The 120035-nt window shown below is 44.9% G+C and overlaps 3 protein-coding genes across 12 annotated transcripts in view; 1 reads left to right on the top strand and 2 right to left on the bottom strand.

The window, feature by feature from the left end:
* Nucleotides 1-8232: 8232 nt before the first annotated feature.
* On the top strand, nucleotides 8233-30089 carry STK25 (serine/threonine kinase 25). Of its 2 annotated transcripts, none has more exons than XM_027703827.1 (12): nucleotides 8233-8305; nucleotides 9142-9268; nucleotides 15442-15672; nucleotides 16844-16900; nucleotides 17937-18045; nucleotides 19295-19452; nucleotides 19716-19901; nucleotides 20050-20195; nucleotides 21053-21167; nucleotides 21488-21559; nucleotides 25030-25166; nucleotides 27937-30089. In XM_027703827.1, exons 2-12 carry the CDS (start codon nucleotides 9218-9220, stop codon nucleotides 27974-27976), a joined length of 1302 nt encoding a protein of 433 aa, XP_027559628.1. In that variant the 5' UTR covers nucleotides 8233-8305; nucleotides 9142-9217; the 3' UTR covers nucleotides 27977-30089. The 2 variants fall into 2 exon arrangements, with proteins under 2 accessions (XP_027559628.1, XP_027559629.1); XM_027703828.1 differs by having other exon boundaries at nucleotides 8256-8301.
* A 1957-nt stretch (nucleotides 30090-32046) lies between these two features.
* FARP2 (FERM, ARH/RhoGEF and pleckstrin domain protein 2) lies at nucleotides 32047-107535 on the bottom strand. Of its 6 annotated transcripts, none has more exons than XM_027703759.1 (27): nucleotides 107151-107535; nucleotides 98375-98598; nucleotides 84331-84435; nucleotides 82900-82942; nucleotides 79159-79237; nucleotides 78403-78500; nucleotides 76244-76358; nucleotides 68906-69053; nucleotides 67994-68083; nucleotides 66740-66903; nucleotides 66527-66595; nucleotides 65091-65148; nucleotides 64180-64420; nucleotides 53203-53381; nucleotides 48157-48246; nucleotides 46746-46879; nucleotides 45840-45921; nucleotides 44777-45014; nucleotides 43816-43946; nucleotides 42969-43037; nucleotides 42490-42579; nucleotides 41755-41837; nucleotides 39491-39609; nucleotides 38545-38708; nucleotides 35805-35912; nucleotides 34866-35017; nucleotides 32047-33725 (listed from the first exon to the last, which is right to left on the bottom strand). In XM_027703759.1, exons 2-27 carry the CDS (start codon nucleotides 98576-98578, stop codon nucleotides 33635-33637), a joined length of 3144 nt encoding a protein of 1047 aa, XP_027559560.1. In that variant the 5' UTR covers nucleotides 98579-98598; nucleotides 107151-107535; the 3' UTR covers nucleotides 32047-33634. The 6 variants fall into 6 exon arrangements, with proteins under 6 accessions (XP_027559560.1, XP_027559561.1, XP_027559559.1 ...); XM_027703760.1 differs by having other exon boundaries at nucleotides 107331-107535; XM_027703758.1 differs by lacking the exon at nucleotides 107151-107535 and adding an exon at nucleotides 103476-103515.
* Nucleotides 107536-114189: 6654 nt separating this feature from the next.
* The window catches only part of SEPT2 (septin 2), a 19089-nt gene continuing 13243 nt past the window's right edge, over nucleotides 114190-120035 (bottom strand). For all 4 annotated transcript variants that reach the window (XM_027703765.1, XM_027703766.1, XM_027703767.1 and 1 more), the window contains exons 11-13: nucleotides 119243-119300; nucleotides 117256-117368; nucleotides 114190-116851 (exon numbers count right to left, since the gene is read on the bottom strand). In XM_027703765.1, coding sequence (XP_027559566.1) covers nucleotides 117264-117368; nucleotides 119243-119300 — 163 coding nt within the window. In that variant the 3' untranslated portion in view covers nucleotides 114190-116851; nucleotides 117256-117263. The remainder of the gene's footprint in view (nucleotides 116852-117255; nucleotides 117369-119242; nucleotides 119301-120035) is intronic.

Genomic DNA, 120035 nt, shown 5'->3' with positions numbered 1-120035 from the left:
AAATTTCACCTGGGCAAGGTGCACACGAACTGGCAATGAGTGCAGTGTCCCACAGGTGATTTAGAGGAGAAACCAGCAGTACCCCAGCCAGGTTAAATCTGAAGTCTGTCAGCAGCAAGGAGGAGGTTAATAAGCAAAACTAGAATTAGGGGAAGTGTTATCAAAGAATGAAGCAGAAATGCATAAAACTACAGTTCTGGGGAAAAGAGGTGTCTCATTCCAGTGAGCAGTTGTCAGCTGAAGTGTGGAGTCACTTCAGTAGTTTCAAGTGAAGAATTAGTGGTTTAAGGGAGGGAGTCAGTGCTGTTCAGTATCATTGCGTGTGGCAAAGACAGTGAGAAATAACACACAGTCAGCTCCCATATTTAAGAACTGCTGCATTGGAGAGGAGCAAGCAATGAGGGAAACACTCCCAGGTAGCTTTCCATTGCCACCAAGACACTGTGAGCAGCTAAGCACATCTCCTCCTCTGTGAGGAAGACAGGCAGCCACTGAGCTGTCTCATATGCTTCCTGCCAAACATCTGCTGGTTAAGCACAGCAGTGCCCCTCTAGTAGAAGCCTCAAAGTAAGGTAGATGTACAGCGTGAGTCATTTAATCAATGTTCTTGATATAAAAGAAGCAGATGCTGCTAATTGTGAGTTATCAGAGCAAAATCAGCTTCACGCAGACCTGCACAGGGTCTGTGTCTCTCACCAACTCCCAAAGCATATTTTCACTTGAGGTCTGATTTCTCATTTCCTGGAAATTACAGACCAGTTTCTCTGGATAGAAGCCAAAGCAGCATAAAATTTCTTGCTGGCACTAACATATACACAGCATTTTGTTAGGAGAAATATAATCTTTGTGACTTCAGTTCTAGAAGCAGCCATGAGCTCATCAGTCTCACACTGCAGTGGCCTGGAGCGGTTTACATAAATTATGACTGAACCTTGCAGAAACTCATGAGGATAGAACTTTTAATGGTGCTTTGGCCCACACAGCAGAGGCCAAAGAAGTGCTCATCAAGTTGATGAACAAGTGGTAATCAAGCTGATGATCAAGATGCTGGCTCTAAGTCCCTCAACACAAAGAGGCCTAAAAGAGCAGGTAACTTTGCACCTTCTTGCTTTACAAGAGGACAGAAAAAAAGCTTTTCAGAATCCTAATTCACTCAACTATTCATTCAACCAGGTAGCTCTACATGTTCCTGTTTAGAAATGTTTCTGGACAAATCTAGTTGAAGATGTCCCTGCTTTTGCAGGGGGTTTGGACTAGATGACCTTTAAAAGACCCCTTCCAACTGAAACTATTCTATGAAATAAAAAAGGAATCTTTCATTTACATGAATTGCTAGTTTTCCTTTCCACAAGGTGTCTTGGGAGTTCATGGGTGCATGGCAGTCCTTTCCTCTGAAGTACATGCATCTGAATAATTGGTTTTATTTAGTATTATATTTTAGTTTAATGCTGTCAGCAAGGGGAATATCAGCTGTCAAGCCCTCTAACTTCCCCTCCCCTCTGAAACCACTAGGGTTTTGTCCATAAGACCTTCCATGCTGAACTCAAGACGCAGGGATCAGCACTACAATGGCTTTACTCCACTGTGGTTCTCCATACACAAGTGAAACCATGAGTTTCCTTTCCAAGGAGTCTCCAAATGGCTTGCACATATTGAAAGTAAAAGTTCAGAAAGTGCCATGGAATTTTCACAGAGAAAAGCTGGAACACAGAGGGGTCAGAAGCACCTCAGATGACTCACTTAGGTGATCATTTTGAACTGCAGAGACCTTTCTAAAAACAAGTGTGACTACACTGCGGTTTTACCAGAATTACAGCTGAGTTCTTCTGTTCCTAATTTGGACATGGGTGAGAAAGTAGATGTTTGGCCAATCTGCACATACAATAGGCAGGAAGTCAAAGCAAGCTTATTTTCTCCAGCAGTTCTGGATACTACTATCTTTCTCCTTATTTTCCCGGGTGGATAACTCAGAGGGGATTCAACCACATTTAGCAGCTCCAGTTTAAAAGCAGATAGGCAACTGAAGCACAGTGTCATGCTATCAGTTTCAGCAAAGCATTTTTTTCCTCTGTTTCAAGGAGCATTTACACTAATTGTCACAGGTATTCTGTGGTTCCAGAAAGGAGTTGTCCCTGAAATACTCAGTGAGTGCCAGGTCCATCCCCCAGATAAAATGTCTGCCAGCACCTATCCTTTATGGCAAGGTCTACCCACTCACCTGCATATAGCTTCCACAAGAGAGTAGCAGGAAAGCAACAATCTCTTCAGGAATTACATTAGCCACATCCATTCCTGCCTCAGCACAGCACAGCACAGAGGCCTGCAAGAACCTAGGACTCAGTTTCATCCTCTTGAACTGTCTTCTACCATTACCAGAAACCTGGCTTGGAAGAACAAGCATTCCATGCTCTTGGCTTGGAAGAACGTTAATTTAGTTTAGGGATTAGTCACTGTGGGAAGCAAAGGGGTGCTGAGCCAACAGGAGCATCAGTTGCCCACTGAGCTTTACAGCTGCAAGCGTCACACTCTTGCTTATTCCACTTTGCCAGCAGGATTGGGAGATAAAGCCTCTTTTCTTTGCTCAACACTCAAGACAGCCTTAAGAGCCACAATATCAATAGAAAGCAAGCCCTGTGCAGCCAATATTGCAAGATTTGTAGTCATACAGTCTGATAGCAGGAAGGAGACTGCTGTAGCTTTAACAGTCTGCTGCAGTCCCCATACAAGCAGGGATCTCCTAAAGAGCCATCATCAAAGCAAATGGATTTCCACAGTACCACCTCAGCCTGATCTATCAGGGAGGAGTAATTTAGATTCAAAGTGATCTCTGCTCCTCCTTTCCTTTGCTAAATTCAGGTAAGGTACTGCTGCACTTCAAAACCTTCACCAAAAAGAAAGGTGAGTGGGGAGAACATCCCCATTTAAAACTGTCAACGTAGCCTGCAAGTTCAGGCAGAGACTGTTTAGGCATGACCTTGAGTAGCACCTGGTACGCAGAAGCTCAGGGGCCAAGTCCAGACGCAAACTATAAACCACAGCAAAGAGTAAAACCACTGGTGAGTCCAACTCTTCCTTCTCTCTGTTACAACTGCGTTCTTTCCTAGGGCTGGAAAGCTCCACTTTGCACTGGGCAAAGCCATATACCTTGGGAACATGACAAATTCAAAAGGATCCTCTTGTCAGAAAGATAACTTGCCTTTTGTTCTTACAGTGTTACTGCTTAACTGCATAATGCAGCCATAGTGCTCTTCCACATCACTGCTCTCCAGAAAAACAAGACAGAAAACCACTCCAGTCTCTCAGTATCCGAATGGAGCCAGAAATAGCTCCTCTCCAAACAAGCACCACAGCACCAAGAGAGTTGTTGCACATTTTACAGGAGGGTCTGACCCCATCTATCCTGCTAAGTAACTCTACCTTCAGGAAGAGCACTTAACACCAAGCTCTCAGGCTAACCGCTCTGCTTCACAGCTCTGTTTAGGCTAGGAAAGTACTACCACTTGTCAGGGCTCTCCAGGCTCAAGGTGCCTAAGCTGCTGCTGCAAATAATCATAGAACCATAGAATAGTTTGGGTGGGAAGGGACCTTAAATGTCATCCTGTTCCAACCCCTCGCCATGTCGCACAGTGACTCCAAAGTTAAGGTGCCAGACCTAACGTCACCCAGCCACCATGTACCCACTCACTTGGCAGCTGTACCCATCTGTGTGCACAGTCGTCATCACTCCTCTCTCCACTGGTTTTCCTTCACCTGAATTCCTAACGTGGCACCCAGGGTAGACAGAAGAAACTGGACCAGGCTTGGCCTTGCTCATGCAGCAGGAAACCTCAGAGTCCCAGGGCACATCCAGGCACCAGCCACCATCCGCCCCGCATCCCGCCAGCTGCTCGCTCCTTTGGGAGCGAGATGCCTGCTTGGAGGCTGAGCGAACAGCTTTGCGTGCCTGGCTTTGAGCACCGCTTCATGCACCAGCACGAAGGGCTGCATGATCCACGCAGGAAAGGGATGAGCAGCAACCGAGCAGCGGGGGGTTGGCAGCACTGGCGCTGCTGGGCGCTGCAAGGAGCCGGGGCTGCAAGGCGCTGTTGCCACCTGCTGGCACCAACACAGAGCAAACCACGTTGGCTTCCAAAAAGTCTTACCTGTCCCAGAGCCATCAGTGCTCCCTGACAGCACGGTGAGCGTGGTGAGGGTGCTGGAAGGGCTCTCCAGACCCACTGCACGGATGGGAGGGGGGAGAACAGAGTGGAAAGCCCTGAGCTGCTGCAGGCTGAGCAGCCTCAGGACTCAGAAAAAGCGTCAGGCTCGTGTCCTTGTCTCGAACACGGTCCAGCTGCCCCATACCCCAAGGAACTGGGTGATATCTCCCAGCAGGCCATACCACACTGCTCCGCCCAGCTCTCCCAGAGATGCCTGCACGGCCTCTCTGACAGCAGTGTCATGACGAGTTTCTCAAGAGGGAAAGAACAACATAAATCCGGGTGTTTTGAATAATTCATACAGAAAAATCTATCAGTGTTTGAACCAACCAGGAGCAGATGCTTTCTTGGAAGATTTCACAATCCAGAGCAGAGTATGTAGAGCAGTAGCTCTTGAGGTCCTTTCCTCATGGTTTGTTTTGGCCCTAAATAGTTAGCACAAGCCTGCAGCAAGACTAGACACTGTCTACTTACCAGTGTTCTTTGTTTTTATCAGTACATGGGGCTCCAGGCTGACCTTCCTTAAGAGGAGCATGTCCAAAGGAGGGCAATGGAGCTGGGGAAGGATCTGGAGCACAAGTCTGATAAGGAGTAGCTGCAGAAGCTGGGAGTGACCTTCTCACTTGCTACAACTCCCTGACAGGAGGTAGGAGCCAGGGGGAGGTTGTCTCTTCTCCCAAGTAGCCAGGGAGAGAATGAGAAGAAACAGCCTCAAGTTGTGCCAGACAAGGTTTAGATGGGATATCACAAAAAATTTCTTCCTGAAAAGGGTGGTCAGGCACTGGCACAGGCTGTCCAGGGCAGTGGTGGGATACCTGGAGGGATTTAAAAGCCATGTGGATCTGGCATTTGGGGAAATGGGTTGGGCTTGGCAGCGCTGGGGAATGGTTGGACTCAATGATCTTAAGGGTTTTTCCAACCTGTAGGATTCTATGAGTCCACATCTTACCACACATTTTCACACCCACTCCCACTCCTTTCTGTCTGACCCAAGCCGTGTACAGGTGGGGAAATGGTGTTTATGCCACACTGTCAGCAGAAAACATCACTTTTCAGGAATAATTACCTTTTTATAGAGAGAATGTTTGGCAATTTTGACACACTCACCCTTGACAAAGGCTCCCATTCTGTGGACAGGAACAGAGCAGGCTCCATGGTTAGGCAAAACTTCCTTGGGAATGGGGACTGCAGCACAGCTTACTGCTAAACAGCTTTCAGAGCTGAGGTGGGGTTTGGGGGCTGGGTGTTAAGCAGAAGACTTGTTTAAATACTATATTTTTTTATGTCGCCAGCTTTTAACCTAGTTTTTGTTTATTCTAGAGTTTTATCCCTCTGCTTCAACAGAAAGAACTAGAAAAGGGCGAAGAAAAAAATTAACAAGCTTATCCTCTTGAAAGCCATGCAATAGAGAAGAAATAACTTTTAAAAAGTGAGAAGAAGCCCCAACAACATACCCCAACAACAGAAGAAACCCCACACAACAGATGCTTTTGGTTTTTAGCCTGATTTCCTTACAGCATCCAGGGCAGCCACGCAGCACACACAGACAGCAAACACACAAGGTTATTGGGGTACATATTTGACTTGTCCCTACTCACGGCTTTTGACCAATTTTAAACAGCTTGGGGAGTAGGAACCCACAAAGCATGAAGTTCCTAAAATTTTGTGAAGCAAAAGGTAAGAACAGGAAAGAGCTTACTAATACTGCTATGAAGGCAAATGCTAACCAGCAGCATCAGAACTAGCATAGAAGAAAGGCACGGCAGTAAGGCCAGCTCAGCTCCGAGAGCCACCTGCTCCATCAGCAACAGGAGAATCCCTGTCATGCCTACCTGCTCCAGGAACAAGGTCATCTTCCATACTAGCCCAACAGGCTCAGGAGGAGCTTACAGCCAGAGCCAGGAGACAACACAATCCTGTCCAAGGCTCCCTTTCCAGCAGCCCTGCTTCCCAGGGCCAGGCGAAAGCTGTAACCCTAAACACCCAGTGGCAGATGTTTCGTAGGCTTGGGCACTCCAGCATGTAATTAACTCTCTGCTGCTTTCCTCTACCTGCAATATTTCCTCTTTTGCACTTGCTTAGCTGGCTTTATCCAAACGTAGATCTCCTGGAGGCAGGGACTGGGTTTCTTTCACTGGAGGTGGAGCTCTTCGTGCAAAGCAAAAGTTTTATGTATATATAAATATATATATACATATAAACCCCACATATATACAATTTGTAGTACAATTGTTCTGTAGTCACAATTAAAAAAAAAATGAAAAGAGAGAACTACTCTGCTAGGAATACAGCACTGACTGAAAAAGAGGAGAGTAAGGCTTTGGCCTCAGTTGATGTATTCTGGGAATCAAATGGAGGTGGTAGTGGACACAAACATGCCATGGACAGCCACGGGGACATCAGGGACACCCGCTTCCTCTGTATTTTTCTGAGTACATAAATAATCCTCCCTCACAAGTAACCCTTATGAAAGACTTATCCCAAATTAAACTGACAAAACAAGTCAATTGCTGCTTGTGGGTGTATGTTCAGACTTGGCACATTAATTAATATATGCTTCTTTTTGTGAGACTTCTGCCCTTTCGCCTCATGCCAAGAATGAAACTACATGGCTAAATTAATGAGTGTCCATGACAGGAGGTGGACAGCTGAGCCATCAGTGTGAAATGATTCCTAAGTAACATACAGAGGGACTCAGGGAACAGTTCACACCCCTTGGCCCTTCCCGCAGCAGAACCAGAGCAGAACTCCATTCTCCTTCCTTTTCCCACTTCACAAAAACCTTTGGTTCCTCTGCCTGTTCGTAGACCTTTTAAGATAAGGTATCATGCTGGAATAGGGATGTTTATGTGACAAGATGATCATATTTTGTGTGGCTAGAAGGCTGGTCCTTTAGGTATAAACTCAAAGCTCCAGCAATGCAAGGATCCAACAGGTAAGACCTCTGTGAAAACCTTCCAGTGAGGTACAGTTGATTTAAATACAAAGATATGATCTCATTACAGGGGTATTTGATACCAGTCCTCTAGCTAATTGATGTTTTCACTCAAGTACCTCAAAATGCTGGATGGTTTGATCAGGGGCAGGGAAACAGAGGGATGGGAGGTGGATGAGGGAGGGCATCAGAGGGATGTGGGAGGAAATCAGAGGGATGTGACGGAGCTGCTGGCTGCTGCCCAGACCCATCTGTCCATGCAGCGGCAGGTTCCAAGGCTGTTCCTCTTGCTACAGTGACCTGTGCTACAGAGCAGCACCAGCTCACCGTCAGAAGCAGCAGGTTGTGACAAAGGCGCTGCGTGCCAGCGCCTGGGAAAAGCTGCGCCTGGTTTTGTCCGCTGCAGGGAAGAAATGCAGGGCCAGTGTTAAAGCTGCCTGGCAACAGAGGCTGGGAAAATTGGTCGGGTTTTTTTTTTTTTTCCCCTTTGAAAACGTGAATCAGTCACTGACATTAAAGCACGTGGAGGAAAACCCAACCCCGCAGAGGCAGCGCAGGGAAAGGGGCCATGAGGGAGCTCCCTTCCCCTCGCCTCTCCTCTGCTGCTCCCGCACGGCCCGGTGCGCTCGGCCGGCTCCCCCTGGTGCCTGGCACCCCCGCAGGGGGCAGGAGAAGAGGTGAGGGCGGGGGGGCCCACCCGCTATCTCCCGGCGGGCTCCTGGGCACAGCCCCGTGAGGGCCGGCGAGGCGGGGCCGAGAGGACAAAGGCGGCTCCTCCCGTCGGCGAGCAAGGGGGTCCTGGGTCCGCCCCGCCGCGGGGGCCGCTGGGCCGGGCAGCGCCCGCCGCGGCCCCTCAGGACTCCCCGCCCCAGCCGCCCCCGCGCCGCGGCCCCGCCCCGCCGCCCTCCCGCTGCGCGCGCTGTATGCCGGGTATTGTAGTCCAAAGAGGCGTTTCCCACGGCCGGGTGGCGCTGCGCGAAGACCACATCTCCCGGCATGCAGCGCGCTCCGCTTCCCCCCCCGCTGCCGCCGCGGCGCCGTGTCGTTGCGCCCGGCCCGGCGCTCCCGCCCCCCCGCCGCGCTCGCTGTCCCGGGGCAGCCGGGGCGGCGGCGGCTCCGCGCGCCAGGCCCGGCCATGGCGCTCCCCGCGGCGGCGCAGCGCTGCCCTTAGGTGCGGCGGCGCTCGGGGCCGGGCGTGCCCGCGGGGGCCGGGCGGGGCGGGGATGCGCCACAGAGGGACTCTGAGGGGGCCGGGCGGAGCGGGGGGCGCGCTGAGGAGCCCGTGGGGGCGCGGAGCATCCGGGGAGGTGGGGGATCGCTGGGGTGTGGGGTGGGGCGAGGTGTCCCTGAGGGGAGTCGGGGTGGGGGGGCAGCCGTGGGGCCGCGTCGTGACGGGGGACAGTGAGGGGAGCGGGAGGTGCTGGGGCGGGCGAGGGGGGCTCAGCCGCTGCCAGGGTGGAGGGGAGGGTCGCTGAGGAGTTCTGCTGGGGACAGAACTGGGCGGCACCGGTGGGGGAGCAGCCAGGGATGGTGCAGGGTTGGGGTTCCCTGAGCAGGAAGAGGTGCGCTGGGGAGCTGAGCTTTGCCAGCGAGTGTACGGGGGAGAGTGGGAGCAGAGGGGTACCCTTAGCTGGGGAGCAGCAGCAGGAAAGGGGTTGTGTTGGGGAAGGTGCTGGGGTGATGCTGGGAGTGGTGGTGAGGGGATGGAGCTATGGGGCTAACTATCATACTGGGGAGCATGCCGAGGTGATGGGTGGGGAAAATGGTGCCTGAGACTTGGTCAGTGTATATCATTAAAGTGAGGCTCCTTGACACATCTGGAAGGCATTTCTGTAAAGAATTGAGAAATGGGGTTTGTTGGAAGGGGCTGGCATACTTAGAATGGGCTGGCAGGTTCAAGGAGAGCTGCAAATCCAGGAGAGAAGAAAGATGCAGGTAACTCTTCAGGGAAATGAGGCAGGCTCTGAGAACCTCACATGAGAGCTGTGGTGTTCTTGCTTGTCGCAGTTAACCAGTGGATGAGAAATTATCGCTTTCCCGTTGTGCTGCAACATCCCAACCCTCCGTGATTTTGCAGAAGCGAATGTCTGACCATCCTGTAGGCATGGCTCACCTGAGAGAGTTTGCCAGCCAGGTAAGTGGTGATTAAAAATTTATTTTAAACTCATTTCAAGGGCAAACATAACAGTGTTTGCTCTCGATATAAGGGTTTCAAACAAATCACCAGAAAATCACTTATTGCCACTCTTTATCTCTCTTGCACACATCTCAGCTTACTCCTGTTAGCTGATTGACTTGTGTCTCGGTGCTGGTGTTGACTGATAGTGTTGTGTTGCCAGACATATAGAAAAGTAGTTCTTCACACACTATAAGGCCTTCCTCTGAGGTTAAATTTGCTTTTTGTAGGGAGACAGGAGTCACTGGGAGACAGTCTGAGTATTTTTGGGAGGGGAAGTCTAGAAATGGGAGCAGAAAAACTGTGTGTGCTGGCTCTGCCAGATGTACCTTCCTAAAGTGTTCATGGCATTAGTCTCAGAAAAACAGTGCTTGTAACCTCACTGCATAAGAGGCAGTGATATTTGATACTGAGCAGTAACTCTTCCGAGAGATCTCAGCCTCCGTGGATGCAGTTAAATGCTGCTGTTGTGATGGCATTTTCATAAGAGGAATGTGGAAGGATGATGTCATGACTTGGGACTAAAAGCTAAACCACATTAATAGTATTGGCTTGCATCTTCTTCCCTCTGAATTGGGTTGTGGGGTGTGTTTGATTATTGGCAGATGTCAGGACCAAATGTAGGTCCTCTTAAGCCATGTTTTGTGAGAATTTTGGGCATTTTTCTGTTCTCCTTCTAGGTGTAGAATTACTGAAAGCTTTAGTGGTTTGAGATGATGCCTTCTGTGAACCTTTTCTGATTTAAAATTGATTTTCAATGCATCTTAGTTTGCATACTGTTTTTCAAATCCACTGTTTCCCCAAAGTGTGTATGAAATTAAATGCAAATATAGTGCCTGAATGAGTCACTGTACAGGGAGAGAAGGAGAAGGATACTGTCTGGTTAGAACTGAGAAATGAGTTCTGTAGCTATAGAGGAGGTTGCCCTGAGGTTTTCTTTGTACAGAACATTCACAGTTCCAGTGGTCTCAGCTCTGAATTTATTATGGAAATGTGAGGCATTCTTAGATTTTGTCATCCCATGCCTCTCTGGTCTTGGAATAGGAAACCAGTCTGTGTTGTCCATTCCTCTGGTCTTTTCAGGAATCCTTGGTGCAGCCTTGAAATCTGTGTAACCGAGGCTTGCTGGGAGGGCAGTAGGAACTGACCCGAAGTTCTGTTCACTAGGATTTAGGGAACAGTGGGAATACTGTGAAAATCAAGAGACTTAAGACTTGGATTGGGATGTCAAAGGCTTGAGTTGTCTGATTCCCAGTTCTGGTGCTGATGGGCAGTGTTACCTTAGGCTGATCCCCGGGTTGTTCTGTGGCTGTGCCTCCATTTCGCAGGCTCAGGAGGCTGTTTCTCTCTTTCCTTGGCTCCCCTTTGCTGTGTGCATACAGCACTATAGGTCTTTGGTCTTTGTCTGGAGCTCTATGTGCCAGGTGATATATTTACATTACCCTGTTTAAAGCTCTGATCTGAGCTCTGTTTCTAGTTTTGTTGTTCCTTATGTGACATTGAAGAAGCCATTCAGGTTTTTTGGCTAAGTAATGCTTTACTCCCTGAAGCAAAAGCATACTGCCTGTGAAGCGAGTTGGGAGTCTCAAATTAGTGTGTATCAAAGTGTTGAACACAAACTTCCCTCTTGTCTGTAGTCCAGAAATTCAAAACTGCCTCAGGTTTTGACAGTTGCAAAGAGCTGGGCACAGATTTCACATAGAAGGGAAACTTTCCGATGGTTCCAGATACAAGGCTGATTTCCTCAAAGAGAACACAATGCCTGCTGCAGACACCTGTGTGGGTGACCCAGAGGTGAGTGTGCAGCATGCAGTGTGGGTAAATGCTGGGTGGGAAGTTGGGGAGCAGAGGAGGCAATGGGAGAAGAAGATGGGAGGTTTATTAATACCAACTTCCTCCTTCCACTGTGTTTTGGCAGAGGAAAATTGTGTTTGTTTGTTTGGCTGTTTGGAAAGTGCTCTAGTCAGAAATAACACTAAATGCCTCTGGTTCCATATAAACCCTTAGAGGTTGCCAAGCTCCCCATCAGCTTCAGCTCATAAAGTGTTGTGGCCTTGGCAATCTTCTGTTACAGACCTCTCCCCTATAGAACAGTGATTCCAATTCCAACCTGCCACAGACCAAGGAAGTCTCATTTCCAAAAGTGTTCAAACACCCCTCAGTATTTTATGCAGCAGATGCAGGTATGATTCTTGCTCTCGAATATTTTGAGAATGAGATCCAGCTGGACATAGCCCAGAGAGAAGATCTTCAGCTGGTTCAAGTGGTGTTTGCTTCTGTTCCCAATACACAGCTTATCTTTCCAGGCAGCAGCTTTGAAATGAGGGCAGATACTTACTGTAGGCTCTCTCTAGTCTCCTCTCAAAGACTGTGGATATCATGTCTCTGCAGCTGGAGGTGGCAAAGTTGCCAAAACCCATTCTTTCCCCATGAAGCAGCTGGTGTTACTGCCAGGCTTGTCTCATAACACACTGCAGTTCCTAATTTCTGATGGCTGCAGTGAGTTGCTCTGTTTTAAAACATGGCATCATCAGTCAGGATGGCAAACACCCCCACACCTGTCAGGACCTTCTTTCCTGTGCTGTGAGATAGGATCCCAGAGGGCAGAAGTGGAGCACATTACCAGGAGATTGTCGTCATCCCTCTCATACTTTTTCCCTTCCTGCACTTACAACAGAGATAGTGCATTGTGTGCTCCCCCCTCCAAAGTCTGCCCAGGCCTGCCTGAACCATCTCTGGTGCCTGACTGCTCTCAGTGGGGAGGAACAGCATGAGGCTTTTTGCTCCAGAACTGCTGTGTAATAAACATTCAGTCGAGCGAAAAGCTACAATGCAGTGACCATCCCTTAACGGTTTTACATGTAGTAGTAGAACAAAAAGCAGCAGCTGCTGGCCTGGAGCTCTGTTTCGCAGCCCTGGTGGGTTCTGTGAATGTGGAAGAAAATGGAAAGAGCCTTAGCTGGTGAGCAGTTGCAAAGGTGACAGGTGCTAATAAGCCTCTTTGTGTTATCTATGCTCATTTAAGCAAGTGTAAAGCATTTCATCTGGATTCTGGTACTTCCTACTAATGAAGTTTTCCAAGTGTGTTCGTAGCAGTGCAGTTCCAGAACACGGATTTACAGCCAGGGTGAATCTCTGACAAGACAACTGGCACTGAGATAATTTGCTTTTAGGAGAGGGACGGATGGTGCTTGTTACACCCCTCACTGCGGTGCTCTGCTGGTGCAGATGTGTTGGGGTAGGGGAGAGTCAGGCTCATGGAGTGCATTCTTCTCCTCCCCTGCCCCCCCCAGCTCAAGCGCCCAGGTGTGACTGTGCTTCTCTCCTGACAGAGCAGTGCAGTTCCATAGCTCTCCATTCCTGGCAGAACTGCATTTGTGCTGTTGTCTGGTGAGTGCTAAGACTTTTATGCCTATGGATCTGAGCATTTGTTTGTCAGCAGCGAGTTACTGTGTGGCAGCTCAAAACAGATTTTTTTTTTTTAATGGACAAGGGCTTTTGAGCAGATGTCCTGCAGGCTAGCATAATTCTGTCTATCTTAGTTTGTCATGGGAATTCAGGATTGCTGAAAATGCCAGCTGGCAGTGTCTTCTGTGGTTTCCACAATGATAGTTCACAAGGTGTTCCCCTGGGTAGACACTGACCTTCTTACATCAGGGATGGGCCTGTTTCCTCCTCCCTGTTTACAAAAAGTGAAGAAATTTGTCAGCAGACTCTGATCCTGCAGCAGCATCCGGAGACTGTAACTGTGGCTGGAATGACTCTGTACCTCTTGGCCCTATACTGGCTCCCTGGGTTCTGGCTGTTGCTGGGTCTGACTTGTGTGATTCTGGCCACTGTGTCAAGGGATATATGTCCTCAGGTCCTCCATAGAGTCGGATTCTTACCCTGTCACCTGAAAGGTCCAAAGCAGTTCCAGGTCAGTTTTGAAGTGGCAGGTACTGGGAAGGTAAATCCAGTACCTACAAAGGAAGTTTCCTGTTCCACCCTAATGTGGTGGGCTTGTCTCATCTGCCCATCAGGTTTGTATTGTTTTCCCTAGTCCCTTGGGCAGAATTTCTGTGTGCTTGTCAGGAAGCTTTTGTCTCCTTCACCACTCCTACCTGAACTGCTTTGTTCCACAGAAAACAGGATAAACCAACATCCAAGTCTGTAAGCTTGTTTACCAAGCTGTCCATGATTACAGAGCCCACCACATAAAGTGGTGGTTATCCCAAAAGCTGCCTGCCATAGCCGGTGCTCTTATGTTTGGTGTCCTGTTCTTGAGGAATCAGTCCTGATTCTCCGATGTGCCATGCCAAGCTAAGGAGGGCAGCAGTCACTTCCACCTTGCTGTTTCTTACTTCATGGAAAAGTTATTTACATGGGAGGGGAGGAAGGTTTTCTTGCAGCGTTGCTTCCCTGCAGGATGTGGGTAGTGTTTCCTTTAGGAGCTGAGCAGGTGCTTCTAGGAGATGATCCTCTTTCCCTCCCTTCTCCCTGATGTGTGGGAGTGGCTGATGTGGTGAGTGGCATTTTTAGGGTGCAGTAGGTGACTGTGCAAAGTAACATCTGGGGCACATTGTTGACCCTTCCTCCAAATAGATCAAGAGGTGGAAACTGCTGCTGATCTGTAGTGAGCCTGGACTAGCCAGACTGTTTTCCCTGCCTGCAGTCATCATTCTCATATTGTCTCCTGGCATTTCTCAAGCTCAAATCCTCTTCCTTTACCCTGCTTCCCTCTCTCCAGTCCCTGTTACGTGTCTCCAGTTCTTTTCATGTCTGCACATCCCCTCCCATCTGTTTCCAGTGCATTTGTTCAAAGTACAGCTTGTTTAGGTGTTGCTATGGATGCAAAAGGATATTTGGTTACCCTTCTGTATCTTGGACTGGAGTCTGTGTAGAAATCCTGTTAAATGAGCGACTGTAAAGCTCACTTGGGTCTGGCTTACAGCAATGCACTGGGCAGAGAAGGCAAACAACCTATAATGATGGGCTGGCTTAATCATTAAGCAGCACCTTGGGCTGCTCAGTGATGGCCTGCTGCTGGAACCTGGTACGAGATGGAAAAATGCAGGTTCCCTGTTCTCTGATAAAGTCTGCCAGCTCAAGGCCCTTGCGAGGGAGTGGTCTATTTTCCAGATTATTTTTTTTTACTATTTAAAAAAAAGACAGAAAAACTAATGACAAAAAGCATTTCAGTAGCATGAAGCAGAGCAGGACCTCCTGCTGTGCAGCTGGACTGAATGAAATAGCATTAGAAGGTGGTTGTGGTTTGTCTGCTTTTTCATCCATACTCATCTTAATAAAGAGTTAACTGTGCAGCTGCTGTTAGAGTCAGTATTTCTCTGTTAGTAGCTTCCCAGTTGATGTGCTTATCTAATGAAGGAAATGCTATTTGCCTTTGCATCTGGGCGTGCCAGCCATGGGAGAGGCTGTTCCAGAAAAGCAGGTCAGGCAGATGGAGTGTCCATTCTGCTCTCCTGCCTCCTCCTTGCTGCTGACCTTCCAAAAGATGTGAGGTTTCCTCAGCAAGCATCTGAGGAGAGCTGGGCTGGGCGCTGCCTGGAAATCAGGCTGCAGCAGAGAAGACAGCTAATGTGAACTGGGATTGATACTACTGGAGTACTTCACCCTGCAGACAAGTAGGGAAGGGTGCAAATCTCTCAAGTCATTTCAGTCTTTGAGTGCAGGACGGCTGACTAGGGAAACATTCTTATGGTCTCTTGCTTGTTGTTTTCATTGCCAAAAGAAGGCTGGTTCTGGTACACCTTGCTGGTCTCTATTGAAGTGTGAGCAGGTGCTTGCTCATGGAGCTGCTTTGGCACCAATTTGTGCCTCCAGCTGAGCCGTCCTGCCCCAGAGGGGTTGACACTTTACATAAAGAGACTTGCTGACATTCTCTTGCTGGACTTCCCTCCTCTTTCTCTCCCCCTCCTGCAGGGGCAGAAAGCCTGTGGAAGAGGTTTCTTCAGTTCTGATCTTGGATATATTCTGTGTCAAGTTTCTCAGACTTTTTTGGATATGTGAGTTTTGGATGAATTGATGAACACAGTAGGGGCAGAGAGGTGGAGATGAGCTGTATGGGTATGTGTGGTGCTCTGCAGCCCTGGGATCTAATGGAATTATCCCATCCCTGCTTTCTGGTTTAGCACTCCAGAGTGGACCCTGAGGAGTTGTTCACCAAGCTGGAGCGGATCGGCAAAGGATCGTTCGGTGAAGTGTATAAAGGGATCGACAACCGCACCAAGGAGGTGGTTGCTATCAAGATCATTGATCTGGAGGAGGCTGAGGATGAGATTGAGGACATTCAGCAGGAGATTACAGTGCTCAGCCAGTGTGATAGTCCCTACATCACCCGGTACTATGGCTCATACTTGAAGGTAGGACAAACCATGGAGGTTCCTTGCCAGCAGTTTGGGAATGGTGTGGGCTCCTCTGTGGGTACTGCAGCGGATGGTGGCACACAGCACTGGAAGGTGCCCAATGTGTGAGTGGCAGTGTGGCAATGGGAACAGCAGTGGCTCTGCTCACTGCATTGGTGTGCTCTTAATAGCAGACTGGACTTTAAAATACTTGTTAAGCACAGGGAAATGAGGTTCTGTGTGTTACAAGAGCAGGGCACTTCACTGGAGAGAAAATTGTTCATTGAAGACTGACCTCTCTCTCGTCTGACCATTCCTGAAAGGAAGTTTGTGGAATGCTTTTCCAGAATAGCACAGTCTAAGGTAGTACCACTGAGGGATTTATGCCTCTGGAAAGAAGAGAAGGTTGAAACTGTACTTTGTGATCTTGTGATCACCATTTCATCAGAAATGGTGAAAAGAATAGGAATATGGAGGAGTGCTGATATGCTTCCATTGAGAACAGGCTTAGGAATCCCTAATGAAAGCTACTAGTAGTGATGATCAGAGGTGGCCTCTGCATACTGTCTGCTGGAGGTGAAAGTAACACTGGGACTGCAGCAAACAGTTCCTGAGTTCTTTGGATCCTCAATATTCCTTACATATTTTTTGAAGGCCAGAATACATTTTCTCAGCCTTCTGCTGTAGTTTTGTGGGCCTGCTGTTTTTTCCTACCAGGACCTTGTGAACCTCAGTATGGAAATCTCTTCTCTGAGGAGTAAGAGTGTCTTGGCAATTGTACCCTTCAAGATGGCAGCCCTGTTAATGAGATCAAAGGTTGCAAAGCTCCCCTGCCATTGCCAAGAAGGAGTTATGCTGGATGTGCTGTTGGAGAGATGCTAAGTGGCTCCAACCTGAGAATAAGCTTAATTCTGTGGGCTGGGCAGTCTGGTGCCTGTAGGGGCACTTGCTTAGATAAAAGCAGACTGAGAGTTAAAAATGTGCTGGAGCCAGATCCACCTATATAATACTGTGTCAGCAGAAAAGAGGGAGCTGGGAGCTCCTTCCTTGACCCTCTGAGAGCTGTGGTGTGCAACATCTCTTGGATTGTGTACAGGACTACTCCTGTGTCTTGCTGCCTCCCAGGTGTTTCACTTTTCTACCTGCTTTTATTACTGTCTTTGCTCTTGACTTGTGCTCTTGCTTGCAGGGCACTAAGCTGTGGATAATCATGGAGTACCTGGGAGGAGGTTCAGCCCTGGATTTGGTAAGTACATGGCAAGCTCTGCACTGTGAAAACATTGTCTGGAGCCTTGGTTTCTGAAATGCCCATAAGCCAGACACTTACTTGCCACATACCATCTTTTTGGCAGTCCTGTGCCTGAGGGATGTGCAGTGCAGGACAGACATGCTGGTTATGCTTATCCCAGGACAGAGGAAATGTTTGCACAGAGCTCAGCTGCCCAAGCACTGTCCTCCAGCAATGCTGTGCTGCTGTATGATGGGAAGAGCCAGTGAACTAAAAAGTGACAGCAGCCAGTTGGTTTTGAGCAGTGTGAACCTGTACTTCACCAGTATTGTTCAGTGCTCGCATGGCTCAGCAGGGATGTGGTTTGTGATCAAGTTACCCCGAATGTTAAGAGAATACAAATGTAGAATATGCCCGTAGGCAAAGTTCTGCTGTGCTATATTCTGTCACAGGATTTTTCTCTTTAATGCCCACTTTTCCAGAGCAGTAACCTGTCATGTAGGGGAAAAATGCTGAGCCTGCAGCGACTCGGAGGAAGGTGTAGTTCAGGGCTGTCATCAGCAGAAGTCATCTGAGTGTCAGAACCTTGATTATTGCACTGGGAAGGCAGGACTTGGTTAGAGGAGAACTGATGGAAAGCAGAAGAGCTTTGATACAATACTCCAAAGCCTGAGGGTTGATGTTGTCTCCGGGCTGTTGCAGAGGCTGAAATTCAGTTCTTATGTGCTAGCAGAGAGACCTGAGCAAGAGAAACTGTTAAGATGTTCTGTTCACTAATGTATTTCCAGGCCAAAGCAAGAGTTGAGCATCCTGCTGTTTGTTTGGGAAGCCTTTAATAGACTGATAGACTAGCAGAAAATCCCCCAAAGTTTTTCCATTTAATGCTGCCAGGTGCAAAGTCCAGCATTCTGCTTGCAGAATGTGCACCAGGCATGCAAGTACTTCTGGCTGAGTATGACCTTCTGGACCAAGGTTTCCAAGTAATAAACTGAGAGCCTGAAAAATCCCAGGCATCAGTCACCCTCTTTTAAGTCATCTTTCTGCCCTTTATCAGCTGAAGCCAGGACCGCTGGAGGAGACTTATATAGCTACTATCCTGAGAGAAATCCTAAAGGGTTTGGATTATTTACACTCAGAGAGGAAGATCCACAGGGACATCAAAGGTAAGACTGGAGAGTTCAGCTCCCTTTCTTGTCAGGGACATTAGTAACACAGAATTCAGAAGTATTATATAGCGATAATCTGTGAGATTTCAAAGACTGTTTCTCAGTGCTCCTTTTCCTGTTAGGTTTCTGTTTTCTGAATCTGATGCTTCTCACTGTATCACAACTCATGCTTTTCATCCCTTTAGGTGTTTAGAGTGAAGGGATCTGTAAGTCTCCTCTGGCACTTGGAGTTTGGACAGGCAGGGAGCTAAAGCAAAGGAGTCGATGAAAGGCATGCTCAGATATTAGCTGATTCATGTCTGGACATCTGCTTTGCTGCTGGACCCCAAGGGTGTGCGTGCTGGTCATCATGGTTATAGCTCACAGTGAAGGTGAGCTGTCCTCATGCAGGGTTCACAGCCCTAGAAAATGAGGACAGCTTGCATCAGCTTATCCTGTTACTGGTTTTTATAGTCATTGGCCGCGTGCAGTGTAGAGAGAGCTGGCACCTGCCTCCTGAAGAGCAGTGTCACAGCGAGCCCAGAGCATCAAAAGACAGTGGGAGGATGGAGGGACAGTGCTGTGGAGCTGTGGCCAGTGCTGGATGCTCACTCCTCTGACCCACTGCGGGAGGGGAGGTGAGCAGGCAGAGCACAGTAACCTCATGCAGGGAGATAAGGAGAAAAGATTCCGTTGTATATGTGAGAGACTGCACATTTCTAGGGCTGTAAGATGTGCAGGGCTGTTGGCTGTCAGCAGTGGGAAAATGCTGAAAGTTTGTAGGTAGGGTCTCTCTCATGATGAAAAGTCCTACAGAAAACCCCCATTCCCAAACCTGCACAATGTTACTGTCTTATGAGTGAGTGGGAAGAAGCACAAGACTGGGTCTTGAGCTCTTCAGAAGGATCTGCAATTTCACCTGTGCTGAATGCTACTCCAAAAAAAAAATCAAGACCATTAGGGGCCATGTTGCCCTCCCTTCTTTGTGTGACCAGGTGTCACATGTAGTTGATTGTGTGGCCCTTCACATCTACTCCTTGCTCCTGCCATAGAAATATTCCTGTTATGATCCAACCAAGTGCATGAACTTGTTCATGTTACCCAGTGGAGTTCAGAGCACGAGAACGGGTGTGAGGCTGAAAATCCAAGCTGAGGGTTATCACTGGGGGTGAAGGAGGATGGCATAGGAGGGCCCTTCTCAGTGTTCAGTTCTGTGTGGGCTGGAGATTCAGAAGGCAGCAGACTTAATGCTTATTTGTGTGAACAGCTGCCAACGTGCTGCTTTCCGAACAAGGAGATGTGAAACTGGCTGACTTTGGGGTGGCTGGACAGTTGACGGACACCCAAATCAAGAGAAACACCTTTGTGGGGACTCCATTCTGGATGGCACCAGAGGTCATCAAACAGTCTGCTTATGACTTCAAGGTGAGTTTGGGAGCAGGAGGGTTGCTACTTGGGCCTACTGTACATGATGGGGTGCTAGGACTGGAACAGGGATTGGAAGTTCTGCTTACTACAGGAATTATTCTTTCCTGTTATGGTTCGGGGTCTCCTGGAGAAGTTTGTGTATTAGACATGAAATGCTCCATCTGATTTTATATAATTAGCCTTTTGGCTGTCCTAAAACTGTGTGCTTTCATGTTGTAAAATTGCTCCTCGTTCTTCTGCTTTCGTTCTTCTGCTTTCAGGCAGACATCTGGTCCCTTGGAATTACAGCCATTGAACTAGCAAAGGGAGAGCCTCCAAATTCTGACTTGCATCCTATGAGGGTTCTCTTCTTGATCCCCAAAAACAATCCTCCAACACTTGAGGGTCACCACAGCAAGCCCTTCAAGGAGTTTGTGGAAGCCTGTCTCAACAAGGATCCTAGATTTGTGAGTATTGCTGCCCACCTGTGGACTCAATGATCCTTGTGGGTCCCTTCCAGCTCACAATATTCTGTGGTTCCACTTGAAGTCAGTGTGCTGCATGTTTAGTGTGCAGAGATGATGGGATGTGACATGCTTTCCTTATCTGCTCCAGAGGCCAACAGCTAAAGAATTGCTAAAGCACAAGTTCATCACACGCTACACCAAGAAAACCTCATTCCTAATGGAGCTGATCGATCGATTCAAGCGCTGGAAGTCAGAGGGCCATGGAGAGGATTCCAGTTCTGGTGATTCCGATATGTACGTACATGTTCTGCACAGAGGAGTGCCTGCTGTAAACAGCTCAGGTCCTTTTCCCACCAGGGTTGGGAGATCTTACGGTAGCTCAGGGAGACCTGTCAGCATCCATTTGTGGGAACAGGTGACTGCTGCCTGAAAACCAGGCTGTTACCTCCTGTTCAGTGGGACCCGGTTCTCTGTTCTGGTGTTAGCCTGTGGAGCTTCTTTGCTGAGTGTAAGGAGTTGTACTGACAAGAAACACTTAGTCTGGGTGTAAATAGTAAAACAGGGCTCTTGTTGCCTGTATTTTATGTTCATTCCATTAAGTACCAGAGCGACAGGCTTTAGTAACTGTGGCAAGAGCTATGTTGGTGTGTTTGTGTACTCATGGGTAGAGCTTTGCTGCTGCTCTGCATGACAGTCAGGTTATGGGCCTCGGGTGGGGAAAGGGCACTTTATTGCCAGAGTGATATCACAGAGCTGCACTTTAACTGTAGTGGCAGTGACTCAAGTGACCAAGGACTCTGGGAAATTGGCTTGTAACATCTAAGCCTGGGCTCTGAAATTCTGAGCTTCTATTGTCTTGAAATTCTCCTAAGTTTAATTAGCACTAGAAGCTTCTTCAAGCTTCTAGAGCAAAAAGGTGACTGTGATGATTTGGAAACATGATGTAGTACTTAGCTCAGATCTCTCCAATGCTGTGTATGTGCTGTAGAAGTGGTTTCTCTTTAGGATTTTTTTCTGGGATAAGGAAATGCCTGGAGCTCTGCGATGATATGGCAACAGTGGGGCAGAGCTTGTGACTCCAGGACTACGTGGGCAAACCCCTGGTGTGCGGAACTGAGGGTTTGTGTTGACCTTCCCCTTTTCATTTGCAGTGACGGAGACGCAGAAGATGGAGACCAGGGTCCAATCTGGACATTCCCACCAACCATTCGCCCCAATTCCTTGAGCAAGCTGCACAAAGGAATGGCTCTTCATGGTTCCCAGAAGGTCTGTGTGCTGTCTGGTCTTTCTGAAGTGGATTGAACCAACACAAGCTTTTGGGTGTCTTGGGGAAGCCACAAGGCACTCATGTTCTATCTAAAATTTACTTCAGTCTGGCACCCAGGGCTGGTGCTCCAGAATTGTCTCTTCCACATCATCAGAGTACTGCAACCTGTGGCTTCCCTAAGACCTGGTGAGGGGACTGCCATGGAAGTGCTGTGAATTCACCAAAAGCTTAGTACTTTACACTTACACTTAGTACTTATACTTGTGTGCCCTGGGAGCTTTTGCATGTGCCTGTAACTTCTTTTCCTATTGCTTTCCAGCCTACTGAACCCATTAAGAGGCAACCACGGTCACAGTGTCTCTCCACGCTTGTTCACCCAGTTTTTGGGGAGGTGAGTAGAACCTTCTTGGTGCCTGTGCTGGTTGGAGATGAAGAGATACCTGACATGGATAAGTAAATGGGAAGGATTTGGAGAAGGGAAGCGCAGTGAAGTATCTAGTAGGGTTAGGGGATTCTGAAGCATTTGTGCCTCTGCTCAGAGGGCTGGACTGTATGTGGGGAAAATGAGTATGTCCCTGGCGTGTCCTCCCCAAAACAGTTGTGTTTGGAAGCAAAGCATTACCCTGTTGTCTTCTGGTGAGGATCACATAGAGGAGTCTGATCCTCACCTGTCTCTCCTGTGTCTTAGGTTTGCTGGTTAGGCAGCTCTGGACTCTGATGTCTGTGGCTGAAGTGCAGCTTCTGTTAGGGCTGACGGGTACTCGGGCTGGCCTGTCACTGTGCATGTCCCCTGCCCTCCTGCTGTGCTGCTGTCCACAGCAGAGTCATTGAGGGGAAGGTAGGTGGGTTAGAGCAGGAGTCAGCTTTGCTGGTTACTGGACCATTTCTTGATCTACACAGCCTGCTACTGGTAGCAAGCCAAGGCCAAGGAGTTCCCTGCCACGTATCCTCTGGAAGGCAGGCAGAGAAAAATGTGTTTGGAAAACCTACCCTGTTCCCTGCCTTATGTTCAGGGTGGGGATGTGGAGCTGAAGTAAAAGCTGCCATTAATGATAGGATGGTGTCTGTATCAGCAGAGAGGTGACTTGTCTTTCCAGCTGGGTGATGTTCTCCGGGAAGAGGAGGATAATCATAAGGGGGGGCTGGCTATGGGCTCTAGTTGCTCCTTCCAGCAGGAGTGTAGGAAAGGAGGTTCTGCTTCGGAAGAAATCACTTAGGCACTGCATGTCAGGGTTCTTCTTGGGGTGCTGGTCACAGAGACCCTTTCTTTGGTCCTGAGGACTTAATCTTTTCTGGATCCTGATGGGGTGGCCCAGCAGAGAGCTGTGCTTTTTCAGGGGTGGTTTCTGGACTTAACTCCCTTTTCTCAGGTCTAGTGCTATGTGGAAGGAGGGTTTGGTGCATGGCAGGAACCAGAGGTCGTCCCGAAAGGCAGATTACTGAGACAGCTCCGCTTTGGAAATTGGGACTTCATCTAACTGAGCTCTTCTGTACTGCACTGGGCTTGACTTCCAGAGGTCAGAACATGAGGCCAGTGGTCTGGGTCTTGTAGGCCTAGACCTGTAAGATTAAACCGAATTAAAACGATGTTGGTTCCTGATGCAGGCAGTTTGGTTGTGCAGCACAGTCACTGACACCTGGGTCTCTGTTCGGTTTGGGAGCCTCCTGGGACAGGGTGCACAGGGCTGTGAGTATGAATGCATTTTTGTGCTTCTCCATACCAACCTTGTTGCACCAGTTCCAGGTGGGAAGTGGCTTCTTGGGCATTTCATTTCTGCTGCTTTGACTCCCTTGCCCCAGTTTGCTGATCCTCCTTTCCTTTGATTAGACTTCCGTGCTGGCTCTGTGGATCCCACAGAGCAAAATCAGGTGCAGGAAGGGTTTTGGGCAGTCTCTGAAATAACCTGGCCTTTGTGTGCATTAGAGGGAGCTTGGAGGAAAACTTCTCCAAGTCAGAAATCTGCTTCACTGCTGGTTGCTTGTGGTGTTCTTTTCAGTTCTAATTTCCTACCAGTGGCAGACTTCCTCCTCCTCACTGTTGTGTGATTGCCTCTTAGACCAGCTAGGTTTGATCCCCTCTTTCCATAAAATGGCTGAAGCTGGGCTTTATGAATGGAAATCTGACTGAAATGCTGTTTGTAATCTTTTATATACCCTCCCTGCATGTGTGTTGTTGGATGCTAATATTGAAAATGGCCCATGGGGAGTTAATTAACAGATGTGGGCAACTGCAAATCTGGTAACTTTTTGGGGCAGAGAGGGAAAATGACATTTGGGCTTGGAGGACCAAGCAGTGAGTTAGAGGTAGCCTGTAAGGTGAGCACAGTGCAGTGCTCTAACATCTTGCTAGCCTCCAGAGAGCTCTTCTGCAGGGAGAGAAGACAGGCCAGCACAGACTGCTCCTGTCACAGGCTGCTGGGCAAGCTGAAGGTCAGGGGTGTGGCATCAAAGGCTGATGATAAACTGGCAACTTATCTGCAGGACAGGCCCTGTGTTTGTTCTGAGGCGGGCAGCCTTTGGTAGGTGGATATCAAATCCTTGGCTTTAACATCACAGCTATTTTTGGCTTAAGAAATCTGTATCCTTGATGTGTAACTGAGTTGCCCTCCATGCCCCTGCCATTCTGACTGAGCAGAGGTGTGTGTGGGTTCCTCCCACAGCTGTGTGTTAGGCAGCAGGTGCCCCACTGAGGAGACAGCAGCCCTTTTTGTCTGGGAACTGTTTGTTCACAGTGGGGGACTCGGAGCACAGGGACGGCTGCAGCTGGGGATTAGTGTTCACATTTGTCCTGCTTTCCAGAGCATGGAGAAAAGGTGAGCTCCAGCAACAGGAAAGGCTGATCCTAAAATTGCAGGCAAAGAACTGTGAGGCTTATGTAAAGCCCTTTAATCAGCGTGGCCTGATGGGAGCTTAATTGAACTGGACAGTGGTAGGCTGGCAGGCGTTGCTTGTTCAGCAGGAGGTTTGGTTGTTGTTCAGCTCCTTTGTGTGATGGTGAACTGGGGAAGGGGCTGTCATATCAACACTTTTGGGAAGGAGGTGGAGAACTGTTGCAGGGGGTGGGAATGTGGTATTTCCAAGGACAGACTCCTTCAGGGTCAGCACCAGTGACCTGTCAGGAGTTCCTTCTCGACAGAGGTGTTGCTGTTTGAAATTAACTATTGGACACGTGCAAGCAGAGGCCTAGTTGGAGTGCACTGAGCATGAAAGATGAGAACTGAGGCTTTTCATCAGGGCAGATGCTGCATGTGGAGGTCTTGGTGCGTGGGCTTCCTTCCCTTGCTCCCTGGGTAAAAGCTCTCTTGGAGAGGAGTATTGGAGGCCAAGGGGCTCAGGATCCCTGGCATGGCTGTTGTTTGCCTCGGCCTCCCAGTCACTAGAAGCAATTGAGACTTTTCTGGGGTTATTAAAAGTGGTGGTGACTAAGTCCTGGTGTTGGATATTTTCTGCCCTACCTGCCTTTGAGCCTGTGTGTGTGTCTGGGCACTGGGCTGTCATTAGCAGCAAAGGCGACTGTACTGCTTCAGGTACACCTGGAGTTCTTGGTGCTGTTACTACTCTATGAGTTTTCAGGGCTGTTGATCCATTTTTTATATCATTTAATTCATTTAAGAGTACATCCTGTTTAGGTAAGGACTTGATTGCCATTAGTACCTAGAAGAAAATCTGAATCCCAGACATTGGATTTCCACCTTCCTGATCTAAAGAAAGAGACCTTTTTGGTTTGTTTAAGTAGAATCTGAGTGGCCTTCTGCACCCTGGTGGAGTCATACTAAAAGGGAAAGGGCCTTAGTGCTGGACTGCTTGACCAGTGCTTTCTGCAACAAAATAAGGATCTAATGCACTGTTTCTGGGTTGCAGCTCAAAGATAAGCACAAGCAGACTGGAGGCAACGTGGGAGCCATGGAGGAGCTGGAGAACGCGTTTAGCTTGGCTGAGGAGTCCTGCCCAGGCATCTCTGACAAACTGATAGCACACATGGTGGAGCGGGTACAAAGGTGAGTGTCCTGAGTGTGAGCTGGCAGCTGTACTCCATGGGTGTGGGAAAGGTTGGTGCCAAGCAGTCAAGACAGACAAAAGTGAATACTGATGACACAAGCTCCCTTAATAGTCCTTACGTCACTTCTTTCAGCTGCTTTCATGTAATGGAAACAGTTCTTCATGCCCCAGAGGTCCTTCCTCACAGTGAACAGGTTTCTGTAGTGTAGGGGTATGTTGCAGAGCACAGAAAGATGCTACTATTCACCTTCATTTTGCACATATACCTATATACATATGATGTCCTGCTGGTCCTATTACCCAGGTAACAAGGACTATGCAAAATCTCATCAGGATCACTTCTGGAATAGTAAGTTTTTGTTAATAGGTATCTGTTTCATTGCGAGGAATGTGCTTTACAGCAGTATGTGCAGACAGTCACTGCTTGCCCAGCATCAGGTGTACAGAAAATACACAGGAAAGTGTGTTTTTCCTGAAGGCAATTACTTATTAAACCAGTGAAGGAGTGTAATTGGTAGAATTTAGTTCTTTGCTGTGTCAAACTTGCCTCCACTGCTGGCACCAAGTTCAGTCATATCCATGTGTTGCAGGCAGTAATGTCAGACCCTGATCACAGGGTTTTAATTTAACATTAATTTGGCTTTTCTCCCTTTCACAGCAGGCTATCCTAAATCTCATCCTTTTTGTTACCAGCAGAGAAACTTAACATTTGGCCCTCCCCTGGTTAGCAGGCTGGAAGTGTTTTGCCATACATGTGACCAAAGGAACCATCCCGTGCTCTGTCTGCCCCTGTAGACACAACCCAGGCTTTGCAGTTTTTACACCCTTGAACTTGGGCTTTCTAAGCATCTACTTCTGATGGGTTTAAGTTTGTGCCTTGTTGCTCAAGTACCCGTTGAATAGAACAGAATCATTAAGGTTGGAAAAGACGTCCAAGATCGAGTCCACCCTGTGATCAATCTCCACCTTGTCACCCAGCCCAGAGCACTGAGTGCCACATCCAGTCATTCCTTGGACACCTCCAGGGATGGGGACTCCACCACCTCCCTGGGCAGCCCTTTCCAATGCCTGACAACTGTTTTTATGAAGAATTTCTTCCTGATGTCCAACCTGAACATCCCACAGTGCAGCTTGAGACCATTTCCTCTTGTCCTGTCACTTGTTGCCTGGCAACAGAGCCTGACCCCCACCTTGCTACAACCTCCTGTCAAGAAGTTGTAGAGTGCAAGAAGGTCCCCGCTGAGCCTCCCCAGCTCCCTCAACCACTCTTTATCTGACTTCTGCCCCAGACCCTTCCCCAGCTCCATTGCTCTTCTCTGGACACACTCCAGCAATGTCCTTCTTGTCATGAAGGGCCCAGAACTGCACACAGGACTTGAGGTGGGGCCTCAGCAGTGCCAAGCACAGGGGGATGGTCACTGCCCTGGTCCTGCTGGCCACACTATTGCTGACACAAGCCAGGATGCCATTGGTCTTCTTGACCACCTGGGCACATGCTGGCTCATGTTCAGCTGCTGTTGACCAGCCCCCCCCATCCTCTCCCATTGGACAGCTTTCCAGCCACTCTGCCCCAAACCTATAGCACTGCAGGGGGTTGTTGTGACCCACATGCAGGACTTGGCACTTGGCCTTGTTGAATTTCACACCATTGGCCTCAGCCTGTCCTGATCCATCTGCAGAGCCTTCCTGCCCTCCAACAGGTTGACGCTCCCGCCCAACTTGGTGTCGCCTGTGAGTGTACTGAGGGTGCATGCAATCCCCTCATCCAGATCATTGATAAAGATGTTAAACAGGGCCAGCCCCAACACTGAGCCCTGGGCACCTCCACTAGTGACTGGCCCCAGCTGGATGTAACTCCATTCCCCATCACTTTCTGGACCCAGCCAATCCAGCCAGTTTTTAAACCAGCAAAGAATGCACCTGTCCAAGCCATGGGCTGCAGCTTTTCCAGGAGAATGCTGTAGGAGACAGTAGACTACATCCACAGCTTTTCCCTCATCCTCTAGGTGGGTCACCTGGTCATAGGAGATGAAGTTGGTCAGGCAGGACCCACCTTTCCTAAGCACACACTGGCTTGACCTGACCTCCTGGTTGTCCTGTACGTGCTGCTGTCAAGCAAAGACGAGCCCTAGATATTAAGGACCAAATGTGCTGGCCATACTGGAGGGCTTCTGTTTCTATGTCGTTCAAGCTTTCAAGCAAATATGCCATGGGTCTGTGTCGATCCCTCATCTAATAATCTTTTAATGCTGTGAAGAGAACACTCTCATCGTTCTGGCTGACCCACAGAGGTCATAGAAGGTGTCCCAGCGATACCTGGAAAACCTGAGTGTCTGGCTGAGCAAGAAGTGCTCACAAATGCACACGGGTGACTGCAGGGCAGACGTTTCAGCATCAGTCACTTCTGTCAGCCTAGGAATGACACTGCTGGATGGGGCAGAAGCTCAAGGTACATTTTGGGGGGGCTTGCAAAACCTCAGAGACCCTCTTGCTTTCTTACTGTAAAACACTAGTGCTGAAAATTTCTTACTAGGTTAAAACAATCTTGAAAGCCTGAAAAAAGTGCCACCTTGGCTTTTTGTTAAATTGCTGTTTTTTGCTTTCAAGACTATTTTTAACTAGCAAAAACTGCAGGGGCAATGGGAATGGGGACAGACCTACACAGACTGACCCCTTCCCCCACACAGACCCACTGGACCCTCTCCTAGGTGAGAGCTTCAAACAGCCAGAGCTGACCAGTTCCCCCCGCCCCATTCTTCTTCCTTGCAGGTTTTCACACAGTCGGAACCACCTGACCTCTGCCCGCTGACACCCACATTCCCTGCTGCTGTCGTGAGGGGGGAAGGATTTTTTCCAGCTTCATAAGAACTACATCTCTAATCCAGACCACCATCTGCCGTTGGATGTGACATTGTGTGACGGACTCCAGGACATTTCAGAGCCTTCATGTTAGCCGTGTTTTCATGATAACCCAGGGTGGGGTTTGCGATGCAAGTACAATTTAGACCTTTTGCAGAACCCGAGATGGGTGGTCTAATTGTTTTTACAATGTAATCAATGCAGTTTTTAATTGTTTCCCTATGGATGTGTCCATTTTGGCTTGGTTTGATTCACAGCTTGTTTCTGGTAAATGCCTGGCTGCTGGAAAAGAGGGAGATTCTCTTCCACTGAGATGTGTTTCACAGGCGAGTCTGATGGGTTTTAGCCTCCTGTCCTTCCTAAAGAAGTGTTTGTGAGCAGTCACGTGTGAGTGCAGGGATGTTGGGAAGCTCTCCAGGCACTAGGGCCTCTGGGAGAGCAAGAGCAGCTCTCCAGTTGTTCTGGAGGATCGCTTCAACCCCGTCACACACGAGTAACAAAACACTTTCCAGAGCAGCAGCAGCTGAGCAGATGCACTGCCACTCTTTCCCAGCCTGTTGTTTCACAGGAGGATGGGTTTGCTGACTGTACTTTTTTTTGGCTCTGGGACATCATTTTGTATTAGGCCTTGGTTCATCTACTTCAGGCAACAGCAGAACTTGCTGTCAGTCTCTGGGAACCAGAAGGCAAAGTGGGTCCTTTCGCTGTGGGAGCTGGGGGGGTTCCTGTCCTTGGCGCTTTCAGCAGCAGAAGGAACCAGACAGGCAGGCTGGGCAGGGCTGGTCTCTGAGGTGAGCAGACACGCACTGTGCAGGCCCAAACGGGGCAGAAGGGTTAAGAAAGGGGAGTGGGTGGAACACAGCAGCCAAAGGCACTGGCAGGGCTTTGGTTCACAAAGCAGAGGGACACTGCGTAGCAGTTCTCAAGGCAACAACCCGTCCTCTACAGAAAGGCATAAACTGGATGGCTTGCAGCAGTGTGGTGGGGCTGGGGGTTCCCAAAAGCTGCTCGAGGCGTCCCCTTCTCAACCTTTTCATTTCTGGCTCCTCCTTCAACCTGGGATCTAAACTCGCTCCATCCAGGGCTCTGCTCCAGTTGACAAGGTGGGATGGTGGTTGCTAGCAGAGCAATTAAAGCATCTGCTGTGTTGGTTGCTTAAGGTATTCCAGCAGGGCCATCCCCAAGGAGCTTTGCTTTCTGTGTCATACTAGTTTATAAAGCAAATCTTTAATTCAGGTAAGCTCACAGATCTTAAATCTACACTTTAAAGGTCTAGAAAAACAGACTTAGGAAAATAACCCCTGATAGCTGGTTGCCTAGAGACCTGCCCTCTAATTGTATAAAGATTCCCATGAAGTCAGCAAGACCTCAGTTATCCAGATCTTTCTGTCTGGGTCTTTGTGTGTGGATGATGTGGCTCACCCCAGAGCTGCTGAGAACAGAGGCTGGAGCTGTTCAGCTTTTTTTTTTTAAAGACAGGCCACTTGGTTAGAAGCAAGGCTTGATTTTTGGTACTTGGATTCAGACCTGCAGATTTTAAGTGCTCAGGAGGACCATATGTTCCCTCATCCTGGTGTGCAGTGTTCACTTTAGCTTATGACTATCCTTTATTCTTCCTGATGGATAAATCCAGACTCAGCAACACTATGAACCTGTCCCATAGAGCAGAGGTGCTGCTGTTGGGTTTTGCTGGATCTCTGCTGCAGAGCAGTGTTCTGCTGTGGTGTGAGCCAGCTCAGAGCCTGCAGTTAGGAAGAGCAGAACAAACCCATTTTTCCCTTAGGAGAAGTTAATGTATAGACAGGAAACTTGGAGAGGGGGAAGGTAGAGGCTGCAGGCCAGCAGAAGGGCTCCTGCTGCTTTTAAAGTTGCTGTTCATGACGGTAGCAAACCGTGTTGATAAGGTACCTGTATCGTTACTCACACTCTCTGCAGTGTAATGAGTAAACTTTTTAAAGGAAACAATCCCCACAACCTTTGTCCAGTACTCAAAAGCAACAATGGGTTTAGTTTTTAAAAACGTTGAAAGGGATCTGCCACTTTCAATAAAGTAACAAAACAAATGAGGCTGGTGTAACTTTGTGTTATTAGGGGACAAGGATTGGTTCCAGCTGCTTTTTCTGCCTCCTTCTTGGTCTTCCCCCACAGCACCCAGGAGACCCAAGTACTTTGTGTGAGAGGAGGAACTACAGCTGAAGGCATGTCTGTCCTTTCTGCTGGTGCTACAGGAAGTACACACTGCTTTGCAAAAGTGTGACTGTGTGTTGGGGAATGTGAGGTGCAGTTTTTGCTGGAGTCTGTTCATTATCTGCGTTATTTAGACTCGGACTTGACTGTAAAAGCTGACAGCAGGGTATCTCTGCCTTCCTCTGTCTCCCTTTGCAGCCGGGAGAGGGCCCAGGCAGTGGCACAGGTTGCCCAGGGATAATCTGCTGCCCAGACACAGCCCTGCTTGAGCAGGGGTTGGATCAGACACCGCTGGGAGTGTGACCTCAGGGACAGGATGAACACTTTGGAGATGCCACTTTAGGCGTTTAAACCCTTGCGTGTGACCGTCCCTTCTCTGAGCAGGAACAGAGGTAAAGGCCACAGCTCTGCAGTGCTGCCTCACCTTTTCCCCCTTGCAGCCAGGAAGACAGACTGACAAATGTGCTTCTGACTCTGCTTTTTGGGGGGAATTTTGCTAAATGGCACGTGCTCAGAGGGCTGTGCTGAGACAGGGGTGGTGCAGCTGGGCAGGTTCCGTGCAGCAGGGGAGGATGCAGAGCTGGGCAGGGGGGTGCAGCTTGTATTTTGGTGACTGATGGTCTGCCTTATATAATGAAAGTCTGGCAGTGTTCCTCCACCAGTCAGGCGCTAACCCTGCCCAGCAGAGTACTTGACTCCTGGCATGGCAGCCCTGCTCCACTGGCACCTCAGCAGTACGAGTGCCGCCGGGCACGGAACACCTTGTGCCCACACACACTGCTGATGCTTCAGCAGAGGTAAAGCTGGGGTGATGCAGCCAATGTGAAAGAGGGAGGTGATTTCTCTGGTGAAACAGAGTCACTCCTGGGACAGGGAGAGAACGGAGTAGTCACCAGAACAGCTCCAGTCTGTTGCATTAAGCATGTGGTAGAAGTTACTGAACGAAGTCAATTATTCTGGTTTCTTAAGCAATGAAGCAAGACTGGGTTATCCTAGATGAAGGGCCAGCATGAGGAGGGAAAACTGGAAGTGCTGGGGTTGTTCAGCCTGGAGAAGAGAAGGCTCCAGTGTGACAAGGGGGGAATGGCTTCACACTGACAGAGGGCAGCGGTAGATTGGATATTAGGAGGAAATTCTTGCCTGTGAGGCTGGTGAGGCCCTGGCACAGGTTGCCCAGAGAAGCTGTGGCTGCCTCATCCCTGGAAGTGCCCAAGGCCAGGTTGGATGGGCCTTGGAGCAACCTGGGCTAGTGGAAGGTGTCCCTGCTCATGGCAGGGGGCGTGGGTGGTGTGGGGGAGTGGAACTGGATGGTCTTTGAAATAGTGAGACCATGGATACTAAGCCATGCGGTCCCAAGTGCATCTCCCCTTAATGTACACCATGTTAGCAAGAAACCACTAAGTAAGGACCCGTTGTAATCTGTTCTTGCCTAATGGTCCTGTTAAAGGACACTGCTCATGCTTGTAGCAAAGACAAAAAATACTCCCGCAGAGTTCTGGAAAAGTAAAATATTTCACAGAGTTGATATGCCACTGAAATCCTTACCTCACTGAAAGCTCACCGAGGTGAGGGGCCTGCAGTTTTGCCAGGAATAGCAAAGTTTTTGGCTTTTCTAGCCTGAGCTCCTGCTCTTTAAATGCGGAGACATTTGAGCTCAGTATTCCCAACCCAAGAAGCGATTTTTGCTGCCTGCTGTCCTTCCAGAAGCACCTGTTTTCAGGGAGTCCCACCTCAGCACATGACTCTGGATGGAGCAGCACTTGAACCAAGAACCAGAACTATTGAGTAACTTGAATATGGGATGGTGGGCTCAGGAATAAGAGGCTGAGAGTGTTTTATACCAAGATGCTATTTACTTTGAACAGTCATATTCAGCCACAGTATAACATCTAATCAATCCACATGAATACACCTACAACAGGTAATTAAAAAAATAATAAATGAAGATGCTAATAAATTAAGTACATTTAACTTAGATGGGACAATGGTCTTTGTGGCAGCGGTGGCAAAGGCTGGTTCTGCAGTCACTCCTCTAGGATGCAAATGCCAAGCGAGAAAAATCCCTCTGGATTCCTCCTCCTTGCAGTCCTCATCCTGCATTTTTGACACCATAACGGAATGCACGTGCCGGCCTCTGTCCTTCCCGTTGTCACAGGGACCTCCACATTCCTGCATCCTCACAACATGCAACACTTTCCTTTTGCTTTCACTGCACCACTGCATTGTTCCTTCTGCTAGTACACAAACACTTTTCTATCTAATAATATAAAGCAGAGTCCCCAGAGCCCATCAAAGCCACATCCAACGGCATCTTGTGGCACTTGGCGTGTATCGGTCCTTCCGTGGAGGCACCCACAGGTGACAGATTTACAAAAACAGAACAAGCTGCGAACTTTTCAGATTTAATACAGAGATTTAATAGAGTTCACAGACACTAATGCTCCATCTGGAATCCAGTGACTTTTACACCTTCAGGAGAAACAGAAGATGGATCCCACCCGAAATTGAAAGGCAAGAATAGGGATTTTCAGAAGTCTTTGCATGACAAAAGCATAAGCAACGGTGACTTTCAGAGAGGCTTGTTCTCCTATAGTGCTTAAATGCCTTGAAAACATCACCCACACCTGAGTGGAGAGGGAATGCCATCCTGTGCCTTACATAAGTCCTACTACAGGACAAAGAAACGGGAGCTGTGATATGAGAATAGTGATTGAGTTCAGAGGAAAAACCATGCACCCCCTGCACCGACCCACAATACACCGACACCTTGACAGCTCAGCAGAGGTCCAGTTCTCCCGCTTCCCTGGGAAACTGCTGCCGTGGCAGCTTCTGAGGAGCAGAGCTGTTTTAGGAGAGCTGCAGTTCCTGTTTGGAATGAACTGTGTGTAAGCTAACACATCTGTGGGTCCCCATTAGTCCGAGACGGCTGTGCCAGCAGGGTGACGTTGACAGCAGCAGCACAGAGGCTGTGCAGCCAGGGACACCGAGCACCCAGGGCAGGTGATGTCTGGGAGAGGTGAGCGAGCCCTGGCACCCGCTGCTGTGAGCCACAACACCACTGGGTTTCTCCCATGTATGCTGATCATCCAGTCAAAATGTAAAATCAAGGTGGCACCGGCCTTCAGGGCAGGTAAAGGTGTTACTGTACAGGTACAACAGAACAAGAACCCTTCCGCGATGTGCGCGCCCTGGAGCACCGCTGCTGTTGGGTTCTCTGTAAGTAGGTTCAACTGGAACAGACTTGACCCTCTTCCATACCATCGGGAAGGGATGTGATCCCCGTCTGCAGCCCCCTCACTCCCACTTTCCATACCGGGGGAAACAGGCCTCCTTGAGTCTTTGCTTTATCAACTCCAGAGGCTCCTGTTCCCACCTGCCTTTTTTGTTGGTGTTGCCAGCAGAGATCCAGCTCTGCCCTGCGTCAGTCAGTGTGACTGTCCTTCTCCTCCTTGGGAAGCAGCAGGCTTGACCTGGCTGGAGAGCTGGTGGCTCTCTTGATCACCTCCATCCACCTGCCAAGAAAGGACATGAGAAATGCTCAGCCCCTCACTCCCAGATAATCTTGTCCTTTGGTTATGAGCTGTACCCCTTTCCCCAAACCTCCCAAAACAGACATTTTCTTTCTTTTACAAGTCTTTTAGGACATTAACTCTTCAAATGAACAGCTTGAGATGTGGGAAATACCCTGCAGAACATGGTTGCTTGTCCAAGTAACAACTCTACAGTGCTCTGAGCTCCAGAGAACTCCCCTGAGAGCTCCCCATGTTCTCCCCTCAGTGTTTATCAAAGACAATAAGCTGACAATAATTGCTGCTTTTCATATAATAAAATAGGAATTAGGTAACAGCCTTACTCATGTGGAAGAAAGCACAGCAACAGTGAAAAAAGCAGACAAACCCATTGTGAATGAGACATTTTTCCCCTGAAATTACTACATGAGCCCAGTAAAGAGCACAACTTACAGCTCAGGTAACTGATACCTAAGCTGCTCATAAGTGTGTGACACTCTCCCAAGGAAGGGGGACATATGTGACACCCACATTCCAAAGCAACCAATACAACCCTGCATGGCAGGACCCAGGGCAAGGGTTTTCAACAGTTAATGTAACAGCAAAGTTTTGTACGTGGTGCGTTTGACACACAATTTGGACCCTGTGTGGAAGCCCCTAAGAGCAATTAATTGTAATTATAGAGAATAATAATAATAATTAAAAAATGTAATTACAGAGAAAGCAGCCAAGTGAAAGGCAGGCCTGGACTTGTTGTTCTCAGCCTTGTTATAAATCCTGCTTCCAGAGATTGAAGAGAAAAAAAAAGGATCTTTCCAGAACCTGGAAATCTGACTCCCAAAGAGATGGTGGGGCTGAGCACCCCACAGCCCTTCCTCCCACGTGCCTCCCTGGCTCCAAGGAAGCCTCAGACTCCTGGCACAAAGCACAGCTCACGGGTCTGGGTGCACCCCCAGCTCACCCCCAGGAGGGTTCTGGCAGAGAAGGGATCTCCAAATATGATCGGTGGGAAGAGAAAGGGAATGTTACTCCTGAGAATGTGCTGGAAGGTCACTCGGACTAGGAGGAAAGAGAGGTCTTGGGATGACCAACCACTGAGTTAACAGCAGGTTATACACCAGGACAGAAGAAAGAGAAAATTACCTCTCAAAGGTGTATTTGCTCTCAGCCCGGAAGAAATACACGTGGGACTTGAACTGAAGCTTGAAGACATAATCCTTCTGAATCCCATCCGCCTCCACAGGGGAGCTGACCGTGTAGCCGAGCAGAGGGAGGCTGGCCAAGGGATAATCGTCCTGGAAGAGCCCAAGAGCCCAGCCCTCAGTGCAAGGCCCCCCTGCCACAGCGCTCAGCCCAACACGCAGGCACGACTGTGTGCACAGGTAAGGGCTGTGCACTTTAGGACATAACAGGAAGAGGAGCAGCCTGCCTCTTTTGCAAGGCCACCGACAGCTTATAATGAAACCTTCCCCCAGCTCCTTCCACTGTTTTTATAGAGTTATTTGCTTCTGTTCCCCTGCCTCTCGCTACTGCTTGGGCTCCCTCTTCCCTCTCTGCACCCTTTCTATGGAACTCCAAGCACAGATCTGACACAAAAGGTAAAATAACGCTCCCAAATGAAATGTGCCCTGAAGGAAAGAAGCCAGAATAACCCAGCTATTGGGTTAATAAATACAGTTTATTGGGTTAATAAGATGAAAAGGTTGACCTGCAGCACGGTTTGTTATCAAGCAGGTGCTGAATGCACCATGGGCAGGAAAGTCCCTGGAGCCTGTTGAACTGAGCTGAAGCCCAGCAGGGAGAGAAGTGGCCCAATACTGCCCAGAGGCTGCCAGGACCACCACCTCCTTTAGTCACTGCATGAGGAGACCCACAGAAGGTCAATACCACCAGAACTGGAAATCCTGATTAAATTCCACAAGGAGGGCCCACAGCCTTTCAGAGACTGGCTTTATTATGAACTACCTCCCCTTCCACTCGTTACTCTGCTTCAAGGAGCAGTGAGCCCCTGGAGCTGAAAGGCAAGGACCTCCAGGTGCCCCCGACACCCTAAACACCATTCCCTCACCTACCCCTGCTCACCTGGTGTGTTTTGTAGAAAAACAAACAGAAGTTGGTGAAGACAACCCACAGTTTCTGCCAGCCATTGCTGTTCTTGAACTTCCTCAGCAAATATCCAGAGAGCTGGTTCTAGCATAGAAGGAAAAGAAAACTGCTGTGAGACCACAGGTTGCCATCCTGCTGCAGGTAAAGAGCCCCAGGCTGGCTGCATCAACTGCTCGTGCACTTGCTCCCCAGTGTAAAAGGCCTCCCAGGTATGGTGACAGCCACCAGGGTCCATCCCTGCAGCCACCCTTTCTTACGTGCAGAAAACCCCCATGGAACACTCTGCGTGAGAAGGGAAATAAAGCAGGAGAGGAAACAGAGAGTGGTAGAGCTGGGGACAAGTGACATGTGGCAGCTACGCAAAGCCAAGCCAGCGTGGAAGGGGGCTGCAGGGAGGGGAACACCACTGCCTTGGCATCAGTCAGGGGGATGAGGAAACCTATGCCACGGAATGACAGCGCAGGGATTTTGTGATCTGAGAAACAGAGAGGATACACAGCAGATTTACACAGAGAACCATTTTGTGAGGCATAAACAGAAGGAAATCCTGTCTCTACACGGCAATAGTACAACTCTGCCGCTGAGGACGAGCATCCTCACGCCAGCAAGTGAGCAGTTAGGAGTCAGGACATTTTTCTGGGCATCCCATGGCTCCTCCCCACCAGTGCAGAACGTGAGAGGCATCTTTACCTGGATCATGCACAGGTAATCAGACAGGGATAGGCTCTGGTTCCGGTACCAACAAACATGGGTGATTGTGTTGGGCCGTTGGGCCTGGCCCAGCAAATAGCGAGGAGGAAGCTCTGGAGAAACAGCAAGAGAGCAGAAAACTGAGCAGAGAAAGGGGGAGAGAAATAGAAAAACAGAATGTTAGGGTGAGAGAAGTGATGCAAGAAAGGCGACTGTTAAAGGAAAAAAGCTTGTGAAAAAAATGATGGTGTTAGAACATGGAACAGATCAGAGCAAGAGGGAGTGCGAGAACTCACACGGTCAATCCCAGAACCTCTAGCAGGGTGGGCTTGTTATCCAGGCACAGAACTGTGAGATGGTGCCTTTCCCAAAGGTGTCAGCAGGGAAAGGCAGGCCTGTCCTCTCCAACAGAAATCACAACAGAAACCAGCTCAAGTGCCCAACTTCTGGACCCCAAGCCCAGGTCACATCTACAGCATTTCTCTTACCCAGCTCCAGTGGCCAAACTTTTAACTCCTTCTATTTAAACCAGTTCCTCAGGGGCAGGGCAGGGCAGGCAGGCAGGGACAGACAGCAGTGCCACAGCACGCTGCCCCATTACTTTTGTCTAGTTAGTGACCTCCTTTTTCTCTCCAACAATATTTAGGGTCCGTCCCACTTCTGGAAGCCTTCCAAGCATGCCAGCCTCCAGGAAGGTGTCCTACCTGCCAAACTGCTGCCTGAAGTGAAACCATAGAGCTGTGGCAAGCAGTGTAAGGAGTGCTGAACTGATCAGTCTTGAAATCTGCAGGATTCAGGACCCAAACGTGCCACCAGTGCCGCATTGTGCAGCACCAAATGGCAAGATCCGAGGTACCAGCAGCTCACAGAATCAGAGGATCCCAGAATGGTTTGGGTTGGAAGGGACCTTAAAACTCATCTCATTCCACCCCTCTGCCATGGGCAGGGACACCTTCCACTAAATCAAGTTGCTCAGAGCTCCACCCAGCCTGCTCTTGAACACCTCAGCAGGGACATAATAAGCAACTCTGCTCAGCATGACATGATGCTGCCATGAAAAGGCACTTGGCTGTTCAGTCCTGCCAGCAAGGGAAGGGCAGAGAAGGTGTATTCCCACTGAACTGAACTCCCTCTTCTTAATTCTGGGTGCAGTACAGCAGCTAACCAGAGCTCAGTACAGTAGAGTCAATCTCTAAAGGGAAATACCATGGATAGGTAACTCATAGAATCACAGAACCATTCGGGTTGGAAAAGACCTTCAAGATCATCAAGTCAAACCTTTGACCAAATCCCACTAAACCATATAGCGAAGTGCCACATCCACGCATTTTTTGAACACTTCCAGGGATGGTGACTCCACCACTGCTTGGGCAGCCTGTTCCCATGCTTAACCACTGTTTCAGTGAAGAAATTTTCCCTAATATCCAATCTAAACCTCCCCTGGCACAACTTGAGCCTGTTTCTTCTTGTCCTGTCCCTTATTCCCTGGGAGCAGAGCCTGACTCCCCCCGGCTCCATCCTCCTGTCAGGGGGTTGTAGAGAGTGAGAAGGTTCCCCCAGGGCCTCCTTTCCTCCAGGCTGAGCCCACCCAGCTCCCTGAACTGCTTCTCATCAGACCTGTGCTCCGGACCCTTCTCCAGCTCCGCTGCCCTTCTCTGGACACGCTCCAGCCCGTCAATGTCTTTCTCGTCATGAGGGGCCCAAAACCGAACCCAGGAGCTGAGGCACCTCACCAGTGCCCAGTCCTCCAGTAAGGAGGATGAAACCCAAAGGAACAACCCAGTCCTAGGATATCCTGGGTTTCCTTTCAGCTTTCCCTGCTTTGGTGCCATTGCCGAAGCAAAGCCCTGCCGCACGGAGAGCGGAGCGTGAGTACGGACACACAGACATGCACAGGGGGGACAAGCATGCGGTGGCATCTGATGGCCCGTGCTCTCCCTGGATACAGAAACGCTGCTGAGGAGGAATGGGAGATGGAGGCCGAGGCAGGAGGGACAGAGTGAGGCGAGCGCTGCCCCCGCGGTACCTCGACGGCCACACTGTGGTCAGTCATGGAGACGCTGGTGTTGCGGTACCAGCACACGTGCATGGTTGTGTTGGCACGGTGGTGACTCTGCCTGTCCAAGGAGCTACGAGAGGAGTGTATGTCATCTTCAGACTCCTGTTCTAGAGAGACCTCATCAGAGGATCCTGGGGGAGGAGAATTGGGCAGTGGTTTAAGAAAACTGTGCAGTACAAAGAGCAAGAGAAGCTGGGATTCCTGAGAAAGGCTGTTTTCTCGTGCCATGGTCCAGTTTCAAATATGTCAAGTTGAACTGGTTACACAGCTCCTGTGCACACACTCTGAGCAGATCAATCTGACTTTTGCTACTCAGCTCTGCCTGGGACAGCTGATTCATAGGATCACAGGATGGTTTGAGTTGGAAGGGACCTTAAATCTCATCTCTTTCCAACCCCCTGCCGTGGGCAGGGACACCTTCCACTAGAATAAAATCACAGAATGGTTTGACTCAGTGCTGTGTTAAACAAACAAAAATGACCACACTTCCTCTTGAGTCGGGAAGAACAGCACAGAGTGCTCCAAGAAGGGATACTCCATGTTTCAGCACAGCCACAGCACCACCAGACAGGCACAGGAATATTGGGCTGTAAAAGCTGACCTCCAAAGACACCACCGTTTGGACAGAAAAAAATCACTACATGGTTAAATTGAGAAAAATCTATGCAAGAGATGAATAAGGACCTTACAAAACAATTCTTCAATGGGAGGATCTCTGCTGCATTTACAGCTACCTTGAACACCAGCCTAGGAAGGCAAGCATATTTCTCTTGATTAAAACCAAAACCCCATTAACTCTCCGTTACCGTATGAACTATAAAAATACTTCATTTATGTCATCAAATTCGCAACAGGAAAGGTGAAAAGGACAGGACAACTGCTGCTTTTCAAGGAGGCAGGAAACACCACTTACTGTTGGAGCGGTTGCACACAGAGTTTTCCAGAAGCATCTCGGATTTCTCAGTAGATTTCTTGGCCATTTCAATTGCCACGTTTAGGTCTTCCATCCACTTCCCCATCTCCAGGCGGGTACTGCAAGAGAAGCAGTGGGGATGGGGATCCACCAGCCCAGAGCTGTGACTCGGTGCCCATGTGCTGAAGGGAGGCACAGGTCACCATCCAAAACAAGGGGCAGCCCCTTTCCATTAGATAAATCAAAACAAAACTAGAATTCCTCCAAAGTAGGAGCTTTCCAGAGAGGAAACTGACCTCATACAGCCTTCATCTCTATACTCAAGCCTTGAAATAAGACTAAAATAACCATTCAACACTTGGACTTTACAGCAAAGAGAACGAACAGACAGCTAGTGGGGCACAGAATATCCCCTCTGGAGCTTTTGGGCTCAGAGGAGGAATCAAACATTTTGAAGATGGAGGGGTATGAGCAATTATTTTTTCTGAAGGATAAAAGGCCTGAAAGACATCCCATCTTCTAAAGGGATCTGACATCTCACGTGAGTAACACCCAGGGTGCAGCAAGAGGAGGCTTCCTTCACCCCTCACAGGTTCCATTACAGGATGAGAGATTCACAGCTCCTCAGTGTGTCTCTGTATCCATGGATATGCAACAGCAGAAGCTTTGCCTTTAGACAAAGCCACATTTCTTTTTTTTTTTTTTGATAACCATCTCTTTTTTTCTGAAAGCTTTTTATTTAGACTGAAAATTTCACACATGGTCTAAGCCCGGCAGCAATTTTTATTTCTGACAGGCAAACTTTGAACTATTTCAAAGTTATGACAATGTAAAAATTATCTTTATTTTTGCAAATTTAAGAATCTTTCAAGCACCTTATGATTTGCAGCTGCTGAGAAATGGTTGATCTTTAAAAAAAAAGGACACTTTCAGTTGTTAGGCTGGAACTAAAAAAAACACATCTGCATACCAAAAGTATTGGTTCCTGTGCCACTACACACCTGATCTGTGAAGATTCTGTAGTGGTTATTTTTCAAGAACAGGTCATCAAGCAGTAAAAACCCTATGATCTAAGGTTGAGCTTTAGTGCTCCCACCCTGCATCCTTAACATTCCTAACTCCATCTGCCTTTTCAGCAGACCTGCAGAAGGACAAAACCCCCTAAAGCTGATCCTGAGACACCAGGTATAGGAGACACCCTAAGTACAATTCAGATAGAAAGCAACAGAAAGGCACCAAACTCACTGCCCAAGGATAAGTTGGACTGAAAAGGGATTGTTTTTATCTCCAAGTCAGCCTTTAATTTTTCCTCTCCCTTTCCAGCTTCCTCCATCAGATCCCGCAAGAACTCTCCCCTCCTTACAGGAATTTGCATGTTCTGGAGTTTAATTCTTTTGGGTCTCTAAAATATGTGTATGGTTGGATTTCATTTTGTCTCCTGCAGTGGTTTGAAGGATGATACTGGCAACTCACAAGTAAACCAACACAATGGCAATGTTATTGCTGCTGTTCATGTTTTGGGTGAGATGGAATCACAGAATGGTTTAGGTTGGAAAGGACCTTAAAGATCATCCAGTTCCACCCCCCTGCCATGGGCAGGGACACTTTCCACTAGCCCAGGTTGCTCCAAGCCCCATCCAACCTGGCTTTGAACACTTCCAGGGATGGGGCAGCCACAGCTTCTCTGGGCAACCTGTGCCAGGGCCTCACCACTCCTATGTCCAATCTAACCCTGCCCTCTGTCAGTGGGAAGTCATTCCCCCTTGTCCTGTCACTCCAGGCTCTTTGTAAAGAGTCTCTCTCCATCTTCCTTGTAGGCCCCCTTCATGTACACGAAGGCTGCAATTAGGTCACCCCAAAGCCTTCTCCAGGCTGAACAATCCCAATTCTCTCAGCCTTTCCTCATGGCAGAGCTGCTCCAGCCCTCTGATCATCTTGGTGCCTCCTCTGGACTCGCTCCAGCAGCTCCATGTCCTTCCTGTGCTGGACCCCAGAGCTGGAACTGCAGGGGGGGTCTCACCTGAGCGGGGGCAGAGGGGCAGAATCCCCTCCTCACCTGTTACCCAGGCTGTGGGAATTGGCCCAGGATAAACTACTCCTTCCCAAAACTCAACACTGAGAAAAGGAGTTGTGGAGAGTCCTGGGCTTATTTTGAAGCCCAGAGGGTGCAGGAAACACCCCCTTAGCAGTGCATCAGTCAAGCAGTAACTTCCTGGAGAAGGAATCCCTCAAAGCCACAGGCAGTTGAGGAAAACCAGGGTTACCTGGCTGCCACCACTATGGTTTTCTGTGCAGAATAGATGGTGAAGCAGTGTGGGACGGCCCATTCATTCTCACTCTCCTCCACCTGCAGAAAAAGGAAAGATTTTTCTCATCACTGCTCAGTAACCAATAAACACTAAAGCTGTCCTCCTTTGCTGGCTGGGATTGGAGTCAAACCTGCTTGCAGGAAGTGCAGAACAGCTACTTTTTGAGGAAAACCACCTACTTCGAAGTTTATTTTGGCTCTACATTAAAATCTATTGTGTGGTTCTACTGCAGGAGCACAACACCACATCCAATAGGGCAGGGAAAGCAGTCAGAGTAGATCTGACTCATTACTTACCGGAGGGTCGAGCACTATCAGCTGCAAACCAAAGACAGAAAGAACAATCCCATGAGAACAGGGGATGGGGAGGAGGAGGGCTGGTTATATGCCTCGGTGCGTGCAGGGGGGCAAAACACCAGGATAAATAAATCCCTATTTCCAGATCAGCCTCTCAGAGCAGTGTGAAAATGAACTGACAAGAGAGTGTGCTCCAGCTGTTTTGCTAATGTGGAAGGAACAGGCTCATCACCTGCAGACAAGGCTCTGCTTGACACATCTGAAGGTCCAATTGCTGTTGAGACCTACCTGGGAGCAGTTTGTGGCTTGGTTCTTGTGTCCTGAAGAAATTCCTCAACCTACCCTAGGCAAAGCCATTTCCTTAAACCCTGTGATGCAACTTGAAATCACTTACCAACATGCCATGCAGAGAGAGGTGTCCGTGGATTTTGAACTGATTTGTCCCTGTGACCCCTTTGCTTGTGTACAGTAACATATCTGAGAACTGGAAAGGCAAGAAGAGGACAATCAGTGTTCTGAAAGCAGCAGGCAGGGACAAGGATTTTTTGACATCTCCTTAAAAATCTGTTGTTTAAAGTCCATTGTAGATGCATGAAAAATGCCATTTCTCGGTCAGTTTGGCTGACTTTCCTTAAAACCACTCTTGTTTATTTACAAGAGAGGCAATTAAATTTTAAAGTTCTCTTAAAACTCTGTGCCATTAAGGAACCAAGTTGACCAGACAGTAGTGTCACAGTAATGCTCTCTAAACATCTCTCAGAGTGAGCTTTCAGTCTCAAGTGCTGATTTTTGACACAAGCACATGAAAATACACTTTCCCAACAACTTTATATTGAAGACTTTGGGTTTATGAAAGCCAGAAGCAACACCCACCAGGAAGAACATCCGCTGCTGTAAGCCCTTCTTAGTGAGCTTGTACAAGCAACCTTCCCGAATAAACTCCTGCAGCAGAAAAGAGAAAGTTACACAAAGCTTGATCTTTCCCAACTAAAGAGAATTTTATTTTCATCCCAGAGTACACAGATGTTGATTGGTGCCCAGCAATGATCCCTAACAGATTTGTCAAAGGCCAGATGACACTTTTCCTCCTTTTTTTGTGGCATGAATCAGCTCCTTGCTGCAACCAGTATTTAAATCAGTGAAGGAAGAGAAAGGAAAGAAGCAGGATTCCTGTTGGACACCAGCAGTTCACCTATCACACTTACATCCCATCGCAGTGACTGCCATAGCATCCCCAAAGCACATGCGATGCTCCTGTACTTATGCCCAATACATCTATCAAAAACAAAGAAACAAAAAACCAGGCAGGAGCTACACGAATTCCTGTAAAACAGAGACACCAGTTTAGTCCAGTGCCATGGCTCAACCATCCCTACGTTCCCACAGGCTGCACCAGCAGAGTTGGGAGTGGATTTCCTATCCAGTGCGACACAGCAGTTCCCGCTGAAACAGAGAGCACCGTACCCCAGTGTAACCAGTGTCTGTACTGGAAACACAGAACTGCAGCCAGAGTCTCAGGAGAAGCATTTTTGGTCTATTCCTCAGGACATCACCAAGCTGATGGTCCCATCATCCATGGGATTCACTATGAGACAGTTACACAAAGACCTTACACTCATCCCATAAATCAGAGGGGCAGCAATGGCAGATCCATGGTTCAAAAGCACTTCCTTGGCAATAAAAACAATAAAGGCTCTAAAAATGAAGCAGAGGCACCTACCCTGCCAGGTGCTGTGAGATTGTCTATCCCAATCAGGTCATGCTGCAGCTCTGTCAGCTTCTGGAAATTTTCCAGGCGGATAAGGCTGTTCTGCAGCTGCGATGTCATCTCTGTGACTTCCTTCAGCGCGTCTGTACGGAAAACAGCACCGAGGGGATGGGAGCAGAGCAGAGAAACCCAGGCCACCCATTTCACCTACCCCTGGAAAACTGAATCTGAAATTCATATCTGAAATTCATAGCTTTGGAACAGAATAGTTTAGTTGGAAGGGACCTACAATGATCACCCAGTCCAACTGCCAACTTCTTAAAGCATATTTTAGAGCTACCCAGCGGGTAAGTAGAGACTAACGAGCAACTTCATAGCACTTCCTATGCTTCTGGAGTTCATTGTGTATCTCAGATATTCCTCATATAAAAAAGTATTTACCATGTAGCCAAAAGTAAAGTAAAAAATTAAAGCCAACTATTTCTGCCAAAGATTACTTTGTCATGAATAGAATTTAATATGTACATTTTTGATACTACAAAACAAGCATTTTTTTGTCACATTTTTGCTTCTAAATGACAAAGTTCCTAAAAAACTGCTTTTCTCCCTGCTAAAAAGGGAGACAAGAAAACGACTAATTTTCAGCTTTGGTTGAGACCTTGGGATCCGTTAAGATTACCAAGAGAAAACCACTTCCTGGAATGCCAGACAAAAAGCGTTTACATTGAATTTGTGGACATAATTGAACATAAGTGTTCAAGGCCAGGTTGGACAGGACACACCCTGGTCTAGTGGGAGGTGCCCCCGCCCATGGCAGCAGAGTGCAATGAGATGAGCTTTAATGTCCCTTCCAACCCAAACCATTCCATGATTCTATGATTCTACAATTCTTGTCTCCCAGGGTACAGGCAAAATTTTGGATGTCCACGGAAGGGGTGTCTGCCAGCAGGCACAGAGCTGGGGGTTCACTCACTCCGGCAGTCGGCGAAGTCCCGGTGCTCCGCCGTGTAGTGCTTGCACAGTCTACCCAGAATCAGCTTGTAGTGCATCAGTCTCTGGATGGGTTTGAGCAGAAAGGTGTTGAGGGGCAGGTAGCAAACCTTCTGCAGCTCAAACTCCTTATAAACCATCTCCAGCTTCTTGAGGCGCTTGGTTGCTTTCTCCAGTTCTGTCAGGACCTCGTCATGCTTCTGCAGGTAACTGGTGAACTCCTGTGGAATCGGACAAAGAATTACTCAGACCAAAGGAAAACAGTCTTCCATTATTCAAGAAAGTGGCAGACAGCTCCCAGTCAGGATCAAAATAGGTCTGTATGGCACAGCCTGTGCCTGCTGAGAATACCAAATGCTGGTAGTCGAAATAGCAGTCCCGCACTCCCGCACTCCCATTCAAGCCACTGGTTTTAATGGAATAATTACCCCACTACTACAGCACAAGTGTAACTGTTCCAGAGAGGCACTCTGCACCAAATAAAGGTGACTTCATTTCAGAAGTTCTGTCTTTAAAAAATACATATACTTTTGAATTAAATAACCTTATGAACCGGGGTCTCAATAGGGGAGCTAAAGAAACAATTTTTCTTCCTTTTCTGCTGAATAAGCAACAGACAAACACCTTTTCTCAAGGTAAATGTAAGTGGCTAAATACAAAACAGTGATACAAAGCCTTCATGTGATTACTTTGTTTTCTTTTTAAATTGCTATCAACAAGAATTGTTTGCAAGTTACTTCAATGCTGACTGAAACAGAGCAGGGTTAGATTGGATTTAGGGAAGAATTTCTTCCCTGTGAGGGTGGTGAGGCCCTGGCACAGGTTGCCCAGAGAAGCTGCCCCATCCCTGCAAGTGTCCAAGGCCAGGGTCGGACAGAGCTTGGAGCAACCTGGGCTAGTGGAAGGTGTCCCTGCCCATGGCAAGGGGTGAGACTGGATGAGCTTTAAGGTCCGTTCCAAACTAAACCATTCTGTGATTTAAGTGATCCTTGACAAAACAAGGACTCAATAATCCCAAAATTTCATTTCTTGAATCCTGTATTTACCTTTAGGATGCGCATATTCCTGAGCATGACATCTCCAATGCGTTGGTAATCTCCTTTCACGTGAGCATTGGTTCTGCCTTCCCTGGAACACACACAAGGAGGAAGCAAGAAGGTAATGCAAATGGGAGATCAAGAAATTTCTATTTCTTCCCTCCATCTAATTCAAGACATAATCTTTAGCCACTTGAGATTCCCATTTCACTGTTCAGATTGGTACATTAAATATGGAAGCTGTATGAAATAACAAACACAAAGCTATGCTTAGAAAACTGAGAAAGGACTAGAAATGAGTTTGTGTGAAAGTCTATTCAGGAGTTTAACCTCTCAGACCTCTGAACAGATGTCATAACATGATCACACCTGAATTTATTTTTGTTCATACCCCTTTTGAATGGTAATTATATTATAATATATAATATGTCAAGTCAGGAGAAAGTAATGCAAAGTTTAAGAGACTAAAAACATGCTCTGTGAAATAAATGGCGCTGCAAGAACTGAACTCTCATCTTAATTACAAAAAATGTTTCCTAGATTTTCAGCTGGAGTTTCATTAACTGGAAGATGTGGAAAAAACCCACAGATTATCTTTTTGACCTTGTGTTCCTTCTCTTTTCTAAGGCTTGAGAGACACTACCAGGTTATATTAACTATTGGACTTGACAATCTTAAGGGTCTTTCCTTTTACAAAACCCTTGGTCTGATGCACAATTCACACGACTACAGGATATTATACACAAGGCAGAGCTTGAAAAATGGGCTTTGCACAATGCATTTAGTACTTTTTTTATAACTATAATTTAGTAAATACTTCTCCTTGATTGTATTGATGCAGAAATACCAGGTCAAAGAGCGTTTAAGTCTGGTTTTCACATGAGGATGTAGAAAAAGGTCCCCCCGTTCGCTTACCAGAGTGACAGCCTTTGTTCAATCTCTTTCAGAAAGCCTCGATGGAACTCATAGATGGGGTCTATGTTGGAGAAGAGCAGTGTCATCAGGCCCTCTGGCATGGCATTTTCCTTGATGACCGCGCTGCGGAACCACTGCCAGAAAATCAGAAATTCCCATCAATTTCTCTATTTCAGGAGTTCGTCATTAGAACAGAAATTCCTGCTCCTGCAGCGATGGGGGAGGACAAAGTATGCACAGGGAAACAGCAGGAGGGAAGGAGAAATATTTAGGGAAGACGTAATTTGTGAGAAATGAAAAGATGGGATTTTTTTCCTTGCCAAACATTAGGAAGATGAGACATTTATGGTTGGCTCTGGGCATGAGCGTGTTTCTGAATGCGATGATGGGATGGTTGGTGACAGCTGAGTGACGGTCAGTTACCCAGTGGCTGCCCCAGCTGCTGTCACACCACTGCTGTCACTTCCATGCAGACACAACTGCTCTCAAACACCTTGGAGCCCTGTGCAAGTTACTCAGCAGTTGGAGACATCTCGTTGCAGGTCACACTCTGCACTTTATCGCTTTCGGTTCCCCGCCTTCTGGCAGGGACGGGGATATTACAAAAATCCTCTGAGGTGCCAGGTGTTCCCCCATCTTTTAGGAGAAGTGCTGGGAAGCCTGTAGGAGGAATTGGAGTGAGATGGTGCTCGCTGAAGATGCAGAGAACATCTCAACTGAAGATGCATGGCATTAAGGGACTGGAGCTTTTCTTTGATGAAATTAAAACAACAGCTTATAGAAATGCAACAGTCACAGTGCTCAAACATGGGAATTCACGAACAAAAAGCTCTTTCAGAAACAAAGCTGGAAACTCACGCTGTCCTCCAAACCAGGACTCACTTGTCTAGTCTGGGTAAAAGAAAGTGGAAGAAAAAGAAACAAGAAAACAAGACAAAACTCCTCAAACTCCCATGGGTCCTTGATGCCCTTTGCAACTGCCATCTGCTCTCAGATCCAAAGGCACAAGGACAAAAGCTTCCCAAGGAAAACCGCTGAACTGATGGTCAGGTTACAAGCAGAGCTGGCAGTTATCACTGAAACTGAATGCAAAACACTTTTAGGCTCTCTCTGTTCACAGCCTTCAGAGCAAAAGTTTGTCTAAGTTATCAGGATGGCACAGGATGGAGCTGCTGGAGCTAAGGACAGAAGTCCAGAGAAGGTATCTACTCTCCCACAGGAGGAGCTGTGGAACAAGAAAGGGGACAGCTACTTGGCTAATGAATTATGCTACATAATAAATAATATAATATATTATATTATTTTATTATTATTATTATATTATTAAACTCCAAGTTTTTCCAAACTAACAATTGGGCACGAATGTGCCAAGAAAAGCTAAAAAAAATTAAAGAAAGTCAAACCCCCTTACCACTGTGATAACTTCCAGGTCCTTTAAATAGGTCCGTTCTGTGGCAAGAATCTCCTTTGCTATGAAGTACGCCTTGTCGGTGGGGTAGCGCTGGAAGGACACACAGCCATCAACAAACAGTAAAATACACATGCTCCAGTTATTACTGAGCATGAGCTCAAACCTTACATCCCTCTTGTTGTGTGCAAATGGAGCAGCCCATTACTAACAGGGCATCTCTGTATTCGGTATCACATTCCCAAACAATGACTTCACAGCATTTTTTATATTTCAAGATTATTAAAAAATAAGGTTCTCTGTCAATTGTCAGAGAATCACAAGATGGTTTGGGTTGGGAGGGACCTTAAAACCCATTTCATTCCACCCCCTGCCATGGGCAGGGACACCTTCCATTAGACCACTTGCTCCAAGCCCCATCCAACCCAGCCTTGAACATTTCCATTATATGAACTTCCATTTCAAATCAAGGGAGAATTTACAAAAATATGGAAACAGTTATTCCAAGGTTCCTAGGTTTTAAACACTTCTCTAACCAAACACAGCACAGCAGATTTGCAACACAGTCCTTTTCCAAAACTATTCTATTTCCACTTGCAGCTTTTACTCAAGTCCTTTGAAGATCATATTAATTAGCTAAGAAAACACCAAAATCAAAGGGCAGCAGTTGTTGACTGTATGGTTGCTCCAGGGCTGCTATTTACAGAGAAGACAGAATGGGCATGGAAGCATAAAAGAATGAAATGGTGATACTGCAGTTCTGCAGCTGCAACGACCCAAAATCAGAGTTAACCTGAAAACATATATTACTAAAAATCACATAATATTAAAGACCTAATCCCATTTCAAGCTCAGATACTGTTTTGTCTCCTTAGCTCACTATGCTGTGGCACAGTTTTGTGCCAAACCTATGCCTGGTCAAAATCAGTCACAGCAAACCCATTGAGTTATGTTAAAATTTGGTCTCCTCCATGTCTGCCCTTACTGAGAGCAACACAGCCTTGAAAATTATTTCTTCTGTTTCCTTGTATGTACCGAGTTAATTAAAAATTCTCTTTTTAGAGCTGCTTTGAGATGCCTCCAGTGCTGTCAGCACATCTACTGAGCTTCCTAATCCTCCAGCTCAATGTTGCCCATGGAGGAGATGTTCTCCTGGTAACCTCTCTATTGGGTCAGCCTTAACCACACAGAATTCCTGGAGGTATGTGTCCCCAAATAATTCAGTTTGAGACACTGTCTAGCCTCTTTTCAGGTTATTTTACGCTAGTTACTGTAGTCCCACACATCAGCCCCCACCCTGGAGGAACCAGAGGACAAACTTCAACGTACTTCTACTCATTCCATAGCCATTCTCTCATCTTTAACCTACCTGTCTCAGGTCCACAGTGTCAGGCAAAGTCCTACCTAATCTTGGCTTCAGATATGGCTTTTTTGTTCTTGGGCTATTTACCTGACTGTAGTGTCATATGCTGTTGAAGCTCAGTGGGCATCCTTCTCAAACAGCCTCTTCTCAAAAGAAAAAACATCATTTTTATGGCCTCCCTGGAGCTCAAGATGATGTGGTTTTTTCATTTCGTTTAGAGCTTCAGCAGTTTCTTACATGACAGGAGAGTAGCAGGTATGTTTCAGTGTAACACAGCTCTGTGTACACCTCCTCCTGGACTCTGTACAGGATCCTAGAGCATTTCCTTACAGAGGAAGTGCTTACACGCTTACAGAGCACGAAGGCATATGAAAACGTGGGACTGTGACTTTTTACATGGGCAGGTTGTGACAGGAAACAAGGGGGAACTTTTTTAAAAACTAAAAACACACCATGGCACTTCTCATAGCCTGCATGGATCACCTTTTTCATCACCTTTGAGCATTTCTACAGGTTTTCACTTCATTCTCCACCTTTTCTTTTCCCAGGCTTCTTCTCTTCCCATCTCCCTCATCCCAATGCATCATTATTTACTCTCAGAAGCTCCAGCTCTTTCCAAATTGCTCCCTGCTGAAATTTAGTGCCGTTAATTTGCTTTTTTTCTGTCTTGTACCAGTCCTAAGTGCCTCCCCTGTGCTGAGTGCTGGCAGCAGCTTCTGGGCAGAACCTGCACCAGAAGCACCGAGAAGTGGAGTGGCTGTCACAGTGCACAGGGGCCCTGCCAAACACCTTCAGTACTGGTCAGGCACTGCAAGAGGAAAGAAAATCAGCTCATGCCTCAAAAAAACAAACACAAAAACTCTCTGAGAAGGCAGTCTCCTTCCAGAGTCCAAAGAAAATGTTTCTACAACCATAGCAGGCATCAAGGCAAATACCCCCACTTGGAAAAACTAGTGTTTCACCATACCATGTACACACAGTCTAACCTGAAAACCTTCAAAGACTCACCATATGCAGCAAGGAGTGGGGAGTTAAAAGCTTGTGGGGAGTGAAGAGCTCTACTGTGAACTTATAAAGGCCAAAATAAAAGGATTACAAGACTAAGAAAGCCTTTCCTGCCTGCCTTGTACCTCGATGACAATGTCACAAAACTAACAAGTCTGGAAATAAACAAACAAACAAACAAATAAATAAATAATAATTCCATGCACACAAAAATGTTTAACTTTTCACTTCAAAGAACAGGCTTCAGCAGTGTTAAAAATAACTCTAGGTGGGGGGAACTCCCAAAAAAAGCTCAGTTTCCACGTCCTTTTCAAGTGGGTTGTTACAATCAACCTCCATTAGAAAAGGAATGTGAAGAAATCTACCAGTAAGATGAAAGAAAACCACAGTGATTTAAAATGTAAGAAAAAACCTCATTTTTCTCAATGTTTCAGTACAGCAGCATCATGGCAGCACAGAGCAGAGAGTACACATGGCAAGAGCTGGAGAGTTTGCAGAACACACCCCCTGATTAACTAGGTGGAATTACAGCAGCATCACCTTCAAATCAGAGCTCTATTCAGAGAAATATTGTAAGATTACATTTTTCTTGTACAATAAAGCTCTAAAACTCCTGTGGAATTTAGCTTAGTTCAATTTAAACAATTTGTTTCCACCTGGGTCTGTTTCACTTCAAATAATGTCTCTGAATGGACATTGAAGCCTTGGAAGGCTCAGGAGTTGATCCAGCTTAAGATCAATACAATAAAAAAAGTTCCCTAGGAGCCTCACTTTTATAAATTAGTTTCAGCCTGAATGAGAACATCAGCTGCCAAAACACCAGACTTTGCAAAAAGAGGCAGAAAGGGTTGGGTTCAGCCCTTTAGGCAGCTAATGTGTTCACTGCTCATTATTTCCAGGCTACAAGGATAAATGAGAGGAAGTATATTTTAAATAACTATGGAAAGTAAAGGTAGAGCGACCTGCCAAAACTGTAAACTCCACCTCAAAAAGTCTAAATGAGACAGGGAAGCTGCCAGCTGGGTGAGTTTTCTCCAGTTCAGCTCCCAGTTACGGGTTAAACCTTCCTCTCTCTGGCAAACACTTACTCACACCACATCCACACCACAGGTGTTTCTCAACAGCATCACACAATCTGAGTCAGTTATCTGGGGTCTCCAGGAAAGGAGTGCCTGGAAGTGCTCAAGGATATGGTGAAGACACCATAGAGTAGGGGCCCGTGACCTTCTTGCCTGAGGATCCTGCTCCTGACAGAGGCAGGACAACCAGGACGCTGGATGGGGCAAGCAGAAGAGCAGGAGCAAAGAGCACACAAGGTGGTTTCTTCTCTGAGGCTGCACGGAAAACTGTAGATCCCAGCGTGGCCACTGATTCCATACAGAACTGAGTCTGGACAGTGGAGCCTTCCTTGCACTGTAATGGAAGGTCCTGGATTCTTTTCAAGTACAAAAGAGTCAACAAACCTCCCTGCTAGCCAGCAAGGCAAGGGGAGCAAAGAGGTTTCCAGCAAAATGGTCATGGAACTCTACTGTTAGGCAGACTTCTCTATCCTACTGGAGGAAACACAGCAAATCCTGAGCTCTACATGGGGGTGAGGAAAACCCCACATCATGTGGGGGAGTCCTCAGATAAAGCAACCAGTGCTTACAGGTGGGCAGAAAGGAAAGCAGCCCAGGCATAGAGCAGTACCTAGACATAAGCATGTTCTGAAGACCCAAAGTTGTTCCTGCTTTGAGACTCACTGAACCTGCAAAAGTCAGGAGCACTTTTGCTTCCTTCTTTCCAGAAAGTAAGCCTCAAACTTCCACAAAGCCAGAGCACTGTCCACCTCTTTCCAGACAGAAGGGTCAGCCATGGAGAGGAGAGCTTCAACAACACAGCCAGCCCTGCCGACCAAGCCCATGGCAGACTGGGTGTGAGAGAATTCACTGCTGTGACAGCCTGCTTGTTGTGACAGCTGAGGCTGAGCTCAGGTCCTTCACAGCTGAAGAGCCACACCTCAGGATGCCTCTAAAGGTCCTGCTATGATCAGGAAGTACAGCCTGGAGGACTGACATATGGTGAGATGGACCATTGAGGCCATGACAAGACTGCATGGGAAGGAAGGAACCTAGGAAGGACACACCTTACACATTAACAAATAAGGCTCCCTAAGGAACATTGTGTCCAACTCCCTGCTCCTTGAGGATCCACCTGAAAATAAACCGTATGACTAAGAGCATCGTCCAGATGCTCCTTGATTTCAGGCAGGCTTGGTGCCATGACTACTTCCCTGGGCAACCTGCTCCAGGGACCAACCACCCTCTGGGTGAAGAACCTTTCCCTAATGTCCAACCTGAACTCATTTCCATTCTGGGGTACAAAAGGTGGATTTTGAGCACAGTTCCCTGCCACACTGTCCCTGCTAAAAGAGAGGGAGAGGGTCCCAGTGGCAATGCCAGGAAGACACAAGAAGATGCCAGGAGGGCAGTGGGGACTCCTGCCACAACTGTGAGAGACATCCGACCAAACCTTCAGCAGTGGAGTTTTTAACACAGTCACCAAACCCATCTGTTCAACCACAAAATAAGACACAATCAGCATTCAGTGCCCAGCAATCACAGCTCCTCACCTGACACCATCAGTGCCCAGCACAGCTCCTCACCTGACACCATCACTTCCCAGCTACATCATGATCTTACCTTCCGTTTCATTTCATCATCCTCTTCTATCCTGGCCCCACCAGCGTCGCTGAGGACAGGACTCAGCAGAGGGGATGAGCCCTGGGCAGCTGCGTTCAAGTTCACCTGAAAGGCCGGGGTCAAGCCCAGGGGACTCTTCAGCACAAGGGAGGAGAGCTCGGGATGGTCCACGGGGAGGCCTGGGTGGGAAGAGAACAAGAAAATGGAGTGGAAAAGGAGAGAAAATTATTTCAAAGATAGAGCAACTAAGGTGATTACTCACTGTTACAGCAAACCAGAATTGCCATCTCATATTATTTTAAAAAAGGCAAAAGAAAAAGAGCAAAAAGGCATATAGATCCAAAGACTTCAGTGTATATCTCAAAGCAAAGGAAGTGTTCCCTGAATCCCACGGGTTACATGGCAGCGCAGTAAGGACAGACACTGCTACAACTGCAGTTAAGGGAAGGATAAATTGCTTAGTGTCAAGGAAAAAGTGCTGTTGAGTAGCAACACGGTTCACAACACAGGGTTATACTGCAGGGACAAGAACACAGCTTTTATTTTTCCTTCTCAAGACAAGAGTTACTTTTCAACCCAGGGAAAAGCTAGCACAAATCATTCCACAACTCACCACTTCAGATGACAAAGTATGTTAAAAATACATTCAGAAATCAGGGAATCTCCAAAATTGGTCCAATGGAAGAGGAAAACCTCTTGCTATACAGAGAGGGAGCATGCAAGAGAGTTCATTCCTAGCTCTTCTAATATCTGAATAGAATAATCTCAAGAAAATTAATTTTGCAGCACTGAGTATTAACTGGATGGACACAATCCACAGCTAAACCTGCTACAAACAGGAGCAACAGGTACTGCTTTGCTTTAGATTATTAATTGTCTTTTTAAAAAATATTATTATTATTTCATTTGTGGACCCTTTAGAGATTTCTGACACATAAGGCACCATCACAGTGAATTTAAGCTTCCTCTTTTCAGCATGCAGACCCCCCTTGGGGGTTCACAGGGAAAATGACCAAGATCAACTTTCTGGGACCAAACAAAGGCGACAGACACTCCAATTACACTACACACACAGAATTCCTCCTAACCTCACATGTTATTTTTTCTGATCTTCTCTGTGATAAACAGATGAGTTTCCTCAGGTGAGGCAACTAAACAGGTACCAACATTTCAGTATCTCCAGCTCAAACACCCAGCCATGCTCCCAAGCCTCCCCAGCAGGATTTGTCAAGTCACAAGTGCTATACCACCTGCCCAAAGGCAAACAGGGAAATCAAGAGCCAACCCTAAACTGCCAACCCATCATTTCCCAGACTACTTAGAAATCATCACAAAAGGCTTTAAAAAAAAGAAATCAGTCCCCACGGATATATACAGTATTTCCTGACACAGTCACGAGGCACGGGTGCTGGAGAAGGAGTTGAGAGCTTTCGATTCCCAGCTGCTCAGGCTCGGGAAGCACACCCAGGGCGAGGCAGCCCCAGCCTGTAATTCCACATGGACAAACGCAGGAAGCTAAACAGTGCTGCACTCGGTCACCTGGAAGAGATTCAGATCATCCAGGCTGCGGAGTTAACCATTCATACACTAGTCCAGCACTAATTCTGGAGCAGATTTTTGCTTCTGCCTGAGCATTTTCTCCATTCCCACTGCTTTTAATATCACCCCTGGAAAGCAACACTGCCTGGCATTTGTTTTACCTATCCAGAAACAGGAGTTTCTTCAAAGTTTGCTTTTACATGCCAGGAAAGCTGAAACAACAGCTTCCAAACAAATGAGCTTGCAGGGGAGAGGAGCTTCTTTAAGTTCTTGGAATTTAACATGAAGTAGCAACGAATTCCAGAATCTGTAACTTGAATTGTTTCCAGACAGTCCAAAAGCTCAGATACAGGAGGAGGAAATGGGATGTAACTTGCTCTAAACTCCACTGCTTGCCTATTTCAGACAGGTTGGTAAGCTGGCTGGTAAACTGATTTCAAATACTGCATCCAAAAGAAAGAACCCCACTGCCTGAAGCCAGAGTGACTGATGGAAATGAGAGACACATTCACAGAATCCCAGAATGGTTTGAGTTGGAACGGACCTTAAAGATCATCCAGTTCCATCCCCTGCCATGGGCAGGGACACCTTCCACTAGCCCAGGTTGCTCCAAGGCCCGTCCAACCTGGCCTTGGACACTTCCAGGGATGGGGCAGCCACAGCTTCTCTGGGCAACTTGTGCCAGGGCCTCACCACCCTCATGTGGAAGAATTTACTCCTAATATCCCATCTGAAACTACCCTCCTTCAGCTTAAGGCTGTTCCCTCTTGTCCTGTCACTTCCAAAATTTGCCTTTTCTAGAAAAGACTATAAAAATGTCACAGAGCAGCTTGGGTTAGCTTTTTGGCTAACATTTGTTTAATTAAATGTTTGATAAATGCTCAGTTTGATGGTGTGTCTTGGCAGATGACATTACAGGTGAGGACCGTAATTTTCATTCTCATAATCCAAGTCGTCTTCACCAGAGCAGCACAGAGGGACTTCAGGCAAGCAGATAGGATGTACAGCAATTCCTTACTCTCCAGGGGAAGGATGGTAAAGGGAGAAGCCGTTTCAACAGTTGTTCAATGTAGAAAACTCCTAATTAGGTAGAAATATTGATGCAAAGATCAAAACACGTGAATGATTCCCTCTGACATCAAACCCTGGTGCTCTGAGGTCTTCCCTTCCCCGCAGGCAGCATCCTCCAGATACATGAAAAGGGATTATTCTTTCAGAGGAATGTTTCCATGTTTCAATGTTCTGCATGAAGTAGAAATTTGTTTTCTACGAGTAAGTCACACAAACACCTCAAATTGATGTTTGTAAGTGCTGCAAGCAGGAGTCAGGGCTTCCATGTGACAATGTGGGGATTCAACGCTGCAGCCCAGACCCTCAGACAGAGCTGCATTCCACACACAACAAACTTCTGCTTCCACATCACATACAAATGCACTTAAGGCAACATCCAAAAATGCATCAGCTCGGTGTAATATTCATACTCAAAGATCTTTAGGAATACTAATACTTCTTAGTTTCACTATGTAGTTAGAAACACATATCCTTAAGCAAACAAACCCAGTTTCGTAAAAAGACCAACGTGCATGTAATTGAAATAAAAAATAAAAACCAATCAATAAAGCATTGGAAAAGCACTGTAGTTTGCATGAGCACAGCTACAGACTTGGGTGAGGATGCTGGCTTTATCTTCCACAGCTACTTGGTAATATTGGTTATGTAGAAGCAGGCTCCATTTGGTTTCCACTGAGGTAACAAGCGGAATGATAATAAGCTTTGCCATCACTTCCCAGTTATTTTTTCAGAGGGTATTTCCATTCTTCAATCTAAATTCAATCCCTATGCAGAAAGCCAGATTTGAATGCACAGGCTGGCCAAAATAAAATGTAAGCATAGGTTCTATAAGCTTTACGCCTGGGTGCTTAAAATAATTCAAAGACAGACAACAACAACAGTATCCCAGTAATACAGAGCATTATGGGATGGACAAAAGCTACGTGAGGGTCAAATGTCACCAATGGCTCCTTATCAAATGGAGTGCCTCTTGCATTTCACGGAAAACAACTTCATTATTATATCATGGTTATTACTACTACTTCAAACAGATGAGATTGTTTTTAGGCTAACACCCTGCAGAGGCTGACTAGAAGATGATGGGAGCCCACTCAGAGCCCCTCTTCTGCCCAATGCCCTGCTGAACCCACTGCATGCACAGATCAAAGGATTATTTCCAGAGTGAAATCATTAGCAAGCTGATGTACTACAAGCAAAATCCTGGAAAACACCCTATTTTCCTTATTTCAAAATATCACAACTAATAGATTTCCCCCCTGCAAATCTTTCCTTTAAAAAGATGAGGGATAGTTGGGAGAGAGAGAGAGAATCTTGAAAATTATCTAAGAGCCTAAAAACCTACTTAAGAGACCTTAAATTCAAAGATCTCTTTCTTACAGGTACAGATCACATTAAATGTTAAAGCAGGTTTATAGCACTTGGCACGAGCCCCAGTGCAACTGTATGTACCTGTGAAGCCACATCTACACGTGGCACCGTTGTAGAGTCCGAAGGTTGGTCCCAGTTTTATGGTCACACCCAGGATCTGAAACAATCGCCCTTCTTTTGCCACCTTTCCCCCCTCGTTTGCAGGAAAAGAGAATTTACCTAAACATTGGTCACGGACTCCTGCAGGAGGAACTTTCCACCTAGAAAACATGCAATTGCCTCCACATGCTATGTTTGCAATAAAGGACAAACTTCCAATAAAAACAGATATACAGGAGAGAGTTCGAGGGACATACTCAGTTTAAAAGAAAAGGTCTCCACAATAAAGGTAATTCCTACAAAGAAATCTGAACTTCTAGTCCCATTTGTATGCCAAGCAAAAGGTCTGCACAAACCAGGAATTTGAAACTCACACACTAGTGTTTGCCCCAGCTGTGCTCTACTTTCAGTGAAGGGGTATGGGGAGAAAACTGTCTGGAGAAAGCTGGAAAGAGAACTCTAAGATGCCTTGGCTAGGAGAACAAATATTTATTCTATTTCAAAGGCAAGGGTAACGAAAATAAAGCTAAAAAGCCCATGTTGTCATTTATATCAAAGTTTTCCTTGTTTTATTGCATAAACAATTAAAATTACGAATTAGTACAAATCTGTAGTTTCATAATTGGCAATCTGAACAGACACAAAGAACCCCAACATATAATTCAATAAACATTTACCGTATAAAAGATAAAGTTCAAGAGATCAGTTAAGAAATTCCAGCTCTCTTTGTTTTAATGTAATCCTTTCCTGGTAAGAGTAGCACCTATGGAACTGAGGAGTCCCTCTAACCAAGGCACACGTACCCCTGTATGGAACAAATGGGAATTTTGTGTTTCGAGCAACAGCGGAATATTGTGACTTTGGAAAACGTACAGCAACACCTTCCCACAGACCAGGTTCAATTAACCACGCTCCAAATTTGAACCTCCAAAGCTCCAGCTCACCTGCTGGACTAATCCTATGAGAGTCCATGAGCAGGTAATAAATTAAGTGGATTTTATGATGCGTTTGAAACTGTAAATTCTCCCCATCTTCATACAGCGAATGTATATGTAGAGCCATACATATACACACTGCATTTGTGACCAGTGAGGTGTAAGAGCTCCTGAAAATGACAGGCAATGACAGCTAAAGGACTACACTGAGAACTGTGATTATACTCATTCATTCCATCAGTACTGAGTAACTATGGCTTAGAACATTTTGCAAAATGACAATAATGGGAATGACTTATCGACAGGTTTGCACCAAAAAGCATAAAATTATAATAACTTTTATTAGTGTCTTTGCAAAATCTTACCCTTACCAAGACTTGCAACTAAACAAAAACTACCACCACCAAAAAAAAACCCCAACAAAAACAACCCAACACCAAACCATAACCAAGCCACCAACAAAATAAAACAAAAATCCTTTAAACAAAATCACCTATGACCACAACACAAATAAACACAGGAAAAAGGAGAGCAATACTTGGTATTATCCAGATTATCCAGCAACTCTGAAATTCACTGGAAAATAAAGTGAAAGGTGAGAGTAGATCAATATATTGCCCTATTCCATCCTAAGATAAAATACGGCAAGTCCTGGGAATATATAGCATGTATTACTTTACTAATGAATGAGTACTTAAAAATTACAAAGTCTACACACAATGGATAACACAGGTTAGTAATTTTACCAAAGCTTAACCAGATGATGGATAGGTCAGAGAATATTCCATGACCCATGTTTTGTGCAAATTAAGTTTCACTAACTGCACAGACGACAATCAAAAATGCTCTGATGTAGTGCTTTACATTCAGTAAATGTATTTAAGCATAGAAACGTTGTGAGTATACACACAGAGGAGTACAGGTGCAGATTAAATTACTCACTCAAGACACGCATTTTGGTGCCTTTTAGTCACACTGCAATGTGCAGTTGAGTACTGCAGAGCTAAGCCCAGCAGCCTAACTCACTGGGAAAAGCCACTGGTATTAACATGCTTCCTACAGCTGCATGTGCTTGCTAAAACAGAACAGAGAGACGTGGAAGGATGGAAAACAGCCCTGCTTCCACGGGAAAACTCCCTGTGGAGTAGGAGCGATGGCTCCAGTACCCTCCTTTTGCTGAGCCACCACTGCAACAGCTGCTGGGTGCCCTGTGCAGAGCAGGGGAACAAACCTGGAAACCCCTGTGGTTCTCCTACTGGAAAAACACAGCACTAAAATCTGTGCATTGACTAGAAATGTACGTACCTGTGTATGTCCCCCCCAGCCTCCTGCAGGGGGGGTCAGAAAACAAACGTGAAAGAAGAACGTACCTGCAGAGGTGGGGGTCGGGGGCGGGGGGGCGACCACTCACTGGGCCCTGGACTCACAAAGTTTACACCTAGGCTTTATCTGCTCTACCACAGCTCCTCAAATGCTTTCTTCTTGCATGGAATACTTGACAAAGATCTTCTCATTTTTTTCCTAAGTCACCTCCCCTGTTTTCCACGCACATGGTTCTTGCAGCAGCGGTCGCTGCTCAGGGGTCTGCAAGGCTCTTGGTGAGGTGGTTGGCACCAACGCCACCACACCTGCCAGTTCACTACTCACCTTCGTGAAAAGAAAACTTGTGTGTTCAGGAAACAGACAGAAATTAGCACCAGGAACTAAATTTTTGGTATCAACATTGTGAAAAGAAAATCAAGCAAACCACAGGGAATAATGTTAAAAGCCCAGGGGCATCGGCAGGACTCGGGACACACCACACTGCCTCGCAGCTCACCAGTTCCATCACACTACTCAAAGACAAATGAAGTGGACAGGGCAGGGAAAGCCATTCCTTCTCTCACCTTCTCCTGCCACCTCAGGAGACAGTCAGTGGAGAAGAGGATGCCTGGCATGGCTCCACTGCATTGAAATAACCCACACATGGTGTTCAAGCTCCTTGCGACAGCTGGAACCATCCCATTCCCTTGAGGGCAGCTGGTTTTTCTCTCCATCTCTACTGGAAAGTGACTCTGAACTTATCCCTCTGAAGGAAATGATGAAGAACCTTTGCTCACAGCTTTCTTGCTATAATAAAAACTCTACTCACAAACTAAATTTTCTACTCTTTTGTGTCTGTCTGGGAAACCATGAACAAAAAAACACAGCTCAGTATGCAAAGATATCCTCAGAAGCCATATGGCTTTGGAAACCAAGAGAAGCATAGCAGGAAACCATGACAGCTCTATGCTGTCAGTCAGCCAGAGCACATATAGGACTAGCAGGGGCACAGGAGCAGCTCTGAACTCTCACTCTAACTAAAACCTTCATCTAAAAATATCTGTACCAGGGTCAAAGCTCCCCTTCCTCTGTCCTCACCTGTGGATCCACATAGCCTGCCCTAAGCTAAAGGATTGAGACTCTAGTCACTCCCATTCCTTTAGAAAACAAAAGGGGCACTACACTAAGACCCTTATTACTTTCTTTAAAAAAAAAAGTCCCTGAGATTGGAAACAGCCAATAAAAGATCTGCACCATTGCAAAATACAAGAAGAAAGACATTGAAGATGCCTTTTCAAACTAACTGTGATGCAAGAAAGAGAATTGGGAAGCCTGTCCATTGAAAATACAGGCAGTTTCTCCTAAGATCTTTTGAAAACCAAGAGAATTTAGTTGGATTTATTCCCATATTAAGCAATTCTAACACATTTAGAGGGAACGCTTGTGATTGGGGCATAGGACATGAAACAGAGGCAGACAAAGTTATATGTAATAGCTGAATCCTGATTCTTTTTTTAAAAGATCCAAGAAACTAACAGCCTTTCTCTATATCTTTATCTATATATTTGTCCCTGATGCTGCCACCTGTTAGAGAGTTTGAAGACAGAATTCTGTCTTCTTTTCTGGTTTCTTTTTCTTCCTTACTAGTTCATTGTGAGAGGAAATCAGACAAAGCACCTAAAAACATACTTAAAGGCACCAGCTTTGGACGCCACTACAGACCTCCTCCAAGTCCTATTTTGAAATGTCACACCACACATGCAGGACATCATCTCCACAGGCCTGAATAAAGTCACACAAAGAGCCAGAACACACATTCAATAGGAGAGAAATATAAGTAACATACAGCACTGATAAACGACAAAAAGAGCAAACTGCTGTACATTCTGGGAGGTCTGAGCTAATACTTTGTTCTAAAAGTGCTTTGGCTTTCTGTACCACTGGCAAGGCAGACAGGTTTCTCGTGGGACAACAGAGATTTCACTCAAACACAGTAAGTCAAGTGAGATAAAAGCAAGTGCTGTGCAGAATAATCACATCTTGGTAAAACTAAGTTGGAAGAAATAGGTGACTAAAGGAGGTTTTACCTCCTTGTGCTCTGCCACATGTTGAGAAAAATTCTATTAAAGTTTTAGTTATCAGAATTTTGAGAAATAATAGTACTTTTTAAATGTTTGAGCAAACAATTAAGGTCTTTAACTGATATCAGTAATATTGAGCATAAAGTTATGATTGTAACTAAGTTGCTTATTTTGGAGGTGTTGACTGTATTAGTACTGCACTCTCTCTGCAAAGGACTGAAAACTGGGCAGAAGGGAACCCCAAAAACAAATGCCTGAAGGAGATGATGCACAAGATTTGGGTCAGGTGTAATGGATTTCACATTCTTGCTTGTACAAAAGCAAAATACTCTAAAAACTGCTATTACGAGCCGAAGCTCAGGTTGGACTCTCTGATCTCAGAGGTCTTTTCCAACTTGTGATTCTGTAATGTCACTACCCCAAACCATGGCAGTTAGGAAGGACATTTCACAACTTTTGCTGTTTCACCTCAATAAATGTTGCTAAATTACATGTGACCAGTTCAGTAACTGTCTTTTCAACTACCCTTTCAAACCTATAGGTCAAGTTTCACATCAAAGTCACCCGCCTAAAAGAATTTATAAAAGCCCTGAAGCTCTAACTGTTGTCTCCAGTATTCACCCCTCCTAACCACTCCATTTCTCAGAAAATTTTATGATATTTTTCTGAATACAGCCCATATCTTAAAGAAAAAGTTAAAGCTATCACCGGGTTTACCCCAGCTGTCCTTCACAGATACAAATTAATTCAGAAAAGTATCCTATAAGTATTTTTATGCAGAGTGACTAAATAACGAGAAAGAAGGTGAGACAAAATGCGATGGGGATTAAGTGCTTTTATAGTCTCTGTGTATCTCCAAACTGCTGCAAAATGTTTGCTGCTGGACTGCTGAAGGCACTTGCAAGTCAGCAAATATGATTGTCTTCACAAGAAGTTTGGTGACTGCTTGGTTGTGTACACATTCCCTCTTCCCAACTACCACACAGGCTATTTATTCTTCGAAGCATACCACAGACATGTTGCATAGGTTGATATTTTAAAACTGTCCTTCAGAGATGATTTGAAGAGTGTTCTTTTTTTTTTGATTGTGGAAACAAAAACAAAATGAGGACCTTGCTACAGTGCTGGAAAATGGGCAATTTAGTGGAAGCAGCTGCTGGTTAATAAGCATGTGCAAAAGTGACTGTTTTATGCAGGTGTTGCAGGAACAGCATACATCAGACTCTTACAGATATGTTTTTAGCCAAAGAAATCCTTCAGTATACTGTAAGTTGTGATGTCTGCATGAGCCAGTTGATACTTAAGTTCTTTGAAATCAGTGGGTTTTCCTAAATGCAGTATTTTCCAACATTGTAGCCTATTATAACTTGTTCTTGATGCAGTGTGATGCATGGAAACGCAGCACCACAGCCTGGATACTTTGAGGGAGACTGAAGAGGTATATGAATTAACAAAAAAAAAAAAATTAACTACGTTATGTGATTTAAAATCCAGCCACTGGATTGGGGTTTTCTTTCCTAAAGCAACTGATCACACTCTTTTGACTTCCAAGCCTGAACAGCACAGAGGGATCGATCACAAAAATCAAGACTCGTGATTGACGTGTGACTTCTCTGTCCAGTCTTCTTGCGTGAGATTTTTTAAATTGTTCTGAAAGTCAAAACCGAAGTTATCCCCAGTGGCTTGAGCAAAAGGGTTACTAAAGAAAAGATTTACATCCAGAGGTGCAGCAGTTCCGGAGTCCCAGGAGTCTGTGTCTGTGCTGCTGGAGTCTTCTGTGGTGGTGGGGGGATAGCTCAGCTGCTCCAGTTGGTCAATAATGTCCGTGAACTGGAAGGCTGAGCTGGACTCGGAGCGCACTGAGTAGGCAGGGAAGTTCACCATGGAGCTGGCCTCGGAATGGTTGGCAGAGCCATAGGCATGCAGGGAGGATGTACCATTCAGCGGCAAGTTATTGAGGGAGCTGCTCTCAGAGCGGTTGTTGATGAGGGAACTCGTTTCAGAGGGGCTCAGGAGGCTTTGCATTCTGCTCGCTTGGGCCTTCACCTCAAACAGCTCTGAGGTGTCCGATGGCCTCTCGTTGCCGTTGAAATCACTCCCTTCTTCAAATTCAAACTCCTCTTCCATATTCATATCCACAGCTTCGGTGGAGTACCTGTCAGGGCTCGACTGAGCAGAGACTGTGTTTTGCTGGAGGGCATCTGTAGTTAAACGAAGTGACTCCGACATACACTTAGAAAACTCAGAACCCTTTAACTCTAACCCACTGTACACATAGGAAAATGCCTCAGAGCCCCCAGCAAAAAAGGACATTTCTGCTGGGTCATCATCAATAAACTCCTCTGACACCTGTAACTGTGCATTTGTCAGTGTGAAAAGAGGGGCACCCCGGCTGCCGTGCTGCTGCTCCTTTTCAGCAATGAATACACCTGTGGTAAAGTCATCCTCATCATTGTCATTTTTACAACCAGCAATCCTGCTCTCCTTACTACTCCTCTCTATGTCTACATCTACACCACAATCACTCTCAACAACAGGACAAGACAGGTTACAGTTTCCTTCAACACTACCAAACCCAACACCTTGGAGCATGGGAGATCCGGGTTGCTGCAGCAGATTCCTCCCCGCTTCTTCTGCTGGTGCTGCAGTGGTTTTGTCTGGAATCCTTGTGTAGGGCGCGCGGGGGTCCAAGGAGGAAGGGCTGGATTCAGCAAAGATGGGCAGGACAGGAGCAGGACTGGCCGAGGAGCGAACTGAGGAAAAGGGAGCAGCTGTCGAGGCAGGAGACCCTGGGGTTCTCAAGCCTTCAGTGAATGGGACACTCTAAGAGGGGAAAAAAAGCAGAAACACAACAGATAAAAAGGTTTTTGTAATACATAAAAACAAATGCAACATCCAGTTACACACAGATGCAGAAGGAATATGTGCTTCAGAGGAGCTCACGTTACAGCAAACAAAACACTGCACAGAAGCTGATCCAGCAGCCCCTGTAAGGAACAAGGTCTGTTTTCTTTAATTCTGGTAACTGGATGGAAAATTAAATCCAAGTATTTTACAGCCTCTGCTGAACAAGCATCCACAAGGAAAAATAACCAAATGACAGTGAAATTCCGTGATGCTTCCTTAACCTCTCCCATGTAACACAAGTGCATTTGGTGAAATGCTTGTTTCTTGCTGTGGTCTGCAGAAGGCACAATGAACTCGAGACTGCCAGAGAGCACCTGGAGACAAACTAATCCTCTGAAGTAATAACATACTAGAAAGTCTGACATTTCCTTCTCAGTTCAGCTGAACTTTGAAAAGTAAAATACTACTCACTTTACACTCCATTGGCTACAACTATCAAACCAGTAACACCCACAAAAAGAACTGTGAAGCAGGGATGAAGACCAAACAGTGAAAGCAATTCTGGATGGTGACTCCTTCACCATCACCTCAGAAAGCTGTTTGTCCATGCCCCTGACCACAACACCAAGAGCACTGCAGAACTGACCTGTTTTGGCACATCTGTGTTGGAGGCGCGAGTGGATGCTCTGACCTTGCTGTGCCTCCTGTGGGACAGAGCAGTCTGTGAGCATCCAAGACATGAACCAGCCTCCTCCCCTCCCCAGTCACCCACTGCCATTCCAGTAGCCAACAGGCACGTCTCAAGCTCTATTTTACCGTGTTTTGTTAAAAACTAGTTCAAGATTTAAAAAGGTCAAAAGAGTTGTAAATTAAACGATGCAGGAGCAAGAAACATACAAAAAATAGAATGAAGCAAGACCCAGATCATTCGTAGAATCACAGAATCATTCAGGTTGGAAAAGACCTCTAAGATCATCAAGTTCAACTGTTCCCCCAGCACTGCCAAGCCCAGCACTCAGTCGTGTTCCCAAGCGTCCCATCTCCAGGTTTTTTTAACATCTCCAGGGATGGTGACTCCACCACTGCGCTGGGCACCCTGTGCCAGTGCCTGACCATTTGTTCAGTGAAGAAATTTTCCCTAATATCGAACCTAAACCTCCCCTGGCACAACTTGAGGTCATTTCCTCTCGTCCTGTCACTTGTTACCTGGGAGAAGAGACCAACCCCCACTTGGCTACACTCAGGGAGTTGTTGGCAGGTGGGTGTCAGTCTCTTGTTACCATTTCTTTTGACATCAGAATAAACATCTACAAACAAATGGCTTCAGAACCATAACGAGTTAACATGCAATGATTTTACAAATTTTTACAAATTCAGTCAACCATATAAAATTCTGTATGTTAGACCCCAGAAAGTGGTATCTTGCATTACACTCATGGTTAGATTCATCCTACGTCAATAATTAACTAGAAAATCAATTTTTCATATAGAAAAGGAGGTCAGCTGGAGTCTGAGACACAAAAAATATTTATTAATACTAGATTAATGCAAACGTTTAAAAATTCCTATTAAGTCCCTATACTCTTTTGGATGAAAGACTAGGAGGAGTTTCCCACATGCAGACAGGACAGCTTTCAGTGTCTAGTAAGGAAATGACAATTTTATAATAAAAATGCACATTCTTAATTTATATATTTATATTTTTAGAAACAAATGAGTATTTAAGGCGATGGTTTCAGACTTGCAGATCCCAAGTTCAATTATGAGCTCTGCCACTGGCTGCTTGCACAGCTACAGTGGCACACAGACTCACCAATGTCAGGGAATCTTCAATACATGCTGAACTTTCAGATGGCTAAGCCACACATTGTCCACAGACATCAATATATTATACTGAAACTTTCCTCAGCTTCTTAAATCATCCCAAAAGAATAATTTTTTTACATTTAGCTCAGCTACCTTGAGAGAAACCTTAGTAACTGAGAATGCCTCCAAGCAGCATTTAAAACACTGAAATTTAGCCAATAAGGGCACTGTGAAAGTGCCAGCTACATTTCACCTTACAAAGCTCTTTGATCTTACCTTTCATATGGGGTTCTCTTCATCCCACTGTCCTTAATATAATCCACTAGTTGCTTCTGTGTTCGTCCACTGTGAACCCACAAAAGTACAAACGTTATCAAACACGGGATGAGCATCAGAGATGGAATGACTTCAGAATACTTCTTCCTTTTGATCTCATTTTCTAAGACATAATGAGTTCAGCTTTAATGACTCTGTTCTGTTTCTCCCTACCTGTATCTGAACGATGACCCTCTGGTGAAGAACACTGCTTTAGCCTTTGGCTTTGGCTGATCAAATAGCCTAAAGAACGTGTGATACTCAACACAGATTTTCCAGAAGTTTTTACACTCATCCCTACTTCCCAAAAGAAACTCCAACGTATCTTGATACGGGCCCTGGGAAAAAAACACAGAAGTTAAGTAACAAATAAAATGACAATGAGGAGTAAAGGAAAGAACAAATGGGTGCAAACAAAAAGGCTGAACTCCAGTGAGATGCAGAATTTTGCTAAGTCACTTCTCATATGCCTTAAAGCATAGGAGTGATTCTGACGGCAGTCAAAAATCATTTAATAGCTTTCAAATATATTTGCTTACCTTGAAACTGTAAAACTGTTTAAAATGCACTTGGCTTTAGAAACATGCTCAATATAACCCACCTTTAGAAATTCCAAAGAAATTAAAATATGTAAGTGAAATAGCAGCAATTTTAAAATACTTCTCCTTTCTCAGGAGTTCTGATGCTTCTCTCACTTCCTGAGATTTAGACAAGACTGGAAAATACTGCATATGTCAGAGTACAGTTATCACATGAAATTTCTGAGGGTCATTACTAGACAGGCAGACACTGTGTCCTGTTTCAGGTGTCCTTGATACATGTAATTATATTATGTCCAAAGGCGTTTTTTGCCCCTTTTTTATCATAAATTAATATAAATTAATCTAGTCATGCAGTGTGGAAACAACAACAACTTTGATGACATCTGCAATCAAAAACATCCACTGTAAATCAGCCAAGCATGAAAAATAACACTTCTGCTATACAGATGCATAGAAAAGATAAAGCAAGAGTAATCACACTACTTTTAAAATTAAGCTCCAACAATACAATCTCAGCCACCTATTCCCTCCTGAGGTGTAACAGGTTATTCTCATTTGAATCAAGAAACAAGATGTAACTTTTTCAGAGTAGAAGTACAGAGACAGGATGCACCAAATACTTGGGTTTAGTAATTTTTTTCTGTCTTACATTTATACATGTGTATGTCTATGTCAAGGGTAAGCTGAGGCTGAAACACAAAACCTAAAGATCTAAGGTGACAGTCATGAGGTGAGAAAGGAAAGATTTATACTTGAATGATGAAGAGAAGCCTGCCTGCTGAGGCTGTTTTATAAAATCACAAACTCTAGAAATGTTCACAATAAAATGAAGCATAGGTATTTTTTTCAACTGACCGGTCTATATTACAGTAAAACTTGCACAGACCTCTGGGTGGAGCTTAATAAGGAATCTTTTCCTCTTGAAGCTCAGTTTACGGACTTTGGACCAGTTGAAGGTATTGATTTTTGTGTTACCCTGAATTAAATGAGAACAGTTAAAAGTTGGCAAAAGTTTCAGAAGAGCAGAGTAACAAACATAATTCTGTTGCAGTTATATAGACATGTGCACGTAGACACCTTCCCCACCCCAGTACATTCTGCTATATTTTTAGTTCTGGTGACAATATTCCCTTAAACAAGAAAGAGGTCACCGAGGAGTCTGCAAGGAATTGCAGGACTGCATGATGCACCTCCAAAAAAAAGCTGCCCCACAGTAACCAAAGAACAAGTAAAACACAAAATAAATGGAAAATGAGCACCCAGAGGGAAGTATTTTAGTAGATCAGCTGCCTCTGTGTTTTGGCGAGAGGAAAACAATATAACTGCATTCATAAACAGGACTCTGAGCACTGAGTCACTTATTTAATACAACAAACACAGTAATACTAATTGGTCCAATCACTTCAATCAATCAGCACTTCTAAGCACTAAGAGCAATGGTATCCTGGCAAAAATACCCTGGAACATTGAAAGAAGGGAAACCAAACTAAAATTCCGGGATGACAAACCTGTCCCAGGGCTGCACCAAATGAATTGAATTGATGATATCCCCTGATCACACATCTAACTCTCACACAAAACCCCTCTACTTCACTGCCACTGTCGGCTTTGATGCTCTCTGCTCTCCACCAATAAGAACAAACTGCATCAAACAATATTTTGGGGACTTAAATGACACTCCTTGACCATAAAACGCGCTAAATTTTGAAGTCATCAGAGGCACCTGATATTAAAATGAGAGACTTACTCCAAGACATGCTAAAGGACAGACAGACACACTCCGCCCTCCCTGCCATACCTGGAACACCAGCACACCCATGTGTGAAACTGCCAGGTTGATTTTGGTGCCCTCACGGTCGGAGGCAAGGTGGAATCTGATGCCATACATCTCCAGTTTCCGGGCAATTTCAAGCACTTGAAAGTCAGATTCAGCAGGAGTTTGACCCCTATAAAGAGGGAGAAAAATAAAGTTTTAAGAGCAATCTGATTCTATAATACTGCCAACACGGCTAATGCACTTAAGTCTGAACTCTGGCACTAAATCAGAATTTTCTGTCTCATTTATTTGGGCAGTTTCACTCCAGGTTAAGTATTACACTGAAAGTTCTGTAAGAGGAACTCTGTATGACACAGCCGATGACCAACCTCAAACGCATCCCAAGACAGATGCTAAAACAGATGTTAACTAGCTCAGAGCTTTTTCATTTTAGAAGCTATGAAGTTGAACAAATCCAAATTCAATCTACTATGCTCTTTCTTCTGCTTGCTTGTGTACACATTAGCATTAACCAGATAAGAGCTGGCAGAGCTGCATAGCCAGTACAACAGAAACAAAGCAAATATTGCAACAGAATGACCCATTTCAGGTCAGGTTTTGGGACTACAAAATTGTTACTACCTGGTACAGCAGATTCCCCCAGTCTTCAGCTGGATAATTACCTCCATGCCAAGGAATCCAGAGAAGGATCTTTAAAATGAAACCTCATCTGCTGTCGAAATTACACTGAAAACAGGGGGAAGCTGTACACAAAAGGGAGTAACTGCTCTATGAGAGCACGCAACGTCCAAAACAGCAACATAGAGACTGTTCAAGACTCTGGCACACACCCATCAAAGATTCAGCCCTCACTGAATGCTCCTCAAGTTAGCTGATGTCACAGACATTTTGTTCTCCTGCGTGAAAACAGTCCTTTTTTCCCCTCACTCCCCCCAGTTTTTCTCCATGACAGGGAGTGTATTGTATTATAGTCCATTTTTCAGTTGGTACAAGATTTTTTCCCATAAGTCAAACCACTCTCTATCAGTTCAGGGGTCCTGACAGGGGGTTTTTTTCCATGAACATGTGCTGCCATGAAAATGAAGGAGTTCTTAGAATCATAGAATCACAAAATCATTATGTCTGGAAAAGACCTCAAAGATGATCAAGTCCAACCGTTGCTACTGATGGTGCCCCAGTGACACCACAAAGCAAAAAAGTCCTTATCACAAACACAAGCCTGTTGCCCAGGGAGGTCTCCAAACTACACATCCTGCAAGACAACTTTACTGTCCAGCTTTAGGTATAAATACAGTCCAGGAGAACCAGGTAAAGCAGGAGACCCTTCTCCTGTGCCAACCTGATGGAAACCCCACCTGCAGTGCTATGTCGACTTCTGGGGCCCCCAACATCAGTAGAACGTGGAGCTGCTGGAGCAAGACCAGAGGAGGCCAAGGAGATGCTCCAAGGGCTGGGCAGAAGACCCTCTGCTATGGAAACAGGCTGTGGGTGTCCAGAAGAGAAGGTTCTGGGGAGACCTCACTGCAGCATTTCAGTACTTAAAGAGGGCTCACAGAAAAGAGGGAGGGGGACTTTTTGTATGGGCAGATAGTGACAGCACAAAGGGGAACGGTTTTATACTAAAAGAGAAGAGATTTAGAGTAGATGTTAACAGAAATTTTTTACTCAGAGGGTGGGGAGGCCCTGGCACAGGTTGCCCAGAGAAGCTGTGGCTGCCCCATCCCTGGAATCGTTCAAGGCCAGGTTGGACAGGGCTTGGAGCAACCTGGGCTAGTGGAAGGTGTCCCTGCCCATGGCAGGAGGTGGAACAAGATGATCTTTAAGGTCTCTTCCAGCTCGAATCAGTCTGTGATTCTATGAAACACTAGCAGCACACAACCTGCAGAGGCACTCAGAGTGGTGAGGCTATTTCAGCCACAGTCACATAAATTAATAATCATTACTGACAATGATCAGAAATAATAAATACCAAATTACTTCCAGACAAGTGCTGAATGAGCAAGTTCGTGCTTGTGCAAGTTCACTAGGATAAATATAATGATAGAAGGAAGCCACAGGTGACAAAAATTTATTATTATTCTATTTACAACCAAGCAGTGCTGAAACCAGATTAGATTCCTACACACACAGACTAAGCCAAATTTTAAAACCTCTGTTTGCCAAGAAACGGCCTTCCTTCCATAAATCTTCATTTCATTTCATTAAAACAGATGATAAACTACTTTTAGCGTTACCTATTTTTGTGTACTATGGAGTGCCAACCACAACATCAGTACTAAATAAATTCTCCTGCTCCTCCTAACTTGCCTTTCTAGTCATGCTCTTTAAAAATACCTTCTTCTATTTACCTAGAGTCATGTGTTCGATTAACAACAGTTTAGCTCCATACAGATTTTTTTAAAATATAGAGAATATTGAAGTGAATGATTATCACATTTGAATTTATCTGAACCAGGGATGATGGCAATATATATTAACTCTATGTAGGAACTGTCTCTACAACTCAGAGTTCAATTATGAAACTTATTTAGCACACTAGGGTTTTAGAAATGGAAGTTGTTAGAAAAAATAATGCTTCTTTGAAGCTCAGTAAAATGTTCCTTAGGGTAAAACACACACATACACAAAATGCCCAGAGAAAGTAAGCCTGAATGCACACACGTTTGACAACAGGATTTCAGCAGTGTTCTGTTGCCTTATTCATTCACAAGGGGAAAAACAAGAATCTGAAACGCTGCAACAGGAAATCCCACATTTATTTGCCAACTGCAGAAGGCAGGGATTCAGTGACATTCCTAAGTTTACAAGTTCAGTCCATAATCCACCCTTATCCAAACGTCAATATTTGTGACCATGTATGTATAAAGGGATTGCAAAGAACACACACAGAGGAACAAAAACCTGATTTCAAACGGAAAAAGAAATTCCAAACCACAGAGAGAGCCTTGTAGCTGCATTTCAACTAGTACACGTAACAGTAACACTGGTAATGTCCAAGACCTTCAAATGGCAAAGCAGATTGCTCCTCCCCTCACTGAAATGAGCAAGTGCTTTTAATACCAGCTTTAAGTGTTGTTTCCATTTCTACCACAGATTCCTTAACTGCGTCATAAAAGCAGGAGTACCATGGTTCCTGTTTGTTAAACACATACAAGACAAAAGAGGTGGATCATAAATCCTACTTTTGGCTACAGCTGCCTGAGTTACACTCTGAGAGCACTGTGTGTAGCTCCCACCCACACTAATTCCTGCTATAATTCTTTTGAACATAACGACATTAGGAATGAAAGTGGGCCTTTGTCTTTTAAAGAGGGTGCTGAGGTTGGCAAGGAGGGCTGGAAGGGAAGGGAGACAAAAACAAAATGGGAACTAGAAAATTGGAGCTATATAGTACTAAAAATTCCTCATGAACAGTCTGGTGTAACTGATGCAGAATCACTGACAGTTATTTCACGTACTGTTGGATATGATCCAAAGCACAGCACATCTCAGAAAAAAAAAAAAAATAAGGTAGCAGCCAATTTTAAGAGTGTTCTCTTGCACACAACCTGCCTGTACCTACCAAAGAAGGCAGAACCTGGTGTGGGGAAGCCGGGAGCGAAGCTGGGCTGTACCACAGACAGGTCCAAAGAGAGCAGTTTCAGTAATTGCCCTCAGATGATGGCTGCAGGCTTAGCTGCACAGCCCAGCCCCAAAACAATCTGCTCTAATTTTGTTCAGCCATTAAGCAGATAAATCTACTTAATCTTCCCCAGGTCAATGGACAACAGACTACCTATTAACAGTATTTCCAGCAAAAACTGCTGTCAGTGCAATAGGTTTTAACATAAAGGTTCCTTACATCCACTTATGTGTACAAATACTGGTTGTGTGTTACAATATTCCTGTGGTAATGGATTCAGAATAAATGCTGTCAAGTGTTAGATGATTTACAGGGCATTTAAACCCAGTAATCAATACAGAACTTTAAAGATGAAGTGTAAAGTTAGAATTTTTCTAATTTACACACATTTGAAAGAATTTAAATCATGGACAACTAGGCTAACAAGTTGTGAAAGGACAACAGTAAATGTAAATATAAATCTATCAAATCTTCTACTTCTTTCCTGACAAAGAAACCACAGCCATGTGAACACGTTGAATCCTGGACTGCACTCACCTCACAGCAAGTATTCTACTACTCTCAAGAAGACAGCAAAAACTGTATTTTGAGTGTCTGGGTCAGGATTTAACTGCACCCCCACCAGTACACCATCTACAAAATATAAACCCTTTCTTGTTTTTAATTAACTACAGAAATAAGTAAACTCAGCCTCTTGCTGAAGCAACTAAGTAATATGCTACACCAAAAATATAACTCATTCTGTTTACCATTACTACATTTGCAAAGTTAAGTATAGTGGAAGTAAAAGAAAGTATTTGTAAAAGTGAAATAAAAAAAATATTTAATAGAAAATAAGCTTTCAATTGTCATCTTTCTGATTACAACATTCTCAATATACAGAATGGATTGGATATAGAGGTTCTGCTTTATTCAGGTTTATGATGCTCTACAATTTCTAATAACTACAGTGAAGCAATTTAAAAAAAGAAGGAAAACTGAGGCAGAAAGAAGGTGCTGCAGCACTGGTCTGGAAATGAACCATCCTGCCAGAAATGGGTTTCTCTTCCCGGATGCTCAGTTAGTACAAGAAGTCTCTGTCAGAAGCAATCATCAGAGAAGAATCACAGCATGGTTTAGGTTGGAAGGGACCTTAAAGATCATCAGGTTCCAACTCCCCCGCCATGGGCAGGGACACCTTCCACTAGACCAGGTTGCTCCAAGCCCCATCCAACCTGGCCTTGAAAATATCTGTCTGCTATAAGTAAGTGGGGGAATAACAAGGTCAATTAAAGGAAATAAAAAATGAAAATAAACCACAAAAATAAAAATATGACACACCAGAATAATGGGAGAGGGAAATATTTATGTCTGTCCAACTGCACTTTGCATCACCAGGAAGGAGCCAAATACCTCGGGTCCCTGCTCCTGCCTGTTCCTTGGAACAGAAGTGAGGAAAAATGTGTCTGCACTGAGAAAACACGGGACCTCCTCAACTGCTAAAGATAGGAAAGGGTGGCCAATACTCCTTGAGCAAGGAAAGAGAAATGTTTGGCTGGGGTTGAGTTAATTTTCTTCACAGTAGCTGGTACGGGGCTGTGTTTTGGATTTGTGCTGAAAACAGTGTGGAAAACCCAGGGATGTTTTCCTTATTGCTGAGCAAAGCTCACACGGAGCCAAAGCCTTCTCTGCTCTACACACACTCCACTGGTGAGGGACTGGGGGAGCACAAGAAGTTGGAAGGAGCCATAGCCAGGACAGCTGACCCCAGCCCACCTCAGAGATATCCCCCCCCATATGGCATCATGCTCAGCATGTAGAGCCAGGGGAAGAAGAAGGAAGAGAAGGATATTCGGAGTGATGGTGTTTGTCTTCCCCGTCATCTTTATGTGTGATGGAAACCTCTTTCCTGAGGATGGCTGAACACCTGCCTGCCCATGGGAAGTAAGGAGTGAATTCCTGGGTTTGCTCTGCGTGCTTGTGTGGCTTTTGCTTCATCTACTAAACCGCCTGTATCTCAATCCCTGAGTTTCCCCACTTTTACCCTTCCAATTCTCTCCCCCACCCCACTGAGGGGGAACAGGTAGTTGTGTGGGGCTGAGCTGGGGTTAAACCACGGAAGTCACAGCTATTTTTATGACTGCAGCGCTTGCAAAATGACATCTCTCTAACAAAATTTCTTCCAAAGGTGTGGGGGGATTCAAAATGTGCCTTCAAGGTTATTGCTAACACTCAATGGCAACCTTTTCTAACTACATGCTGTTAATCTTCACGTGGCTTGCATGTGCACTTCTAAAACACTGCTTTAAAATAAGATTTACAATCATTTTAATAGTATGGCTGCATTAGATGTAATTCTTCCTAAACTAATGAAAAGTACACTTATGAAGCAAGGAATCTTTTCCTATTAACCTTCCTCTGACTCCTTCCGGACAAACAACACAAAAATGCAAACTTTCTTTACTGTAACAAATGATTAGAAGTAACTTGTTTGAAAAAAAAAGCTCAAACCTAGTTAACAAAACCACCAGTCCCTGACTCAGAAGACAGTCACAACCTTTCCATCAAGACAGGTAAACCAAGAAAATTCCTCACAAGCAACTCGACGGAATCCAGGACACAGGGCTGTTCTGTGTATTTTCTGGGGGTTCTTATCCCAGAACTAAAAACACCACATCTCATCTCAAATTTGACAGCCATCAGCTTATGCAATGATGTCATCAAAACCTTGCACGAGCCATTTGTAGTTTCACACACCACCACACCTTGCAGCAGTATCACGAGTTCTATGAAAAGAATGCTCCCCCTTTTAGTTTGCTTTGAAGTCAGTAATTCTTTCAGCATTTTTCTTTTGACAAGAGAAAACTAATGAAATTAATAGTTTCCCTCCTCCAGCTACCTTCTCCCAAGGTGAAGAACCCTAGCATACATTTTATCTCAGAATTACTTTAAATTATTTAAAAACAAAACCAAACTTTTAGTTTCTTTTTTAAGCATTTCCACATGCACCTAAAGGTTCAAAGCAGGAAAAAGTAACAAACACCTGATTTCATGAAGAATCGACAAAGCTGGAATTCCATCCTTACCAATAATTTCAGTACAACTGAAAATCAGTGATCATAAACAGTTTCAAAGAGTTAATTATTGAAATTCTCAGGAACTAATTTTCCAATACTACAGGATGTGTCTTGGCCTTAAACACAGATGCTGCCCTGAAAAACCTCCTTGTTCTGTCTGAAAAGAAAGTCAGTCAGCAACGATCCATGATTTTACCCACATAAAGCAAAAGAAACATTTAAATTTCTAATATAGCATTCGGATTAAAACACATAACCAGGCACAATAAAGCGTGCATGAAGATATTCACAATTAACAAAAGCACTTCAAATTGCTAAATCCCAATATGCAAGGTCTCAAAAATTACAGAAGAATAAGTTCCTGCAGTTCTTGACTGTGTGTTGGAACTAGTTTTATGTGGCGAAGAGCCACATTTGTCACCAATAATCTTCCATTATTTCAAAAATACCCCAGTTATAAAATAAGGTGTTGCATGAATTCGGATGAAAGTTATTTCTCCCCTACTCCCTCCAACCTTTTTCATCTCCCCTGTGCTTAATGAGATGCAACTGTTAGACAAAAGCAAGACCTATGCACACTCTCTTAACCATCATCCTATCATACAACATGCTCAACCTCCCCCAAGGAAGCCTGCATGCTCCCAGGGGTTACATCAGGGGTTTACTTCAATCCTCACTTACACATGCTTCTTGTGGAACTCCAGGATCTTTCCTTCAATTCTTTCCTGGTTTGGCAAATACTGGTTTGTTTTAAGGTGTTCTCGATCCTCTGATTCATCGAAATCCCCTATTTCAGCTATGACAGAAAATAAAACAATTTTAGAATAAGAAGAAAACAAAACAGTGTTAGAGTGAGAAGAAACAACGGAAAAGGAATCATGACTGAAAATACTTGGTAAGGAATTACAGAGACTCCAAGAGCCTTTAAGTGCTTCAAATTTGTGCATCACACTTTCTATCCAGATTCATTTTACCAAACTCTCACATTTATCCCAAGAAGACTTCCTGGGAATTAGAGCAGTATTTAAACATAATTTGGAAAATTTAGACTTCTTAAGGGTCCAAGATTTGTAGAAGATCCGCAAGGTGGTGTGAAGATTTGTTACTTATAGATACCTCACACCAACCAGCATGTTTCAATGTATTTTTTTCTAAACTTTTGTAAAATTGTAATGGGCAAGGCTACTTGGCAAGATGGCAAATTACATCTGGAGTTTTGGTCTCCCCTTCACATATCCATGTCTTTCAGGTACAACACAGTGGATTTAGGAAGAGATTTACAGAAGGAAAAAGCATGATTAGAAAGTGCAGAACAGTTTCCATCTGATACGACATGAAGCGATTGGAAAGTCTTCAGCTTAGAAAAAAAAAGCACAAGGCAGGCAGAACATATGGCAGATGTATATAAAAATTACAAGTTGAATAAATACATTTAAAAAAGTAATTTAACTTTTGCTGATAGTAAAATATGAAGTTACAATATTAAAGCACAAAAGTTTTTAAAAGACAAAAGCATACGTGTTATCCTAAAAACCTCCCAAAAATTAGGCTGTGAAGCTCATTTCCCTGAAAGGATGCCAAAAATATAAGCAAAATCAAAAATCAGACAAACACAAGGGCAACTAAACACAGAGGTGCAGTCAGTCTGTGACTTAGAAAGGCCACGTGCAGAGATTATGGGATGGATGCAGCAAAGGAAGAGTTGCCATATGCCTGCTCTGTCTCAGAGCTTCCCCACAGCATCTGCCATCAGCTACCATCAGAAAAAGGAGTGGACTTGTTCTTAACAAGAACACAGCAAATCCTGTTTAGAATCAAGCCAGCATACGAAACAAGTAAAAAATATTTAAGGGATTTCTGTAAAATAATTTCTGTTCAAAATAAAACTATTCTTTCTCACGTCCAATTTTCCAGCAGAGCAAAATCAAGCTAAGGAAGACCCGATGGTGAGATTTGCTCACCAGCTCCCCACTGCTGGGAAATCATGAGCAGGTTTTAATGGCATCACTCACTGATGGCACACACACAAGATAGATACGCCCCTCCAATAAAATCACCCCAACTATTATAACTGCATTATTATATTGCAATGCAGAATTAGATAACTAATAATTATTTAGCAGTGCATGTGTGAAGAACATCATCGAACAGCTTTTGCTTCCAGCCATCGAAGAGCCTCCAAAGGTCCTGTCTGCAGCTCAGGCTGCAGATTGTGTGAACACTCCAGCTGCTGCTCCAGCTATTTGGTGTCCAAACCCAATCAAGGTTTCCAACCTCCTTGTCTCAAAGGCCATGTTTTTAGGTCTTTAGGCACGGACAGACCAAGTCAGCAGCAGCATGGAAGGTTTCCAAGTCAATTGCTTCCCATTTTCATTTTCACTCCCAGTGAGGAGGAAAGCTGCTGACAGCCCCACTGTGGAACTTGTTCTGGCACAGTTCTAGCTGCTTTTCAGCCCAGTTCCTGTACACCCATCTTCCCCCAGGCACAGGGAAAGTGAGAAGCCAAGTGGAGGGAGCATAGAGGCAGATGGGAACATCTGTCTGGAAGATGTGGAGTGCTGGTGACACAGCCTGCAGAGCCAGAGACAACAGACAACACGGAAGGGGTTTGGTTTCCTACGTCCTCCACGAAGCCAAAGTTATCTCATACGTAAGCACCAGCTGTTCCTCCCCACAGCCAGCCTGGGTGACCGTTCCAGGGTTGCAAATCAACATGTTTTACAGTGTGTAGAGAAGGAAATACCATGAGGCAGAGATGGCTTTTAGCTACCAAAAGCTCCTGTGTGCTATTTAACCTGGGGTAGCACCAGCACCAATGTCAGCCCAGCTGGGACACTCACACTGCAGAAGGTGGGAGACCAGCAGAGCTGCCGTGTTGTCGCTGCAGGTCAGTCGCTCCTCTGCCAGGTCTCTCTTGATTTGCAATGCAAACAGGTACCTGAGGGAGAGGTACAAGGGCTGGAGTTACAAGGACCATCCTTGACAGATGAAATGACGACAGAACAACTGAGCAGGGGGTTATAAAACCAGCAGCTCCTAATTCTTCCTCTCTCCAAACCGAAGGTAACACAGCAGCCTGGCTACCAAGGACAGTCAAATCAAACAAAATAACCTGTGACTTATCCAGTGCAATTTATCAACACAGGACTGAGCCAGCACAACGGACTCACAGGAACAAGGAAGCAGAAGGAAAACCACATTTTAAGCAGGGTTCTTTTGTGCAGTAACTGCAGCTGTCATTTTTAGCTGCAAAGTGTGGGCTTTGGAAGTTTAAATCCTAAATAAGTTATTAAAGTATGTACTGATTACTTTATATAGGCACTGTTTATAAATTTTACTATTTTCCATATACTCTGACTCCTTTGACACCATGTTGTTGGTAAGCGCTAATCCGTGCTGTTCTCTGTTTTGAAAAGTATTTTTTCTGATACCAATCATCTGCCAACACATGTCTGCTGAAACTGTGACACTCCAAGTGCTCTTTCACTCATCTTCCATCTGAGTTCTGTTAGGAAGCAGCTGCACTGCCCTCCTACTGTTACCTCCCTATTAATTCAGTAGGTAATGCAAATCTAACAGTTCTAAAAATACTTTACCTGGTATATTCCTCTTGCAACTGACCCGGGTCTGGAGGGAAAAACTTCACAGCTAGACGAAGCATTGTAGTCTTTGGTCCTAGAAGAAAAGTTGGTCATTTCACAAAAAAAAAAAAAGGTGTTCTTCATAAGCACATGCATATTCTGTTTGCCAACGAACAGAGAAACACAACACACATGAAGCCTAGCCAGATTTCAACTCCCACCTAACCACAGCAGGGTCTGGGGTACAGATTGTCCATGTCAATGGAAATACAGTAGCTGGTTTCCAAAAGAACTTGGATACCACCGCCGAGGTGAGTCTGCAGGCTCAGCGCTGTAAAAAGAGCTCTGTTCAACATGAAATCTGTAACACCCCAAAGCAACTACTTGGCTGCATACAACAGCATCACACGTGACCCAGAGAAAGGGTCCCAGAAGGGGAGGAGGGAGGAGACACACCCCACAGGCTCCCAGCACCATCTACACGATCAGAACTGAACCCACAAGCCTGGCTGGACCCATCTGGCTCCCTGCGGAGGTAAAGGGTGTTTGCAGCCTGCTCCCGGCATGCCTGGTAACATCCATTTCCTCCCATCTTCAACACTTCCTTGTCCATCTCAGCAACAGGCAGGAAACTAATTTAATGTTCAAAATTAAACAGCATCCTCAGTCACTGCTGGGAACGGTCCATAACGCTCTGAGCAGCATTTTACAACAAAACACAACCACGACTGGTCCGCGTGAACCGCTCCAGCATCACGGCTCAGCCTGGGAACCACAGTCCCTGCTGAACCACAATCCCTGCTGAACCACAATCCCCGCTTCACACGGAGTTTTAAAGGAATTACTACAGGGTACCACAGTTGCTCTCCATGCCAGGACTGGGCACCACCGTTTTCCCACTGTTTTTCCTGCCTTAAAACAGACGAGGTCGAGCGTTCTGCAGGCAGGCAGAGTACTGGCCAGCCTGTCCTTACAGGGGTCTGCAGAGCATCCACCTGACAGCTGCAGGCACCCTCCGGGCAACAGCCAGGCCCAGCCACCCCGGGACTCCGTGTGCCACTGCTGTTTCAAAGCAAGTTTAGCCAAATTAAAAAAAAAAATAAAAAAAAATCAAATTTGTTGGAGCATGCTGGGAAGCACAAGACAGCCTGCTTTAATTTATTTTAAGCATCAAGATCTCTTAAAGCTTGACGAAGTCCAATTTAACCCCATCAGCCCCAAAGCACACGGATTTCTTCTGTCTGGAATACCCAATTCCCATATGCCAAATGTTTCTCCACTCACTCTTGTTTGCTAATGAGGGAATTACAGACTTTGCTTTTTGACTAGGAGAACTGACTCACAGATTATCACAGCTGTCACAAGAGCAGCTTCCAGCCTCCAATCCCAGAATTACCAAAGCTTTGGTGAACAAAAAAAACTAAAATCCACATCCCAATTACAGTGTAACACCGTATAATGACACAGAAAGCTCACATTTGGCAGAGACTAAGGATTTTATAGTTCTTGAGATGCAGCAAGTGAGGAAAATGAATAGTTTTAATGATTCCAGTAAAAAACCCAAAACTTCACATCAAATTTCTGAAAATACCCTCAGCCTTTGGAAGATCTTCACAAGGTCAAGAACAGTCCTGCATGTTAGTGATGCCAATCAACGGGGAAGTATCAATGTGGGAGCAATTTTGGAAGTGTTTTGAGCATCACTTACATCAAATGGCAATAAATATAAAAAATTAAAAACATAATACTGCATATTTGCCTCTGTAGCACAACCCTCCTCTTTTTGTTCAGTCAACCTTGCCTTTCCTCTATAAATAAGTCCCATTCAAATCAGGAAAAGAAACACTTGACCAATGTTAACCGAGATGCAGAATTTATTTTAAGAAGCCAAATCTGAGCAAAAACAAGAACAACAACAACAAAAAAGATGTGAGGAAAAATCACTCGGGCAGGGATGGTGAACACAACACTACATAAACTGGCAGAGAAGGTACCCAAATGCCAACCTGATACTGTGTGCCTGTTAGGGAGCTGAAAATTTGGATCCAAACTCCTTGCCTTCTGGAGTGGTTTGGTAGTAAAACTGACTGCATTCATTTGAAAATAATCAAAATAAAATTCTCACCACACAACACAAAGCTAAATGTATCTCAGAATAGGTCATCAGCCAAGGCTAATTTAAAGTAAATCAAGAACTTTTGTGTTTAGAGAGGATGTCAAAGACTCAGAAGTGCATATCTGCAAATACAAAGCAATCACCAGCAACATCAACCAACAGGTTTGAGCTGGAACACCTTAAAGCCAACGATAACATTCCCCTGCTGCTAGACTAAAAGTTTAAAGGTTAACTTCAAAATCATTAAATTCTAAAAAAACCCTCAAACAAACAAAAAGCCCAATATATAGAAATCAGGAAATTTCAATCAATTTAAAACTGATTTCAGAATGTGAACATCTGCCAGACAAGTGACTGGTATCTCTTGCAGATTAAAATTTTAGAAATTTTAAAATAAATATTTCAGTTTCACTGGCAACATAACACGGGTGGTAGACCACAAAGCAGCCAAAAATTTTAGCAAGTCCCCATGATTTTAGATCATTTTAGAACAACATTTGTCCCGTCAGGGAACACCATCTATGATCTAAGGTCAAGATTCCCCAATTTGTATGGTATAGAAAAGAATACAGAAGGAGTAACCAAGCAGCACTGCAGAGCTGTGGTCCACCAGATCTTTTAACTAGGATATAATTCCTTCCAGCCAGGAATAAATAAAAAGTTGGCACTCCAACATTTTTTTGGCAGGGAAAACAGAGAGTGAAAGTATTGTATACCCTCCGAAGGAAGCCTTTTATAGATGGTTTGGCTCTTCTGTTTAAAAAACAATGTTGGCAAAAGTCAAAATCCCGACTTTAAGGTTAAAAAATTAGCTAGAATTGGTGATTTCATATTTTCTGGCAATCAATCTTAGGCAGAAGATTAACTAAAAACTACTTCCCAGTACTAATTTTTAACATATTTCAATCAAAATTTGGAAAGGAATAGGAATCCACCACACCCTCCTGACCTTGTTCTTCCAGAAAGCCTCTGCACTCAGAACCAGAAAACAAGCAAACAGCTTAACTCTGCTCTAAAGGAAAAAAAAAAAGCTGGATCTAATCTTTCAACATCTGAAGAACCAACCTGCATGCTGCATTCTCCAATTATTGTTCACCTTTACATTACCTCTCACATTACTTTTTAGAGTGGTATAAAGACAAGACAGCCTCGCTATTGCAGCATCCTCCTGGCCAGGGAGCAGAACCACATTTTACAGCCAAAGCAGAAGCTCTGAAGCCACCATCCAGGTGGGAGATCCCTACCTCTACTCTACCAGCAAAGCTGCTCCTGAGCACATGGAAAGAGCTCACATGGGAATCAGCCAAAATATTTCTTTTTCTTCCCACGGTATGACAACACAACTCCAAAAAGCTTACAAACAGCAAGTGTTATATTTCACTTCAACATAACACCAGCTGACCCAATCTGTCTAGATATTTATCACAGAAAGAATCCTACCTGCAGTAAGTTTCCATTCCACCCACCACATACTACCTATTAAAAACATCAGGCTGGCATGTCCCAACAGGAACCACTATCACCACTACCATGTGTAATTTGCAGGGAAGCATAACCAGTAAATCAAGTAGTAATTGTGAAAGCAACCCACATAAAGCAGATGCAAATTAAGGAAAACTTCCTTTTTTAAAACTACTTACTCCGTACTTGCTTAATAACAGGTTTCATAGGTTCCAGCCAAATCTGAAATTGCAGAGAAAAAAAATTACAAACTGACATTCTTATTTGAATATAATATAAAAACATCAAAAGTAAATTTAAATTAAGCAGTAATTTATGAGTAGCATTTCTTCCGCAATGCAGTAATTCCTTTGCTTTACAAAAAGTGTACTTATCTATTTGAATTGACATTTCTCATGCATCAGTAGAAAAATCACTGATCTGTGCTTAAAGCTCCTCTGGACAGAAAAAGAGCCAAGTCAGCAAAAGCACAGCCCCACTGCCAAGAAGGCAAGAGTCAATGCCAAAACCCATGGCCAGACAGGAGCCAGGCTGCAGAATTACAGAAAGTCTGGAGAACAAGAAAAGGTCCAACTTTTTTTCCTTTCCATGCTTTTTCTGGCACTCTTACCTACCTACTTAAGGGTTTTTACTCGTTATTAATTTCCCACCATTTTTTCCTCTTTTGACAAGCATATTTTAAAAGAAAGACTATTGCTGTTCTCGTAAAAGGAGCATCCATAAAAGCAATGCAAAATATTCTAGATGTTCCACCTTTTATTTTCCCCACCCCTTCAAAGAGAAAACTGTTACAAGACAATTATGTTTGGTCCTTACTAGTTACTGCTCTGTCTGAGAGACAGATGAGGATTTTAAGAACCTTATTAGCTGCAGTAACAGTTTGGAAACCGTGCAGAAGAACTGGAAACTAAACAAGTTTTACTGCATTTCCTCAGCTCAAGAGCAGCATGGATTAGTGCCATTACCATTCCCTATGTTCTCAGTCAGATTTTCTGCATGTCCTAAAACTAGAAAAAGTAACAGGGGAAAAAAAAAAGGAAAAGAGGGTTTGGGGGACATTTTCTAGTTTAGAAGCCACATTGTCCTCTTTGCAAGGTACAGGATAAGTGACTAGGAGGCTTAAAGGTGTCAGCATTGATCTAGATCAATGACTTAAAAAGCTTGCAGGTCTGTATGTCTGCTGAGGTTTGTGTTGGAAAGAGGTTTGTAATGGCTCTTCAAGGACATTAATTGAAGACTGAATTAACTGAGGATGAATATGAACGCTACCAAAATTACACACTGTGATATGATTTTATAGGTGCTCCACAGAGTACACTTTGAGTTGATGTTTCCCCTTTCAGAGGAAAGGAGGATTTTATTTCTGTCCCTGCAAGTGGAGTATCAGCAGCTATTTACCAGCTTTATACATTTTCTAAGATTTAAGAAGCAGCAGACTCTGATTCCTCCCCTCTGCTTTAGTAGTTGTCGTCATCTAGTGAGCGAAGCAGATCTACAAGAATCCAAGAGATGATCCTACAGGACACTCCAGCAGACTTGGAAACATTCGACACTCAAGGAACTGTGTTCACCCAAGCTTTTTATTATACCCGATTTGTCGGGGTACGCACCCAATATGACTGGATGTTCTGGAACTCAATTCCAAAGTAGTCTGATTCAATCAAATTCAGATGCTTGTAAACTTCTGTCAGTAATGTCTGGCCGTAACATTTTGACTAAGGAAGTAATAAAAAAGTTACAGTGAGATTAATATGTATAAGTTTACAGTAAATTAAAAAACAAATTATGGTATCTTTAGAAACTGTAGAAAAATATCACGAAGATTTTTCACGTTATTCTTGTCACTGTAAGACACAAACACAGGCACAGCTCCGCATAAAAAACCTTCACAGAACCAGAGGAACTGAAGCTGGAAGGGGCCACTGGAGGTCACCTACGTCCAGCCTCCTTCTCACAGCAGGGTCAGCCACGAGACCCGAGGAGACCAGCTGCAGGCTATTTGCAGCTCCTTCAGTAAACCCACACGTTTGTTTGTGTAGCTGGATGGTGTGGTCTGCCCCAGCAGCACACCCAGCAGAGACTGCCAAATCCCTGCTCCATGCAGACCCCTCGCTCCTTCCAACACCAGCGACCCCAGGGCCACGTGCAGACCAGTGGGAACCCCACCAACCCTCCTCTTACACCACACTTGCTGTGGAGTCCTTTTGATGAATCCCTCCCTCAAGAAACCCACTCACCAACCCTTTTTGACAGTCAAGTTAGAGGCAAACCCACAAACCAAACATTGTCAGAAAGCAGCTACGGCAGCATGGGAGAAAACAGGAAACTTCCACAGCACATCAAAACCAGCTCCCCTTGGGGCTGCTTGTTCAATCATCCCAGCTTGCTCTCAGCATGACTGTAGCAGCCACCACAAGAAAAGAAAAATAGCATTTATGAACCCACACATCAATCCATCCGGACCACTCAGAAAAGAATCCAAAGGGCTATCACACCTTTGGGTGCCCATTCTGGCAACACACAAAACCTAGCAGGGTGCAGAGGGAGGCTGCACGGCCACAAAGCTACACCTTGGACCATGGAAGTGATCCTACAACTGTAGTGACAGGGTCTGGCATCATTCTGGTCAGCTGGGTTATCTGACAGAACACACTGGCAGCATTGTTGCCACAAAGGTTTGTTCATGTGGAAGAGTCGGAGTGATGGAAGACAACTTGCCCATCAAAGCAGGCACAGAGTTCTGTAATCGACTCTTTAAACTCAGAACAGTGTCTCTTTTAAAAAGTATTAGACATTATAATAAGTTATCACAGAATGGTTTGGGTTGGAAGGGACCTTAAAGCTCATCCAGTTCCAGGGACACCTTCCACTAGCCCAGGTTGCTCCAAGCCCTGTCCAACCTGGCCTGGAACGATTCCAGGGATGGGGCAGCCACAGCTTCTCTGGGCAACCTGTGTAAGGGCCTCACCACCCTCACAGGGAAGAATTTCTTTCTGACATTTAATCTAAATCTACCCTTATTAATTTTAAAGTCAAATTAGTGTTAGAATTAGAATAACTTAATAAAATGTAAACGAAAATATCTGAGAGAAAGAATGGGCCCCTTTACGTTTAAAAAGTAAAAAATATTGTGAAAGCTGGGGCAATTGTTTCACATTACTGGGGTGCACAAAAAATTCAAAAGCAACTGCTTCTTACAGGAAAAAGATTAACTGTCATTTTTAGAACTATGCAATTTAGCTAAATGCCTCTGTAACACTTAAAAAAAACCCCAAAACTTCAGTGAGAAAAAGTCTGACAGCTGTGCAGTGCTGCAAATCTGACATAGCTTTGGTATTTGAACTGGTGTGAGGGGAGCTTATGGCATCCAACGCTGTAATCTCAGAGAAAAGCACAGAAACAGGGCAGAGAACAAGACGAGATTGGCTCATCCCTCTCACTCATGCTTTTACCACTCACATTACCTATAAGGGCAATCACAGGTGGGAAGCTTTGGTCAGGTGAATTCATCTGGCACAAACATGAGTCATTCAAAAAGTTTCTTGATATCACACTGGCTCCGGCCACTGATGCTGAAACCCCCAAATAAAACTGCAAGTCGGGAGAAGTGATCCAGTTCTAGGTGAGTGCAGAGGGGACAGAGATGTCTGGCTGAGTGATGACACAGCACGTGAGCAGGAGTGCTCTCTTCTTTTTCTGAACAAGTCTAAAATGGTATTTTCTTTATAAGAGCACATTAAATTTTTTTTAGCCAAAATCTGCACTTACAGAAGACTCTGAGGATAAGGGTATTGCTTTTTAAATGGTCACAATGAAATAAAGAATGATACAAGCCACATCTCCAGTAAATTACATTATTGCTCTGCTGTCTCCAGACACATTTCCCAGGCAGGTTACAGACTCTGCCAGAGGGGGCACATGCCTGGAGAAATGCATTTTGAAAGTTACATTTTTAACTTCCAAATGAAATACATTTCTTGCTATGCACTTGTGAATAAAGCTTCAAATAGTAACAGAAGGAAATATCCTTAAATATAGTAGGACTCTCATTTTTTTTAAGGTCCTGATAAACACACATGTATGCCTCCTGCTCCCAGGCCCCACGGATCCAAGAAGGGAGTACTTTTCGGAGAGCAATGCCCTGACCAATGTCATATTCTTCCACATGCAGAAGATGGGATATGCCACTTGCCTTTTCATGGACAGATCTACTGACCTCTAGAAGTCCCCAGCCAGGAGATGTCCTATGACCCAAATCTCATTTGTGAAACAAGCAGCAATTCTGGTTCCAACCACCTTCTGTTAGAATTGATACACTCAGAATAACTTGTGAAAGATGCCTGCTAACAGTCAGACAGGTTTTACAGCCAAACTGTGCTGATTAAGTAATCTGTGTCCTGCCCATGGCTAGTTACATACAGGAATTAAAATTATCCCAACCAACAGTAATGCACAGGTTTCTCCCATTTAAACTGAGTTACATCTCTGTGGCTCCACCAAGCTCCATGCTGAAGACAGTCCAGCTGCCTTCATCTCTCCAAAAAAAAAGAATCTGTATGGCACATATCCCTGGTACCTCCCCTTGCACTGTCAAGTCCACGCTCCTTCAAGAGTAACTGAAGATGAAGAAATTAAGATGGTTAAGTCTGGGAGAACTTGGCAACTGATCAAATTATAAGAGCATAAAATAATTTTGCTTGGGCTAACAACTATAATTTTGGGTGTCAAGAAAAAAAACAGTCTAAGCTGAGTAGCACTTCACATCCTTCAGAAGATAAATGCCACATTTTGAAAGAACAGTATTAATTTTATTTTAAAATGAGTTTCAAAAGCTTGAGATGGAACATGTTTTTTATTATTATGTCTCAAATGCTGTGGGAAAACTTTTTAAAGCTATTTAGTTCCTCAAATTGTTTATTATATTTATAACCATCTTTTCCAAAAAGCTGGACATTTTGAAGAGGACAAAAATGAAAGTGACAGAGTGGACAGCTCCATGTCATTGTTTAATTTGCATAAAAGCAGCACAAAGTAAAATATTTTAAGTAATTCCCTAATTACTGTAATTCTGGCATCAGGGCAAGCAGCTGCATGAATGCATTTCAGAAAGGTCCTGCTTTCAATACAAATTCACAACACAGCATACTTTCCATTCCAAACTTCTCAATTACTCTTTATTTTCTGCCAAGACAACGACTACTGATATCACTGAATTATTTCACATAAAAAGAAAGAAAAAAAAAACCAGGGTAAAAAAAATTAAACAGGCAGCTAACAACAGTTTTCCAGTGACCCAGCTCTAACTATACTGCAGATAATTTTAACAAGTCATCATTAGAAGACTGTTAAGCACAATAGATTTATTTCAAATTGATTCGTATATTCAGATCAAGTTTGAAAAGTTCCCTCAGAGCTGTGCAAGTGCAAGCAGGGCACCCTGACTGGTGGTGATGCCACAGAGAGCCCTGCATGGCAAGAGAAGCAACACCTTCAGATGCTACTCAGTGCTAAAACAGCGTAAGACAGAGAACAGAAATCCATAGGAACAAGCATTTTCAGCTGAAGTTTCTTGCCTGAAGGAGATATCTGTATTTGTCACTTTATCAGAAAAATAAACATATTCAACGTTAGCAATCTTTAGGACAGGGGAGTAAAATATAAATAATATAAAAAGTTGTAAAACCAGTTATTTTTGTTTTATAGAATCATAGAATCACAGGATGGTTTGAGTTGGAAGCAACTTTAAGGATCATCTCATTCCATGGGTAGGGACACCTTCCATTATCCCCGGTTGCTCCAAGGCCTGGAGCCAGATCTCTGTCCAACCTGGCCTTGGACACTTCCAGGGATGGGGCAGCCACAGCTGCTCTGGGAAACCTATGCCAGGGCCTCACCACTCAACATCCCATCTAACCTTGCCCTCTGTCAGTGGGAAGCCATTCCCCCCTATCCTGTCCCTCCAGGCCTTTGCCCAAGGTCCCTTTCCAGCTCTCTTGGAGCTCCTTCAGGCTCTGGAAGGGGCTCTAAGGTCTTCCCAGAGCCTTCTCTTCTCCAGGCTGAACACTCCCTGCTCTCTCAGCCTTTCTCCAGAGCAGAGGGGCTCCAGCCCTTGCAGCATCTCCCATGGCCTCTTCTGGACTCACTGCAGCAGCTCCACATGTCTTATGCCATGTCCCCAGAGCTGGATGCAGCACCACAGGTGAGGTCTCACCAGAGCAGAGCAGAGGGGGACAATCAACCCAAGTGTTATTTGCTATTTTCTCAAATAACACTACCTACATGACAGATCCTCCCTCTGCCATAACATTTGAGCTCAGGGAGGAAAACAAACTGGGAACACATGGCCTATGATTTTCAGTAGACCATAGCTCAGTATTATCGAAATCGATTCTTCTCTAACTCCCAAACTTGTCTTCCAGAACATCTTAACTTTCTCCTTCCACACATTTTAATTTGAAAACAAAAAATCCCTAGTACTTTCATAATGAGTAGTATTCTCATCTTCCAAAATGGACAAACTGCCCTTGCTCAAACTTTCCAATAAAGAAATCCACTTTTGGCAACAGTCAAGCTGGAAGGGAAAAAGAAAAAAAAATATCAGTGCAAAAGTCAAGAGTTTGGAAAAAAAGAAGAGTTGTAAAGTAGAGGTATAGAATGGAAACACTTGTGCAGCCAGAGCCAGGGGAGCCACCGGTCCCCAATGTCAGCAAACACCTTGGATTTTGTGTTACAGAAATCTGCAACTGTCAGGAAACCAAATCCTCCAATAAACAGTGAATCTGTAGGAGAGGGAGAAGTTTAGATTTGACATCATCACTGACAAGCAGCCAACAGAGCCAACAAGGAGCCAACACAGAGTGCCCTGAGAACAGCCAGAGCAAACTGAACTGAGTTAAATAAAGGTCCCTTCACCAGTCACGGACTTTTATTGCTTTTTTTACTTTGGGGGACTTCAGTGGTCTTCCTAAGGAAAATGTGATTTCTCATCTTTGGCAAATTAAAAAAAAAAAAATTGGCAACTAAACATAGACTTGTTATTTCCTTTCTTAATCAGAAATATGCAAACATTTCAGTGAGTTTATAGCCCTGTTTATCTCCAACCCTCCTGTAATCTGTTAGATCTCTGTCCAAATGCAGTGTGAGACAGAAAAAAACACCCTCAAAACTCCCTGTTAATAACTATCATTAATGCCACACATAAACAAAAACTGCATTTCTGAATACAGGGTGGACGCTCAAATGTTTATTAGAAAGAAGGAAATAATCTCAGATGGCAAGGAATACCATTCATTAACTTTGTGGCTAAAACAAGAAGACCTTACTGCTCCATATCTAGTATATAATCTGCAGACTAGAAAAGTAAGAAATAACTGCCTTCCTTTTCAGTACTTTATTACTTTCTTCAATTTGGATTGGATCTAGTGACTCCAATGAAAGCACTCCCTGCCTCCCCACAAAAATGGGTACCTGGTGACAACTGTGTCAAACCCTGGTTTCATGTGCTCAGCCAAATGGCTTAAGTACTGTTTCATTTTGATCATCCAAACATTTAACACTGGCTTCGATTACTTCAGGTTTTTTTTAACTCTTTGTTAAGAAAACCGGTACTTTAAATACATCTTTTTATTCACTTTTCTATATTGACAGATCTCAACTACAGGTTACTTTATCAAGACCACAGCTAGAGTAGCCTGCAGAGCATTTAACAGCTTACAGAACACGGGATGTTTTGTTGGTGACATCAGGGGATGTGACTCTGCTACAAGGGCCTCATGCCCTGCAGTCCCCACCTGCCACTGACTGAGGTTGCCAATCCCGAATTCTACCAGAACCGGATCAAGGAGCCGACCCAGTACACATAATAAGGTTTGTGAAACCTCATCCAACTTTATACCTTAGTCACTGGTATGAATTTATTTTTTCAAAACCTTTCCCCCTGCCCCCCAGAGAGCACGGTTCAGCTGCCAGGTCTCCCACTTGCAGCGGCAGTCTTCCAGCACCCAGCTCCCCTGAGGTAGCCAAACCCTTGGTCAGCCCTGGTTTCCCATGTCCCTGTGCTGGCAGGGTGGCCCTGGACACTGGGAATCACTTCTATCAGAGCAACACCAACATCCCCACCCGCCCAAGCCAGGGCCTCGCAGCACAGCTGGTACCATGGGCACAGGCTGAACTCTGGGCAAACTCCCCCACTCTAAAAATTATTGCGTAGCTCCTTCATCACAAAATGGGACAGTGTGCACTTTCACCTTGAAAATTTGATTCTTTTTTAAAATACTGTATTACAGTATTTCTACACAGCATTGAAAATATGGAAGCTGTAACCCCAAATATAAATTTCTAAGCTATTTTATTATTACACTCAATATTGGGCATAATTTTTTGTTTTAAAAATAGATAATTCTGTGACTCCCTCCCCATGATTTTTTTTTTGTCCTAAGATTTCAGTGGTTACTTTTGATGTGGGTTTGCCAGGGGTTTCTTAAGCAGAATCCACAGCCAGACAAATTATTCTAGAAATGGAAGCCTCTGGCTCATTTAATTAAGGCTAGCTTTAAAACTGTAATAATTTAAAGGTTCAAGCAGTGTTAAAGCACTTCACTGCCAAATGAACCAGCTCTACCCAACAAACATGCTTTTCCAGCGTGGCTAGACTTGCTGGATGCCTGAAAGTAGGAAAACAACAATTGGTTGACATGGGAAAAGATCCCCAAGAGGGAGGGAATTACGTGAACAGATTGGGAAATGTGTATTTAGGTAGATAGCATATAGAGACAAAAAAAAATGGTCTCAAGTTTTAAAAGTGGTGCCTGTAGTACTTGGAATAAAACACACTGTGCTCAGAGAAAAACCAAACGGCACCTCAGTCAAGCACTCAGTTCAACACATGGTTCCCAAGCACTAGGTACAAACAGCACATGAAGAGCCACATAAAAAATACTGGCCATCAAGCAGAAATTCTTAGGTGCTTTCATTACCTGGAGAGAGAAATACAGACATGAATCCCCAATACCTCTGCTTCAGGCACGGCTGTAGACTACTTGGGGAAGAGCGAAGTCACGCAAACTAAAACCCTGGAAAATATCCTCGGGCAGAGTTTCACAGGACAGTACTACCTGATGATTTGGTACCAGAGTTGCTGCTTGCTAATAATTAAACATTCAAGCCATAGCAGCAACAACATCACAGAGAAGAGCTGCTTTGGGATGGCTGATCCCAAAATCAGGTTCATAACAAAGTTTAAGCACCTGCTTTTGTTCACACAAGCTGTAAACCAGCATAACAAAGTGAAGGAGCTGGTCATTAGGAGACTGATCTCAATTTTTCCCCCTTGAACTTTGCCCCTACACACTTGTGCAAACCCCTGCACCTTTCTATAGCTGCTCCCTCAGATGGGCCTGGCCACTCCATGCACTTAGACTGTAGTAGGTGTTCTGGGAACTTGTACAGTATCATTTCATATGTATATATATGTATATAAATAAAACTATATTTTAAGTCACTTTAAACACAGACAATACTTTGTTTTCCTTTATTCATGTAAAAAACTTACTAAAATTGCAAGTCTTTCTCCATTAATTTTGCTTTTGCCTCAAAACCATCACCCATGTCCACATTGATCAGGTTTCATCGGGACTTTCACAGAATTCCAGAATGGTTTGGGTTGGAAGGGCCCTAAAAGACCATCCAGTTCCAACACACCTTCCACTATCCCAGATTGCTCCAAGCCCTGTCCAACCTGGCCTTGAACACTTCCAGGGATGGGGCAGCCACAGCTTCTCTGGGCAGCAAGTGCCTCACCACCCTCACAGGGAAGAATTTCTTCCTAATATCCCACTTAACCCTGCCCTCTGAAGCCATTCTTCCTTGTCTCATCAATGCAGGCTCTCTTCCAAAGTCCCTCTCCAGCTCTCTTAGAGCCTCTTCAGGTACTCAAAGATCACAAGAAGGTCACCCTGGAGCCTCCTCTTCTCCAGGCTGCACAGCCACAGCTCTCTCAGTCTTCCCTCAGAGCACCCAGATTCTGAACTTTCCCTGTGAGGGGCTGGGTTACTCCAGGCTGACACACCACTCCGAGGAAGTTTCCCAAAGGAAATAGTTTAAGGCATCAAGAAATTAAGACAGTCACAAAAGGCTCTTTACACAAACTAGGTATTTTTACAGATAAGGCCAAAATTCTCTTCTGTTTTATGAGAATCCAAAGTTGTATCAGCTGTCCTAACATCAACCCCCACTGTACTTTAAGCAGAGGTTTGATAACACGGTGATGGGTTAATAAATACCTACATGCCAGATCAGACAAGCCCAAGCTTTGCTAACTTCCCCCTCACCAGCATGAGCCTTTCCTACACCCCTGGCTTCAGGCTACCTGCCTGAGAAGAGCACTGAGGGCACAGCGATGCTCATCCTTCATGATTTCAGTTGAAGACATGTCAGACAGCTCTAACACAGTCTCTACAAAGCCTTTCACCCTGACCTTTTCTTTTCTAATTCTTGTTTTTATTAATGAATGACTGCTCTGTCAGACAGAGGGGTCCTTCAACATCACAGCCCTGAAAAGTAAATCTCTCACACCAGGCATTTGCCGCCATGGCAGAGTTTTTTAAATATTCAGTGTCTCCCTTTTGCCAAAGTAGGCAACACTGCCCTTGCCAGACGTGACTTTGGTTGCAGGGAGGAACGGCTGACACACAGATGTGCTTTTGCAACCCTGTTTTGTTAAATGCACATCCCCAAGGCTGTGCTGCTCTGAACACGGCGGTACCACGAGACACCATCCCTGCTCAACCCCAACTCCCTTTTTTCTGTAGGCACAAACCTCAAGTTTCTCTGACTTGCTGCATAGCACACTGCACTTCTGTAGCTGTCTTAGGTGCCTGCAGGTTGTTTCTTGGTTTGGTTTTGGGGTTTTTTTCCCCTTTGAGGCTCCATATATTCCACATCTGTGGAAGCAACTTCGAATGTCACCCACAGCCAAAAAAAGGGTTCCAGTGGACTACCTCTTTTTTTTTTGAATACAGCATTTCCTACAGTTGTTCTGACTAAATAGCATAGGACTGTGATAACACCTGACCATTTTCTGAAATGGTTTCTGTGTTTTAAATTACAACATGTACACATAAACAACTTTTTGTAGAGGAATATTCAGATTGTTTCTCCTTTGCTGCAGCATAATTCAATTTTCTTTACATATAACGAGTCACTTAGTGTCAAGAGAACTGTAAAATAATAAAATGGGTTTATTATACAATTTAAGTTCACATCTTCCCTAAAAGAAAAAAAAAAACAACCACAAATGAACAAAACACACCCCCCAAATGTCTGTCAACAAAATGGCTGTGGTTTCACCTTTCCCCACCCAATACCACATTCCTACATAGCATCAAAAAAGTCAAGTCCCCCTCCCCCAAAATAACAGGTCTAAAAAATATACAGTTGAATCAAAAAGTACACAAATTGCAAAGTTGCAGTTACCTTCTTTTTAAACCCTGTAATAACTTCAAATTTAAAATAGTGAATTACTAACTTTCTCTTCTGAGGTCAGACAAAAATAAGTCCTAAGGCAGCTTATTTGCCATATTTAGGAGCGTCAAACCAAAGCAATGACAAACATCTGGCTATGATTCTTTCTGGAATTTTGACTATTTCTTCCTGGCCAGGGAAGAAAAACACTGAGCTGACCAACAGCACCTCAGTTCCTCCAGCACAGCACTTAATAGGATTCAAAAGCAGCCTGTCCCTCCACTCCCCACATATTTAAGCTGTTAATACTTTCACAGCACAGAGGGGAAAAGCGTCGTGAGAGGAAGGTCTAAGCAGGCACAGGGAGAGCACCTTGTCAATCACAAATAACTGCAAACTGCACAGAAACCAGAATAACCGGAATTATTCTATTCCACTCCAAACTTAAGGATGGAAAGTAGCTTTGCACTTATAATAATGCAATTTATAAATTTAAATAAGCCAAGGAAGAGTCATATAAGTGGCCAGCAAAGACAGTATCTCTATCAGAGTAATCACTGAGGCCCTGTTTTCAGCTCAGCATGGAATAAGCCACTTCAGTTTTGTAGTAATGTAATAGTTTCATAGGGTACATCAGTAAACACCAAAGTAGACATGATCAGTGAGAGCACAATACTTAATAAGACAATAAAGAGGGGAATTAAAGTGTACTCTTATCTAACTAGCCTGTTCTCAAGAACAGCAGTGGAGTGGAACATCCTGTCAGGAATCCACTGGTGTCACAGGGAGAGGGACACATCACACAGCATCGCAGGGATGCAGCACATCATTATTTCATTATATAAAAAAAAAGAAAAAGAAAAGAAAAAAAAACGCCCAGACTTTCTGTGCTCAAAACAACCCAAAAAGAACAGCATGAAAGAAAAAAATTCCAGTTTAAATTTTCCCATTGAGTAGAGCAGGAGGGCAGACCTGCCTGGATCTGCTGAGAGCTAAGAACCATGCTATGATTTTACGATGGCTATCACAGTTCTACAGAATTCATTCTCCAATAGCTGAAATAGAGAAAAAAAAAATCTACTATAATATAATGAAAAAGTATTTTTCAGTCCCAAATTATATTTGATGTTCAAGCAGAAGGAGAAGAGGAAGCACATGCCATTGAAGAGGTGCCAAGTTCTCCCCAAACAATTTGGTAAACTAGAAGCATAAAAATCTAAACTTCTTTTTCTGGGGCACTTCCTCATAACATAGAGCATAATTCATGTAAGAGAATTTCCTATACAACACGTATTTCCTACATAAGGAACAACATACAGACCAACTACTAAACATCACATTATGGCAGCAATTTCATTAAATGTCATTTTGGTGAATTCAACCCAACCCAGGCCCTTCTACTTAAGAGCCTGCCATATTTTTGCACTGATCAAAGGCCTCCAAGTTTAATCTCTTCAGAAAATCTGGAAGGCTGGCAGAACTTCTACTGCAAAACCCTGATTACTTTGAAGTGTGCCCACAGTCGGAACTAAATTGAATTTTCTGATCATTCATCTCACAGTCTGCACAACCACCCTTCAGACAGACTTAGTTTGAAGGGAAGAGGTCAGGCACCCTGTGACATGGCAAATGCAAAATTTGAGCTGACTGAACAAGCTGGCTGTAAAAGGGGAAAAAAACCCAACCCATGAAAATAATGAATATTGCAGCCTGGTTTTGGATGCATATATTTCATTTTCTTTTCTGTTTTGGGAGGGAAAAGAGAAACCATAAATAGTCCATTTTCAGTTTTTTAAACTCTAGAAAACATTGAGCATTTCTCCATCCCCTAACATTCAAATCAGAATCCTTGAAGAAGAGCTCTGCTCCAGCATACTTTAAAGAATAATTCCCTCTTACTGAACAATAAAATTCCCAGCTAGGAAGCAAACCTTACAATACAGACAGAGATAGCGTAGAGAGACAGTGGATTTTAAACAAAAGGCAGTGGAATGTAGCTATACTGAACTTTTAACACTGTTCTAGGTACACCAATGAGAGCACCCACCAACTCCTGTCAGGAGAGAAGCAAGCGTTTTAAACACATCATGGAGAAAGGAGGGGAAGACAAGGAAAAACTGCATGGATTAAGCTGTTATTGTGGCTACTCTGTGCATCCCATATGGTTAAAAATGCTGCTGTGTCTCATTTTGGGCAGCAGGGCAATAAACAAGGCTCCTGCACCAGCTTCCCCACCATGCTGCACAGGGAAGGGCCCCTCCAGGAGCTGACCCTGTGCCCAGTCAGTCTCTTCCACTGACACAGCACTTTTCCCAGTAAAAAGTCATTTGCCATTTGTTCTTATAGAAGAGAAAATTATTTGAACAGGGGGAAAAAAACCCCAAACCGCCTTTTGCCACCAGCTACACCTCCCTGAGCAGGCAGTGCCAACAGCCCAGGGGAAAGGCCTGTGTCCCACTGCACTGACTAACTATTGCTGACCTGAATCGAACACAAACCCCACAACATCACCTCCTGTTTTTACACCCAGTGAAAAAAACTGCAAAAGCAAAGAGGAGTGGGCAAGTGGCACAGCAATCAGAACCTCCACCCCCCTAGGACAGCTGCTTAATCACCAGTTTCTCTTATTATTTTTAAAAAAACAAACTGTGCTAGCTCACACCACCTATTCAGACATGTGGCTGCCATTTCCTAACTCTTGCCCACAATCCCCAAGTGAAAAATTCCCATTTTCCATTACAAACAGTAGTCAACAGTTCCTGCTATCCCATCAGCTCACCAAAGAAATTAGGAGGCAGAGGGTCACAGTTTACTACTTGGTGCCTGTTTGCTGTCATTGCTACCTCATTTAGACAAAAATGAAAGGCCATGGAGGCAGTGTATTAGCAGGACTCTAATGCCACAGCTGCTGACTCTGGAGTTTTTTGTGCTCAACGGTCTGGGGCTGACCCAAGGCTGACCCCTTCTCCTCATTGCTCTCAATAACACAGGTTGCTCAAAGCCTCATCCAGCCTGGCCTTGTACTGATTTTCAAAATTACAGGGCTGGGGGTGTTGCTTGGGGTTTTGTTTTTTGATTTTTTCAAAAATAAAAACACCAACGTCTACACCAACTTGGAAAAATAAATAAAATCATCCTTCAAAAGAATCAAAGTCAGCAGATTTCCTAAAATATATTCTGACATAATTTAAAGATAAAAAAAGAGGCTTTTGTGTTCTGTGCAGTACATGAGGTGGGTTTGCAGTACCCTCTGCGTGCTCAGGTGGGAGGATAAAGGCACAGCCTCACAAACAACAACAAAGAAAAAGCGGATTTCTCGTTTGAGAGTTGAACAGCTGGACAGAATCTGTAGAAGACATTCCCAAAGGCCACTATTTCTTCAGAACTCCACAGACATATTTTTCACATCTGGAAAAAACTCTTTTGAGTCTATGCAACACGCTAACTCTACAAGTGCTAACTATAAATTACTGATTACAGATTTGATACGAACACAGAATACCTGAGAGCTGAGTATCTTCACTAGAACAGTTATCTTCTGACAACAGATCTTAGGCAAGCTAGAATTAAACTGAGGTCAACACTGAAAATGTAACAAGAATTGGAAGAACAAAAATTTCTCTAAAAGCAGAATCCTCCCCATTTGAGCATGGTTTGTATGTCTTATGGCAGATTTCCCCAAGCACACTTTTTAAAAAAAAATTCCAGAAACACTGACACTGCTTTGGTGTCTCCCTTCTAAAGCGTGGCAGCAAGAAAAGACTCTCAAATAGGACCAAGTTTACTTGAAGAGGATACAAACTATTGAAATACTTAATATAAATTAGTAACTAAGGTGAAGCTCTTCTGCTCTCTCAGCTGCCAAACTGACAAAGCTGCATGTGGCTCAGGAAGCAAGAACAGCTTGGCAGGAGACAGTTGGTGTTCCCCCAAAGCAAACAACAGTGAAAGACTCTCCTTACGGTGTGCGCTTATATTTGAAGTTAAAAACACAAAACATATGTTACACTTAAAAGACCTTAAAAAACAAGCTGTGCAACTAATTTCACTACTTGTAAGTAGGTAAAATCCCGACAGGAATCTTTATTCAGATATTGCCTCAAAGCGTCCCAGCTCTGTACAGAGGCACATCCTTGTGAGCTTTACATCATCAGAGGCTCAGTGTACTCGAAATCAGGTTTAAATCTCTCTTACCTCAATGTCAAGTACTTCCACCGTGTTGTCCAACATCCTGATTTTGATGGGGAGGTCGCGCTCGTGCGCTTTGGCAGGCGACGATGCCATGGCAGCGGAGAGGTTCTGTCCTGACTCCAAGGTACTCACTCCTGCGGTCTTCTGGGCACCCAAACGAGAGCCCGGCGTCTGCAGAACTCTGTATGTTCCCTCTATCTCTCCCATCTTCCAACAGTGAGCAGAGTCTAAAGAAACATGGAAGAAAATGGGCAGTTACAGCCTGAAAGATCTCCCGCAGACATTCCGTGTGAAAATACTACCCACTGAAGCACTATCACAAAATCCTTATTTAAGGCTCTTTAACCTTATTATTGGTTTTGCTAGCGGGACACCAAAACTCTGGTCAAAAACAGAAGTATTCAAGGTCAGACTGGACAGTGCTTGGAGCAACCTGGTCTAGTGGAAGGTGTCCCTGCCCATAGCAGGGAGTGGAATGAGATGAGCTTTAGGGTCCCTTCCAACCCAAACCATTCTATTACGATTAAAATCCAGACACTGGGAAGAAAAAGTGGCAAGAAGAAATAACCATTCAGAAACATGGTTAGGAAATAGGATACTCAAACCTCTGCCCTCCACCCTTCTGACACACTATTTTAGTTTCTGATGAGTTTTCCTGCTGATTGGGCTCCCTACCACCAGCAGCATGAGCACTGCAGACAGGCAGCAAAGGGTAAGGCAGAACTGTGCCTCTCACCTGTACCCAACCATCCCACTGACCGCACCCCAAGGTAACAGGAACAATTAACTTTCTTCATCCCCTAAATGATGACTCATACAAAACCTTAACTGCTCGCAGCTCAGAGCCTTCATCAGGCACCGGCTGCAGATAACAGTTCCTCATCTCATTAGCAAACCTGCCCAGATTAAATCAGTGGGCAAAAATCTCAATTACATAGACCAACATTAGCTCAACTAGGCTGACTCCTACAGCAGGAGTCTTGCTGTCATGGTTTGGTGGCAGTTGTGGAGAGCAAATGTTTAATTTGACATGGGGAACAAGTCCCACGTGGCTCTCCCCAGCTCTCCCACGCCACTGGAGCAGTGGTGATATTTGCACAGGGATCACAGCAGGGTCTACATGGAAGGTGAGGCATGTGGGCTCAGGATGCACCACAGCCCCTGCCCCATGCTCACCACTGGCACAGAGTATTTGGCAGCAAGGTGCAAGGCGCTCAGCAGGAAGGCTGAGGCTTCTTGGTGTTTTGGGGTGCATTACCCAAATCCCACACTGTGTCTGAACAATCCAAATTACGCGGGTACTGCAGCTGGGACAACCTTCACTTGGCGAGCCCACCACAGAAAGTCCAAGGGAGTGTTAGGTTATTGCTGTGTCTGAAAAGGAGAGAGGCAGCTCATGAAAACATTCCTTTGTCCCTCTGTGCTGCAAGCAGGTAGGCAGCCTGCTCCAGGGATTTGTATGGAGCCAGCCTTACATGTCCTTACAAATTAGTGGGGAGTGATTTAGGTTTCAGTCCTTACACACAGAGAGTCTGGTCAAATGTCTTCCCAGCTTACAGACCAGTGCATTTTAACATTATGGAGGATTTTATTTTTATATTTGCAGACCCTGTACAGATAAACTTCTCCCAGGAGGGTAGACAGACACCTCCCACCCAATCACACCCACCCCAAGGCTTGTTTGGCCTCTGCAAGCGCTGCCTGAGCAGCACAGCTGAGACCACCACAGAGAGTCTCCAACCTCCCAGCTGACCGTCCATGCGTGAGAATCACAGAAGGGCTGGAAAAAACCATCAAGTCCAACCATTAACCCAGCATTGCCAACACCATCACTAAACCACATCCCCAGATGCCCCATCCACATGTCTTTTGGACACTTCTAGAGAGGGGATCTCCACAACTGCCCTGGGCAGCCCATGCCAGTGCCTCACCACCCTTTCAATGAAGAAATTTTCCCTATTGTCCAATCTAAACCTCCCCTGGCACAACTTGAGGCCGTTTCCCCTTGTCCTGTCCCATGTTGCCTGGGAGCAGAGCCCGACCCCCACCTGGCTCCACTCTCCAGTCAGAGTTGTAGAGTGAGAAGGTCCCCTGAGTCTCCTTTTCTCCAGGCTGAGGCCCTGCAGCTCCCTCAGCTGCTCCTCATCAGAGCTGGGCTCCAGACCCTTCCCCAGCTCTGCTGCCCTTCTCTGAACATGCTTCAGGGATCCAAAACTGAATCCAGTATGAAGGATGATCTCAACATAAAAGTGGGCACACACTGCCCAGTGTCCAACTTACCAGCTTTGGGTGACAAACAAGCAGAAAGTTTCTTTCTCAAAGTGTTTTGTGCGTATTCTTTTGCTGAACTCCTTGGTTTGTGTGGCCACACAGCCAAGGAGAAAAACTTCTAGGTCAGAAATTTTAAAATCACCCTAACAGCAAAAGTCAGCAGAGAGAGGTGCCCAGGTTACATCTCTAAGTGCTGATCTGAAGAGGAACCAGACCTCAGTGTCATCTGTATCCCCTTGACACTGTGTCCCTTATCATGTAACCACACGGTAAGATTTTTGCTGGGCAACTGGAGCTGCCCAGGATCGGTTCATACTCCTCACGAGGCTGTTTATTAGCCACCTGCTCTTAAAGTTAGTGCTTTGTGAGCACATTTATCCCCTTTTGAATAAATAGCTCCTAGAAGGGACAGACACTGCAGTTACCCAAAAGGAAAAAAATGCACGCAGCGACAGCCGAGGCAGAACACGGAGCAGACCCAAGGCAGAGGCCTCAGCAGCCTCCCCTCCAGCTGGACCCAGCCGCTTCCTGAAGGCAAGGCAGGCAGGCAGGCCACCCAAATCTGGACTAATGAGGAGCTCCTGGGTATTCTCACTGGCTTTGGTCACCCGCCAGGAGAGACCAAAGTCATTTCAAACAGAAACTGCAGATGTCAAAGTCCTTCCCCACAGGTGGTAACAGGAAAAGTGAACTCAAAAGGGCTCGGCCTTGTGTCTTGCTGATGACATGTTCCTAAAAATATTTACCCTGGCCAGTACATATTCAGATTTTAAAGGCCTAACAAGCACTAGGCAGAAAACGCAATGTGCAGAAGCAAGCTTGATCCCCGGAAGAGCCGTGCCCTGCCTGCTGTGGCAGCTGGGAACATGTCTCCATGCCACATCCCATTCCCTGCCAGAGCACCCTGCTAATGCCATCGTAACTATTAACAATCCCCAAATAGCCTCGTCTGCTCCCACTGCCTCCAAAACCCAACGTGTGAGGAACCAAGCCAAGCACCATTTCCAGTTTCACCAGCAATTAGAGTTACCTATCATGTTTTATGTACTCTGACAACATATGACACTTCCTGACAAGAACTGTTGTGCCATGGTTTGAGAAACACTTCAGTTCAAGGAGCTGACTACATGAAAGGGGGAGGAAAATGGACCAGTGAAGCCTGAGACATGCTGCAAGCACCAGGAAGATCAAGAGGTTCTACAGGCAGAGCAGACTGTCCCACAGCACTGAGAGCCTCCTGCCCCAGGCGAGCCACAACACAGCCTCACCAATGAGAAACTAAAATGCAACGTTACCACAATATTAGTGGTTCTAAGATAAAAATCTTCCTTCGTTGCCCCTCCCTGAACTTGTTTGCACCTAGTGCTTGTCCTGATAATTTCCTATAAATTAGGACCAGGCATCAAACCCATATCAGCTCCCTATTGCTTTCAGCCCTAAGTAAAGGAGCATATAAAACAAAACTTAGGAAATTTAGGTAGCTGTATATAATCTTTTTAATTTTTGTACTTTGGTTTTTTTGTCGTCTTTTTTGAATAGCTTTTAAGTCACAATGAGTTTCATCTTCTGCTTGGATGGAACAAACTTATTTTTCAGAAGCAAGACAGCGTTTTCAGCTAGCAGCAAAACTCGAAAGGCAGCTTACACCTGAGGACATGCAAGATCATAGAAACACAGAGTGGTTCGGGTTAGAAGGGACCTTAAAGCCCACCTTGTTCCAACCCCCTGCCATGAGCAGGGACACCCACTAAATCAGGTTGCTCCAACCCCTTCCAACATGGCCTTGAACACTTCCAGGGATGATACCAAGGGCTTTCAAAGGAAATCCTCTGAGCACAGTGTCTTTTGGCCAGTGACAGGGTCACTATGATGGTCCATCCCTCGCCTGTGCAGAAGGTAGGTCTGAAGTAAGGCCACTTTCCCTGCTGCCCAGTGTGAGCAGGGTGATCCCTGCCTCCCATACAAAGGGATCCCCACTGCCCGTGCATGGCAGGAGCACGCACGGAGCAGCAAGGAAGTACTCTCAGATCAGGTCCCTTCAGTCACCAGAAGCAAACCTTCCTCTTTTAACTTTCTCACTAAGCAACAGCCACCCCTCAGCATCACTACAACTACACCGAGCCGCACTAACTGATGCACCAGGAACCCACCCACCGCAACGAAGAGGCACAAAGACTCCGAGTGGCCCGCTGTGACAGGAGAGACACGTCTCCGTGCCACCCGGACCCCACACTCCCCTCCGACCACCGTCCCTCCACACGGCCGTGCAGGGTCTCACGGCTCTCCCCTGCTGCCCCACGCCGGCCTTGGAAGGAGCTGGGGAAGGAGAAGCTTGCCAGGGGAGCGGGGCTTCAGGAACACTTCTCTGACCGAGCAGCGGTCGTGAAAGCGGGATGAGCAGCGGGATGAGCCCAGGGAGACAGGGGAAGGGGTGTGCCGGGGCGCGGGCGCTCACACACTCCCACCCCGACCGCGCCGCGGCGGGGCCGCCTAGGCCGGGTCCCCGGCAGCCCCCGGGGGAAGGCGCTCCCGACGCCCCGGCAGCCGGAGCCCCCCGTCCCCCGGGGGGCCGCAGACGGCGGGGTCCCCTCCCCGCCGGGCTCCCACGCAAGCGGCGCGGCAGCGGCGGAAGCGGCGGACGCGCGGGCGGGGCGGGCCGAGCCACCGGCCTGGGGCGCCGCTCGCCGGCAGCGCCGCTACAGTCCCCCCCCCCCCCGCCTCCCTCAGCTCCCGCCCAGCGCCCGCTGCCCCGGCTCCGGCTGTATGGTCGGGTCGGTCCGATCCGATCCGGTCCGATCCGGTCCGATCCGATCCAGTCCTGCTCTCCGCTCACCTCCGAACCGGGCCCGTCCCGTCGCCGCCGCCGCCGCCCGCCCGCGCGCACCGGCCCCGCGCACGGAGCACCAGCGGCCCCGGCCCCTCCTCCTGCCCCGCCGCGCATCCCCTGTGCACAAGAAAATTCGGAGAACTTCGCCTTTTCACAGCAATTTGAAAAACAAAAATGTTAACGTAGCATGTGACTTTTGTAGTAGCAAACGCACACAAATCGTGCAGAACAGCCCTTTCAGCCCGAAGCGGCTTCGCCGCTCTCGCCCATAGAAAAAAGGCAACCCCACGAATTTAATGAGTTATTCCCGACTAGCAGCATTCTCGCCTCTTCAAAAGAATAAAAGACGCGAGGTTTTGGAAAATGTATTCCGTGATTTGTTCTCCTTAAAAAAAGTGAAATGAAGCTGCAGAATCTCATGGATACAAAAAAAAAAGAAAAAAAAAGCTGCAAAAGTATAGCCAGCATTTTAGACAACTCCATTCATAACATCAATTGTGATTTCATTCAAGTGAAGTGCTTTCATTACTGATCCAGCTTTCTCAGTGTTCTATTTGCCTGCCATTTGCTTGGCTCTTCCATAGGCAATGGAAACTGAGCAGGCAGGTTTATTTGCAACTTAAGTGCTAATACAGTTTCACATCCTTCCAAGTGCCGACACTTCAGAGTCATCTTCATTTCAATCACTTGCTTTAACATCTCAAAAGAGCACTAAAGTTTTCTTGTGGAAAAAAGCAGCTGCTGCTAAGCCTGAGAATAAATCTGATGTGATCACTTTAAAAGCCACATATGACCACACTCAGGTAGAGGAAGCAATAATTATAGATATGGCAGAGTCTTTAGAAGCATCAACACCCTGCTGCTCCTTTTTATGCTTAATTCTATAGTCCAGACTTTTATTGCTCACCCAAAACACAAGTAATTTACTGTGCTGAAACAATGCAGTAAGGAAAAGGCACAAAGGTTCAGCATGTTTAAGTGTCCACATCCCCAGCACCTCTGTCTTACACTCAGCTTATTTCTGGCCTTTCTACCCACACAGACAAAAAAATTATTTTCCATCATGTTATAGAATCACAAAATGTTTTGGGTTGGCAGGGGCCTAAAAGACCATCTCGTTCCAACATACTGCCATGGGCAGGGACACCTTCCATTATCCCAGGTTGCTCCAAGCCCTGTCCAACCTGGCCTTGAACACTTCCAGGGATAGGGCAGACACAGCTTCTCTAGGCAGCCTGTTCCAGGGCCTCCCCACCCTCACAGGGAACAATTTCTTCCCAACATCCCATCTAATCCTAGTGTCTGGCAGTGGGAAGCCATTCCCCCTTGTCCTGTCACTCCAGGTCCATGTACCAAGTCCCTCCCTAGATCTCTTGGAGCCCCTTCGGGTATCGAAAGGCCACAGTTAGGTCTCCCCAAAACCTTCTCTCCTCCAGGCTGAACAATCCCAATTTCGCAGCCTTTCCTTATAGCAGAGGTGTTCCATCCCTCTAATCATCCTGGTGGCCTCCTCTGGACTTGCTCCAATATGTCTATGTCCTTTTGTGCTGGGGATCCCAGAGCTGGATGCAGTGTGTGTGTGTGTGTGTGTGTGTGTGTATATATATATATATATATATATATATATATATGTTAGAGGAGTCACCTTCCATTTTCGCACTTCTACCCACACACTTAGAACCAGGCTGCAAAGAGACATCTGGCATCACCTGCCACCACAGGCAGGGGAAGGGACAAGACTCCAGTTTTACAGTCTAGATGACAGCTCTACCCTCTGCGATTCCTACTCCCAAGCAAACATAGTAAAAATAGGAAGTGCCTTATCAGGCTGAACCTCTGTTCTACACACTCAATCATTTAATAAATCCTCATCAACTCTAATAAAAACCATGCTTGAGGTGTGATGTTCGGTAATTTTGAAACCTAAAAGAGGGAGTGGATGGTTATCTGACCCACTATACCCAGACTCAGCAGTATGTTGTTCATGGTTACCCACAAAGACCTCTGAGTTTCCGTAACACCCATGAAGTCAAACTTTCCAACCATCCAGGCAGTGTTTGAAGCCTTTACAGCAGGAGGAGGAAGAGTTTAGAGAACAAAGCTAGAAGAAGAAGAATGTCATCACACATGAAAGCCAGCTGTTGCTGTTGGAAGGATGCAGTGTCAGAACAAAGTACAGCTTTCTCCCTGTGAGAAAGAAACTGATAAGAAGCTGTAACTCCCTCACTGAACTAGTATAACAGATAGTCTATACCATATTCTCCTCTTGGCCTGAGAGGGACAATTAGAATTGCCCTTATACTACACCATGATGTCATCTCTTTCTTTAATCATCCTCTGGATGAGGATGGAGGAAGTCCTTCAAAGCAGACTTCTTATCAACCAAGAAAAACAGCACCTGGAAAAGCTTCTTTCAGAAGCCTTTCAGATCCTTCAGATCCTTCACCATGGCAAAGAGAAACTCTGCAGAGTGAAAAATTATACCTATTGCTGATTTTGTCAGCATATATTTTCCAGATACACACTACAAAGCTCTGTCTCTCAGAGGTCTCCCATCTCATAACAGCAAGGCAAGCAGTTTCAAAAGCTTACATTATGTCTCCCCTTCTGTCTACAGCAGCAGGTTGGCACAGCCGAGAGTGGAAATAGTTACAATCATTTAAGCCAGCATTTTATACCTTGCACGCCAGTCTGAGTCACACACCACTGGTTCACTTCTCTAGTGTGTTGTAGTGGGACTTTGCAATGACAACACATGTGGGCATGCCAAGGATGAAGATGGAAAGACGGATTGGTATGGATGTCATTACAGATAGGTCACTGAAAGCACCAGAATCCCTTCTGGGGCAGTTCACAGAGCTTTGACTGCCACAGTTCACTGCTGTTGTCCTACTTTGGTTCAGGCCAGTGCCTTGTACAACAATTCTCCCACCCATTACCACCTGGAGATATTCAACAATTTGCTTTACACATGGTTAACCTAAGCCTAACCACAGTGTCACTTAGGCCTAACCGCAAGGGCTGAGAGCTTTCTCCATGGGATCACTCTTTCTTCCATCACTTTTGAGGACCTGGTGTCACACCACCAGCTGCAGAGCACCTCAGAGGTCCACTAAGGGAAAAACTCGCATTTCCACAACTGTGTTCACATCTTAGATGGACTTTCATGACAATTAGTGACCACCCTGGCCATATTCCTGGTCTGAAAGTGTTTCAGCCCTGAAGAGTTCAGCAAAGTACTTTGCAGTCTGTAATGGTCTGTGCAGCAGAACCAGACAGAGACTAGTTATCTTGTCTCACCAAACCATTTTCTAGATTGCCTTCCACATCACCTTAGATGTCTCAGTAGAGACCAGCCTATATGGATCAATAAATCATTCCTCAACCTGTCTCATCACTGATTAAGAAGTTCTCTACCAACAGTGACAAAGAGCACCAGTTTGTTTCTCAAATAGCAAACCAAGCCAATTTCAGTGACTACAGTGTGGTGTTCTGTACTCACAGCCCACTAGTACCCTAGAGGGTAGAAAAACATGAAAAGAGTGAAATCATAGAATTTGATCAATAGCCAACTGTCATTAGCAAACGGCAAAGGACTCAAGTCAAGGTGAACAGGAATTGCTGGATAACGGGAGATATGATCCACATGATCAGCACAAAGAATGAACAATACAGCCATACCTGCACATTGCCAGAATTACTCTTTCACTCCAGGCTCACTTACTGTTAAAATTGACCTTCAGGCACAGGAGAAATACTGTTCTTCCACAGCAACAAGGGCAGAAACTTAAAAAATGGGTAGAATGCACCTCGTTCTACTGGCAGAGATGGAATGGCAAAGGCACTCAGCAGTAACAGAACCTTGCGAAACCAACTCGAGAAATTGATTTTCATGCTGCTGATGTTTGTAGACTCTGTGGGGGGAATTTTCCACTTCCAATCTTAAATACTACTGTCCCCCAACAATCGTGCTCTAGCACTTCTCAGAGAAGGATGTCTTTGGGCTTCTCAGATTGCTCCCCTTAGGGGTATTTTTCAGGAGCCCATCTACACATATTGCAACTACCAATTATATTGGCCTTTATAAAGTGCAAAGTCCACCAGCCTCAGCCTGTGACCTAGGATTAAACTCTCAATATTAACCAATTCTTTAGAACAGGCCTGGTCACTTGTGTACAGGAAAAACTTCTGCTAACAGAAAAAAGCCCGAGAGGTTGCAATCCCTTTTTGCAATCACCTACTCTGACTTACAGAATTGTATCTGTATTTCAACTTGGCTCTCATGGTGAAAGTGGCAATTAGAACAAGTCAATTAAGCACAGCATATGTTCATACCTGCGCACACAGAGACACACTCGCTTGGCAGCTTCTCTCATTCTGATTAGTGAACTCGTCCAAACACGTCCTCCCTACCCAGAAGGTTCAGTCTGTAGCCAGCAGCAGTTCTGAAGCCACAGCACAAAAATCAAGAGCGTAGACAAGCTACAAGCTGTGGAGAAAAACAGCTGCTGAGCCACGACACTGGGACAAAAGTGCAGGCAAAATCTGACAACTGTGTCTCCTTTGGTTTTCATCCGCAGGTAGAAGCTCAGGCACAGACAATCCCTTATTGCCCCCACGTGGTACATTGATCCTATTGCACAAGAGCACAAATATGCCCAGAATTCCACTAAATTCGCTTTAAATTGAATCCTAAGTTTTTTTGATAGATGTTAGTTCTGTGACCGTAACAGCTTAAATGTTAAACAGATACCAGTCTTTTCTACAACTACACCTCTTATTTCTCTCTTGCACATAACAAGCCTGCACGATGAGGGTAACCAAGTATGTCTGAGGTAGCAAGGCCTGAAAAAAAACCCCATATGACTGGGAATGTCAGAAAGCTCCATCCTTTTTTTATTTTTAAATCCCATTGAGGTTCACCTCATTTCTTTGTCCATCAAATCAGGCTGGGATTTGTTACCTCAGAGGAGCTCCAGTCATAACTTGTACTGTGCCTCAAAGATCTACACCAACAATTTCTATGTTTGAGGGGTGGGGAACAAGACATCCCCAAACAGAAACCATCACTCCCCCAAAATCTGAAATTCTGACAAGAAAGGTCACCTCACCTTCACGATTAACTTTAGGCAAAACAACTACAAAAAAGCCCAGTTAATAAGGATTTATGTTTAAAAGAAATAAAGGAGAAAAAGGCCTAGTTCTATTTCATGGACAGGAAACTTCATAATAAAAAGATAAAGTTAGAATCTCTAAACACTAGACACAGATAAGCCTGGCAAATATTTTACTGCCAAATAAACCCGAGCTGAGGCTGTCAGTAACACAGATCATTCTGCCTTAAGTTCCTTTCAGAAATGAGGCAGCCAAACACAGACTGCTGGGAAACCAAACTGGCAGGTTCCCCACTCTGCTCCCAAGCAAAGGGATTGTTCCAGCTGTTTGTGCCAGGACACAGAGCATGGCAGTCCCACTGCTGCCGAGAGCCAGACCCCAAGGTGAGCCCAGCTGTCAGACACACGGACAACTATCCCTGCCACGCTGTGTTTCCATGTTTCAAAGCAGCCTGAGACTAATTGATGGGCAGGAAAGGAAGATTCAAACCAGTTTTCTTGCTCTGGGTACAAACTTTCGAAGAGAGCAAAATATTCCTGGAGAGCCAAATCACATATTCTCTGCAGGGCAGAAGCTCCAAACTCAGAGCAAGTACCACTACAGGAACAGCTTGACCTAGGTTTTAGGCTCTCCCTTGTGGAAAAGCTTCTTAAAAGTAAAAATTAATCAAGAACATTAAAACAACAGGGGAATTGCAAATGGTGAGGCACAGGAGTGGGCATGTTCTGAACAAAGCCTTTTACTGTCGGTGCCTTTCTCTTTCTTAAGAAATATTCTGTTGAAGAAGCACAGGGTCTGTTTTAATGAATGTTTTGCATTAGCTCTCAGGGTGTGTTTATTTACCTATTCAATAAAATAGGCTGAGTTACCTTCACATCACTTGGGAGCTCCTCTGCTTCCTACATGGGTTTTTCCCCATGAATTTTTGGCTTCTGCTTATAAAAAAAAAGGTAACTCCTTTTCATTGCCCTACCAGCCTCAAATTGTTTCTCAATAAAAAAAAACATAGGAACAGCCAACCTGAGGCACTTCAAACATGATGCCTCAACATGGCCAAGTTGCTAATGGAAGGCATGACTTATAGCTCAGATCTCACTGAGTTTTTCCATGTCTTCCTTGATGCAACTTATACGGTTGAGCAGAAATTTCCACCTGGCAATGTGGATCCCTCTTGGAACGCAGCCGTGCCTCAAATCTGACACCAGTTACATCACCACAAATGATATGTGCAAAGCTAAGAGCCAGGTAGGGCTGGTACAGAGCATAAACAACTGGCTGCTTCAGTTCTACGAACCTGTTTGCACCGGGTCTAAAAGGGATCAGGGTAAGCTCAAGGCTTGGGAGAGAGAGTAGAGCTCCTCATTCTTTTCCTATCTAAGAGTTCAGTGTTTCCAACAGCAATCAAAGTGCTGCACTCTGTGAGACTGCTCCATACAGCCAAGCAGGCTGGCTGTGGGGCTGCCTCTGCTCTCGCCACAGGTAGTTTCCCAAAAGCCTGTTGTTCTCCATCTGAAGCAGCAGGATACCTCTTCTACCTCGCTGGACTAACAGGCTCTCATTCCTGTGGGTGGGAGTGAAATTCATTTGTCTCCTGCATTTCAAGCACCGAAACTAAACTTGCAAACACACAGCTACATCAGATCTTGCCTTGCTAAATGCTGCAGAAACTTCACAACGCACCTGAAACTCAGGCACACCCTGCCGTGGCTGCGAGCCAGGCCCAGGTGATCCCGTCATGTCTGGGCTGCCCTGGCAGCATGGCTGGCCACCACACCACCTCTTAGACAACCTTCTTCCTCCTCATACTCGCTCCATTCTCAGTTTCTGGGCTTGACCCATAATGACATCAAATGTGGTCACCTGGTCACTGGTTTCAGCACTGTTCAAATCTCCATATAAAAGGACACACGAGCGGGTGACAGCACCTCGCAGTTTTGGGATGATGAAGAGGTTCATCAGGAAACAGCTACACGGCCAAGGTCTCCTCCAGCTCAAGGACAATACCTGCTCCACTGGTAAACTGGCCTGCATTGCCAGCCATATGCCTTCCAGGCTCTCCGAAGGAACAGGATGTACAGCAGCCCAGAGCCACGCTCAGCATCCCCAGGAAGAGGTGGCAGACACGGTGGGAACTGTGCCCTGAGACAAAAAGCTGCTAGCAGAACTGTTGACTTTCGAGAGAAATGCCCTTGGGAATCGTGGGCTGTGGGAAAAGCTCTAGAGCAAGCTGAGTTATGAAGTGTTTTAATCACAGCTTTCTTCCACTGCAGGAATCCTTTAAGTGTTTCTTTCTGGCTTTCTCTCTCTCTCTGTCAGCAGGAGCCCTGTGTTAAGCTCTCTGTGCACTATTCAATACACAACACTGAGAAAACAGCAAATAGGGAGGAGCATATAGTTCCCTGGAGTCCTTTGCATTGAATTGCAGTACGATGTCTTCCCAAGCAACAGTTTCAACTCTTCCCAAAGCCTTTATGGATTATATTCTTGCACATTACCCAGATTGTAAGCGATTAGCAACCTTGTTTGCCCTCTAGTTCAGACACTTCCCTGAAGTATGCAGCATGTCAGGATCTATTACTAAGTGTCCAGAAAAATGCAGGACAAGTGAAATTTTTCATTTTTTCGTTACCCAGAGGTCAAGAAAAAGGAGTTAGTAGATATTTTGTTCACTTCATTTTTCTTTTTTTTTTAACCACTAAATCTCTGTAACAAGCTAGGGAAATTCTGATGGAAATCCCTCTTCAGGGCACAAAAGCAAGATAAACCAGCAAGAACACCACGGGGTAGCCAATGAAACAGACACGCAAGGTGTGCCAGCCGTGTCCAGACACTCAGAAAGATCCAGACATTTGGCTGTGTGGAGCAGGAGAATTATCTGAAAACAAGGCACTTTTCTGCACTCATGCTGTCTACTCAGATAGAAACAGCAGAGGACTCAACTGACATCAAAGTTACAATTCATGAATCTGAACTGAATTTCTTTCAGTCTTGGGAGGATTTCCTACTAATTGCGAGCTTCTGTAGAAGATGAAACAGTGAAAAACTCCATCCCTTTTTGCACTGGACTTTTCAACATGGTTGCCCAGGAAAGTAAACTGATAGTGCATTAAGGGAACGGCTGAATATAGTCGGTTTTGGTAGCATTTGTTAATGAAATGCCAAGCATTCTTTTCCTCTCTCATCACAGGACAGCTTTCTCCTCAGTCACTCAATCTGCAGTTATTAGTGTTTGTGAGGAGAGAGCTATGACTAATTCACCCACAGGCTGTCACCCAAATGGAAAGCCTGAGAGCAAGCAGTGTAAATCTGATCTCCGCCCCAGCCATCCTAATATTCAAAACAGCCTGGAAAAGGCACACCACAGGCTCTGAATGATCTCCACCCTCATTCCTTGCTGAAGAGCAGCAGTGGCCAGGGAGTAAGCTCCAACTACTCTCTTCAGAAAAGGGAACATTTGGGCATCCAAGGCACCATCATCACTCTAACTAGCACAAGTGGAACCTACAAAAACATTACCCTAAAAGTATAAATGAAATACAAGAAAAATGCCAGGAGCTTGCAGGATCCCAAATGGAAGGAACAAAGAAAGGGCAGGAGTCTTATGAACTAAGAGAAAAATCTACTGAGTAGTACAGAGATGATCAGAAGAAAATAAATCCTAGAAAAGAAACATTCATAGAAGCGCAAGCATAAATTGCATGAGAAATTAATTTAGAAGGAAAGGTTAAAAGATACATGCACACCTTTCTAGAAAAATCTGCATCCAAATAGATTCAGCTGTATGCTTGCATATAACAAATATATGAGTTTATCTGCATAGCCATATCCTAATGATGCCCTGCAATTCCTCCAAAATAATGGGATAACTTGGGTCTATTAAGCGGATTTAAAGCAAAGTAAAACTACTTGTAGCATGTGAGCACAATGCATTAGTGTAACCTTCCTGCTAGCACTTCCTGCTAGTCAGTGGCAAAACAATGTACAAAGGACATTTTCAATGTGGCTAGTTGGGATTATAATGATTATAATAATATTTATATTCTTTTTATTGTTTTGGGGGTTTTTTTTGCAAGATCCATCTCCCTTTTTCCCTACATAAGAGTGTATAATAAAAAGGTTTGAGAAGACCACTTGCACTAATCCCCACGCTTCTGAACGGAAAGTTTACAATACACTTACCCAGTTTTGTGAGGTGTTTACATGTCAGTTCTGACTCTCTATTTCAGTCCCTGTCCGCAATCACAATTCTTTTTGTTTGTGTGCATGGAACTAACAAATCTGGTAGATTTCTTATAAGTTTTCCAGTAATCCAATAATTGTGCAACTCTTAGTGCAATTCTCTTCCAGCACTCCTTTCTGGAATCAGATTTGATTTCAATGAAAGTAGCCTTCTACACCTGACTGAAAGGATGACATTCTGGAAAAAAAGAACAAAACCACAAGCAGTACAAATAAAAAAGCTTTCTTTCAAAAAGTAGGTGTCATATTCAGGATGCTTTCTTCTCTCACTATAGCCTAAAGATAAACCTTCCTTTTATGTACCAGTTCCACACTAAATATTTCAGGTAAAGAAAACATGAACATACAGAGATCATTCCAGAGCAGGGCATAAGCAAAAGCCACACATTCCTTATTTAAAGTATTGCTGTAAAATCAGTTAGCTCAAGAATCCAAAAACAAGGACACAGTCACCAGGCTCTTAATCTGCAACAGCCACAAGGATCGTTGAAGTTGTTTTATGGGAAGATGAAGCCTAAATTATTTTGGAATATGTAGAAAAAGGATCAACCAGTCTTTAGCTCTCGCCAGAGATGAAGCAGGATTCACTGGAGAAAATAATGACCCTTAAAGCCCCACCTAAGAATAAGCAGCTCCATTCTATGCTAACATCATGATTAAGGGTCATGCAAGTTTGGTGAAAGCTGCTGAAAAAGCAAGATCCTATGGGTAGGACTTAGGGAGCTCTGGGAACAGCCACAGGGAAATGCACTGTTCCAATACACTCAGAGCACACAACACTTAATGACTACATTTGATGCAGGTTCATTGTGTCCTCTTTCAACCACAACTGCATTTCTCCTTTATGTTTGTCATGCTTTAGGAAGTGTAATCCCCAGTTTAGTGTTCCCACTGAAACTCCAAACCACGATGCTGATCACTCGCTTCCCCTCTCCCTCTCTTTGCTGGTGGTTGGAGAGGAGAATTTGAGGCACAAGATAAAGATCACAGGTTGAGATAGGAGCAACTTACTGGAAACAGCAATGAGATAAGAAAAAGAACAGTAACAGCAACAATATTAATAACAAAAGTGTACAAAAGAGAGTTTCAGGCAGCCATCACCACATCACAGCCTCTGGCTCCGGACCAGCACCACTCTTACTCGCTGGGAAGGAACCCCTTCTCCCTGGAAGAGACTCCCTTTCCCCCACCCCAGGCACTGCCATGAGGTGGTACAGAACAACCTCCAGGTCCTGGCTATGGCCCCTCTCAGCTGCTCCAAAAATTAACCCTGTCCTGGCAGGACTGAGGAAAATATTTCAAACATATCACCACAAATTATTATTGCTGGGGTTGATTATAATAAAGAATTGTAATAAAGACAAAATTGTTTTTTAGCATTTTTTTATTATCCTTTTGGCTAATGGCAGTACATAAAACAGAATATAACAGATTTTTGTACCAAGAACAAGTAATATATGCTGCCAACCATAAAGCTCTGCAAATTCCAAAGTATTTTGACTCCTAAAATGAAAACCGTCACAATGCTGTAACAGAAAAAGAACTGGGGCTGGTTCAGCAAGCCACCAAACAGCATCTACCTTTTGTCCCCAGGTCTTTCTGATACTTTGAGTCTTTCTTCTACCAGCAGCTGAGTTTGTCTGAAACAGCTTCTGAGAAAAGTAGTCCCACTTTTGATGTCTTAACATGAAACCACGAATTTCAAGACCATACCAAGAAAAGTGTAGGGGAAATAGACCTTCAGAGACATCAGGCACACTATGAACAATCACCCCAAGGGCTTGGGAAGAAGCAGCAATTACCTGTCTTGAGTATTGTAGTTAAAATGGCAAGTGCCATAAACTTGCTTTTTCCCATCAAAAAAACCAAAACAACATACAAAAATATTTCTCCTGCTAGAATCTGGAGATCAACTTTTTTTTTGTCTAAGAATCAAACAAAATAGTTTATCCTGACCAAATATTTTAATAGATATGTGCTATTTCAAGGAATCACATATTGCCTGAAATAATTCCACAGGTAGTGACCAAACAGCACTAAATGCATGGACAATCTACTTTTCTTCCCATGTTAAAAAATAGAGGGAAAAACTATCAACACAACAAACACAGGGAGAGTGACACGTACAACCAGGCCCCTGTGCAGACACTTTAGACTTCACAGTTTTTCTTCAAGTACAGGCTCATAGCAACAGAAATAAATAAGGTGGTGTGGAGTGTTCTGTGGCAGTGCTGCCACATTATTTGTTTCTAGACTTTCTTTTGAAAAAGCAACCCAAGAATTTAGAAGCACATGTTTTTCCACCCAAGTTTTATATGTAAATATTTGACAAAACGGGACTTAATGCTTCCGTGAATCTCAGCATACAAAAAGGTTCTCATTTTCACTTCTGTCAAGGTTAGGGAAGGTCAAACGAGTCGTGTCTAACTTTGACAGTAACTGCTTTTGTAAAGAGAGCTGAAGCTCCCCAGCAAAGGCTATGATGCAGGGCTTTATTTCACATTTTTAGAAAGATTCAAACATAAAACAATTTATAAACAGTAGTTTCAGGCAGGTAAAAATTTCAGTTGCTTAGCAGGTTTATATTTAATCTAACCACTGAAGTACACTGGAATTATACATTAGCTGTAGAAATCCTATTATTTTTGTCAAAGAAACATTAAAAAAAAATTATAAAAGTCGCAGCTGCACCTGAGCTCAAAGAGAAGAAAGAAGTTGTAATTCTACCTGTTTATTAGCTGTTTTGATAAGGATGTTTTGCAACAGATCAGATGAAGAAATCTGAATGCTGGCTTTATCAGAAGCTGTGGACAACCCAAGGTGTGTCACTGCTTGCCCTGTCTGTGTACTACAGATGTGATTCCCTGCTGCAAACACAACACCAGGCATGATATGCAGCACAAGTCCAGCCAAGCTGAAAACAGCCTCCTTTGCTATCAGTGTTAAGGGAAGTGACCTTGGCCTAATAAAAAAAAAATCAGAGTCACTTCCAAAGTAATACTGCTGACTCCATCTTGGAGCAAGAGCTTAAAACACAGTTTGTATTGATCCTGTCAGGCACAGATTACTTTAAAAAATAGAAGTGTGCTAGTATATATTTTATACTATATTTAACAGTTTTCAATGCCCTAAAAACGTTATGAAAATACTAATTAGGAATTATAGATTTTTTTATGCTTTTGGATATAGGAAACACCCGTGCATAGAAAACTACTCTTTGGGGTTTACCCCATTTAACAATATCAGCATTATTCAAGTTTATTTGGCTACAATAATGCCAGAAAATAGCGGGACTGACTTGTGCTAACCTACAAGAAACTCTTCAGAATTAGTTGCAATAGAGTAAAAGATTTTAGGCAAATAATAACCCTCAAGGTTAAATCTGAAGGAAATAATGCCTGTCATGTAACACACAGTGTGCCTCTCCCAGAGACATTTCCTCTTCTTTCTTTTGCTAAGACACAAGGAATGCTTGAGTTTTCATTTGACAATTGCAGAGGCCAAGAAGATCCTCCTGCAGTGAGCAGAGACAGAGAAGGGGCTGATGGTCTCCCAGACACAAACATGTAAACACTGCAATATATATAAAATTAACCTTGCAGGGATCCTTAGTGAGGTGACTGTTACCTGGCTCTGAAGAAGATATCACTGACAGACATTTGTTTTCTAAATGGAATACAAAGTTAGAAGCAGGTAGCTAATAAGGTATATTAAAAAAAATAGTATCTAATGCTGTATCAGGTTAGAAAAGTTTCAATGTCTATTTTGTATCCCTAATACAATGGGAAATCGAAAATGACCTCAAAGTAAAAATGACTAAAAAAACCAAAGTCAAATGTGTATAATATATAAAATATTGTGTGACTACATGTTACAAAATACATCTCACAAGAGTTACCACAAAACATTCCCACATTAAACTCTACAGGAAACTCCAAGTCACATGGGAGCAAGAGGTATTCTTTCTGCTCCAACACCACTGCAATCCAACTCCAGAAGGTCTCCTTTGAGTCAGGAGATAAAGTCATCTGAAAACAAGGCAGGAAAATACAATTTCAGATCAGCTGTCTTCTCACAGTTAGAAACCCAAAAGAACTGCACATGTTTTATAAGTCACAAGGAAACAATGACTGCACCATGAGCTTAGAATCACCTGTTTAAACTATTTCAAAGACTTCTTCCATGATTCGTACCAGCATATATTGTATTGACTTTCTGCAAAATTTGCATATACACATACACACAACACCACAACAATGACTCCAAGCCATTTCACTGTTAGTGAATCAGCAGTTAATCCTTAAAAATTAAAACTGAAATTGAAACCTCTGGAAATTCACCTTATAAACATTTTTCCAGAACTTCTTAATACCAATCACACTAGTGAACAGTTAAAGGAGAAGCCCTTCAAGTGGCTGTTTACACATCTTACCCAAGACTTTATACATGGTGCCCGTGAACTGCACTGCTGTCACCTTCTCCACTTTGCATCTGCATCTGCATCTGTGCCTGCATTCTTGCAATCATCTCCTGCATGCGACGGAGCTGGAAAAGTAGCACAGAAGAATTCTCTAGACTAATCTCCCCTCAGAATATAATTCTTCACTGTCACCAACCTATTATTTATTTATATGAAAGAGAGATCACATTTTCTTTATCTGACCTTGGGTTATGGTATCTTCTACTGCTCTTCATCCCTGAAGAGGTTGGCATTTACTGACTGAAATAAACAGGTTTTATTATTGCACTGTAGGATGGGGCTTTCAAGCATCCCTAAATGGAAGTCTCTGAACTTAAATGCATAAAAATGATGGTGCTGAAGTGCTGAACAAACACAGTTACTAAAGTTTATCACCAGAAGAAAAGCAGCTTGTTTGTGTCCCTCCAAACTATACCAGTATTTGCCACCAAAAAAAAAATTGTCAGGATTATTCCCCAACTCCCTTGCTAGTGATGACTAGGTGGAAGCAAGTACTACAGGCAAACCATCCAAGGAAACATAAGCATGATTAAACTTGGTTGAAGGTCAGTTTTAGATCATTGCAACATTTAATCACAAAGTAATTATGTAACTCAGCTACTAAGATTAATTCAACCATGTTGCCCATACAATACTTAAATCCTTTTATTGTACCCAGCTCTGAGAGGTGGCAAGTGAGCCTCACTGCAATAATTTTGGGTTCCTTTGCCTCTGTGCACTTACACTGTAAACTCAAACTAAACAGTTAAGCTTAACAATGAAGTTAAACCTGTAGAACGTTACACTATTCTTTTTTTGTTCCTTGAAACAACAACCCTTTTCATTTTTACTCTGGTTACCTTCTGAGACCTGTGTCACCACTAAGATCACTAATAGAAGGCTGAGCATCTGCTTGTGCTAGGGCAAGCCAAGGAGTTCATCTAACTCAGCCCTCTCTCCAGTACTGGCTCTTAGGAAGCACATGGAAGAGCCTGAACACTAGATGCCTGCTCCCAGTACTTACCCACACACACCCTCAAACTCAAGAATCTGTCCCTTTGGAACTTGCTAAAACAAAAAATTCTACCTTTGCATTTAGCGAGCACATTCATGGAGAGAGCAAAGTCTCCAGTCTCTCAGCATTTTTGGGCTTATCTGCTCAAAAATATCTTCTTATGCACAAATTCCATGCCAATGAGTTCCACAATTTACGGACTATCTTAGAAGCATCTTTTTTAACTTTAACTTTTTTAAATCAGCCACCTGTTAATCCCATTAACCAAGACCTCTTGCTTGTACAGTAGATTCCCATTCATTCTGCCACCTATAATCATGTAAGCCCCTTTCCCTTCTGGCATCTGCTTCTCAACAAGAGCACCAACCTCATCTCCCCTTGTACAGGACCTGCTTCAGGTCTCCACTTCAGCCTTTCTGCCCACTTTTTGCTATTCACTGCACTATTTCTAGTCTTGGATATACCCTTTTTGAGTTAGGGCTACAACAAAAAGAGCATTAGTTACCCATTATGAATTTGTCATAGTGGCAGAATGAGAATTTCTGTTTCATTCTTTATTCCTGACCATTCTTACCATCATTCCCTCCTTTGTTGCAGAGCTGAACTTTTTCCCAACCTGCAGTTGTTAACTGTAGAACCTTTATATGTTTTGTGAGATTGCTCCTCCTTGCCCACACAGTGAGTGTTACATCCATTGATGAGCACTATAATGGAATGGAGTTTCACCAGATTCCACTTATTCCAACAAATCTCTATCCTGAGACTGCTCGACACCTCTTTGCATTCTGTTTTCTTAGTGACCCTTATATAACTTCATATGGGTAAATATATATAACTGCCTTTTCCTTTACAAATTACCAAGACCATATAAATAATTTGACCTAAAGTAGTGACACAAGAACAAAAATTCCCCCATTACAAGAATACAAAATTCTGTCATCTTACTTCCGCTTCCTTCTCAAGCAGAATCTGGTCTTTATTTACTTCTTCATCTTCTATTTTCCTAAAATAAGATGAGTATTGTTAGAAACATAAAACCATTAAGGTTGGAAAACCCCTCTAAGATCATGAAGTCCAACCATTAATGCAGCACTGTGTTCACCACTAAACCATGTCCCCAAATGCCACGTCCACAAACCTTCTGAACTCTTCCAGGGATTCTGACTCCACCACTGTCCTGAGCAGCCTGTGCCAATGCCAACCTTCCCTGGTGCAATTTGAGGCCATTTCCTGTTGTTCTGTCATTTGTTACCTGGGAGAAACGACTGACTCCCACCTGGCTCTATTCAAGATCACCTACTGCTTTGCTAACAGCTTTCTCCTACTCCATGTCACAACAGGGAAGATCTACTAATGGATCTAATCAAGCAAGTGCCATCAAAAATGCAAAGTGAACAAACTGGTGTTTGTTAAAAGGTTATATACATTGTCAAAAAATCCTCTGTGCCCAAAAACCTCTGGGAACATTAATGAATATACAGTCAACAAGCACCTATTGCCAAGCCCTCCTATAGGATAGGAGTTGCAAGGTTGAAATAAACTCACACACAAACTACCCTCACTTACAGGAAACCTGACTGCATTCTAGCACCCATTTCAGAAATGTGAAAACAAAGGTATATGGGCCACTTCACTAGACAAGACACCAAAACATGTTTTAGTTTCACATACCCCAACTTAACAGCAACCTCTTGCCACAGTCACTGGCAGAGACAACTTTAAATCCTCTAAAAATTTT

Source organism: Neopelma chrysocephalum, unplaced genomic scaffold (assembly GCF_003984885.1).
Source record: "Neopelma chrysocephalum unplaced genomic scaffold, ASM398488v2 Primary Assembly neopelma1_252, whole genome shotgun sequence".
Classification (NCBI taxonomy): Eukaryota; Metazoa; Chordata; class Aves; order Passeriformes; family Pipridae; genus Neopelma; species Neopelma chrysocephalum.
This window is presented reverse-complemented; position numbering and strand designations above follow the sequence as displayed.

What these genes read in the sequence shown, in the direction of transcription:
- FARP2 (XM_027703759.1), bottom strand. Translation starts at nt 98,578, where the DNA reads ATGGGAGAGATAGAGGGAACATACAGAGTTCTGCAGACGCCGGGCTCT. An exon ending in TGGGTGTGCTGGTGTTCCAG is followed by an intron (nt 68,084 to 68,905) that starts GTATGGCAGGGA and finishes CATTTAATTCAG; the next exon opens with GGTAACACAAAAATCAATAC. An exon ending in ACACAGATGTGCCAAAACAG is followed by an intron (nt 64,421 to 65,090) that starts GTCAGTTCTGCA and finishes TTCCCCTCTTAG; the next exon opens with AGTGTCCCATTCACTGAAGG.
- STK25 (XM_027703827.1), top strand. Translation starts at nt 9,218, where the DNA reads ATGTCTGACCATCCTGTAGGCATGGCTCACCTGAGAGAGTTTGCCAGC. An exon ending in TCAACAAGGATCCTAGATTT is followed by an intron (nt 19,902 to 20,049) that starts GTGAGTATTGCT and finishes TATCTGCTCCAG; the next exon opens with AGGCCAACAGCTAAAGAATT. An exon ending in TTCACCCAGTTTTTGGGGAG is followed by an intron (nt 21,560 to 25,029) that starts GTGAGTAGAACC and finishes TCTGGGTTGCAG; the next exon opens with CTCAAAGATAAGCACAAGCA.